Source organism: Marmota flaviventris, chromosome 7, assembly GCF_047511675.1.
Source record: "Marmota flaviventris isolate mMarFla1 chromosome 7, mMarFla1.hap1, whole genome shotgun sequence".
Classification (NCBI taxonomy): domain Eukaryota; kingdom Metazoa; phylum Chordata; class Mammalia; order Rodentia; family Sciuridae; genus Marmota; species Marmota flaviventris.
In genome coordinates this window covers 88,183,700-88,327,878 of record NC_092504.1, presented here as the reverse complement: position 1 = coordinate 88,327,878, position 144,179 = coordinate 88,183,700, and the positions used below count along the sequence as shown (strand labels likewise).

The following is a 144,179-nucleotide window of genomic DNA, read 5'->3' as shown; positions in this document are numbered from 1 at the left end:
CCTCCACTTCTATAAGAACAACTTTCTTAGTTTCCACATATAAGTGAAAATGTGTGGTGTTTGTCTTTCTGTGCCTGACATTTCATTTAAAAATGTCCCCCAAAGGACTTTAAAATCAGCATGGTACAGTGGCACAGCCACATCAATGTTTATAGCAGCGCAATTCACAATAGCTAAACTATGGAGCCAACCTAGGTGCCCTTCAACAGATGAATGCATAAAGAAAATGTGGTACATATTCACAATGGAATATTATTCAGCCTTAAAGAAGAATGAAATTATGACACTTGCAGGTAAATAGATGGAGTTGGAGAATATCATGCTAAGTGAAATAAGCCAGTCCCCAAAAAACCAAAATCAAAATGTTTTCTCTGATACACAGATGCTGATCCATAATGAGTGGGGGTGCTAGGGAAGAATGGAGGAACTTTGGATTGGACAGAGGGGAGTGAGGGGAGGGGAATGGGGGTGGAGGTGGGAAGGATGGTGGAATGAGATGGACATTATTACCCTATGTACATGTATGATTGCACGAACAGTGTGACTCTGCATCATGTATAGCCAGAGGAATGAGAAATTGTGCTCCATTTGTGTACAATGAGTTGAAATGCATTCTGCTGTCATTTATAACTAATTAGAACAAATAAAAAAAAATTTTTAAATGTCCCCCAGATTCATCCATGTTGTTGTAAATAAATGACAGGATTTCAATTTTTTAAGAATGAATAATGTTTCATTATATATATATATATATATATATATATATATATATATATATTCCATCATATATGTACATAATTTTATATATTTTTATTTATAATATATATTTTTACATATAAAATAATAATATATAATATTTCAACACTATTCACAATTGCCAATACATGAAATGCATATATAATACACATTATGTAATTTATATAAGTACAAATTATAATGCACTAACTAGAAAACCCATAATAATGATAGAAGGGAAGTCAGTAGAGCATTGCAAGTGAATCAAGGTGAGAGGAAAGGGAATGAGATTGATCAAATTATGTACATGTAAATATGGCCTGATGAATTCCACTGTTATGTATCATTATAATGTACCACTGGAAAAAAAAAGAGTTAAAAATAGTGTCAGTGTTGTTTTAATTTGAAGCTTTTGAATGAGGTTGAGTATCTTTCTCTAGACGTAAGAGCCGATTGTAGTTCCTTTTTGGTGAACTGCTCATATCCCTTCTCACTTTTGGATGTATTTTTAGCCTTTTTCTTATTAATTTAGTGTAATATGTAATATTAAGAAATTAGCCTTTTGCCTATGACTTACAAGTATTCTTTCAGTTTTCATTTGTCTTTCAACTTTCAACTAATGCTTTATTGAGATAATTGACATCAATAAACTGCCTATATTTAAAGTGAATAACTTTAAAGTTTAAGAACTTTACTGAAGTACAATTTACATCCAATAAACTGTACATATTTAACTGAACAGCTTAAGTTTTTACCTGTGTGTCCACCTGTGAAACTAGTACCACAATCAAGACAATGAACACATTCATTATCCCCAAATTTTCTTGTGCTCCTTTGTGGTCCCCCCCTCTTCCTATTCCACAGACAACAGCATAACTGCTTTTTGTCATTATTCATTGGCTTGAATTTCCATAGTTCTATCTGAATAGAAACATACAGGCTTTTGTCCAGCTTCTTTTACTCCTCATAATTATTAAAATTCTCACCCATGTTGTTGTGTGTATTAATAGTTCTTTTTTTATTACTGAACTGTATGTCACAACGGTCCTAAATGATTTTTCAATGGGCTCAGAAAAGAGAGACACATACTCTCTCTCTCTCTCTCTCTCTCTCTCTCTCTCTCTCTCACACACACACACACACACACACACACACACACAGAGAGAGAGAGAGAGAGAGAGAGAGAGAGAATGACAAAGTAGAAGGATAAAATGTAAAGGATTGGTGAAAGTAGGTAAAGGATACATGAGAGTTCCTTGTACTGTTTTTAAAAAAAAGAAACTTCTTTGAGATTGAATTTACTTACCTTGAATTCACTCAATTCAAGTGTAAAACTGTCAGGGATGTAGCTCAGCAGCATAGCCCTTGCCTAGCATGCACAAGACCCTGGGTTTGATCCTCAGGATCAAAAAAATAAAATAAAATAAAAATTAAAGTGTACAACTCAATGTTTTTTAGTATGTCCACAGATTCCAGGAATTAGGACATGGATATATTTAGAGAGACATGTCCTCATGTCCATTTTTAATTAAGTTAAGTGGCTTTTTATTACTTATGTATAAACATAATTGTACATATTGATGGGGTGCGGTGTGACTTTTGAATACATATATAATTAGCATTTCCATTTTTTATCACTTATTTATGTTTGAGATCTTCATGTTCCGCTCCTCAAGCTCTTCATAAAATAAACAAGTTGTGAACAAACACCACCTTATTGTGCTACAGAACACTAGAACTTAATGCTCTTAGCTAACCATACTTTTGGTACCTGTTACCAAGCCTCTCCATTCTCCCTCCTCCCTACTTTTCCTAGCCAGGTATAAATACTATTCTACTTTCAGATCAACTTCCACATATGAGAGAGGACATATGGTATTTGTTTTTCTGTTTCTGGCTTTTTCGCTTAACATATTGTCCTCAGTTCCTCTCATGTTGCTGAAAACAACAGGATTCTATCCTCTTTATGGCTGAACAGTATTCCATTGTGTGTGTGTGTGTGTGTGTGTCGCACTTTCTTTATCCATTTATCCATTGATGGATGCCTAGATTGATTCCATATCTTGGCTGTTGTAAATAGTGCTGGAATGAACATGGAAATGCAGGTAATTCTGATATACTGATTTTACTTCTTTTGGATATATACTCAGGAGTGGGATAACTATAGCATATGGTAAATCTATTTTTAGTTTTTGAGGAATCACCATACTGTTCTCCATAATGACTATACTGACTGACATTTCCATCAGTAGTGCATAAGAGTTCTCTTGTCTCCATATCCTCACCAATATTTGTTGTTTTCACTTTTTTTCTTTCTTTTTTTTAACAGTAGAAAACCCATTTATTCAAGGAAGAAGTAAGGAATGGGTCTCCAACACCCCCAAGAAACGGATAACCTGTAAGAAATAGCACATGGGTCCAGAGACCATTTCTGGGGGACACCATTACTATTTCCATTTCCATTTTTTAGTTGAGTCAAACAGTGGTCATATTTGTAATTCAGTTTTGCTGTTCTTTTTAAAAATATTTATTTATTTAGTTTTCAGTGAGGATCGAACCCGGGCTGCACTCATGCCAGGCAAGTGCACTACGGCTTGAGCCACATCCCTAGCCCTGTTTTGCTGTTCTTGATGACAAAATATAAACAAGAAAATTCATTTTGACACATTGTACACAAATGGAGCACAACTTCTCATTCTTCTAGCTCTACATGGTACTGAGTCACACCAGTAGAGTAATCATACATGTATATAGGGTAATAATGTCTGCCTCATTCTACCGTCCTTCCCGTGCCCACTGTCCACCCCTCCCCTCACTCCTCTCTGCACAATCCAAAATTCCTTTATTCTTCCCTACCTCCCCCTCACTATAGTCATTCTGACTAGGGTAAAATGATATCTCATTATGGTTTTGATTTTCATTTCCCCAATGACTAATGATACTAAGGTTTTTGTGATATAATTGTCAGCCATTTGTATTTCTTTTTTTGAGTAATGTCAATTCAGATCTTTGCCCATTTTTAAATTAGATTATTTGAGGGATTTTTCGGTGTTGCTAATGTTTTTGAATTCCTTATACATTCTAAATATTAATCCTTTGTCAGATAGTTTGCAAATATTTTCTCCTCTTTAGTTTGACTTTTAATTCTACTGTTTGTTTCCTTTGCTGTGTAGACATTGCTTTGTTTGCTTTAATCCCATTTATCAGTTTTTGTTTGTGCTGCCTGTGCTATTAGGGCCATATGCAAAAAATCATTGCCTATACTGGTATTTTGAAGGGCTTCCCCTCTGCTTTCTTCTAAGGAGTTCATAGTTTCGGGTCTTATATTTAGGTCTTTGATCTAATTTGAGTTGACTGTTTAAAATTTTTTTTTTATTTGTAGATGGACATAAACCTTTATTTATTTATTTACTTTTTATGTGGTGCTGAGGATGGAATCCAGTGCTTCACATGTGCTAGGTGAGCGCTCTATCACTGAGCCACAACCCTGGCCCTTAAGTTAACTTTTGTACAAGGTGAGAGGTAAGGGTCAACTTTCATTCTTCTGCATATTGATTTTGAGTTTTCTCAGCACTGTTTATTGAAGAGACTGTCTTTTCTCCAATGCATGTTTTTGGTAAGTTCGTCAAGAATCAGTTGACTATATATGTGTGAATTTATTTCTTAGATCTCTATTCTCTTTCTTTGTTCTATGTGTCAATTTTTATTCCAGTACCAAGATTTCTTGATTATAATAAGCCTGTAATATACCTTGTTATTGAGCGTTGCATTGCTCCAGCTTTATTCTTTTTGTTCAAGATTGCTTCAGCTGTGTGGGATATATATATTTTTGTTTCCATATAATTTTTAAGATAATTTTTCTAGTTCTGTGAAGAATGCCGTTGATATTTCAGTGGGGCTTGCATTAAATCAGTTAATTACTTTGGGCTTTATGGGCATTTTCACAGTATAAATTCTCCCAATTCATGAACATGGGATGTCTTTTTTAAGATTGTTTTTTAATTGTTGTATTGTAATTATCCATAATAGTAGGATACATTGTGGCATATTCTTACATGCACATAATTTGATCATCTTTGCATTTTTGTATATATGTCTTCTTTAATTTCTTTAACCAGTGTTATGTCAGTTTTTTCAGTTTCTTAATAGTGTACTTTGAAGTACTAAAATTTTAAATTTTGATAAAATCCAATTTATCTTTTTCATTTGTTGTTTGGGCACTACCTAATCCAAAACTATGTGAATGTATTTCTGTGTTTTATCCTAAAAGTTTTATAATTTTCCTCTTACATTTTGAGTCTTTTCTCCATTTTAGCTATTTTGTTTGTTTGTTTGTTTGTAGCATAAAATAGTGGTACAATTTTATTCTTTTCCATATGGGTATCTGGTTGTCCCAGCACCATTTGTTGGAAAAACTATTCTTACTAGGGAGTGGGAGAGAAGGAGGGAAAGTGGAGGTACTGGGGAAAGAAATTGATAAAGTTATATTGTTCTATTTTGTGCATGTATAAATATGCAACAATAACGCCACTATTATGTATAATGATACTACATAATTATATGTATAATTATAATGTACCAATAAAATTGAAAAAAGAAAGAAAAAAATACTATTCTTTTCCCAATGAATGGTCTTGGTACTTTGCTAAAAATCAAATGACCACAAATGTAAGCATTCATTTCTGAACTCTAATTCTATTTTATTGCTGCACACATTTAACCTTATGCCAATACCATACTGTCTTGATTACTGCAGCTTTGCAGTAAGTTTTGAATCCAGGAAGTATTGAGTCCTCCACCTTTGTTCTTTTTCAATATTATTTTGGCTGTTCAGGGACTTTTGAATTTCCATATGAATCTCCTTTTGTGGGTGCAGAGCTGCACAGTGATAAGCTGTTGTCTACACCTACATCCCTGCTGTGCAAGAATTGGTTGCAATCTATGCAGGTCTTGGGATAGAAGATGGTCACAGCCTTGGTGCACTGCAAGTGGGCCAACAACTTCAACAAAGTGAATGGGTCACTCCTGGAGATGAGTGAACCAAACAAACAGCACTACAAGTTGCTAGAATCTGTTCTACCTCTGAGCAAAGAGTGTTTGGTTAGCATAGACATAGTGGCTGTGTGAAGGATGGTGATCATGTGACCCAGATTTAAGAAATTTGCTGGTCCATCTCTAAAGCCCTGGTGCCTCTTACCAGAAATACCTGGATGAGGCTTCTAAGAAGACCAAAGACATCCTCATCAAGTAGGACCAGACTCTGCTGACAGCTCACTCTCCTCACTGCAAATCCAAGAAGTTCAGAGACTTTGGTACCACAAAGGCTACCAGAAATCCTACCAAAAGGCCCACCAGGAGGAGCAAGGCTCACCTTCATATTAAACTGTGGCTATGGGATTTAAGGTTTAGAAGGACAGGGAAGGAGGCATTCTTTCAGTTTAAGATGATATAAACACAAAAGAGTACAATAAATATTTTGTTTAATACCAAAACCTGCTAGTGTGAGGAAAACCATAAAGACAACAGCAGCAACAAAATTTTGGAAGTTGGAAAGCAAATGGATGTGTGATAATTGATTTAGCACCTCCAAGAAATGCAAATCCCTAGCTGGCAGGAAGGAAAGTTCAGATCCAGCGTAATGTGCCCCACAGTTCTCAAAATGATCAGAAATTGGCAACACCAGAAAAATCTGCAACTGAGCGTGAAAATGTTCCTAAATAAGGAAGTGTGGGTAAAAACTGTTTTGAGAAGCAGATCAATTTCCCAAATCCCTTACCCTAACCTAGATAAAACAGAAGGGATGCCATGAGACCAGAGGGATGTCTGGTGATCACACATCTAGGGCCAAATGCAGACTCCACCAGCCCCACCTCACCCCTATCCCGTCCCCTCCCATCCCCCAACACAACTCTCAACAGAGCTGACAGGCAGAGGTTTACCATCCAAAAACCAAATTGAAAAGCTTCTTTCTTCAGAATCTGACCTGCCCAAGAGCAAGACTTAAAGATACTAACCTCAGAGTTTCCCCCATAAACAGCCCACCCAGATTCTGCTTCAGCAAAGCTCAGCATGCCAATCAATTTTGCAGTCTCACACTTTCTTGGTCAGGAACCAAACCAGCCAACAAACAAACAAAAAGGAGGAGGGGGCTACTTTGAAGGAGAGAAAAACCTCAAAATTAAATGATCAAAAAGAAAAAAGAGAATATATTCCATCTATGAAATAAAAGCAAGATATTGTTTAAAAAGAAACATCCAAAGAATGCAGAAAAAAGCTCTAAGACATGGAAAGAGCTCTAAGACATGGGTTGGAAGATAATATTTGAGAAAATATTTAAGAAAAGTTGAACAAAAAGTCAGTGATCAAAATCAGATAGGACCAAATTCTATTGCTATATTGTGTGCATGTGTGAATATGTAACAACAAATCCCAACGTCATGTACAACTATAATGCACCAATAAAAAAACATCGGGGGAAAAAAAGACAGGAAAGACTGAGGATGTAGCTCAGCGATGAAGCGATGGAGCATTCAGCTGGCACCCAAGAGACCCTGGATGCAATTCTCAGCACCACAAAGGAAAAAGGGAGACAAACAAAACAGAAGAGCAACATTCCAAAAAGTCCAGCATCGGGGTAATGAGACAAAGAAATCATCAAACCATTTATGAATATTTCTTAGAACCAAAGAAAGTCAGATAAAATAAGGCCTTCAGAAATAGGCACAGGGCATGTCACTGAAAAATGTCAGAAATTATTTTAGAAAAAAAACAATAGGTTCCTAAAATCTTTCTAGGAGAATAAAACAAATCACATAAAAACACAAAGGATCAGAAATATGATCCATCATCACTTTTAGTGATAAATATTGAATATGTATTATGAAAATCTACGATTTTAGATCTTGATGGAAAATAATCGAAAGTTGGATGGAGAATTGGAGTGAGCTAAGGATTCAATGAGATCAGCTATAAGTTAACAACTGTCAAAGCAGACTGATGGGTACATGGGGATTCATTATATTCTCTCCTAACATATTTAAATTTTTCTGTAATATACAATTTTAGACAAAAACAAATGTTAGGAATGGTTTGGATTTCTCAGCAATGTTGTAAACAAGAAGTCAATAGAAAAAATGCCTTCAAATTTCTGAAAGAAAATTATTTCCAGAATAATTTTCAGAATAATTCCAGAACTAGAATTCTATACCAACACAAACTACAATGCAAGGGAAGTGCCCTCGTTGATTGGCTGTAGATAAATAAGTGGCTGTCCATCCACTACTCTAGCAGTAAGACAGAGTATTTGGATACAGATATAGATAGGTTCTTGATTTAAAAAAAAAATAGGATGTAGTTCTCTTCGTATTGCTTCTGACTGCTTTCCTTTAAAGAGCTTATAGTTCAGTGGAGGATACGGACACATAAACACTAAAACAATGTACTGATTTTCTAATAGAGCCATGCATGGTGGCCTGTGGGACCCTTGCCCTTTGGTTTGGGAAAGAAATGTGCAGGGGTTTTGCTGTGAAGGAGGAGGGGAAAGACACAAAGGAATAAACATCACGGTATATACACAATACTAGCCCAGGACCAACCACAGACAGTACACAGTAGTGTTTACTGGCCTAAATTAAATTGCTCAGTGTTCCTGTGGGCCTAGAATATCTGGAGTAACCAATGGTTAGAGATGAAACCAAAAAGGAATTCATGCACATCAGTTGCCCAAGTGGCAGGTTCATTGCCATGAAACAGCAGAGTCAAAAAACAAGGTGCTGAAAACTATTCTAGAGGAGAAATTAAGGATCAAGTGAATTTAGGAAATAAGATGACAAGTTTCTTAGCATCTTCAATGATCCTCCTAACCAAAGGACTTCTGCACTCAGTAGTAGGAATAATCTGATTGACTCACAATTCACACACACACAAAAAAAATTAACTAAGATTGAATATAGTCTTGGCTAATATTTCATATGTTTCAATTTTTCTCTTCATTTGTTCATTTGCTGGTTCTTGCCAATAGATAGAAAGATAGATAGATAGCACTTATTTGTCTAGACAGTGTTTATATTAAAGTTTTTGTGTTTGTAGTCCAGTGGGAGAGACGGATGCTAAAGAAACAGATGAACATTAAGCACATAAAATGAAATTTTATGTGGAATGAGGTCCCAACCATAGGAACAATCAGAAGGTCCAAATATTTCAATACCATTAAGTCAACTTCAATCTTAAAAATACTTCCTATGTATGGTAGCAATTTTAATTCATATTATACTCACAGACAGAAAAAGAAAAAAACTGACTTGGACTTCATTTGCTCGTTTTTAAAGAAAACACTAATCATTACTTAGATATTCATGTGAAACTCTAAATTTTTATTTGTGATGTGTCCAGGCCTATTGGCTAGACTGCCAACATTAGCAAACTGACAGAACATGTTTCAGGAAAAGCATAAGAGCATATACATTCATTTTTAACTTAAAAAAAAAAAAGGAGTTGTTGACTCAAATGGAGCTTCTGTTTGGTGAATTAATGGGTCACCAAAACCAAATGATTGTAAGTCATAATTTAACTGAAAACCAAAAGGGTAAAAAATAGCAAAGACTAAACATATAATATCCTTCTTTCTTCCTCTTTGCTTCGGGAAGGTGTGTCTTTCCTGAACTATGAATCACTGCCACAGACCTTGCAAATTTGTTCCATAAGAGGGAAGGAGCAGCGCAGCAGTAATGCTCTCATTGTGGGCTTGAAAAGTGCAGTCTACAGTCATTCCCCACAGGTTGGACAAAACAGAAACTAAAGTTAAAAGAAAAAAATTCCACATCATTTCACTTTGCCTTTATTCAACTACTGCAGTATCTGCAAACAGCAGGCATGAGCCTGTTGTCTCCTGGCCTTCTGTGTCTCGAATTTTGTCATAAATAATAATGTCATAGACTCTCAACATCTCAGTCCTAAAAGGTAAATTAAAGCATGCTTCATAAAATTTACAGTTTACACTTAATGTGTTACCAACTACTGATACTCTCTAGGTCTAGAAATAAAATGAACAGGGTGTGAATTTTGAGCCAGAATCAAAATTAAGATTGTCTCTTTAAGACTTCAATTGATTGCTACAGAATTTTACCAAATTCTCAGATTAATAACTGTTAACCAAGTTTTCAACATTCCTAATACATAACATTGTCTATAGTCTATTTATGCACTTTATTTTTAATTTTTTTATCTTTATGTATTCCTTTTGGTTGTTCTTCTAAAAAATAAATATTGGCATTGACTTATTAACTTTTCTCCCAAGATATTTTTCTTTCCATATATAAAACAAAAGTTGTAAATGAAAGATTATTCAAAATTACATATAAATAAGTTAAGTACCATTTTTTCTATGTCTTCCACAGTAATGATTGTTTAAAATAATCATTATAATGAATTTATGGGTAGAATTATTACATTTTCTCCCTTTACCTTCTTTTGGCTAATTCAGGGTACAGCAGCGACACCTAGTGGATATATTAGTACTTCTCAATGAAAAAACTCACTACTTTCACAGTGTGATGTTGGCTGGTTTTGAGGAATGAAGTTTGCATGGCCATTGCTTAAGATTTATTAGTTAATATTGCTTTGGTAAGAAAACATGTGAATTTATAGAGTTTAAATAATATAAATAATAATAATCAGACTCAAAGTTATTGAATAATGATCAAAGTATTTTTTTATTTTTTTATTTGTTCTTTTTAGTCATACATAACAATAGAGTGTATTTTGAAATATTACGCTTACATGGAGTATAAATTCCCGTTCTTGTGTTTGCATATGATGGGGAACCACACTGGACGTTTATTCATATATGAACATCATTCCACTTTCTTTTCTATTCCCCTTCCCCTTTGTCTAATCCAATGAACTTCTATTTTCACTCCCCACCCCCTTATTGTGTGTTAACATCTGCATATCAGAAAGAACATTTCACCTTTGGTTTTGGTGATTGATTTATTTTACTTAGCATGATAGTCTCCGGTTCCATCCATTTATCAACAAATGCCATCATTTCATTTTTCTTTATAACTGAATAATATTCTACTGTATAATGTATACCACATTTTCTTTATCTGTTGAAGGGCACTTAGTTTGGTTCCACAGTTTAGCTATTGTGAATGGAGCTGCTACAAACACTGATGTGGCTGCGTTACTATACTATTCTGATTTTAAGTCCTTTGGGTATAAACTGAGGAGTGGGATAACTGGGTCAAGTGATGGTTCTATTCCAAGTTTTCTGAGGAATCTCCATCCTGCTTTCCATAGTGGCTGCACCAATTTGCAGTCCCATCTGCAATGTATGAGTGTACCTTTTTCCCCACATCCTCACCAACATTTATTGTTACTTGTATTCTTGATAATTGCCATTCTGACTGGAGTGAGAATGTACTTTTTTAAAAAAAATTTTTAGTTGTAGTTGGACACAATACCTTTATTTTATTTATTTATATTTATGTAGTGCTGAGAATTGAACCCAGTGCCTCACATGTGCTAGGCAAGCTCTCTACCCCTGAGCCACAACTCCAGCCCAAAATCTTAGTGTACTTTTAATATGCATTTCTTTAATTGCTAGACATGCCAAACATTTTTTCATAAGTTTTTGACCTATTGTATTTCTTCTTCTGTGAAGTGCCTGTTCAGTTCCTTTGCCCATTTATTGATTGGATTATTTATTTTTTCCGTGTTAAGCTTTTTGAATTCCTTCTATATCCTAAAAATTAATGCTCTGAGGCGCATGTGGTAAAGATTTTCTCCCATTCTGTAGGCTCTCTCTTCATGTACTTGATTGTTTTCTTGGCTGGAAGGAAGCTTTTTGGTTTGATACCATCCCATTTATTGATTCTTGATTTTACCTCTCGTGCTTTAGGGTCTTATTGAGGAAGTCAGTTCCTAAGTCAACATGTTGGAGAGTTGGGCCTACTTTTTCTTCTGGCAGGCACAGGGTCTCTGATCTAATGCCTAAGTCCTTGATCCACTTTGACTTGAGCCTTGTGCAGGGTGAGAGATAGGGTCTAATTTCATTTTGCTACATATGGATTTTCAGTTTTCCACGCACCATTTGTTGAAGAGGCTATCTTTTTCCCAATATATGTCTACAGGACCTTTATCTAGAATAAAGTAACTGTATTTATGAGGATTTGTCTCTGCATCTTCTATTCTGGACCATTGGTCTACATGTCTGTTTTGGTGTCAATATCATACCATTTTTGTTATTATCACTCTGTAATATAATTTGATGTCTGGTATTGTGATGCCTGCTGCTTCACTTTTCTCACTGAGGATTGCTTTGACTATTCTGGGCCTCTTAATTTTCCAAATGAATTTCATGACTGCTTTTTCTATTTCTATGAATATTATCATCAGAAACTTTATAGGAAATCCATTAAATCTGAAGAGAGCTTTTGGTAGTTTGGCCATTTTGACAATGTTAATTCTGCCCATCCAAGAGCATGGAAGATTTTTCCATCTTCTAAGGTCTTCTTCAATTTCTCTCTTTAGTGTTTTGTAGTTTTCATTGCAGAGGTCTTTCACCTCTTTTGTTAGATTGATTCCCAAGTATTTTTTTTCAAGGATATTGTGAATGGTATAGTTTTCTTAATTCCTCTTTCAATTGATTCATCACTGATGTATAGGAATGCAATTGATTTATGGGTGTTAATTTTATATCCTGCTACTTTGCTAATTCATTTATGAGTTCTAGAAGGTTCCTGGTGAAGTTTTTTTGGGTCTTCTACATATAGAATCATGTCGTCAGCAAATAGGGATAGTTTGAGTTCTTCTTTTCCTCTTCATATTCCTTTAATTTCTTTCTTTCTTTTAATTGCTCTGGGTAAAACTTCAAGGACTATGTTGAATAGAAGTGGTGAAAGAGGGAATCCCTGTCTTATTCCAGTTTTCAAAGGGAATGCTTTCAATTTTTCTCCATTTAGAATGATGTTGGGCTTGGGTTTAGCATAGATAGCTTTTACAATGTTGAGTTATGTTCCTACTATCCTTAGTTTTTCTAATGTTTTGAACATGAATAAATGTTTCATTTTCTCAAATGCATTTTCTGCATCTATTGAGATAATCATGTGATTCTTGTTTTTAAGTCTATTGATGAAATAAATGATATTCATGGATTTTCTTATGCTGAACCAACCTTGCATCCCTGGGATGAACCCCACTTTATCATGTTGCACATGATGAAAGTATTTTAAGGGTGATGAAACACATTTAGTTTGTGCTTTAAATTTAGTTATGTCATATTATTTCCTTAAGCATAGCCAGCACCTGAACTGACAACAATAATAATTCTCAGAGTAAGCCACTCATTCTTAAACACATATTACCTATGGTAAGATTCTTATTACCTATTGTAAAATTACCTAGATGTAATTTTTGCTGTTGTGGTAAAATCAAGGCTTAAAAGAAAATAATGTATGCTATCTCAGGATTGATATGTAAATGTAGTTAGCAAGGGGAGAGAATATGCAAATACCAACATTCTCATTTTCTTTTGCAACAGTAATGTTGAATTTGTCTGATATTCAATTAAAGCCAGTGTGGGAGCAAGGATTTTACACTTTCCTGGAGAAACCATTTGCTGCCATCTAAATGCAACTTAATATTTTTCTAACATTCTCACTACTTTTTAATCCTAGCACATGTCTCCCTGCTAGACTGGATTAAAGACAAACTAACAACCTAGAGAAGTCACTGTGTGAAGGGACAACTCACCCCAGCCTCCATTCAAGTTGTTCCTGGAACCAGATTTGCTGGGAAAATCAGGATTTAGAATATTAGAGTGTTTGAGAGCAAAATGGAGTCATTTGCAAAGGGTAAAACAAGAGCAGAGACATACCTGTAGGGTCCAATATGGAATCAGCTGTTAAATCAGACAACAGCTCAAGAAATTTCCTCACAGGAAATACTGATCTGGATGCTCTCTAGCATCAATTGGCAAGCTACAACCCATGAGCCAGGGATGAATTGACATTTTAAAAGGTTTATTTTAAAAGGCAACAGAGATGCATCACCTGCAAAGCTTAAAATACTGACTAGCTGAGCTGGTCTTATAGAAAAAGTTTGCTGACCCCTTCTAGAGAAAAAGATTTAACCCTCAAGATAGTTGGAATCTAGTAAGGAAATTATAGCAATAGTAAGACTTAAACACAATAACATAATTTTTTACCTTTACTGTGGATCTAGAACTAAATGTATTATACTCATTACTACTCATTACCTTGTTTGATCTTCAAAAATATTCCTATGAGATAATTACAATGATCAACAATTTACCAGTGAAGGACCCAAAACTTAAGCAAGTTAATAATAAAGATGGTAGAAATGACCAAATCTAATATTAAAATCTGGGTGTCTAGCCCAGAGCACTAAACCAAGCAGTTCAGGTAAACACAGGGGAATGGATTATAGCTGTGGATTATAGCTGGCTCAGACATGGTGCTGATTGCTGAACCAAGGAAAGAGGATCTAAACACACAAGACAGATTGAACCCTTATGACTAAACAGTCAACGCAATCAGCCCTGTGCTCTAGGGAGGTCAATCCCATAGGATTACATTGGATGGACAAGAAAAGGAAGAACCAAAGGCAGAAAGGAAAATGAGGAAGCTATTAACAATAACTGAGGTCTGAGATTGTGAACATCTGAACTATTGTTGAGGCAGTGAGTGGTGGGAAAGAAATATAGAGCTAAAGTCCCCACCTATCAAAGCCACTAAGCAAGCGAAGAGGGAAGAGCTAAATGGCCTGGCAGCAACAATGCTCCTCTGCTTCCTCAAGTCCCCATAAAGCCTAAATATTGCATTTTAAATGATAATTGTCACTCTCATTTTTAGGCCGCGAGTGCATATATATTAGTTTTACTAAAGTTCCCAGTGTTGGTTCTGTTGCTGGAGTCATTACTTGATGCTTATTTTAATAGAATTTTGTTTCAATAAAATACCAGTGTTGTGTGGCTGAACGGGTAGGTGGAGAGAATAACGCCCACATCATGCAATTTATCAGGTCTACAGGGATTGCCTTCTAAATGGGTTGTGACACCTGTACCCAAATCAACAGCTCACACTTTCTAACCTGCAGGGTTTGGTATGGTGAATCTGTCAGTTCATCACTTTGAAAAATTGAGTGCCTATTCCGCAACGGAAATAAGAGAAATAAAGTTTCACTCTCTGCCCTGGAGAAGCTAAGTTTAATCAGCAAATGGAATGTATGTACCAAATGAATAGGGAACATTTTAATACAGCAACATGTTGATGGGATCAGATTGTATTCCTTCGGGGCACTTGAGGAATGGACTTATTTGAATAGCTGAATAATATGTACAGGTGATTTTGCCCACCTCCTCATTTCCCCGTCCTCCCCCTTACATATCCAAACTCTACTTCAACCTCTGGATAGAAAAATTCTTTTAAAATGTTACCTTCCAGTTAAAAATGTAGCTCGTTGGTAACGCACTTGTATACCATTTGTGCAAGGCCCAGGGTTCAATCCCCAGCACCACCAAGGAAAAAAAAAAAAAAAAAGCTACTCACTACCATTGCTTCCTAATTAGCATCTGGGCCTTCCCAGGGCAGGTGAGTGGCAAGGCCATGCCAAGGGCCGATGCCAAAGCTAAATGTAGAATGGTTTTCTCATCCTGAGATTCTGCATGCTTCAAGCCAAGGCAGAGAGATGAAAATGTGGACAAGAGAAAAAAAAGCAAATTCAAAAGCCAAAAGAGGCTATATTAAGCTAGAAGAGTAGGGTGAGGACCCAAACCACAGAGAGGCATCAACATCAGCAGCCAAGAGGGGAAGAAGATGGAATGTAGAGGGAGTAGGCTGGTGAGCCAGGCACTTGGGACAGGAGGGCCTTGTCTAGTAAATGTGCGGTACAGTCTGGCCCAGCCTGCCCAAGGGAAAGATTCCACTTAAATAAGATCCAGAATGGACAGCCACAGTACTGACCATAAATATGTTCTGTATTGGACAATGGTGCCAACAAGTCTAAGTATATGCATGCTGACAAATAGTAAAAGAGTTAACGTAATCAAATAAGATTAATCAGGTATGTTCTCATAGGGCTGAGCTTTGACTCGGATTTCCAAGCTCATTCCAGTCCTTCATGCTATTGTTAATTCACCTGGCTAATTCTCAACAATATGCTCTGGGCTCCTTTCTGCCCCAGTGTGGCTTTGAATTCCACATCCCCTTGCCCTCAACGCATGAATCATCCCTGAGCCCACAAGGAAGGATTCCAGTAAAGGAAGCCAGCAGGATTGTTAGAGGAGCTATTCTGGGGGCCTTCTCATTATTCGCTGGACACCACGTATTTCACTTTGTGGATTTATAATGCAGCAGCTGTATTTCAATTTCTCCTGTAAGGCTAGCTGCAGAGAAAAATCATCAATTAAAACAGACAAAAAGAGACCACAAATTACTTTACCAGTTACCCCCAAGTTGACAGTCTATAGATTACAATGATTACGACCAAATCTAAAAGTGTTTTGCTGGTCAGTTGTATTGCTCTGTAGCTCTTAAGTGTCTATGCGAAGACCTAAAGCAGGTGACGTTTTCGGCCCAGCTCCAGAGTTTAAAACTTATATAATATACTGTAAGCTTACCTGCAGTTTTATGAGAATTTCTGTTAAGCTTTGGGGGAATTGGTCTGGATGCTGTCATTCTTCATTTTCAAAGAACACATTTTGGTAATGCTGGTGTTCCCCATATATACTTCCCATTGTCGACAGCATCCACCCTGAGTTATTTATAAACTGTTGTCAAACTGGCCAAACTTTTCTGCCTCGTAGCACACTGAACTTGATTGAACTTTCACCATGGATGGAGAAAGCGTTCAGAGGCCCTTTGTGAGTTTGTGTGGCGGGGAGGAAATTATGGAGAGAAAGAAGGGACTAGAGAGTGGAGACAAAGGACCAAGTGGCTTTGCATGGAGCCATTCCACTAGGTGACACCTCAGCAGTGTGAGCCTGTAGGAAAGGAGGTGGCAGTGCCCCACACAGCAGGGCTGGCCATGAGGCCCAGTGATAGGCCCTAAATATGAAGCAGGAGGGTGTCTTGCCTCCCCAGAATACTGTCCAGACAGGGATTGGGGAATATGCTCAATGACATAGTGCTTGCCTGGCACGTGCAAGGCCAAAAAAAAAATGCAATCAAGATACTTCTTTGCCAATGAATGAATTTGGGGTTACTGGAGAGGACCAGTGAATTCTTACACATGCCTCCAGGTAAAAGGTAAGAAAAAATGGTTTCCTCTCTGCTGTATCTGGGAGATCTGGTCCCAGTTTCAATTTTACCCATAGTTAGCCGTGTGGCCCAGGGTCCTCTTACTTAGCAACTATGAGTTCCAGTTATTATGCTGTTGTGAATGAGAGGGGGTCTGAATAAAGAATGTTGCCAATTCTAACATGCTGTGGACCTATGAGCTGTCAGTGTATCTGGAAGGCTTGATAAAAGTGGAAGTCTGGTGCAGCAGCTCTGCTAAAGCTGCTTTTGTCTAGTCATGTCTATATCGGGCCAAGTCCCATAGTTTGTGGGATTAACATGAGACACAGAATAACTGTGTGTCATCAGAAACAAGGAGTTTGGAAAAGACATTTCCCCCCAACTAAATTAAATATCACTGCTCAAAAATAATAAAATGCTATAGAAAGAAAATATCAACGCCACCACAAATCAACATCTGAGAAATAGCCCTAGAAAACATCTGGAAAATAGCAATAAGTTCACAAACCGCTAGATAAAATGTTTGATTTCCCAGTCACTGATGTTACTGACTGCAAAAGCAGTTTAAAAGTCTTATGAGGAATTCTATCTTGGCACTGGACTGACACAAGAAGCCCAGCTGTTTGCACTTGCTATATAACAAGTGCCAATGCACATACTATAATCCATACAGTCTGCCGAGCGCTGGAAGAGCAAACCACACAATGTGACGGAAAGTTCCTGATTGGGCTGGAGTGAACAGGCTACAGGGACTAAGTAACAGGCTAATGCCTCCTTTTCCTACAGCAGCCCTCTTCCAGGGCAACTTCCTTGTGAAATGGTTCTTCATGCTATATTCATTCATTTGTGTTTACTAGACTATCTCGTGGTCTGGAAAGAACTTCTATTTCTAAGCAAGAGTCCCCATAAACCATACCAGATGTTGGAAGCACCATAAGACTGGCCCAAAGAGAGAAAAGGGGGATTTTTAGCAAGAACTATATCAGGAATAGACAGAAAGAGGGTCCAGAGATGTGTGGAGATGAAGAAAGTAGTAAGATCATGTGAATCCTTCCAAATTCCTACTTCAAAGGGCCAGAGAATTATACTCATCCTACAATTGTGATTTTGAAAGAGACTAAGGTAAATTTGCAAGACAAAGGAAAAAGAAAGGAGTGTTCAGACATCTGGACAATGGGTTTATTTATTTATTTTGGGTACTGGGAATTTTTTTTAACCCTGGGGTGCTTAAATACTGAGCCTCATCCCCAGCCCATTTTTGTTTGTTTATTTTGAGACAGGCTCTAAGTTGCTTAGGGCCTTGCTAAATTACTGAAGTTTCCTTTGAACTCTCAATCCTTCTGCCTCAGCCTCCAGAGCCACTGGGATTATAGGCATGTGCCATTGCAAGCAACTAATATGTTTATTTTCAATGCTACTTAGGCACTCATTGAAATCAGCAATTCTTTATAATTTAGAAGTCTGATCAGCTGGGCTATCATTTCATTCAAGGATTGATTAATTGTTGAGCTCCTAGTATATAATAGGAAAGGTTCTAGGTGTGGAGGAGTAGGACAAAATAATAGTGAATAAAAAAGACATGGTCTGTTACGAAAGAAACATCATTCAGGAAATCTCATGAATAAATCATCAATCCCCACCCACAATAAATGTGGACCAAAAAAAAAATGTATGCACAAAAGGGGTTTCTTCTCTCTCCTTTATCTATACTCTGGAAAAGGAAGGTAATTGAATAAGTACAAAAACAGATCTAAAATTGAAATTGTGAGTAGTGCTACGAGGAGAGAGAGTCAATTCTACAAGAAAGATAATTAGAAAATTTGAACTTGTTAGAGTTTCCTCAAGGAAAGAATATTTAAATTTTAACCTGAAGGATGAGTGAGATTTAATTTGAATAGGCTATATGAAAGTAGGGAAGTGTTCTCCAGGAAAGAATATAAAGAAATAGGGTAATTGTTGAAAAGGGAAGGAAGGAAAAAAATAGGGTATTTTGGATTAGCTATTAGGTGTCCTCCCAAAGCTCATGTGTGAGACAATGCAAGAAAGTTTAGAGGTGAAATGTTTGGGTTAGGAGAACTTTAACCTAGTCAGGGCATTAATCCCCTGATGGGATTACTTCGGTTATCTGTAGGTTGATAGTGTGTGGCTGGGGGAGGTGGGTCCTTGGGGCATGCCTTTGGGGTATACATTTTGTCCCTGGTCTGCAGTGTCTCTGCTTCCTGGTAGTCACTTCTGAGCTGCTTTCCTCCTCCACACCCTTCCACCATTATGGTGCCTTACCTCAGGCCCTGAGAAGTGGAGTCTTCCATTTGTGGTCTAGGACCTCCGAAAACATGAGCATCAAATAAACTTTTCCTCCTCTAAAATTGTTCTTGTCAGGTCTTTTGGTCACAGCAGGGAAAAAACTGACTAAAATGTAGGGTGATCAGACAAGACCCAGCAAATTCAGGACAAGCAGAGAAGAAATGGGGTAATCAAAGAGCAGCAAAGCCAGTGTTCAGGAATGGAAAGCCTGACATGGAGCATGCTGCAAAATGAAATTGCAACAAAAAGATACAGTAAAACTCTAAAGGGCTTTTTCTTAAAAATTAGGGATAACATGATCAGGGTTGGTATTGAAAAGACTACTCTGGTTACAAAGTGTAAAACAGGTTACAGGAAAAGAAGTGGAAACAGAGATGACTCAGTAGATTCTATCTGTAACCCAGGTAATGGAGGATAGTAGTTTGCCCAAGGATGATGCAGTTGGTGGAAGAGACGGAGTTTCTGAGAGGCTCAAGGAGAGTGCAGATGAGCATGTTAGGCTGTGACTGGGGTGTTGGTTCTCAGTCTCAAGAAACCACACTTTTCATCCAAACAAGAGTTTGCTTTGAATGTCCAAAAAAGTCAACAGGATTCTAAAAACCATAAATAACTAAGGAACCTTACATTTTTCCTTATTCATGTTACACCCCCCTCTCACGTGAACCAACCTGTTACAGTTTAGATGTGGTGTTCCCAAAAACTCACGTGTGAGACAATACAAGAAGGTTCAGGGGAAAAATTATTGGGTTGTAAGTGTCTTAACCCAATCAGTGAATTAATCCTCCCCCCAAAAGAGGATTAAATGAGTGGAAACTGAGGGCTGCTAGTGTGGCTGGAGGAGGTGGGAATTGGGGTTTGGCTTTGGGGTATATATTTGTATCTAGCAAGTGGAGACCTCTCTCTCTGCTTCCTGATCACTGTGTGAGCCACTTCCCTATGCTACAGTCTTCTGCCATGATGTCCTACCTCACCTTGAGCCCCAAAGAATGGAACCATCCTCTTATGGACTGAGAACTATGAAACTCCTAGCCCCTAAATAAACCTTTCTTCCTCTACAGTTGTTCTGGTCCAGCCTTTCAGTCACAGCAGCAAAAAAGCTGACTAAAACAAACCACTTACACTAAAAATGTCATTGGAGAGGAAAATACAGGGGAATTCATAGTTGCGTTTCCCTTCAATCCTTCCTTTTTCTTCAGTAAGCTGAAAGGAGACAGTTAGTAGAATGTGAGTGTGTCAAGAAATGAAAAAAGGGACTGGGGTTGTAGCTCAGTAGCAGAGCGCTTGCCTACCATCATATGCAAGGCACTGTGTTCAATCCCCAGTACCACATGCACACAAAAAGTTAATCTTGTACATTTTTAATCTTCCACTGAAAACAAAATGCATATGCATACACAAGCTAAGAAGCACAAATTGTGTATTTTGGAGATTCCACATGTTTGCATTTAAATTGGCATTGTACATTTGAAAGATGAATGGTGGGGTTGGGGCTATGGCTCAGCAGTAGAGCACATGTGAGGCCCTGAGTTCGATCCTCAGCACTACATAAAATAAAGGTATTTTAAAAGATAATATATTATTAAAAAGATTAATGGTAAAATCTGTGCTAATAGTTAAATTCAAAAATGTTTAAATTTAAAACAACATTTAATAAAAAGTAAAAGACACATAAGAAGTTGAGAAGACTATGAAAGAAAAGAAAAAAAAAAACTATTTTAGTTCTTTTATTGGCACTTTTACCCTGCTCTTTTGAACAAGACAGCCTGAATTTTCATTTTGCACTGGGCCTGAAAAATTATTTAGCAGGATCTGCAAAATGTGTACTTTACTGAGTTGTAAGTGGCTATTAAGGTATTTACTTGCTTAATTCCTACTCTATTTCACCACTCTGAATATATGGTAAATGGGAAGGAAATGGCAAATCAAATCAAATCCAGTCTTGGGTAAGAAGAGGCTTCATTGCAGGAGGAGAAGAACTATTGCAATAGGGAGAATGCTCGGGCTATATAATGCCAGTATCTCCTTTGTTTTCATAAGAAGAGGAGATCTGCATACAGACAGGCACACACAGGGAAGACCATGGTAGAACAGAGTAAGAAACAGAATCTTCAAGAAGGAGAGAGGCCTCAGAAGAAAGGAAACCTGCTGACACCTTGATCTGAGACTTCTAGCTTCCAGAACTGTGGGAAAATAAATCTTTGTTATTTAAGCCACTCAGTGGTATTTTGTTATGGCAACCCTATCAAATTAACACAATCTTCTTATTTTTTATTTTTTGTATGTATTTATTTATGGAACCAGGGATTGAACCCAGCAGTGCTTAACCACTAAGCCACATCCTTAGCCCTTTTTATTTTTTATTTTGAGACAGGTTCTCCCTAAGCTGCTTATGACCTCACTAAATTGCTGAGGCTGGCTTTGAACTCAAAATCCTCCTGCCTCAGCCTCCCAAATCACTGGGATTACAGTCATGTGTCCCTGAGCCCTGCATCTTCTTATTTTTTAGATACTTTATATATTATGCACACAAGTCCCTTGTTAGCTAAATCTATTGCAAATATTTTCTACTAGACTGCATTGTCTCTTTACTTTTTAAATAGTTTTGAAACCAGAGTTTTGAGATTTTGAAACTAGATTCCTTGCTTCTGCTGAAAGATGGGATTTGTGCAGGCTGAAGTTCTCACCAATTTCCTTCTGGGTTCTTGTTTCACAAATTTAGATTTTGTTGTTGTTGTTTTGTTTTGGTACTGGGGATTTAACCCAAGGGCACTTAATCACTGAACCACACCCCCTGCCCATTTTTATATTTTATTTAGAGACAGGGTCTCACAGAGTTGCTTAGGGACTCGCTAAATTGCTGAGGCTGGCTTTGAACTTGCGCTCTTCCTGCCTCAGCCTCCAGAGCCACTGGGATTACAGGCATGTGCCACTGCACTCCACTTATCTCGCAAACTTGAAGAATAAAATCCAGATGATAACAAAAGGGAAGAGTGAACAGAGTAGGATTTATATAAGTGAGAAGAGAGGATTCCAGTGCTATGGGAAGGAACTGATAGTGTTACAGGGCTGGGGCCTTCCAGAAAACAGATGCAGAGTGAAGACCCCCTAGATACAAACCCTCATTCTAGGGATCAAGCCAGAAAGATTTCAGATGTATTGGTTGGAGTAACAAGAATGAGTTTATTGAAGGGATAGGAAAAGAAGAGTAGGTCTTCTCAGAGAAGAGAGGGACAGAGTGCCTCTCTTACATTCTAGTTTTATAGGAGATCCCAGAGAAGTTTCCAGAGAGTCCCACCCAGGTCCACCTTTTGATTGTTGACTGACAGTAGGATGACATCAGACTTTCAAGTTCCCACTGTAATGACAACTCTAGGTCACCTTGGTCCATGCTGCCCGGTTCTAATTGGATCCTTAATCATACATTCTTACAGGTTTTATGGTTAGGAAGAATTATCCTTATCTACCAGAATCTGGTCTGTGAAAAGGGTTTCAAAATTATCTCCCTTCAAAGTTATCTGCATTTCCTTGCAGATAACAAGTAGTTTGCTGAGGAATGTGACATATCCTGTCCTAAGCCAGACAGGGCTGCATGCAAATTCCTTCTTGGAAAGAAAGCAGGTGGGGGTAAGCACAGTGGCCCCACTTTAAAGAATTACTCCCTCAACTTCGTGTTCTGTTTCCACCACTCACATCTGTTTGCCACCTGTCAGTATCATTAAAAGAACAAAAATCTTTAATTTTTATGAAGTCAAATTATTTTTTTTAATATTATGATTGGTGTCTTTCCCAAATCCTCCCTCTGATTTGTTATATCAGCCAGGGGCCAATAATGAAGATAAAAACTATACCAGTTTTGCCAGGTACAGTGGCCCATGCCTGTAATCCCAACTACTCAGGAGATTGAAGCAGGAGGATGACAAATTGAGGCCAGCCTGGACAATTTAGCAAGACCCTGTCCCAAAATAAAATATAAAAATGGCTGGTGGTATATTCAGTGGTAGAGCATCCCTGCTTTCAATCCCCAGTACCTCAGAAATAAAAATTTAAAAAGGAAAAAAATCCCAGTTATCTAAAGAGAAGTTTAATATAAGCAAATGATATAGTTAAAAAGCGACATAGTACCAAAAAGGAGGACTTGGATGAATATAGAAAGAGTACAGAATATCCAATATAGAATAGTATAGAATCCATGGCAGTTTCTCCCTTTCAAGCCAATAGAGAGTGCAAGAGGAAGGAAATTTAGAAATTCAGAAGGAGCATCTCTCACAGAGACTGAGATTCAGACCTCCAAGGACAGGTATGATTGCCACAGGTACATTCAACCTGCTGGGGACAAGGAAAAGTATTACAGCATGGGAGTCACAGCAACCTATTGCCAGGTAACAGAGAAACTTGATGAAAGGCACAGACCTCAGGAGGTCCACCGGACTCACTGGCCACATTCAGGTCTCAAGTCACGCATTGGTTAGTTGAAACCATTCCAAGTATGGAGGTTCCTCAAAAACTAATAATAGATTTGCTGTATGATGCAGCTACCCCACTTCTGGGTATACATACAAAGGAAATGAAATTGTCATATCAGAAATACCTGCACACCCATGTTTATTGTGAGATATGAACTCAACTTAGGTGCTCATCTATGGATGAATGGAGGTAAAGAAAATGTGGCATAATTTGAAATGGAATTTTATTTCATCAATAAGAAAGAAATCTGTCATTTGCAGCAAAATGAGTAGAACTGGAGACTATTGGGTTAAGTGATATAAGCCAGACTCAGAAAGACAATATCACATATTCTTTCTCATCTGTGGGGAAAAAAGTCAATCTGAATATAGGGTAGTGATTACTAGAGATTAGGGTGGGGGAGAATAAAGGGAAACTGGATTTAATCAGTGCATACTGTATGCTGGTATGGAAATATCATATTGAACTCTATTAATATGTATAACTAATACATCTTTTTAATATTAAAAAATCAAAGACTTTATTTGATAAGAGTTACACAACATTCTTCAACATTTAGCTCTAAGCTTACTTAACATGAGAAACAATTTTTGTCATTCAAACCTACAAAATAAAATAGGCTTTGAAGATTTGAAATACAGACAAAAGGTAGCATGAAGCAAAGCTAATTAATGCATTAAAATTAATAATAATTAATTAATTAATCAAAATTTTTAAAAATTGTCTAAAAACCTGTCTTTTTTATTTCAGTTGTTATTTCAGTTGGAGGTGTTAGCATTTTGTTCTTTTCTTTGAATTATCCCCCATCTTCCCTGGATCATTTGTTATCTAAGCTGACTGTCTGTCCTTTGTCCCGGTCTCATAAGGAGCTGAGCCTCTGGAGTGGGCTGGATCAGGCCTTGGTGGCTGACAGCAGTGCTCTTTGTCACCCCTTTGTGCCAGTCCTCCACTTGCAGTGATACTTCTTCCAGTCTTTCACTCTTTTTCCAGTTTTTTTCCCTGATAATAACGGAATCACGGGGAGACGAGAGAGATGCTACTCATGTTCAAACTGTCAAGTTGAACATGGTCCCCCACAGACCCAGAATTTACATTTAAGAGAGTTCGAAACAAATTGAATTATTTTATCCTTGATTCTAAATTGAGAGTGAAGGGGCTCTGATTTACCTTTTTCAAAGAAAAGTTCATGTCAAGTGCCTTATAGTCCCATCAGCTGGAGGGTCATGTAGCAAAAGCATTGTGGCTGAGAGTGACACCTGTGACTAGGAGGGTTAGGGAGCTGTGGGCGGTAGGGAGGAAAGGGAACTACTTTACTAGCAGGAGATAGAGGTAATCAATAAGCTATCCACCAAACAACATCACCCTATTCGAGAGTTCAGTGGAAGAAACCAGGTCTTCAGGGAACCTGTATAACTGAAGGGTTGGTTCTAAATTTGAGCATTAAGCAATCCAATAGAGGTAGGGTAGGATCCGGTTCAATGTGAGTTGTGGACATGAAGGTCTTAGAACTCATCCTAGTTATATCAGATACTACCACTTATAGGGCTGAGGATCATATATAGCTTCTTAGAGTAGTTTATCAGTTGGGGCTGTTAGCACAAAAGGACAGGATCATCTCAGCAGAACTTTTATTCAGGAATAGAATCCCTCTGATGGACCCACTTTCCTGGTAGAAAATGAACCCCATGGACCTTTCTTGGTAGAAAATGAACCGCCGAACAAAGGAGGGGACTGGGCCTATATAGGTTAACTGAGAGATGACTTCATTAATAAGCATGTCAGCTAGGACACTCAGGAATTTAGGGTCATTTTACTGTAAAATGAGAGGGAGTCTGGGGTCAGTGGTCAGTCCCTGGGATTTATCTTACTGAACTGGATAGAGAGCCTGTGGTCAGTGGTTGGAATCTGGAAAGGACTTGTTTATGGAAGGATCAATGTTTTGGCCTCTTCCCAGAGACTGCCTTTGTAGGCTTGATGGACACCTCCTCCCCAGGGTTTGTTTTATCACAAGGAAAGAATGAATTGGCACAGGGTCAATGTTCTCAATGTATGGCTCTCTTTCTCACTCCCTTTTCCCAGGCCTCAGTATTTTGGGGTTTGTCATTTTCCATATCTAATAGGTGCCAGTATTAAAAAACTATCTAGTGATACTTGTTAAAGCACAGTAAGGAAGTAAGGAAGGCTTTATTTAGGATCAATGAAATAAGCATAGGGATTCCTGCAGTGGGGGTCATGACAGGGGGCAGGGAGATTGGGTTCCATTCCCAATAGAGCATGGGCAACTGAGAATTTGTAACCAAGGCACAGGGTGGGCTCAGTGGATGGAAAATTACTAAAAGGGAACATCAGGAGTAAAGGGGATTCTGCCTAATCTGACTAAGAAGATCTGGCTAAAGACAGGCCAGGGTGATCAGAGACATCACCTAGGAATTGGTGGAGCATGAGGAAGCTGATTAGATACCAAGGACAATCAGATATCAAAGGTGGAGAATTCTTGATAAAATGACCTGGGAGAAGTTTCAGAAGCCTGACAAGAGTTTGGACAGGAAAAAATACGAGTCTCTGTCTAACAGTTGAAGACATTGGTGGCTGGGAAAATATGGAGGCTTAAGATTTCCAGTGTTTTGAGTGCCAGAGAATTGATGAAATAATACTCAAATTGACTGCTTTGAAAGGCAGCATTTATATAGAAGGTTAAAAGTATGAAAAATAATTTCATTATATAGTACTACATCTCATACCATTTGTCATATTAATTATAGGAGAGGGTGATATTAAGCTTGCAGTATATTGAATGTCTCATTTGTTCTACTATTGGAGAAATGACTAAGGAAATTAACTCCCAAATTGCTGAATATTATGTGAGTTACTCTGCTGCCTTACTGTCAAATGTTAACTGTCTAGAATCCTAGGGATAGTTAAAATCTTGTATGAAGGGTACTGAAATGCCACTGAACTAAATCCCCAACACCTCTATCTTGAGACATGGTTTCACTAAGTTGCCCAGGCTGGCCTCAAACTTGCAATCCTCCTGCCTCAGCCTCCTAAGTGAGTAACTGGGATTGTAGGTATATGTCACCATGCACGTCTGGGATATTTAAATTTTTAACTTATACTTCATTGACCTAAACTGGACATCTGGCCCATCCTAACCACCAAGTATAATCCAGGCATGTGTATATGGTAGAATGCTGGGACAATTTGGTGACCAGCACTACCAGCTGCTTTTCCTCCACCACATGTTTTTCTCTACCACATCACCACCATAACACTTTAGGGCTTCAATGCATATAAAGTTATATGTATTCTTAAGTAATAGGAAACTGGACAATGCTATCAGAAATAAATTATTATTATTATTATTATTATCATCATTATTATTATTATTTTGGTACCAGGAATTGAATCCAGGGGTGCTTAACCACTGAGCCATATTCCCAGTCCTTTTTTATTTTTTTGTTTTGAGACAGGATCTCACTCAGTTGCTCAGGGCCTCTCTTAGTAGGAGTACATTCTTTATATTGAAAATTTATGTGCAGGACAAGTGAGGTTATTCAAAAAATATATATAACTGGATGTAGATGCAGACTTTCCTCTCCTCTCAACCACCACACAAAGAGCTTTACTTAAGTCAGTTCATAGTGCATAGATGCTACGAAATGTTAGTTGAATGATTCCAGCAGAATTAAAGAACATTTTGGTTTCTTTGGTTCTGTAATATTCATCATGCAAAAATTGTTCCCCATTCTAATCACCTAGAAATAAACTATTTTATCCATTTAGTTTTTACATCCCATGCATTCATTTCAGATCAATTGCACGAATGGAAAACATCACACTCCTCTGTGCCTCCAAATCGTCTTAAATCAGAGCATATCTATATATTGACCACCAGATGGCGATGGAAGCCCAGCCACAGACCACCAATGAGAGAAAAGGAGGGTAAGACTTTCTCTTATGTGTTTGTTGTTTTGGCACTGGGGATTGAACTTAGGGGTGCTTAACCACTGAACCACATATCCAGCTCTTTTATTTTTTTATTTTGAAACAAAATAAAAATCTCTTAGGGCCTCGCTAAATTGCTGAGACTGGCTTTGAACTTGCTTGCAATTCTCCTGCCTCAGCCTCTGAGCCGCTGGGATTACAGGCATGGGCTGAGGAGCCTGGCTGGTCTTTTTTTTTTTAACTATTATTTCTGTCTGTGGATGTCACTCAATGGTTTTGTTTGTCTAGCATGACCACAGCCCTGGGTTTGATCCCCTATCACCAACAAGCTGGGATGGCGACCAGTGCTGGGTTCACAAATTCTGGCTACATCAGTAATTTACAAAATGGCGAAGAAAGTACACAAGCACACAGAAATACCTTTTCAAAATCCAGGACAGCTCTCGACCTTAGGGGTCCATTGAAAAGAAAGAGCTTGCACCTGGATTCTTTATTTTTATGGGTAGGGGGGGCACACAAAGGGAGGTTCGATAAAGTGTTCTTTCCAAATAAGGCAAGGGGTCAAGTTTCAGGGGGTTGAATCTAGCTTTGTGATGTCTTGTGGTCAGTAGATTGATTGACATCTTGGCAAGTCACACCCATCTCGGGTGCTGTGTGGGAACACACTCAGAGCGAGAGTAAAGTGTACATGTGTGTTGCATGGCCCAAAGAGCGTCCAAAAACAGGCACAGTCTTCCCATACGCTCAAATGCGCATATCTCTCTCACACACACACACACACACACACACACATGGATGGCCTGTGACAATCCCCAGCACGACAAAAGAAAAAAAGTAAAATTAATTGTTAAGTGGAAAAGGTCTGTTGCATTTCAGGACTTCAGATAGTGGTCTTTTTATAATCCCATTTCTTAATTTTTTAAATTTTTAAAAACTTTAATTTATAAGTCCTTAAAAGTTCTTTTTAATTTTAAGAAATGTTAATAACAAAGTATTTTTATTAACCTGTGAGATTTATATTTCCTGGTTCTTCCTTTAATGAAACAAAATTGTAATGACTACCATGGCCTTGGTAAAATTTTACTAAGGAATTCTTTTGTTGTTTTGTTTTGTAAGTTCTCGGTAATCTGTTCACTGAATCTAGGGAAGAAATAGAAACTGCTATTCCTCCCTGTGGTTGAAATATTTCATGCTTTTCATGCCCAACTGAGGCATACTGGAGAAAATTCTATAATGGACCTTGTCAGCTACTGGTAACTGGAACTTTGTAGCTAGACTTTTGGGAAACCTTCCTTTCCTCCTGTGTGACTTCTATTTCTCATTCCACTCACTAATGGGTGATCTTAGGGAATGTCAACTTTCTCATCCTTAGAATTATTTCTCAAATGTCTACTTCTTAATGGAAATAACATATTAATGTACATAGAACAATGCCTGGCACCTGCTAAGTGCTCTAAAAAATGGGAACAGTTACCTCAAATTTTTACCCTATTCTCAAAGTATGCTGAGAGCCATTGCCAAGTAGGAATGATGCATGGCAATTTCTTTGTCAGCCTACCCAATGTTGCTTAGAGGGAGGACTCTCCATTGTGGAAATGGGCTTGCCTTAGACCCAGGTCATTTGCAGTGACATTGCATGAATGTTTGAGAAAGGTGACCCTGCTCAAGGACCAGGGTGGATCCGGGTTTAGGGAGGATCCTGCTGGATTAGGGTGGGTCCAGGTTTAAGGTGGACCCTGCTGGGAATAGGGCGTATCCTGCTGCCTCAGGCACCCGCCCGCTCCTTGAGTTCCAGTTGAGTTCTCGCGGGATTCAGAGAGTATTTTGGGATGCAGAGCCTGGTGGAGGTGTGGATTTTCCCAGAACGTGCGTGTAGAGTGCCGGTGACAGTTCGAGAATAAAGAGTTGCTGTTGGAATCTACAAGTTTGTGTGGTGGCTCGGTTATTTTGTGCCCAGCCAGACTGCGGCAAAAGTAGACATGTGACATTAATTATAGTGATTGTGTAGTTATTATTTGTACCTAATCATCATGTAACAAAATTATGATGGTGCCTATTTTGTATAAAGATTTGTGCATATTTCCTATCAAAGTGTCTATATTTTGTGTCTGCAAAGAACTCATGTATTTGCAGACACCTCAATTTTTTGTTGCTTGAGTTAAATTGGCTGATTTTACAACAACAATATAAAATACATAAACACACAGAAAAGAAATGTTACCTTAGCCCAAAGTGAGTGTTTCAAAGCACATATTTTCCAAACTTCAGTTCACAGGGAAAACTTATAGATACCAGAACCACTTCCTTGTCCTGTGTTACAGAGAAAGTATACGGGTTATATGGTGTGGTTTCAGCTATACAACTTACAGCTCCACTGGAGTTCTGTAGAAAACAAAGACAGCATTTTTAACCTTGGGAAATAGACATACTTCACTCATGTCAGAAATCTCCTACATCCAAAAAGAAAAGTGGCCAAGCCTAGAGTGGGCTTTTGGATTAAGTTTGTGCAATCTACAACTAAAGTTCCATGTAATATATTTCTGTGGGGAGTCTCATTCAAAAGCAGTGAGTCTAATTTTGATAAATAGTATAAATCTTAACTATGAGTTGCCTTAAAGAAGTACATAAAGCTTTCTACAATACTTTCCTCCATCTTTCGTCTCTCTGAAGTTGCCTACTCATGACAACTGATACAATCCTCCACCTCCTCCTCCTTCAATTCCCCATCCCTCCTTGTTGTTCCCTCACAGCTCTGTGTCTCCCTGTCCTCTGCGTTCTACCTTCATGGTGGAAAAGTGAGCAGCTTCTCTTATTCCCCTGCCTACCAACCACAGCTGGAGGCCTCACACTTCCATCTCTCTACTTGACATTCTTTAGAATGCATATTTCTTTCCTCCTGCATGTTTTTCTCATGAGAAATTTTCTCATGGAGAATTCCTTGAGAATAAAATCCTCTACTTTGTTATGTTTAAAAGGAGAGAATCCCATGGGAGAAATTGCTATTTTAAAATAACCCTCTTCCCATTTGATCAGTGCTGATCAAATGATTGCACTGTACCTCATAAAAATGCATAATTATCATGTGTCAATTTTTTAAAAAGCTGTTTTGTAATGTTAATAATAACAAATGATATCTTATTTAGAAACACATACATAGACAATAAAGTTTTCGGCTTACTTAGTACATTGTGAAGGTTTGCTCATTTATTTTTCTGCCCTTTGGGAATGTGTTATAGTTTTTATAACAAAGTAATGAGAATATAATTTTACAACCATTTGTGCTGGAATGCATTGTTAATAAATGAAATAACATGCTGAATTCTCCTCTGAGAGAAATATTTTTCTTGAGATATTCAATAACACTGACATTTGACAAATCAGCAGCACACTGCTTCAAATAAATAATGACGCTTGACTTTAAAAAAAAAAAACCTCTCTCCAATCCCAGTTTCATGTTGATTAAGCCCTCTAACCATATGAGCTCCCTAGAATGTGATGACTATTAGTTTTAGTGCATTACATAGCAATTGCATATGGGACTGTACTTGATTTCTACTTTTCATTAGTGAAGAAGAAAGTTGTAACAGGAAAAACCTTTTTGAACAAGATTGTGAACCAACAAATTAAAGATATTATTCATTTTTTGAATAAAATATAGAGAAATAGAAGGATATTTAAATTATACTCAAGTTAGATATGCCTTTAAAAACGTTAGGGACATTAATAAAAAAAACTGTAATTACTAAACATATCAAACTAAACAAAATCCAAATGTCAAATAAAATCACAGGTTATAGAATCTAGAATTGGAGGAAGCATGTAATGGAACTTTCCTCCCAACGTGGGAATAGCTTTTCCAGGAATCCCAGCATAAGTACATCCATTCGTACTAGAACACATCTAACATACCAAAACTCAACCCGTTTGCCCATATTCTGCAGTATGAAGCAGAATAAGGGCAAACGGGTTGAGTTTTTGTATGTTAGACAACTTTCTAATATTTTAAGATGTGCATCATTTTTTCATGATCTTGTCTTCTCTAACCCAACTCCCCTAATTCTTTAACATTTCTCATATCCCAAACTGTTTTTAATTTTATTTTAGTTGACAAATAATAATTGAATATAATAATGGGGTACAATGTGACATTTTGATATAGGTTACATTATGCAATGATTAAATCAAACTGATTAACAAATCTATCAACTCACATGTGTTTATTTGGTGAAAACATTTAAAATCTACTCTTAAAGCAATTGCAAAACATACAATGTATTATTATTCATTATAGTCTCAACCCTGTGCATTAGATCAGTAAAGCTTATTCTACCTGTCTAGTCACAAATTTGTACCTTTGATCAATATTTCCCTTTGCCCATTCACACCCCTCCCCCATCTTCTAGTAACCCTCATTCTACTCTTTACCTCTCTGAGACTGACTTTTAGATTCTACATGTAAGTGAGATCATGTGGATTTTGTCTTTCAGTACCTGGTTTATTTGATTCAATATAATATCCTCCAGGCTCATCCATGTTGTCACAAATGACAGATATTTCCCTCTTTATCGAAGGTTGAATAGTATGCCATTGTGTATATACATTTTTATCTATTTATTAATGACAAATGCCTACATAAGTTTCATATCTTAGCTAATGTGACTAATGCTACAACTAACTTGGAAGTGCAGCTGTCTCTTTAGTATGTTGATTTCAATTCTTTTGGATATGAAATCAGAAGTAGGATTGCTGGATCATATGGTAGTTCTATTTTATTATTTATTTATTTATGTGGTACTGGTATTGAACTCAGGGGCACAGCACTCTACCACTGAAAACAGCACCCTTCCTTTTTTTTTTTTTTGAGAGAGGGTCTCACTACATTGCCCAGTGTGGCCTTGAATTTGTGATCCTACTACCTCAGCCTCCCAAATAGCTGGGATTATAGGCACAAGCCACTGTGTACCCAGCTTTACCTGTGTTTTGGGGATCAGACCCAAGATATCTCTCCAGACCAATGTCCCTCTGTTCTCCTCTGTAATATAGTTTTACAGTTTTGTGTCTCAAAAAATGTGAAGTCTTCAACCCACCTCGAGTTGATTTTTTTAAATACAGTGTATCACATATTAAAAGTTTTAAACATTCTTTGCCATAATACTGGTGCTTTAGCTTATCAATATTATTTTTAATGTGTAGTGTCCTCACTAATTGAATTAGCATGTTCAATAATATTTTTTAAAATCTGGTGTTTTTTGAAGAAAGAGTAGAGTCTCATATTTTTCCATGTAATTGAAGTTTATCCTTTCAAATAGTAATAAGCCCTTTTTTACTAGAAAATACCACTTTGCAATACAAAAATACAAAATACCATTTCTAATGATCTTTTGTAATGTCTACAGTTTTATAAATAAAAATAAATCTGCTGTCATCCCAGCTACTCAGGAGGCTAAGATAGGAGGATCACAAGTTCAAGACTAGTTTGAGGAAATTAGTGAGATCCTGTCTCAGAAAAATAAGATGAGCTGGTGATGTAACTCAGTGGCAGAGCTCTTGCCTAACATGCTCAAAACTCTGGGTTCAATCCCCAGTATCAAAAACCAAACCAAACCAACCAAACAAAAACCCCTGCTTTCTACAGCAACAGTAGATCAACTTTGCCTGCTTCCAGCAGATGGCACTGGAGATCATGCCCAATAATTTTGGTCTAGTGCAGCATTTCCCAGCCCTTTCATGTCATAGCATAGCTAGAAAATACAAGGCAAAAAGACAAATATGCTTGCAGCTAAAGAAGACTAGTCTGAGGATAACCTCAGCACTTCCCCAGCTATCCGAAGCTCTGAAGGAGAACATGTTGGTACACCATTTAATGAACGGCAGTCCATAGTATGTGTTGGTAATGTAATGCTTTGATCGAGATTACTTTCTTATTAATTTGGGGGCTAACATAGGGTCATGTTTTCAAAATGTATTTTACAAATATTAATTTGCAACATCTATATTGGCACAATAAGAATTTTGAAGGGGGTAGTAAGAATAGTGATTTGATGAAGCTGATAAAAGAACATTTAAAAATGAAAATTCATACTGATAAATATTAGAGTGAGACAACCCATTTAAAAGTAGAAACAGGGCAGACGCCACTTGCAGCAGACCCAGCTGTCATGCCGGGAGGTCTTTTCTCTGGGCAGGGCTGCCACTACCTCTGCTGCTACTCTGAGGTCGCTGCCACTGATGCTTGGAGGTCTCTTCTTCAATCTGCTGCCACCTGCACTGCTACTGCCAACACTGCTGCCACCCAGAAGTCACGGAATTCTTCTTCCCGGGTGCTGCTGCCCATGCACTGCTGCCACTGCAAACTCTACTGCCACCGATACAGCCATCGCCAACACGGCTGCTGTACCACAGAGATTGCCTGGATGATGCTGCCCCCACAGGCACAGTTGCAGCTGCTGCTGACCCACCACCTGCTGCCACCACCCACCATCACTACCACTGCTACCACCACCTAGAGGTCTGCTGCAGGGGAGACTCCAGGTTTGGTTGCATGGAGCCACACCCATCTTGGGATGCTGGCCGGGGCCTGGAGCCAGGGTGCCAGCAGGTTTACTGCCACAAGACCCTGTCTGGGAACTCCGGAGGGGAACTGCAGATCCAGTGTTGGGGTGCCTGTGGATTTGGAGGCACTGGGGGTCTTCCTTCCTGGCCTGTGTCTTGCTGCTGCATCTCAGGGTCACTCCTTTGCATGAGCATATCCTGGTGGTCTCTCTGCAAGTAGGAACAGCACTGAGATCTTGGGACTGCAGCATGGCAAAGCCTGAGGTATCTGAATCCCAGATCGGTGGGTTAGTGACTGGGTCTGCAAAGGCTAATCTGGGCCTGGTGACCCCATGAGATATCAGAGTCAGGGCTGAAAAACTTTTGAATGCTAAAGGAGACAGTTTGACTTTCCATCAAGATTTATTTTATTTTTCTATTTACTAATCTCTCTACCATATTTAGAACAGGGTGTTTTTTTTTATACATCAGTGTATGGAGGACAATGATATATGAATGGTGTTTTACATTTTTGTTGTATTCTTATGTCTTTAATTTTTTTCTCTTTGTTCATATTTTTCCTCTCACTTGTCTGTTTTCTTGGATTTTCATTCCAACTTTTCTCCAACCAACAGCCAGTCTCTGTCAGCTCCTCTTCCATGCTTCCTGTGAATTTTTGCTGCCAGCTCCGCTCTTCCTCCCTCAAGAACATCGCATACTACACTATTTCTGTTCTCTCATCCACCATTTGAAATTGTAAACTGTTTTAGCAAATTTTCTGTTTTTACTATAGATAGTTATTGAACTCATCATTTTGGTTTAATGCAAGAAAGCAATAGACACCTTAGTGGGAGCTATTAGGTTTAAGGCTATATATTATTTATACCGGGTGCTGTTGATATTGGTCTCACCATTAAAGGTAAGGCACCGGAAACCTTCAGGGACACTATAGGCCTACAGGATAGAATTTATGCTGCCTTAGATCCATACTGTTAGATGGGAAAACACACAAATAACATGAAAAAAGAAGGGACTAAAGCGCCCCAAACAAACCAAGTGGCTCCAACAACAGAAGCCACTGATAAGACAGTAGAAGAAATGTCCAAGAAGGAGTTCAGAAAGTATACAGTTAAAATTTATCTGTGAAGTAAGGACAGTGTAAGGAGTAAAATCAAAGAAAAAAATATAGGAAGTGAAAGAGTTAGAGATTGTGGGGGAAAAAAACAAGCAGAAATCCTAGAAATGAAGGAATCAATAAACCAAATTATAAATTCAATGGAAAGCATCGCCAACAGACTAGACCACTTGGAAGACAAAACCTCAGGCAATGAAGACAAAATATATAATCTTGAAAGTAAAGTTGACCATGCAGAGAAGATGGTAAGAAATCATGAACAGAACATCCAAGAATTATGAGATAACATGAAAAGACCAATTTAAGAGTTATCAGAATAGATAAAGGAGCAGAGAAACAAACCAAAGGAATGCACAATCTTTTCAATGCTATAATAGCAGAAAATTTCCCAAATCCAAAGAATGAAATGGAAAATTAAATACAAGAGGCTTATGGGACCCCAAATGTACAAAATTACAGCAGACCCACACCAAGACACATTATAATAAGAATGACTAACACAGAGAATAAAGATAAAATCTTAAACTCTGTGAGAGGAAAAAAATCAAATTATATATAGGGGGAAACCAACTCAGATCTCACCTGATTTCTCAACCCAGACCCTCAAAGCTAGGAGGTCCTGGAATAATATATTTTAAGCACTGAAAAAAAAATGGATGCCAATCAAGAATTTTATATCCAGCAAAATTAAGTTTCAGATTTGAAGATGAAATTAAAACCTTCCATGATAAACAAAAATTAGAAGAATTCACAAGTAGAAAGCCTACACTATAGAACATTCTCAACAAAATATTCCACGAGGATGAAGTGAAAAAAAAAATAGTGAAAACCAGCAAAGGGAGGATCTACACAAAGGAATATTCAACCAAAGGAGAAATTAAGTCAAATTAGTCTGTCTTCAAGAGACTCATCTAATGCGCAAAGACATCCATAGGCTGAAGATGAAAGGATGGGAAAAACACATCACTCATATGGATTGCATAAACAAGCAGGGGTTTCCATCCTCATCTCAGATAAAGTAGCCTTCAAGCCAAAGTTAACCAGAAGAAACAAAGAAAGACATTTCATATTTCTTTTTTTAATATTTATTTTTTAGTTTTCGGTGGACACAACATCTTTATGTGGTGCTGAGGATCGAACCCAGCGCCCCGCGCATGCCAGGCCAGCGCGCTACCACTTGAGCCACATCCCAGCCCTATTTCATACTTCTTAAGGGAAGTGTATATCAGCAGGACAAAACAATTATAAATATGTATGCCCCACAAAATGGAGCATCTAAATATATCAAACAAACCCTTCTCAATTTCAAGAATCAAATAGACCACAACACAATAATACTGAGTGACGTTAACACACCTCTCTCACTACTGGACAGATGTTCCAAATAAAAACTAAATAATGAAACATAACTAAATAATACAATCAATAATTTAGACTTAACAGACATATATAGACTATTTCATCCATCAATGAGCAAATATACTTTTTTCTTGGAAGCACATGGCTCCTTCTCTAAAATAGACCATATGTTATGCCACAAAACAACTCTTAGTAAAAAAAAAAAAAGCCCAGAAATACCACTCTGCATCCTATCAGATCACAATGGAATGAAATTAGAAATCAATGATAAAATAAAAAATAGAAGCTACTCTAACAAATGGAGACTAAATAATATGCTATTGAATGATGAATGGATAGTAGAAGAAATCAAGGATGAAATAAAAAAAAATTCTTAGAGATAAATGAATATACGATACAACATATCAAAATCTCTGACACACTATGAAGGCAGTACTAAGAAGAAAGTTTATTGCATTGAGTGCATTCATTAAAAGAATAAAAAGACAACAAATAAATGACCTAACACTACATCTCAAAGCCCTAGAAAAATAGGAACAGTCAACACCAAAAGCAGTAGAAGAGAGGAAACAATTAAAATCAGAGCTGAAATCAATAAAATCAAAACAACAACAAAAAATTTTTTTGAAAAAATTGACAAAACAAGAAGTTAGTTCTTTGAAAAAATAAATAAAACATATAAACCTCTGGCCATGCTAATGAAGAGAAAAAGAGAGAAGAGACAAATTACTAAAATACAAGATGAAGAAGGAAATATCACAATGGACATTTCTGAAATACAGAAAATAATTATAAACTATTTTGAAAATTTATGCTCCAATAAAATAGAAAATACCAAAGACATCAAAAAATTTCTAGAGACATATGACCTACCCAAACTGAATGAGGAGGTCATACACGATTTAAACAGATCGATTTCAAGTAATGAAATAGAAAACACCCATCAAAAGCCTACCAACCAGGGGCTGGGTTGTGGCTCAGTGGTAGAATGTTCACCTAGCACATGTGGAGGTGCTGGGTTTGATCCTCAGGACCACATTAAAAAAAAAACTACCAACCAAGAAAAGCCCAGAACCAGATGGATTCTCAGCCAAGTTCTACAAGACTTTCAAAGAAGCATTAACACCAATAATCCTCAAAGTATTCCATGAAATGGAAAAGGAAGAAACCCTTCTAAACTCATTCTATGAGGTTAATATCACTCTGATATCAAAACCAGACAAAGATACATCAAGGAAAGAAGATTTCAGACCAATATTTCTGATGAACATAGATGCAAAAATTCTCAATAAAATTCTGGCAAATTGGGGCTGGAGTTATGACTCAGTGGTAGAGCGCTTGCCTAGCATGTGTGAGGCACAGGGTTTGATCCTCAGCACCCCATGTAAATAAAATAAAGATATTGTGTTCACTTGTAACTAAAAAATAAATATATTTTTTTAAAATTTTAAAATAAAAATATATTTTTAAAAAATTTTGGCAAATCGCATACAAAAACACATTAAAAATATAGTGCACCATGATCAAGTGAGGTTCATCCCAGGGATGCACTGTTGGTTTAGCATATGGAAATCAATAAAGCAATTCATCATATTAATAGACTTAAACACTAGAATTATATGACCATCTCAGTAGATACAGAAAAGGTATTTGACAAAATCCAGCACCTTCATGTTCAAAACACTAGAAAAACTAGGGATAGTGGGAACATATATCAACATTTGTAAAAGCTATTTATGCTAAACACGAGGCCAGTATCATTCTAAATGGAGAAAAACTGAAACCACTTCCTCTAAAAACTGGAACAAGATAAGGATGTCCTCTTTAACCACTTCTATTCAACAGCATCCTTGAAACCTAGCCAGAGCAATTAGACAGAAGAAAGAAGTTAAAGGGATACAAATATGTAAAGAAGACAACTATCACAATTTGCTGATGATATGATTCTGTATCTAGAAGATCCAAAGAATTCTACCAGAAAACTTCTAGAACTAATAAATGAATTCAGCAAAGTAGCAGGATATAAAATCAACACCCATAAATCAAATGCATTCCTATACAGCAGTGATGAATCCACTGAAAGAGAAATTAGGAAAACTACTCCATTCACAATAGCCTCAAAAAAATAACCTTGGGAATCAATCTAACAAAAGAGGTGAAAGACCTCTACAATGAAAACAGAACACTAAAGAAAGAAATTGAAGAAAACCTCAGAAGATGGAAAGATCTCCCATGCTCCTAGATAGGCAGAATTAATATTGTCAAAATGGCCATACTACCAAAAGCGTTGTACAGATTTAATGCAATTCCTATTAAAATCCCAATGACATTCTTCATAGAAATAGAAAAAGCAATCATGAAATTTATTTGGAAAAATAAGAAATCCAGAATAGCCAAAGCAATCCTTAGCAAGAAAAGTGAAGCAGGAGGCATCACAATACCAGACCTTAAACTATACTACAGAGTTATACTAACAAAAAACGGCATGGTACTGGCACCAAAATAAACTTTTAGACCAATGGTACAGAATGGAGGAAAACAGAGATAAATCCACATAAATGCAGTTATCTCATACTAGCCATGGGTACCAAAACATTCACTGAAGAAAAGTTAGCCTATTCAACAAATGGTGCTGGCAAAACTGGAAATCCATATGTAGCAAAATAAAATTAAACCTCTATCTCTCACCCTGAACAAAAATAAACTCAAAGTGGATCAAAGACAGGCACTAGAACAGAGATCCTGCATCTAATAGAAGAAAAAGTAGGCCCAAGTCTTCACCATGTAGGTCTAGGATCTGACTTCCTTAACAAGACCCCTAAAGTGCAAGAAGTAAAATCAAGGATCAATAAATGGGATGGATTAAAATTAAAAAGCTTCTTATCAACAAAGGAAACAATAATGTGAGGAGAGAGACTACAGATTGGAAGAAAATCTTTACCACATGCACCTCTGATAAAGCATTAATCTCTAGTATATATAAAGAACTCAAAAAACTTTAACACCAAAAAAATCAAATAACCCAATCAATAAATGGGCTAAGGAACTGAACAGACACTTCACAGAAGAAGAAATATAATCGGTCAACAAATATATGAAAAAGTGTTCAACAGCTCTAGCAATTAGAGAAATGCAAATTAAAACTACACAAAGATTTCATCTCACTCCAATCAAATGGCAATCATCAGGAATACAGGCAACAATAAATGTTGGCAAGGATGTGGGGAAAACCATACACTCATACATTGATGGTGGGACAGCAAATTGGTACAACTACTATGGAAAGCAGTATGAAGACTCCTCAGAACACTTGGAATGGAACCACCATTTGACCCAGCTATCCCACTCCTCAGTTTATACCCAAAGGACTTAAAATCAGGATACTACAGTAATGCAGCCATGTCAATGTTTATAGCAGCTCAATGCACAATAGCTAAATTATGGAACCAACTTAGGTGTCCTTCAATAGATGAATGGATAAAGAAAATGTGAGATATGATGGAATATTACTCAGCTTTAAAGAACAATGATCTTATAGCATTTGCCAGTAAATGGATGGAGTTGGAGAATATCATGCTAAGTGAAATAAGCCAATCCCCAAAAACCAAAGGCCGAATGTTTTCCATAATATGTGGATGCTAATTTACAATGAGGTGGGAAGGGCACTAGAGAAGAATAGAGTTACCTCAGATTAGGTAGAAGGAAGTGAAAGGAGGGGAGAGGAAGGGATGTGGGAATAGGAAGGACAGTAGAATGAAACAGACATTATTACTTTATGTATATACTTGACTGCATGACCAATATGATTCTACAACATGTACTGCTAAGAGCCAAGTATATGATGCATGGCATTTTTGGTCGAAAGGTGACGCCAGCTAGCCATTGAGATGATATGATTATGTTAAGATTTGCATTCATATGGATATTGGATTCCTGCTGTTCACCTAGGCTGGCTACGGGACTCCTGGAGAGTTCCCATTGGTTGGGGAAGTACAGTAGGAGGGAGTTCCGGGGGAGGAGCGCTCTCTGTGGGTCCGGGAGGAGGCCGCGTGGGTGGAAAAAATCTTCCCGGGCGGTACCGGACATTGGCGGCACCGGACATTGGCGGCAGTTTCAAAAAATAAACTTTGTTCCTGCTTGAGTGGCTTGTGATTTTGTGCCCAGCCAGACTGCGGCAATGTACACTCAGAAAAATGAGAAATTATATCCCATCTATGTATGATATATCAAAGTGCATAAATGCATTATACTGTCATGTATAACTAATTAAAACAAATTAAAAAATTAAATTTAAAAAGTAAAAAGAAAAGTAGCAATGAATTTGAAAAGAATGGAGTGAATCATGCTGTCTGTGAAAATGCCATTTGCTATGGATAAATTTGCGTCCCCCCCAAATTCATATGTTGAAACTGCAACCCCCCACCTAATTATATTGAGGAAAGAACCTTTGAGAAAGAGATTAAAGGTTAAATGAAATCATAAGGGTAAAGCCAGATATTAGTCAGGATGGCATTACCTGACAAAGAAATACCTGACAAGAACAATTTAGAGGAGGAAAATTTACTTAGGCTCATGATTTTAGTGGCTTAATCCATAGTCTCCCAAGGTGAGGCAAAATATCATTGTGGAAGGGTCTGGTGGAAGAAAGCTGCTCACTTCATGTGACAAGGGAGCAGAGAAAGAGTTAGGGTGGGAAGCATGGGGCCACAGGGAATTCTTCTAGGACATACCCCCAGTGACCCACCTCCTCTAGACATACTCTGCCTACCTACAATTACCTCCCAGTTAGTCCTTTCACATTAGGATGGACTGATTGGGTTATAGCTCTCACAATCCTATTATTTCACCTTCAAACATTCCTACATTAACACAATTGTTTGGGGGGAACACCAGCCATGATCCAATAGAACTGATGCCCTTATGGGAAGTAACATCAGAGAACTTGCTTGCTCTCTTCTCTCCACCTCCCACCATCTGAAGACAGAGCAAGAAGATGATTATCTGCAAGTCAGGAGAAGCCCTCACCAGAATCCAATCATGCTGGCAACCCTGATTTCACTTCTCCAGCCTCCATAACTGTAGGAAAATACATTTCTATTGGTTAAGCCACTCAGTCCGTGGTATTTTGTTATGGCGGCCCAAGCAGACTAATTCATCATTTTCTACAACATACAATAATCAGCAAGACGAAAGGTAATTGACAAAATGAAAATACTATTGAATATGTGATGAAAGGGTCAGTGTTAACCTTGGGCATTCATTAATCCATTACAAAACAGTTTAAGTATCTAAAGGTCTAAGAAAGTACTATTGCTGTAGAAAGGATGACAGGCATATTTTAATCTGTACAACATTCATATGAGTGCTATTAGGTGTGAATACACGATAGTTAAAGAAACTCCCTTTTCATCAAGGAAGGATATTTCCTCCCTTAATTGACTTTCAAATGTAAATGAAAAGGGGCTAGGGATGTGGCTCAAGTGGTAGCGCGCTCGCCTGGCATGCATGTGGCCTGGGTTCAATCCTCAGCACCACATACAAACAAAGATGTTGCGTCCGCCAAAAAAAAAAAAAAAAGCTAATATATATATATATATGTTAAAAAATTCTCTCCCACTCTTTCTTTAAAAAAAAATGTAAATGAAAAGATATCCTTTGGGACCTTGCTACTCAAAGTGTGGTCCATGGACCAGCACCATCAGCATCATCTTGGAGCCTGCCAAGAAGGCAGAATCTCAGACCATCCAAACTATCCTATCATTATCCAAAGCATTTTAACATTATCCTCAGGTGATTCATACACACATTAAAGTTGGAGATGCACCACTTTACAACTTGTATCACCAAAAGCAGAAGAGTACGCTTAGTTCTAAAGCATGAAAGGACTGGCTTGCCTTTCTGTTTGGTGTAAACGTACTTATGGCCTATGAGTTTCAATTCTTCTGCTTACTCTGGACTTGTGAATATTGGAACTTATGAAAGATAGAGCTTTTTGAACTTAATTCATTCATATATAAATGTTTCTAAAATTCTAAAAAGGATCTGTCAATCCCCTCTCCTACCCACTGTAGTACTGGGGATTGAACCCTGAGATGCTCTGCCATGGAGCCATAACACTAGCCTTTTTTATTTTTATTTTTTTGAGACAGTCTGACTAAGTTGCTGTTAGGTTTAGATAGGAGGTATCCCCCAAAAGCTCACAACTGAGACAATTCAAGAATATTCAGAGGTGAACTGATTAGATTATGAGAGCTTTAACCTAATCAGTGAACATACCCACTGATATGGATTAACTGAATAGTAACTGTAGACAGGTAGGTAGGTGTAGCTGGAGGAGGTGGGTTCTGGGAGTTTATATTTTGTCCCTGGTGAGCAGAGTGCTCTTTGCTTCCTCATTGCCATGTCCTGAGCTGCTTTCCACCCCCACGTCCTTCTGCCAAGATGTTCTGTCTCACCTCAAGCCCAGAGCTATGAAGTCAGATGATGACCATGGATTGAATCTCCGAAACCATGAGCCAAAATAAACTTTTCCTCCTTTAAATTATTCTTATCAGATATTGCCACAACACATGACTAAACCAGTAAGGGTCACTCCAGGAGAACTGGGCTAGCATGAATTAATCTCACACACACACACACACACACACACACACACACACACACACAGAGATATATCTTTTTCTTTGGGTTCTGTGACAATCCTCTGACCCAGCTCCCACAAAAGAAGCAAGACAGGCAAGAAAGAGAGGGAGCACGCCTCAAATCCGGGTTTTATTGGGGTACACTGTTTAAAAGAACATTCCATCCATATAAGGCAGAGGGGTAATCTTACAAGGGGCAGCCCACTCCCACTGGGTAATGCCCACTCCTAAAATTGCGCTCCTTTGCTAAGCTGAAATGGGGATCCACCTGTCTCCCAGAGAAGCCAGTCTCCACATTTCCATCACTCAAAGCTAAGGGGCGCTCAGCTTCTATGTGGCAGTTCCAGACAAGATATATTGGTCACAGCTACACAAAAGCTGACTAAAACAGTTGCTGATGCTGGCCTCAGACTTGCAATCCTCCTGTCTCAGCCTCATTCATCAGCTTGGATTGCAGATATGCAGGAAGAACTTTTAATTCTTCCATTTTTCTAATTTTGTTTTCTTTCTTATACTTAGTCTGGAAACTAATAGAATTGTTGCTCTTACCATGCCTATAACAATAGCATTTCCTTCCTGTCTTGTCACTCATTGTTCCTAATATGGGATGGATAATTTTCTATAAAAATTAGAGCATATCAAAAATAATAGCCAATCCTGCCTGAAATACCATGATTGTTTATGAAAAGTATCTTTAATAAAGCTGGATACAGTTTGGCTTGGAAAAAAAAAAAAAAAAAACAATAGCTAAGACAGGCGCACTGGCACAAACATGTAATCCAGGGACTCAGGAGATCAGCCTGAGCAGCTTAGCAAGACCTTGTCTCAAAATAAAAAATAAAAAGGGCTGGGTTGCCTAGCATGCATGAGCTCTAGGTTCAATTCCCAGCACTGTTACTGGAATACTAGGCCAGAGGCCTGACTCTGTAGGATCCAACAAACTAGGTTGGGCCCAAACCAGGTTGGGCCACCCAAACACCAAACAGAAAAGGTAATGGTGAAAAGCAGGAAAGGAACTTTAATTACTATGGTCATACTGGGAAGGGAAAGATAGATCAAGCATCTCAGTCCTATCTTCTGGGTGCTGACATGACCTTTTAGGTTTCAGTAGAAGAAAAACTTGGGCAGGGAATGAGAAGTATGTATAATTAAGCAGTTTCGATCAAATTATGGTATGGTTAATCGTTATCTCATTTCTGGTTCCATGGTGGCTCTAGAGATGTCCTTATTACTTGAGTGGTCAAGCTCCATTTGCTGCTCAGGGTTTTTATCTGTCAGACCTGTCATACTGGAAAATTATTGGGTTCCCGGAAGATGACTGCACCTACTTAGCAGGGGAGTCTCATTGTGGGGTGATGTACTTGCAAGGCTCTGCTGTTCCTGGAAAGTGTCTAGAGACTTCTAGGTGTCATTCCTGGGGTCTAAAACAGGCTACTGTAAATGTCCCTACAAAATCTTGCCTCAGCCTTGATGGGATAAGCTAGATTAGGTATATTTAAGGCTAAAAAAAAAAACAAAAACAAAAAAAAAAAACCTGTCTTACCAGTTTGTAGATGAAAACTCCTTAAATGATTAAAATGTCTATGTGCAGAGCTGAGCAGGTCACAAAGTTTAAGGGTGACAGAAAAGGAAGGCAGAGATGCCATGCTTTATCCTGCTTTTAGTTACCCATTGGGTATCTGCAGACCTAAAGGACATTGCTTTCAATAAAGGCAGCCTCTTTAATTTCCTGTTACAGTACCACAAAAAGCAAAACAAAAGAACAGCCAAATGAGAGAGTCTGAGGGAATTTCCTGTAAGTTCAAAGTTTGACTATGTGTTAATTATTTGACTAGTAATTTCTTTCTTTTTCTTCTTTTAGAATCTTACATAGGTCTTAGTTGAGACGTAAATGATAGTGAAATGACAACTACCTATGATTAAATAACATAAAGGTTAGTGAAATTAATTTTCCCATGACAATATAAATGGTAAAATTCAAATTAGAGTGCCATAATGAAAAGAAGAAACAAAGATTCACCAATGAGCCAAAGGGAAAATAATATAGTAAGTTTGTAGGAAAAAAAATTAAGAAATCCAAATCCAATTGAGTAGGAATATACTTAAAAGATTCTGCATACCTCTGGGGACAGAATATACCTTATTCATCTGTGTATGTCTGTGTAGTCAGCTACACAAAAGCTGACTAAAACAGTTGCGGAGGCTGGCCTCGAACTTGCAGTGAATTTGTAAATAGTTCAAATAAAGGAGAAATAAAAAAAGTTTCTTCATATTTGGAGGGGATAACTAATAGAAAATGTCACTATAAATGCCAAGTGTAATTAAAACTAGAGCATAAAACCTGGTGGAGGAATATGGAAAACCAGGCTACATAAAAAAGAACTGGACAATTGTTTCTTGAAATAGGTAGGTTTTCAGTTGTCCAAGGCTGTCATACTTCAGCTACAGACAGTGAGTCCTAAGTTGGGATGATAATTAGAGATATCTGTTTCTTTCCTTTTTTTTTTTTTTGAGACAGGGTTTTGCTAAGTTGTTGAGGCTGGCTTCTAACGTGATCCTCCTATTGCTGGAATTATAGGCATGCACCACTGTGCATGGCCCTATGTTACAATTTGACACACATTAAAAATTTCCCTTCTGTTTATGTGGCAGGTATTAATTTCAATTTTGCCCCATTGAACAGACTTGGCGTCAGCATTTCCATTCGCCCTGCACATCAAACCATGTAAGGTGACAAAAGAACTACCATATTTGGCACTCATGGCATTGTAATCACAAATGTACAAAATACCACTTATAAGGGTTTGTAAAAGATTGGAGAGATGTCTTAAAAAAGGATCATCATCTCACAAAGTCAAAATGAATGAGTCAATTTCAGCTTAACTTTGCTCTTTAGAAGCGATGATTCTCAACACTTTCTAGTACTTCAGAATCACTTGGAGAGCTTGTTGTTGGGCCCTATCGCCAGAGTGTCTGATTCAGTAGGTCTGGGGTTGGGCCTGAGAATTTGCATCTCAAACAGTTTGAGATCCATCAAACCAAAAAATATTGAAACAAATCCTAAATATGTAAAACTGAAAATCCTTTGAGATACAAAATAGGATATCATAATTAGCATAACTCTATGGGGAGAAATATGAACCCAGTCTAGTTTGCAGTGAGTAGAACAAAAACATTGAAGCTAAATAGAACTAGGTTTGATCTCTGGTTCTGTTAATTACAGGTTCATGATTTTTACTCACCAGCCAAATGCAGGTAAGAAAAATATCCCATAGGATAATTGTGAGAACTAAATACACACACACACACACACACACACATATATATGTACACACACACACACACACAAGCCCAATGCCTGCTATATGGCAAGTATTCATTCAATTCTTCATCCTTTTCTTTGTCCCTAGCAGTCATGGAACTTTTTTTTTTTTTTTTGGTACTAGGTATTAAACCCTGGGGTGCTTAACCACAGAACCAGCCCTTTTTTATATTTTATTTAGAGACAGGGCCTCCTTGAGTTGCTTAAGTCCTCACTAAGTTGCTGAGGCTGGCTTTGAAATCACAATCTTTCTGTCTCAACCTCCCAAACCACTGGGATTACAGGCCACAGCGCTTGGCCTAGCAGTTATGGAACTTTAACAAGATAGTGAAGTAATACTTTCATAGAGGTGATAGGAAATGTTAAGGGAGGAAATATCTTTTCCTTCTATCTTTCTAGGTTCATACTGGGGTCCTTGTAACAAAAGGCAGACTAACAAAAGAAAGGGATATACATTTATTTAATGCAAATTCATAAAAAAATGAAGACCTGAAGAAAGAATGAAACATGAGTGTTTTACATTAGGTTTGAGGAAGAGTAAAGAGTTGTGGAAAAACGTGCGAAAACAAAAACGGGCAACTAGCAAGTCCTGTTCACCTAGACTTCTCTCAGCATTCCTGTCTTCAGAGCTGAAGATGCATTTTTTTTTCCTAGATGAAGAGAGGTCAACTCTGACATGAGGGTCTTTTGGACCACTTCAGGGAAAAGTCAGAGAGTCCTTCCTACACCTGCCATTTCTCAAATTCCTTTGGCTTAAAATATTCAATACACCAAAGTGTTATTGGTGTACATGCTATCTGTTATAGTATGTCCTGAACACTGGCATAAACATGCTAGAAAAATACTATTGTGAATTACAGGACAACTGGAAGCAGCTTAGGTGCTAAAAACTGTGCGGGAGATCTATGAAAATACAGTCCCAATCCTCCTCTTCATGAGAGCGCTTTCAGCGCTTAACTCCACATACCTATGGCTTCTCAAACCTGGGAAGATACATTCCAGGGGCACAAAGTCCATAGCCTAGTTATTCTCTTACTCTCATAATGGCAGCCTTTAATCCAAATTCAAAGGACCCTGGGTAGTGTTGAAGCTTTCAATTGTGTAATCTCCTTGATGAAGCAGAGTGCGATCTTTTTTTTTGCTCAAATGAGGCTTAGATTTCTGTGGAAAGCTGGAAAGGCTTTGGAATATAGGTATATGGAGAATAATGTAGTAGAAAAACCTAGAACTAAAAAGTATAAATACAGCCACTAAAATCCTATTTGTGGTTTTTCTGGTCCATTGAAGTATGCAACATCATTAACTAGTCATAACAAAAGGAAAGCTTTGAATTACCCAGGGACTAAAACACACTTTATGTTTTGCATAATCTTGAGGTAAATTAGACTTCTCATCAGTCCAGATACATCGTCTCACTAGATTCCATTCTGAATGGAATCTTTCTTAGCAATTTCATTTTCAGGACAGAATGATAGTGGCCTCCTGAGGATTCCAAGATGCCAAAATGACTTTGGTAAGGTAGTCCCGGCTTGCCAGTTTGCATGCTGGATAGACCAGAGCAATTCAAAGATTTCACTAATATAGACAAAGCAAGCTTCTGAGTGCCGCAGCTTCCCTGAATTATCAACAGGATCAGCCAATCCTTGGCAAACATAAATACATAAATAAGTAAATAAGTAAATAAATGGAAGTTTTGTCTTTCAGCTGTCCTTTACTCTTTTTGCCTTCCTCTTCCCTAGATACTTTACAGTTACCGTGGAAAGTTTTGAATAATAAAATTCTTACGGAGAGTCTTGTTTATCATAAAGAAATGCTTCCTTTTTCTTTGCCAAGGAATTATACATTGCCAACAGACATAGATCTTGAATGCTGTATTTTTATTTGGAATGAAGGAGGGAAAAAATCAAAAATAAAAAAACAAGAGGCTGGAGTTGTGGCTCCGTGGTAGAGTGGTTGTCTAGCATGCGTGAGGCACTGGGTTCGATCCCCAGCACCACATAAATATAAAATAAAGATATTGTGTCCACCTAAAACTAAAATATAAATATTTAAAATAATAATAATAAAAAACAAAAATAAAATAATAATAATAATAAAAACAAAACCGAAGCCAAGATTCCTCTTTGGAGGGCAGGGTGTGTCCGTTGGGTTTGGCGTTGCTCAAAGCTCAGGACATCAATCTGCAGCTTCGAATACCACTGCTGGGCTCTGCCCGACCCAGGCCCGCCGCCGCGGCCGCTCCAGCCTCAGCTCCAGGTGGAACCGAGCCCCAGTCCCCAGTCCCCAGCCCCCAGCCCCCAGCCCCCAGGCTCTAGCCTCGCCCCGGCCGGCCCCGCAACCCCAGACTCGCCCGGCTCCCGCCTGCAGGGGTCGCTGTGGCGGCGCGAGGCCCGCGCGTGCGGGGATTGGCCTTAGGTGGGAGTCCCGCCGCGCGGCGCAGGGCGAGGCTGGGCCCTGCCGGCCAGGATCCCGGCGCCCCGCGGCTGTCAAGCGGCGGCGCTGGGCTCCGCGGTGGAGCTTGGGCAATCCAGTCGCGGTCCCGGGTGACTCCCTTGGTGACGCCGGGCGCGTTCCTTCCTCTTCCTCTAGCCTCTCCGGCCCCGCCTTCCCTTCCCTCCGCCCACCTCCCCTAAGCGGAGCCGCCGCCGCCAGCAGCGCCGTCATGTCGGCCCCCGCCGGGTCTCCTCACCCGGCCGCCAGCGCCCGGATCCCGCCCAAGTTCGCCGGAGCCGCCGCCTCGGGAGCCGCCGCGCCCTCAGGCCCCGGCCCGGCGCCGCACCACCAGAACGGTGAGCCGGGTGGCCCAGGCGGAGCGCGGGGCCTAGCGCCGGCGGGGCGGCCTGCGCGGCCGCTTTGGGGCCGCCTGCGCCGGGAGGGGTCGGGGCCAGGCGCTGGGCTGGGGGTACCGCGCGGGGACCTGGCCGCCGCGGGAGTGGTGGGGGTCGGGGGTAGAGGTGGGGACGCGGGGGGAGGGGCGCCCTGGCGTGGGGTTGGGGGTCGGCCTGGGAAAGCCGGGGCCGGGTGTTTATGTAATGTGACCCCAGGCCCTAAAGCGCCGCGGGGGAGTCGGCGCCCTGGGAAAGGGGCAGTCCACGTACCGAGTGAACCCGGGCTACCCAGCCTGGGCGCGGGCGAGTTGGCCTGAGCGACCCCTTGGCTGGGAGAGACGGCGAGCAGCCCAGGCCGCAGAGTGCGTGGTCTGTGGAAGGCTGATGCAGTCATCAAGCCGGGTGGATTGTACCCTTCCTGTCTCAGGAAAATCGCTTTGATTTCCGAGTCCCAAGGAGCGGGCTGCCTTGAAGAGAACTTAAGTTTGCACCCAAGTTTGTAGACAAAAGGGTGTAAATATCCAAGTTTGTAGACAAAAGGGTGTAACAGTAACCCTGACCCAGTTTGGCCTCAAGATCTGTCATTGATGTTGCTTCTGCTGCTTAAGCTTTTGGAGTTTACTTGTGGTGTTTGAAAGAGAGCAGGTGTCAAACGGATCTAAACGAATATTTTTCGGTCTGTCTTTTGATTTTTTTTTTTAATTCTAGCTCCACTTTCAGAGAAAAAAAAACGTGCCAGAGTTGGTTGGTCCTGCTTTGAGGCAAGGCCTTCATAGGGGAGCAGCCGGTACAGCATGAAAGCCGCTTTCATACTAAGATCATAGGCTTTGAATATGCAGGAATTTCAGCTGAAAAATCATAATTTCTAGGAAATCTGTTCCCTAATCTTGAGATTTGGAGTGTTCGCGGTTAGGAGTGGGGGAGGGGGAACTTTATAGATTTGATAGTATGTCAGATGAGAACCTTGAAAGTAATTGACTGCATTGGACAAATATGTGTGCTCTGTGTTGGTAAGAGAACAAAGCTACATCAGTAGTCATCAAGTGATGACTTTATTTAATTTGCTAAAGAAAATTTACTAGACCTTATTTTCAGTTTAGCGAACATCAAAGTTTTAAAACTGATGCTTTACAAACATCAGATTTATCCATCCTGAGAACCGGAGGTTGAATTTTTCATAATCAAAAGTGATGGTTTAGTGTTAATGTCTTTCAGATCATTCATAATTGTCAAGATTACATGTTTTACTTTCAGTAGTTATTGTTTACTGTAAAGGGATTTGTGAACAATGTCGTAGTACATTTGTTCTGAATGTATATAAAAATATTATGTATAAGCAGTTCTTGTTCTTGCAACCTTAATATAAATTTTGTTTTTTTTCTAAAGACGACTTTGCTTGTGAAGAAACTAGAACAGGATATTTAGGAATAGTCCCAAGTCTTTTAGAACATTGTAAATGCAAGTTTAATAGTGATTCAAGGATTGTGTCCTTCCTTGATTTTGAATATACGTTATCATTTTGAATGAACAATTTTTAAAAGTGGCAAATATTTATTGTAGCCTTATAAATTTTATGAACACTCAGATGCCAAAGTATTTACTCAGCCAAATAGGATGTTAAATTTTTAAGAACAAATCAATGTTTTGATGCCAAATATAGCTTGATGCTTGCTTTCTACATTTTATGATCTTTGCTTTCCTTTGAAGTTGCAACAATCATTTCAGTATTTGTTGTGTGCTTATTATTTAGGTACTCAAGGTTAGGGCACAAGATAAGACAGAATCCCTCTTCTTTCCTAACTTGACCTGTATTTTGGTGACATTCAAATGGTGTAGTACATTTGTTCTGAATGCACATTTGTTCTGACTGGCCTTGAGAGATTTGACAGGAGGGAATGGCAGTCTCTAGGTAGAGGTTAGAGCTTGAACAAAAGTCTGGAAGTGGACACTTAGAAAGTGTAGGCCATATTTAGAAAATGAAAGCCACAGAGGGGAGAAAGGGAGAGGGTTGGTAAGGAAAGCAAAGTATAGAAGCTGAAAGGAGTGGTTCAAAGAGGCCAGGTCACAGAGAGGCCTTAGGTAAGAAATTTGGAATACAGGACTATTGTCAGACTTTTTTTGTTTTGTTTGTTTGTTTGTTTTTATAATGGGGATTGAGCCCAGGGGCAATTAACCTCTGAGCCACATTCCCAGTACTTTTTATTGAGACATGTTCTATTTAATAATCCTCCTGCCTCAACCACTTAAATCACTGGGATTACAGGTGGGTGCCACCATGCCTGGCTTTTTGGTTTTTGTTGAAGGGGTTAGTTTAAGTAGAGAAGCAACAAGATCAAGTCTGTTTTTTGTTTTGTTTGCTAATTTTAGGAAGAGAAAATGGGTAAAATTTATGCAGTCATTTGGGTTTCTTTCTTTCTTTATTTTTTTATTGGGGATGGGGAGGCAGTACTGGAGATTGAACCCAAGCATGCTCAATGACTGAGCCACATCCCCAGCCTTCGCTTTTGTTTTTTTAAATTTTGAGACAGTGTTCTTACTAAGTTGCTTAGAGGTCTCCCTAAATTGCTGAGGCTGGACTTGAACTTGCAGTCCTTTTGACTCAGTCTCCCCAGTCACTGGGATTATAGATGTGTGCCAATGTGCCCATCAGTCACTTCGGTTTCTGGTTTATTGTTCAATCCTATATCAACTTCTTTGCCTTTTAATATATCTCTGTGGAATTCCAGACATGGTGATAAAGAAATAGGTCAGAAGTCTGAGTTGAAAACATCATGTAAGACAGAATGAGATAATTTATTTCAAATACTTGGTATAATATGAAATATATTTTCTCTTTGTCTCTGCTTCTTGTCATGAGCTAAAGCCCTTGAATTTTCTGAGCAATAGGAGTATCTTTTGTTTCTCACAGTGAATACATTGGTCATACCTAATAAAGTGATTTAGGGTGAAGCCCCAGATAGCTTCCAGGTGGGACTGGTTACTAGAAAAACTAAGTGATTAGAGTGTTGGAATTTTTTTTCTTCTTTTTTTTAGTTGTTGATAGACCCTTGTTTTATTTATTTGTATGCGGTGCTGAGAATTGAACTCAGTGCCTCACACATGCCAGGCAAGTGCTCTATACCCTTGAGCCCCAGCCCCAAGGGTTGGAATTTTTGGTCCCTACCCACCAACCCTGGGAGAGTAGGGGCTGGGATGCTGGCTGGAGATGAAGTTGTATAGAAACTTAATAAGATTTGATGAGCTCTGTTGCTGAAGGAATGGAGGTGCTGGCAGGGTGGCAGTGCATTCCCTCCGCAATATTTTGCTCTGTTTCTCTTCCATGTGGCTGTTTTTCTGTATTCATACTTTTGGGTTTTGTTGTAAATTTTTTTTTTATTGCTGTTTTTTGCCATGCTGTTGCCGAAAGCTCGCTCCCTGCCCCCGATGCCAATCCAATAACGAGGGAACATTTTTGAGAAATAGAAAAAAGAAGGCTTATCGCTTTGCTAGCGAAGGAGAAGCAGGGGATTCCTGTCCCAAAGGCTATGATTCTGTCCATCAGCAGGAACAGGGGCTTTAAAATAGGTGACTCAAAGGCTACCTTCCACATGTTCTCTGCTGGAGTTGTGATTCACTTGTTAATTTGGGAGATGGTCATTTCTGAGACCTGCTGGTACCTCCCCAAAGTATGGATTACCTCCTTCCTATTATGGTGAGTGTGTACTCTGGGACTGATAACTCTGCCTACAGTGGGGGAGAAAGATAATCCTGTTTCCCTGGAGATTAGGAGGGGGGAAAATTAAGAAGGAGCAGGGAGAGGGGAAGAGAAAGAAACCTGTCCATTTTAAAAGTAAATTGTAGTGGCAGAGCAGCAAGGGTTATATTCAAAGCATAAAGTAGACCACTGTTATAAGGCTGGGGCTTGAACCCAGGGTTTCACAAGTGCAAGCACTTTACTATTAAGCTTCTTCCCCAGCCCTTCATCTCTGTCCTTTATAATATTCTTTATAGCAGACGGATAAGTATATTTCCTTGAGTTCAGTGACCAGTCTTGTGGGACTGAGCTCTTCAGATGTGGCATCTGAACTCTTAAATTCAGGTAGATAGTGTCAGAATTGTGTTGGATTTAAGGACATCCGGTTAATGTCCAATAGAGAATTGCTGGTGGGAGAATATTCCCACAAACATCTGAACATACAAGGTGGTCTGTGCAGAGTGATTTTTTTTTTAAAAAAACAAGAAATGTTAATAAACATTAAAAAAAAAAAAACAAAACACCAGATTTGTTTTTCCAAAGGAAATGTTGGGTGCAGCACTGAGAGAAATTAGAAAAAAACCAAACTGGGTGTGGTTAAAGAAGAGGTGGAAGTCCTGTTGTTTTTTGAACAATTGGAAAAAACAGTCCACTTTCCTCACTTTACAGATGATATCAAGATCCAGAAAAGTTAAGATAGGTATATTTTTCACCAAATCCTATGTAAGCTTTGAGAGGAGCAGTTTTGTCTGTCTCTTGTTCTTTGCTTTATGTTCAGGGTCAGAAATAGTACTGAAAAACAGCAAGTTGTAGTTAGTCCTTAAACATTGGTAAATTGAAGTCCAGTTCTCTTAATTTCAAGTCAAGATCCCTTTCTATTAGTAGATTCTAAGGAGTTTGTTTTTAAAAACTTTGACATTGTTTGGGAAGGGTAAGGAACAGAGAGGCAGAAAACTGAATCTTTATTACCACTTTTACTTTTTCTCTAAGTGGAACTACTAATATGCTTTTCCCCAACTTGTTTGAAGACATGGTTTGACTTCATTGAGTCTGTGAAATCTTTTCTGTTGAGCCTCCTTCCTTAGATTTTTATATTTCTACTCTTCAGTTTTTCATAGAGCAGCATACAGACTTTTAGAATTATTTGTATTTTCTACATGAAGTATTAGTTGAGTATTTTTCATCTTTTATTCTGCCTTGTGAAATTTCTTCCAAAGATGAATCCTCAAACATAGGAAGATTAAGTGAGGAAAAACTTGGTAATGATGTAATTCCAAAATTGTTCTCAATTGACTTGAATTGAAAGGGTCTTTTAACTAATTTTAGGGGGATAAGATATACCCAGATTGAACCAACACACCACTGCTTCTTAACTTCACCTTTAGGAAGCAAATTTGCTCTTGTTCAAATGAAAATGTGCCTTTTTCTTCTATATGCTCTTTCCATGATACTACTGGCAGTCTTATCATTCTAGTTGTTGATAATGCAAGAGAAGTAAGACTGTGGGAGTCAATAGAATTTGTTATGAAGGGCATAATAAGTGCTAATAAACCATTCACTCAACAACAACTATCTGGTCTGTCAGTTATAGGAACCCCTTCAACTTTGAAAGCACATGCAAAATTTAAATTGATACAGATCTGCATACTGTATCAGAACTAAGTTCCTTTTGATCAGAGCAGCTTCTGTGTCTCAGGTTTCCAGTCAGCATTTACGGTTCACCAGAAACATGGGGTCCCTTCATGAAGATACTGCCATGGTATTTTTTTTTCAACATTAATGAACATTATTTTCTTCCAGGGTTTTATACAATGTGTGTGTGTGTGTGTGTGTGTGTGTGTGCGCGCGCGCATAAGAGAGAGAGAGAGAGAGAGAGAGAGAGAGAGAGAGAGAATTGTTTTTAAAATAGGCTTTCACTTTATTTCCATATTGCCTATGCTGGTCTCCCTGTGTTGCCTAGGCTGGCCTCAAACTCACTTGAGATACTCCTGCCTCAGCCTCTAAAGTAACTGGGACAACAGGTGTGGACATTGTTATGGAGCTATCTGAGTACATAATTTCTCCCCATCTAAAATGATTAAGAGAAATCTCAAAGATATTTAAAAAGTATTCACTCCATTATAAACAAGTGTTTTAAAATCTGTGTTTATTTTTTATTATTATATTGTTGCTTTAGTTATTTGCAGCATCTTTTCATCCTCTGCCTCTCAGGTTTCTGAAATTATAGCTGTAATAATTTTTTTAGACCACAGTCATTGCCACTAATAGTACTTTAGTTAACTTCCTCTTTCTAATTCATCTGTAAACTCTGAAGTGTTTGATGCTCAGATTTGAAGCCAGTTTTCAGTGGACTTTCCTAGAGGGAGGTATCTTCATAGCACTGTAGTATGTTAGAGGAGATCCTATTATAGTCAGCCCTAGAGAGAGATGATTTATAATAAGCTAAGCATTCTCAGAATTATTCAGAAGGTGTGGACTAGTGAAAAGCTGGAGGCTTTGATTCGGCCTAAGTTTTGGGGGAGAAAACTACTTAATATCTCTGAGCTTCAGAGTATAATGATCCATTCCTTGTAAAATTGTTGACAGGATTACATTAAATGAGAAACTCTTTTAAGGTACCTAGTACTAATAGGTATTTAGCAGTGAAAGTACCCCTTATTCCATTTCCCTCAGAACACTATAAATTCTTGGAATGGCAGAGATGATGTGGATTTTTCTTTATATACCTAAGTAGCAACATACAGTAGGTACAGTTGAATTAGTGAACTTGACTTCATATTTCATTATTGTTTTTGAAGGCTGGCCGTTAACAGGAATGGTATCCTCTTACTGTATTTAAGGATCAGTCCCTCTTTGGGGCCTTTCTTTATTTTCTAGCCCTTCCTCCCACAAAACCACCCTTGGAAGGTTTCTGCTAATAGGCCATTTACCTTTGTCAGGCAACTTGCAGGAAGGTTGTTTTAGTCGATCTGAAGTTTTCTAAGATTGTGAGTCAAAAACTCTTAGTAATAGAAACGGGGAAAAACATGATGAAATAGTAATAAAATAATGCCCTGGCTAGCCAGTGGCAATCTTAATTTGTAGTAGGGAAAACTTAAGGGAAGAGGTCCTTGTCTAAAATAATGAACAGACTTTGAATGGTCATGGTAAGAATGCATAGGAATCAAAGGCAAGGAATTTAAAGAATGTACTTTGAGAGGTAGAAAGGTTCATGAGAAAGTAACAAAAGAATAGTTTTTTGAAGGTATCTTCGGGCTGTTGGTGGAGGTTATTGGAAATTATCCCAAGAGATTTGGACTTCATTTGAACCAAAAAAAAAAAAAAAAAGCTGCTGAAAATTGTGTGGTAGGGAGTGTTAGCAAGTAGTTTGGTTGTATTGGTCATGAATTACTGGGAAGTGAAAGTGGAATAAAGGGCAGTCTGTTAGAGGGTTTTGAAAATTTTTAAACAGTAGCATATTGTCTTTGCCCTAAAGAAACTCATTTATTTAAAGAGATTCTGTACTTTTAAAATTCTGTATTATGGCTAGATATTCCATAAAATGCTTGTTTTAATAATTTTCAAGTCACATTTGCTTAAAGCAGGAATAGAATCAAATTCCTTTGGTGGGAATCTAGCCCCTGAAAAGAGTTTATGTCACTGAGGCAGATATATTCTTGGGGTAGATTTTGTGATTATTTGATTTTGCAGAGGAGGACACTGATGCTTATAGAAAACCAGAGGCTGTGTCTTGCTGGTACATGACATTATCACTCAGGCTGACTGACTATACAATTCCATGGAAAAGGTACCTAGACTGTTTGCTAAAAACCTTTTATTTCTCAATTCAGATTGGTCCCAGGGAGTAGATAATGAGTTAGGATAATCCCTTTCCTTCTTTTATTTGACATATTTTATTTGAAACTATGAATGCAAAATTCAAAATTCAGATTTTATATATAAACTGAATTTTTTTTTTTTTGTACAGTGTTAGGCTATTTGGTGAATGCAATCCAATTATTTAATTGATTCTAAGACACTTTTTCTACATTTTTACTTTTGAAATTGGGGTGCACCTTAGGCTAGTAAAATTTTTTAAAATTGCTTTCTGTGAAGTAGAAGTCCTATTGACACCGATGTGGTAGGCTGAATAATAGGCCCCCAAATATGTCAGTGTCCTAATCCCTGAAACACTTTACAGCTGTGTGAATTAAGGAACTTGAGATGGGGAGTGTCCTGTCTCTGGATGGGTCTGATATAATCACAGGAACGGGGTGATTTGAAGATGGAGGAAGGGGCTAAATGCCAAAGAATAAAGGTGACTACTAGAACCGAAGAAGATGAGGGAATGAATTCTCTGGAAGAAACTGGCTTTACCCCATCACATCTGAACTTAAATCAGTTTGGATGTCTGCACTTCAGAACTCTTAGGAGAATAAACTTTTTTTTTTTCTTTTCAATTGTAGATGGACACAATACCTTTATTTTATTTGTTTTTATTTTTATGTGGTGCTGGGGACCGAACCCAGAGCCTCAGACATGCTAAGCAATCACTCTACCACTGAGCCACAACCCTGGCCCATACACTTTTGTTGTTTTAAGCCACTAAATTTGTTGGAATTTGTTACAGAAGCAGTAGGAGACTACTACACCCTAGTTACGACTTTTCTTTTTCCAGTGGCCGAGTCAAAACACCTTAGTTTTAATGAAATACAGTAAATTTCTATTTGCTGTAAATATTGTTCTTATTCTTGTACTATTACAGAGTAAAAAGTATAAAATGCCAAAGTAAAAATATTCAGATCTGTGTATTTGCTTTCGTATTGCCACATAAATTGTTTTACATAATGGATGCTTGTAAAGTTTCATGTTCTTTCTCTGTAAGAATTGTTGATACATTGAGGTAAGTATCAGATGCAGAAATATTTGGTGATTTTTTTTTATTAGACTTGATAATTTTCAAAATATAGTAATTGTTTTCCTGAGCCAGCAACCAGGTCTTGAAGCAGTATTAAGCCAGAATACACTTGTAGGGTTAGAGAATATTTTTCTAAAGGAAGAGCTGAGCTGAAATCTGAACAATGAGTTAAGAGTTGGGCAGATGAAGGAGGAAAAGAGAATTTTGGAAGGGTCTTTGCAGAGTAAGAACCCATAAGAATACTCAGAGGTGAGAAGCCAATGCGGTGGTGCACGCCTGTAATCCCAGCAATTTGGGAGGTGAGGCAGGAGGATTGTGAGTTCAAAGCCAGTCTTACCAACTTAGTGAGACCCCAAACAACTTAGACCCTTTATCTAAATAAAATAATTTAAAAAGGGTAATTTAAAAAGGCTGAGGATGTGGTTTAGTGGTTAAGCACCCCTGATCCCTGGTACCAAAAGAAAATAAAGAAAGAAAAGATTCAGAGATGAGAAGGCTTGGCTTGAAAATACTAGTGTAATAAGAATGTATAAGGGAGGGGAGCATGGACATTATTATCCAAAGTACATGTATGAAGACATGAATTCGTGTGAATGTACTTTATATACAACCAGATGTGAAAAATTGTGCTCTATATGTGTAATAAGAATTATAATGCATTCCGCTAAAAGAAAAAGAATGTATATAGAGCTATTATTCTCAGCCTTTCCATATTTGCAACTACTTTAGTGCTAACATTTTTATTGGCATTACTGAAATAATTAAGCTTTGAATGTGTGTGTGTGTGTGTGTGTGTGTGTGTGTGTGTATTTAAAAAACCAAGTTTCAGGAAAGTATCACATATTCACTTAAGCCTTTAACAAAGTAAAACTGTATTCTGCCCAGATCAACCTCTTGCATTTTCTCACCAGCTTACCAGCTGTTTGCCTGCATGTCAGCAAGCATCCTTAGTTGTAGCAAAACTAAGTGAAGGAGTGGTGAGCTATGAAGCAGGAGAGTTAAGCAGATCAAACAGATCAGCAAGGGCTGATGATGAATATGAGTGAATGTGAATGAATACAAAATTGTATTCATTTTCTATTTGCTGCTGTAACAAATTGCCACAAATTGATGGTTTAAAGCATGAATTTATAGTTTGTGGGTTAGAAGTCCAACTGGGCTAAAATCAAGGTATCTGCAAGGCTGGATTCACTTTTGCAGATCTAGTGAAGAATCCATGTCTTTGCCTTTTCCAACTTCTAGAAGCTGCTTACATTCCTTGGCCCACACAACCCATTTTCTCCATGTTTAAAGCCCGGAATGTTGCATCTCCCTGGGAATTCCCTCTGACTCTCTTCTGCCTCCCTTTTCTACTTTTAAGGAGTCTTGTGATTATATGAGCCCACCTGGATAATCTCAGTATTTTAAAGTCAGCTGATTAAGAATCTAATAACATCTACAGCCTTACTTCCCCTTAGCCAAGTAACCTCATGTATTCACAAGTTTCAGAGAGTAGGACATGGACTTAGGTCTTACAGGCCATATTAAAGAATTTGAATTTTTCTCCATAGTCAGAGGCACCATTAGAAAGCTTTAAACAAGGAAGCAGTAATTGGATTTGCTTTTTAGGAAAATCACTCTATGTTTAGGGTAGTCATTTGTTTTAAGAGATTAAGTTTGTGAAATACAACTAAACTAGATTTATTTTTTTATTTTATTTTTTTAATTTCACCAAGTTTTCCACGAATGTCTTTTTTCTGTTCTGGGATTCAGTTCGGGATAACATGTTGAATTTAGTGGTCATGTCTCCTATATTCCTTTAGTCTGTGACAGTTTCTTGGTATTTTATTTTTTGGTACTGGGGATTGAACTCGGGGGTACTCAACCACTAAGCCACATCTCCTGCCCTATTTTGCATTTTATTTAGAGAGAGGATCTCACTGAGTTGCTTAGTGCCTCCTTCTTGCTGAGGCTGGCTTTGAACTTTCGATCCTCCTGCTTAATCCTCCCGAGGCGCTGGGATACAGGTATGTGCCACTGTGCCTAAGCCTCCCAAGAGGCTGGGATGACAGGTGTGTGCCCACTGTGCCTGACTTTTATTTTTTATGACCTTGATAGTTTGAAGAATATTGCCTAGGTGTTTTGTTTTTAATCCTTTATTTTGGATTTGCTAATGTTTGTAATTACATTAGGGGTGATTTATGAATTTTTAGGAAGAATGTCATGGAGGTGACATCATATCAGCTTTGCACATCAGCTTTACTTTTTTTCTTTTAAGCTGGTCATCTTAACCTTGGATACTTATTTAAGTGGGTATTATAACTCAAGCTGTTATCACAAAATACTATGGATTGGGTGCCTTAAAAACAAGATACATTTATTTTCTATAGTTCTGGAGATTAGAAGTCTAAGGTCAAGGTGCCTGCATGGTTACATTCTGGCAAGGGCCTACCTTTCCATCTTGTTGCTTTGTGCTCACATGGCCTTTCTTTGATGTATGTACATGGAAAGATTTCTCTTATAAGTTCACTAATTCCATTATGGTTGTGATACCTTCATAACCTAATCAAAACCCACTCACCTCCCTAATACCATCAAATTGAGTATTAGGGATTCAACATAATTGGGGAGGGGAGAACAAACATTCAGTCCATAGGGGTTTGCCTGATTCCTCTACTATAAAATTATCATTTTCTTTTCCAAGTGTATTCATTAGGACTGACTTGACTTAACTATAGCCTACATTCAAAAGAAAGGAAATTTAACTTCCATTTTTTTGGAATGAGGTGTATTAAATGATTTTTTTTTTTTTTGCATGTTAAAATCATCACAGTAATTAGTAAATGTTTTGGGGAAGATACTTTGAAATTATTCTATTGTCCTATTTTTCCTTAAAATTTATATTAAATGTGTGTGTGTGTGTGTATAAAAATTTTTTTTGTGTGCCAGGGATTGAACAGGAGCACTTAATCACTGAGTCACATCCCCAGGCCTTTTTGTGTTTTATTTAGAAACAGAGTCTGACTGAGTTGCTTAGGGCCTCACTAAATTGCTGAGGGTGACTTTGAACTTGGGATCCTCCTGCCACAAGCTCCTGAGCCACTGGGATTACAGGTGTGTGCCACTGAGCCTGGCAAAATTTTAATAATTTAACCATTACTCAGTGACTTCCTGATGCAGTTATTGCTGTGGAATTCTAATGGCAGTTTTCTTTCCGTTCTTCTGTGTTCATTATTTGAATTTTTATGTAAGGAAGATTTACCCTGCTAATCCTTTATTTTTTATTTTTTTAGTGGTGCTGGGGATTGAACCCAGAGCCTTGTGCATGCAAGGCAAGCACTCTACCAACTGAGCTGTATCCTCAACCCCCTGCTAATCTCATTTTAACATTTATTCAATCATATGTATTATTGTAAACTTATCCTTTGGATTATAATACTGTTATTATTTATTTTTGTTTTTCACATTATTCCAACTTTAGCCATTGGGAGCTTTTTCAGGTTGGCTCCTATGTCCATTTCCCCCATCCTTTTATTTTTTGAGCAGTCATGTCATTCTGCAAATGAAGAGAATTTTATTTGTTCTTTTTAATTGATATATTTCTTTATTGAAGTAACTAGTAGGTCCTATAAATTTTTGAACAGGAGGGGTAGAATAGGACATCTTGTTTTCTTCCTTAGGAAGAAGTTTTCCTTTACCATTAAGTATGATGTTTACCATGGGATTCTAGTAGCTATTCCTTATTATATTGAGAAGATTTTCTTCTAGGGCCTGGGATGTAGCTTAGTGGTAGAGCACTTGCTTAGCATGCCTAAGGCCCTGTGTTTGATACTAAGCACAGCAAAAAGAAAGAAAAGCTGATTTTCCTAAGAATTCCTTTTTTTTTTTTTTTTTGCTGGTACTAGGGATAAGACCCAGGGCCTTGGTAGGCAAATGCTATACCACTGAGGTATAGTATTAGCTACATTCCACTCCAATTTCTAGTTTATTGAGAGGTTTTTTTTTTTTTTTTAAATGAATGGATATTGAGTTGTATCTAATATATATATATATATATATATATATATATATATATATATATATATATATATATATATTTGTATCTGTGGTATTATATGGCTTTTACTCTTAAATCTCTTAATATGGTAAATTACTTTGGATGTATTTCAAATGTTGAAGAAGCCTTTCATTCCTGGTATGAACCAGATTGATTATGATGCATTTTACTTTTTTTATTCTACTATATTTTATTTGTTGATATTTTGTTCATGAAAAAAGCTTGCAGCTCAGTTTAACCAGTACTTTTCCACACGATAACCTTCATATTTCAGTATGCAGTTGTTTTAGTCAGCTACTTCACTGCTGTGACTAAAGGACACAACCACAACAACTGTAGAGGAGGAAAGGCTCATTTAGGGGCTCAAGGTTTCAGAGGCCTCAATCCATAGACAGTCAACTTTATTCCTCAGGTCTCCAGGTGAGGCAGAAAAACATGGTGGAAGAATGTAGCAGAGTTATCAGCTCACATCATGATCAGAAAGCAGACAGGTTTTCACTTGCCAGATATAAACATATACCCCAAAGTCATGCCTCCAATTCCCACCTCCTCCAGCCACACCCTACCACTTCAGTTACAATAGTAATTAATCCCTATCAGGGGATTAATTCACTGATTGGGTTAAGATTCTTGCAACCCAATTATTTCTCCTCCGAACCTTCTTTCTTGCATTGTCTCATACTTGAGCTTTTGGGAGACACCTCACTTCGAAACCATAACAGCAGTAAGAGTGCTGTGTTCGTATTCCTGCTTTCATCATAGGGAATATTAAGAAAACATATTTTCCATTGTTGGTATTTAATAAAATTAATATTTTTACTGTGTTATTTAGAACATTCTTAAGGGAAATCAGCCATTTTCTCCCTGTCAGTGCATAGTGTTAAAGAATATGCTAGTAACTAGTACTGCTTGGTCCCACTACTTCAATTTATGCCACAAGTCTAGCATGTTACCCATCATGTATTTTTTTTTTAATATTTATTTTTTAGTTGTAGTTGGACACAATATCTTTAAATTATTTATTTATTTTTATGTGGTGCTGGGGGTCAAATCCAGGGCCCCACCCTTGCTAGGTGAAGGCTCTACTGCTGAGCCACAACTTCAACCCCCCCATCATGTTTTTTTATATAATTTGTACAAAGGTTAACACATCGTGGAAGGCAAATGACATCTTAGCACTATTAGAAAAATAGTCTTTACCTGTGGATTCTTTTTGAAGTGATTTTTCCTTTCTCGATGTTATATTCTTGCTTCTTTTGTCAAAAATCATATGGCAGGCCAGGTATGGTGGCACACAGTCTGTTCCCAGCAACCTAGGAAGCTTAAGACAAGAGGATTGCAAGTTTGTAGCCTCACCAATTTAACAAGAGCCTGCCTCAAAATAAGAAATATAAAGAACCGGGGATGTTGCCCAGTAGTAGAGTGCCCCATAGTCTCCCCCCATTAAAAAAAAATCAGTTGGCAGTAAATAAGTGGATTCTTTATTGTGTTCCATTGTTCTAAGTGTCTGTTTTATTGTTAATGCCTTACTGTTTTGGTTACTATAGCTTTGTAGTATGTTTTGAAGTCAGGTATTGTAATGCCTCCAGCTTTGTTCTTTTTGCTCAGGATTGCTTTGCTATTTTGTGGTTCCACACAAATTTTGGGAATATTTTTACTAGTTCTGCAAAAAAGGTCATTGGTTTTTTGATAGGAATTAGACTTAATCCATATATCATTTTTGGTTGGACATTAATTTTTGCAATCCCTAAATGGGATCCTTCCATTTGTGTGTGTGTGTGTGTGTGTGCACGCACGCGTTTGTGTGTGTTCTTTTCAGATTCTTTAATTGTGTTTTGTAATTTTCATTGTAGAGATTATTTACTTCCTTAAATTAGTTCTTCAGTATTTTGATTTTTTGAAGTTATTGTGAATGGGATTGCTTTCTTCTTGATTTTTCTTAGTAATTTTATTATTCGCATATACAAAAGCTTCTAATGTTTGAGATGCCCTTTTTTCTTGCTTTATTGCTCTAAGATTTCCAATACAGTGCTGAATAAGAATGGTGAAAGTAGACATTCTTGTCTTGTTTGGAAACACTTTAGGCTTGAATATGTTTTTCTTTATTTGAACATATTTATAACTGTTTTGAAGCTTTTGTTTTACTGAATTCAACTTCTGGGATCTCTTCGATTCTGGGGTCTGCCTGCTTTTTTACTGGGCATTTTGTTGTGTCCTTTGTCTACACAGTTAAGCTGTCCACAGGGCACTTGACCCAACAATTGTAACTGATAAGTAGTTACTTTTAGAAAAGTAAAATAAGTTGACACAAAGATTTGCCTACAAATCTATTTTTTGTCACATAGTTTAACTTTAAAATTTTAAAACAACCCAAATCATCAGTAATAAATAATAGATTAATAATAATAAATGGATTATAATAATAAATCCATGTAACGGAATCCTATTCACATTAAAAATGATGATGGAAAGATATTCATGAACATTATAATGAAGGATTCATGTTAAATTATACCCACTTCTTCTTTACTGAATTGGGCATATATGTGCTAAAAGAAAATATTGAATGGTTATGTGTGAGAATGTTAAGAGCAGTTATCTCATGTAGTAAGATTGTGGATGAATTTTATTTGCTTACTTTCTGTATCTTTTTTTATTTTTTTAAAAATTTCAAAGACATTTTTTAGTTGTTGATGGACCTTTATTTTATTTGTTTGTATATGGTTCTGAGAATCAAACCCAGTGCCTCACACATGCTAGGCAAGCGTTCTTCTGAGCTACAACCCCAACCCTCTTTTTTTAATTTTTAAAAACAATATATTTTTAATGTATTTATTTTTATGTGGTGCTGAAGATGGAACCAAGTGCCTCACCTCTGCCTGCAAGCACTGTGCCACTGAGCCACCACCCCAGCTCCTGTGTATCTTTTTTAATGATGAAAAAAATGTATATTTAGAATTAGTCAGCTGGACTCAGTTTAGAGGATCCCAACATCAAATTTTGGCAACATCAAAGCATAATATTCAGGAGCCAGTTAAACACATGCCTTCTTTTCCCATCAGGATTGACTAGGGTATTGACTTTTGCTGGCCAACATCAGTGCCATAGAGCTTCTGCACAGCCTGTTTGATCTGGAGCTTGTTGGCCTTGACATCCACAAGGAACACTAGTGTGTTTTTGTCTTCCATCTTCTACATGGCAGACTCAATAGTCAAGGGGAGCTTAATGATGGCAGAGTGAACAAGCTTGTTTCTCCTGGGGGCACTCTTACAAGGGCATTTGGGCTGACTCCTGAGCCACAGTGTCTGGGGCCACCAGAATGTGGGTGATGTGTGGACTTTTTTATTTTTATTTTTAATTAATTAATTATTATTATTATTTTGGTTGTAGATGCCTTTGAACCCTGCCTTCTTGGCTTTCAAAGCTTTTGCTTTGCCTGGGATAGAACGTTCCTTCTCTTTTGATGCCATCTTGGTGAAAAGTATGACTGTTAATAGCAATTTTTTCAGTAAGATTACAGACAGTTTTTGTCACTTTCTTTTAAAATAATGACCATCACATTTGCAATAAGTAAAATATATCTAAAGTTATTTTTCAAAAACTCAACTACATATATTGCTAATTTATTTTCTCTTCCATATCCATTGTCTCTGTCCATTTTTGCTATATTGAAATAACTCTTTGTGTATGTGTTTGTGTGGTGCTGGGGATCGAACTCAGGGCCTTATGCATGCCAGGCAAACACCCTACACTGAGCTACACCCCTAACCTCACCAGTAGTCTTTTAATATGTACCACAAAATCATTTTCAATAGAAAGAAAGATCAGTTTCAGTAATTATTACAAAAGACAGTATTGCCTTTAAAAAAGTTTAACATAATATGTATGTAAATGTGTACAGTGCACTATGTTGTTACACTCTTAGAAAAACTTGTTGTTATACTCTTAGTTCCTTCCTTCCTAGAAAACAATATTTGGAGGCCTTAGGTAAGCTATGAAAAACAGTTGAAACAGGTACTCTAGAAAAGAATGGAGAGAAAAAAACCAAAGACTGAATTTTTTTTTAATGTATATAAGGAGAGGCAAAAACAACAGAATCATAGACAGGTGTTGTAAAACTGCACTTTTCAATATGGTAGCCTCTAGCCACATTTGAAATTTGGGTAATCTGAATTGAGAAATGCTTTAAGTGTAAAATATACACAATGGGGTTTGAGGAAAAATAAAAAATGAGATATCTTACTAAGTTTTAAATACTGAATGCATGTTAATGTGATATATTTATCTTTTGATTAATTTTAATTACAGTTGCTCCTCCACAAACAGTGGGTTTACATTCCAATAAACATGTCTTGAGTTGAAAATACCATTAGTAGAAAATACATTTAATACATCTTACCTGCAAATATCATAGCTTAGCCTAGTTTACCTTAAGTATGTTGAGAACAGTTATATTAGCCTGTAGTTAGATAAAATGATCTAACACAAAACTATAAAACATAAAAAGTGTCATAACATAAGTAGTAATAAAGTGTTGAATATTTCATTGTAATTTATTGAATATCAGTATCCAAAGAATGTTGGCCTCATAGTATAATGTGGAGGATTATGTAGCTGACCAGAGCTGTGGTTCCCTGCTGCTGTTCTGCATGGTGAGAGTATCCTACAGTTTGTTACCAGCCCAAGATCAAAATTTGAAGTTCAGTTTCTACTGAATGTATGTGCTTTTGCTCCATGGTCAAGTCAAAAAATCCTAAATAGGGGCCATCAGTTTTCAGATACTTTTTCATACCTTTGGAACATTTAAATTGTGATATTGAGTAAGAAATGGTAAACCTCTACATATGATTAAATATTCCTGCCCCCAAATCCCCCAGAGTAAATTTTTTTCTTGAATGGACTGGGAAGTAAAAAGGCTTCCTCTGGTGGGTAATTCACTGATGTTAAATTTTAGCAGATATAACATTTCCACTATTTTTAGAAGAATGACATTTGAATAGTTTGGACATGATGATCATTTCTCTATTTTCAGTTCATTTAGCATGGATGAGGCAAATCAATAATTAAGTGGTAGATATTTAAGTAGATTTTTTTTTTTAAATTTTTTATTGTTGGCTGTTCAAAACATTACATAGTTCTTGATATATCATATTTCACAATTTGATTCAAGTGGGTTATGAGCTCCCATTTTTACCCCATATACAGATTGCAGAATCACATCAGTTACACATCCATTGATTTACATATTGCCATACTAGTGTCTGTTGTATTCTGCTGCCTTTCCTATCCTCTACTATCCCCCCTCCCCTCCCCTCCCCTCCCCTCTTCTCTCTCTGCCCCCTCTACTGACATTCGTTTGTCCCCCTTGTATTATTTTTCCCCTTCCCCTCACTTCCTCTTGTATGTACTTTTGTATAACTCTGAGGGTCTCCTTCCATTTCCATGCATTTTCCCTTCTCTCTCCCTTTCCCTCCCACCTCTCATCCCTGTTTAATGTTAATCTTCTTCTCATGCTCTTCGACCCTACTCTGTTCTTAGTTACTCTCCTTATATCAAAGAAGACATTTGGCATTTGTTTTTTAGGGATTGGCTAGCTTCACTTAGCATAATCTGCTCTAATGCCATCCATTTCCCTGTAAATTCTATGATTTTGTCATTTTTTAATGCAGAGTAATACTCCATTGTGTATAAATGCCACATTTTTTTTATCCATTCATCCATTGAAGGGCATCTAGGTTGGTTCCACAGTCTAGCTATTGTGAATTGTGCTGCTATGAACATCGATGTAGCAGTGTCCCTGTAGCATGCTCTTTTTAGGTCTTTAGGGAATAGACCGAGAAGGGGAATAGCTGGGTCAAATGGTGGCTCCATTCCCAGCTTTCCAAGAAATCTCCATACTGCTTTCCAAATTGGCTGCACCAATTTGCAGTCCCACCAGCAATGTACAAGTGTACCCTTTTCCCCACATCCTCGCCAGCACTTGTTGTTGTTTGACTTCATAATGGCTGCCAATCTAACTGGAGTGAGATGGTATCTTAGGGTGGTTTTGATTTGCATTTCTCTGACTGCTAGAGATGGTGAGCATTTTTTCATGTACTTGTTGATTGATTGTATGTCCTCCTCTGAGAAGTGTCTGTTCAGGTCCTTGGCCCATTTGTTGATTGGGTTGTTTGTTCTCTTATTGTCTAATTTTTTGAGTTCTTTGTATACTCTGGATATTAGGGCTCTATCTGAAGTGTGAGGAGTAAAGATTTGTTCCCAGGATGTAGGCTCTCTATTTACCTCTCTTATTGTAACTTTTGCTGAGAAAAAACTTTTTAGTTTGAGTAAGTCCCATTTGTTGATTCTAGTTATTAACTTTTGTGCTATGGGTGTCCTATTGAGGAATTTGGAGCCCGACCCCACAGTATGTAGATCGTAGCCAACTTTTTCTTCTATCAGACGGCGTGTCTCCGATTTGATATCAAGCTCCTTGATCCATTTTGAATTAACTTTTGTGCATGGCGAGAGAAAGGGATTCAGTTTCATTTTGTTGCATATGGATTTCCAGTTTTCCCAGCACCATTTGTTGAAGATGCTATCCTTCCTCCATTGCATGCTTTTAGCCCCTTTATCAAATATAAGGTAGTTGTAGTTTTGTGGATTGGTTTCTGTGTCCTCTATTCTGTACCATTGGTCCACCCGCCTGTTTTGGTACCAGTACCATGCTGTTTTTCTTACTATTGCTCTGTAGTATAGTTTGAAGTCTGGTATCGCTATACCGCCTGATTCACACTTCCTGCTTAGCATTGTTTTTGCTATTCTGGGTCTTTTATTTTTCCATATGAATTTCATGATTGCTTTCTCTATTTCTACAAGAAATGCCGTTGGGATTTTGATTGGCATTGCATTAAACCTATAGAGAACTTTTGGTAATATCGCCATTTTGATGATGTTAGTTCTGCCTATCCATGAACAGGGTATATTTTTCCATCTTCTAAGATCTTCTTCTATTTCTCTCTTTAGGGTTCTGTAGTTTTCATTGTATAAGTCTTTCACCTCTTTTGTTAGGTTGATTCCCAAGTATTTTATTTTTTTTGAAGATATTGTGAATGGAGTGGTTGTCCTCATTTCCATTTCAGAGGATTTGTCGCTGATATACAGGAATGCCTTTGATTTATGCGTGTTGATTTTATATCCTGCCACTTTGCTGAATTCATTTATTAGCTCTAATAGTTTCTTTGTAGACCCTTTTGGGTCTGCTAGGTATAGAATCATGTCATCTGCAAATAGTGATAATTTAAGTTCTTCTTTTCCTATTTTGATGCCTTTAATTTCTTTCGTCTGTCTAATTGCTCTGGCCAGTGTTTCGAGAACTATGTTGAACAGAAGTGGTGAGAGAGGGCATCCCTGTCTTGTTCCAGATTTTAGAGGGAATGCCTTCAATTTTTCTCCATTCAGAATGATGCTAGCCTGAGGCTTAGCATAGATTGCTTTTACAATATTGAGGTATGTTCCTGTTATCCCTAGTTTTTCTAGAGTTTTGAACATAAAGGGATGCTGTACTTTGTCGAATGCTTTTTCCGCATCTATCGAGATGATCATATGGTTCTTATTTTTAAGTCTATTGATGTGGTGAATAACATTTATTGATTTCCGTATATTGAACCAGCCTTGCATCCCAGGGATGAATCCTACTTGATCATGGTGCACAATTTTTTTGATATGTTTTTGTATCTGAGTGGCCAGAATTTTATTGAGGATTTTTGCATCTAGGTTCATTAGAGATATTGGTCTGTAGTTTTCTTTCTTTGAAGTGTCTTTGTCTGGTTTAGGTATCAGGGTGATGTTGGCCTCGTAGAATGAATTTGGAAGTTCTCCCTCTTTTTCTATTTCCCGAAGTAGCTTGAAAAGTATTGGTATTAGTTCCTCTTTAAAGGTTTTGTAAAACTCTGCTGTATACCCATCCGGTCCTGGGCTTTTCTTAGTTGGTAGTCTTTTGATGGTTTCTTCTATTTCCTCAATTGATATTGGTCTGTTTAGGTTGTCTATATCCTCCTGACTCAATCTGGGCAGATCATATGACTTAAGAAATTTATCTATGCCTTCACTATCTTCTAATTTATTGGAGTATAAGGATTCAAAATAATTTTTGATTATCTTCTGTATTTCTGAAGTGTCTGTTGTGATATTGCCTCTTTCATCCCGTATGTTAGTGATTTGAGTTCTCTCTCTTCTTCTCTTCGCTAGCATGGCTAAGGGTCTGTCGATTTTGTTTATTTTTTCAAAGAACCAACTTTTTGTTTTGTCAATTTTTTCAATTGTTTCTTTTGTTTCGATTTCATTAATTTCAGCTCTGATTTTAATTATTTCTTGCCTTCTACTTCTTTTGCTGTTGTTTTGCTCTTCTTTTTCTAGGATTTTGAGATGAAGTATGAGATCATTTATTTGTTGGTTTTTTTCTTTTTTTAAGGAATGAACTCCAAGCAATGAATTTTCCTCTTAGAACTGCTTTCAATGTGTCCCATAGATTCCGATATGTTGTGTCTGTGTTTTCATTAATCTCTAAGAATTTTTTAATTTCCTCCTTGATGTCTTCTATAACCCATTGATCATTCAGTAACCTATTGTTCATTCTCCAAGTGATGTATTCTTTTTCCTTCCTTCTTTTATCGTTGATTTTCAGTTCCATTCCATTATGATCAGATAGGATGCATGGTATTATCTCTACTCCTTTATATTGTCTAAGAGTTTCCCTGTGACATAATATATGATCTATTTTTGAGAAGGATCCATGTGCTGCTGAGAAAAAAGTGTAACTGCTTGATGTTGGGTGGTATATTCTATATATGTCAATTAAGTCTAGGTTATTAATTGTGTTATTGAGTTCTATCGTTTCCTTATTCAACTTTTGTTTGGAAGATCTGTCCAGTGGTGATAGAGGTGTGTTGAAGTCTCCCATGATTATTGTATGGTGGTCTATTAGACTCTTGAACTTGAGAAGAGTTTGATGAACATAGCTGCACCATTGTTTGGGGCATATATATTTATGATTGTTATGTCTTGTTGGTGTATGGTTCCCTTGAGCAGTATGTAGTGTCCCTCTCTATCTCTTTTGATTAACTTTGGCTTGAAATCTATTTTATTTGATATGAGTATGGATACTCCTGCTTGTTTCCGAAGTCCATATGAGTGATATGATTTTTCCCAACCTTTCACCTTCAGCCTATGTATGTCTTTTCCTATCAAATGCGTCTCCTGTAGGCAGCATATTGTTGGGTCTTGTTTTGTGATCCATTCTACTAGCCTGTGTCTCTTGATTGGTGAGTTTAAGCCATTAACATTTAGGGTTATTATTGAGATATGGGTTGTTCTTCCAGCCATATTTGTTTATTTCTGTTACTAAACATGGTTTGTTTTCCACTTTGATTATTTTCCCCCCTTTAGTGTCCTACCTCCCACTGTTGGTTTTCATTGTTATTTTCCATTTCCTCTTCCTGTAATGTTTTGCCAAGGATGTTTTGAAGAGATGGTTTTCTAGCTGCAAATTCTTTTAACTTTTGTTTATCGTGGAAGGTTTTAATTTCATCTTCCATCCTGAAGCTTAATTTCGCTGGATACACAATTCTTGGTTGGAACCCATTTTCTTTCAGTGTTTGAAATATGTTATTCCAGGATCTTCTAGCTTTCAGAGTCTGTGTTGAAAGATCAGCTGTTATCCTGATTGGCTTACCCCTAAATGTGATCTGCTTCCTTTCTCTTGTAGCTTTTAAAATTCTCTCCTTATTCTGTATGTTGGGCATCTTCATTATAATGTGTCTAGGTGTGGGTCTCTTATGATTTTGCACATTCGGCGTCCTGTAGGCTTCTAGGATTTGGGGTTCTGTCTCATTCTTCAAGTCTGGGAAGTTTTCTCGTATTATTTCATTGAATAGATTGCTCATTCCTTTGGTTTGAAACTCTGTCCCTTCCTGTATCCCAATGACTCTTAAATTTGGTCTCTTGATGTTATCCCATATTTCTTGGATGTTCTGCTCATGGTTTCTTAACAGTCTTGCTGAGCTGTCTATGTTCTTTTCAAGTTGAAATACTTTATCTTCATTGTCTGATGTTCTGTCTTCTAAGTGTTCTACTCTGCTGGTAGTATTCTCAATTGAGTTTTTAAGTTGGCTTATTGTTTCCTGCATTTCTAGGATTTCTGTTTGTTTTTTATAACCTCTATTTCCCTGTATAGTTGATCTTTTGCTTCTTGGATTTGTTTATGTAATTCATTGTTGAAGTGATCTTTCATTGTCTGATTTTGCTGTCTGATGTCTTCCTTGAGACTCCAGATCATCTGAAGCATGTATATCCTGAATTCTTTATCTGACATTCCATCTGCTGCAGCTATTACCTCTTCTAACGTTGAGTTGACCTGCAATGCTTGTGGTCCTTTCTTTCCTTGTCTCTTCATACTGTTCGCGTTCCTTTCTACTTGGTGAAACTGTTGTGCTATTGAATTTTCCCCCTATATATTTATATTGGTCTTGTATAGTTGCAAAGTCTCCCTCGCAGGCGCGGGCGGCGGCTCTGCCCCTCCTCCAATTGGGGCAATGTGCCTACCACGCCGGCAGGCCGCTGGGCCTGCTCTGCCGGTCGGTAGCAGGTCCGCCGACCTTGCAGGCGCGGGCGGCGGCTCTGTCCCTCTGCGGGCCGCTAGGCTTGTTCTGTCGGTGGTCGCAGTTCTGCCTATTTTGCAGGCGCAGGCAGCGGCACTGCCCCTCTGCAGGCCTCTGGGGCTGTACTGCCAGTGGGTCGCAGGTCCGCCTACCTTGCAGGCGCGGGAGGGGGGGGCGGCTCTACCCTTCCTCAGGCCACTGGGCCTGTTCTGTCTCTCGGTTGCAGGTCTGACCTGTTCTGATGGTGGTCACAGTTCCGTCTACCTTGCAGGCGCGGGGGGGAGGGGGCGGCTCTGCCTCTCAGCAGGCCGCTGCTCCTCTTCTGCCAGTGGGTCGCAGGCCCGCCTACCTTGCAGGAGTGATTGGAAGCTCTGCCCCTCCGCGGGCCCCTGGGCCTTTTTTGTCGGTGGTCACAGTTCCGCCTACCTGGCAGGCGCGGGAGTGGGGGGCGGCTCTGCCCCTCAGCAGGCCGCTGGGCCTGTTCTGTGGGTGGTCACAGTTCCCTGTACCTTGCCGGCGCAGGGGGAGGGGGCGGCTCTGCCTCTCAGCAGGCCGGTACTCCTCTTCTGCCGGTGGGTCGCAGGCCCGCCTACCTTGCAGGAGTGATTGGAAGCTCTGTCCCGCCGCGGGCCTCTGGGCCTTTTCTGTCAGTGGTCACAGTTCCACCTACCTGGCAGGCGTGGGGGGTGGGGGGCGGCTCTGCCCCTCAGCAGGCCGCTGGGCCTGCTCTGTGTGTGGTCACAGTTCCCTTTACCTTGCCGGTGCAGGGGCAGGGGGCGGCTCTGCCCCTCAGCAGGCCGCTAGGCCTGCTCTGTGCGTGGTCACAGTTCCCTCTACTTTGCCGGCGCAGGGGGAGGGGCTTAAGTAGATTTTGACTTGGATCTTCTCTTCATTACATTCTCTTCAGAACATTCTACCAGACTGATTTCTGAGACTATAGTGCTAATAGCGTAGTTTACTGAGGTTAAAGTGAAATGAAGAAAATCTATCTTATATATGTAAGTAGGGGGAGGAGGAGAACATTGCTCATTAGTTATTCCCAATAACTATTCCTTTTAAATAAATAAGTTATTTCAGGTAAACTGTGATTAAATAAAATAACCTGTAAGAAAAGTAAATTTTAAACCTAGTAAAATGTTATCTGAATTTTGGGTCTTAGTATTCTTTTTGAAATTATACAGTTGTGGATATTAGTTATCCTTTAATGCCTGATTATAAATTATCTTTGTGTTGGCTGTAGAATATGTATTACATGGCCCCAAATGAAGATTCTGCCACATTATTTAGTAGAAATTGAATACAACCAGGAAATGTAAGCTTTATTCTCATTTCTTTTATTTTACTTTTTAATTTTTTTAAATATTTATTTTTTAGTTTTAGGTGGGCACACTATCTTTATTTTATTTTTATGTGGTGCTGAGAATCGAACCTAGTGCTTCATGCATGCTAGGCAAGCGAGCTACCACTTGAGCCACATCCCCAGCCCCCTTCTCATCTCTTTTATACATATGTTTTTATACATTATTATGACAAGGAGCACAGCAGTACTTCCTTTGTTTACTTGTGTCAGGGAATTTTAAACAGTTTATGAATTTTGTTCTTGTTACTGTTTCTTATGGCACAGATACCTATTTCCTTCCCCAGGAGATTGAAATTAGATCCTAAGATAATTAAGGCATGCCCCAAACACAAAGAAAAGTGGTTGGACCAAGACTAGAATTCCATTGTTGGGATAATTGTCCATTTGCTTGGCTAAAGAAAGCAAGCTGGATTTAATTGTAGTGAGGGGCAGCAGGTTGTTAGTTAAGAACAGGGATTTGAGCTGGTTTTCTTGATTCACATCTGTTACTTCCTAATCATGAAACTTTGTTAAACAGATTACTTCTGAGCCTCACTTAACTTAAAAAGTGGATATGGTAACACTATTTACTTCAGAGAATGGCAGGAGTTTATGTAAAGCATTTAGAATAGTGAGTGGCTTATAATATAATCTGTTTAATGAAGGAGGTTTACAAGCATTACAGGAAAACATGCATGTATAGTTTTATAATCTTGGAATGTGGAAGGCCTATTAAGTATAATTCAAAGACATATCAAACATAAAGAATGATTTTATTACATAATAATCATGAAAGTATATCAAAAGATACTGTGAACAAAGTTACAAGATAAACAGTACTCTGAGAGAAAATACTTACAACATATAAAGTAGGGCTAATTTTCATTAAGGAAAGTATGCCCTGTAGAAAAAGGGCATATACAGAGAAAGACTCAGCATCACTCATAGTTAATTAATGCAAGCTAAAATGTCATATTGGCAAAGATTTAAATATATTTACATTGGGAAGGTGAGGCATTCTTAAGCATCATTGATGGAAGGTATAAATTGGTAGACATTTTAAGAGAGATTTTTAAACATGGCCTTTTTTTTTTTTTTTTTTAATTGTTGATGGACCTTTTTTGTTTATATGCAGTGCTGAGAATTGAACCCAATGCCTCACACATGCCAGGCAAGTGAGCTACTGCTGAGCCAGAGCCACAAGCCCATCCCAATGTGGCCAATTTTTAAAGCATAAAAACTTCGAATTTCCAGTTTCAGTGTCATATTTATTCAATGAAATATTACATAGGCTTTAAAAAATAATGCAGATTTACATATACTAACAGAAGGATAGTCAAAATATATTAAGTGAAAAAAGCAAGTTGTGAACTATTATGATTTTATGCAGTTTTAAAAAAATAAATGTCATATATGCTTACATATGCATACATACATGGGTATGCAAAGAATACAAAAAAAAAAAAAATTACCAGATTGTATCTTGGAGGTACAATATCAGCTACCAAAGAGAGGAAGGGATTTTTACTTTATAGTCTTCATTATTTATATATATATTTTTTAAAGCAACAGATGTAATTGTTACTTTTTTTCCTTTTGGGGTCCTGGGATTGAACCCAGGGCTTGTGTATATTAAGCTTGTGTTCTATTGAGCTATACCCCTAGCTTGTTATTTTATAAATAAGAAAAACAAGACTGATACAAAGAGGTTTGAACTCCTTTCATACTGGGTATTAGTTATCTATGGTTGCATTATAAAATCCCCTGAAACTTAGCAATTTAAAACAACAAATGTTTACATCACAGTCTCTGAGGGACATTAAATTGGGGGTGGTCTAACTTGGTTTTCTGGATTAGGGTCTCTCTTGAGATTGTAGTCAAGTTGTTAGTTGGGCTTTCATTATTTCAAGACTTTCTGAGTTTGAATAATGTACTTGCAAACTCACTCGAGGTTGTTGGCAGGCCTCAGTTTCTCTTTGGCTGTTGGTCACACAATTCTGTTCCGCACTACATCGCTTCTCCATAGGACTGTTCACAGCTTGACAGCTTGCTTCTTTAAGACTAATCTAAGAGAAGGAACATCAGAAGTCAAGACTGGGCTAATCTGGGAAATGATATCTCCATCTGTGCCTCATTGACCACACAGTCCATTCCTTATACATTATGAGGGAGGACCGTGCAAGATCTGAATAGTAGGAGCAATATGATCATTAGGGTTCTTCCCAAAGGCTAGCTACCACAGTGGGTTTGTGACAGTATATATCTTTTGTGATAAATTGGGATTATGGAGAAGAAAATTAATTGGGTCAACATTTAGATGGAACTGTTTTAAGAATTTAGGTATTTCTTTACACATTCCCATAAATATTTACTTTTCATTTTCTTTTTCAGGTCCAGCACATAGTCAAATGCAGGTTCCATCTGGGTATGGATTACATCATCCAAACTATATTGCCCCCTCAGGACATTTCCCTCAAGGACCTGGAAAAATGACCTCATTGCCATTGGAGAGCCAGCGTGATGATTACTACTCTGGTCTCTATACAGTACCAACACAAAATGTGGTGACTCCTTGCACATCAAACCAATCAGGAGCACAGCAGATGTATGGCAGGGGTCCTCCTGCCCCTCACGTTGTGGGATCCACTCCAGGATCTTTCCAAGGTGCTGCATCATCAGCATCCCATTTGTATACGAGTGCCTCCCAGCCATATTCCTCTTTTGTGAATCACTACAATAGTCCAGCCATGTACTCTGTCAACTCTTCTGTTGCTTCTCAGGGATTTCCCTCTACTTGTGGTCATTACGCTATGTCAACTATTTCTAATGCTGTGTATCCTAGTATTTCATATCCTTCTCTGCCTGCTGGTGATCCATATGGGCAAATGTTTACCTCACAAAATGCTCCGACTGTCAGGCCAGTTAAAGATAATTCATTTCCTGGCCAAAATACAGTTATTAGCTACCCATCGCCACTTCCACCTCCACCGTCACAGCAGCAGCAGCAGCAGCAGCAACAGCAACAGCAACAGCAGCAGCAAAGTCTTTCAGGATATAATACCCTATCATGGTCAGCTCCGGGCCTTCCATCAACCCCAGACAGTCTCATCCGAAACCACACGGGGTCCCTGGCTCCAACCAACAACAACCCAACAAATACTGGTAGGTTGAATGAACAGTTCACCAAAACAATGTTGAAAATCAGTGCTTTTTCTATCAGGTTATTTATGGGAAGGATAAAGATATACTGCTTGGTAGAAATTTTGGCAGTAAACTCACCATTACAATGCATTTGCTTTATTTTTCTGTGGTATTTTACTGCATCTCCCTGAACCTTTCTGCCTTACCATTTACAATTAGTCACCCAGCTGTCTTCCTTGTATAGCCTGGTTCCTTCCTCAGGCAGTATTTGCTGATGTGTTATTTGCCTCTGTAATAGTTGTCTTTAATGTGAACCGGGTATGGGGTAAACTGGAAGGGTATATTTTGAGGATGTCTTGCTGGCCACTACTTTCTCTTTTCTATGTTCGAGTGGGGCAAGCATGTTCCCATCTATAGTCCCACTGACATAGAAAAGATGATGCCTGTGACATTACACTGGCTTCCCTAAGTTAACCTCTGTGAGGGACTTTCAAGGAAGATACGTGTTAACACATAAAAGTGGTTTGCTCATTCTCAAATGGGTAAATTTGGATGAAGAATGAGGGAGAAATGAGATGCATGAAGAGGACCCTGTTAGTTCGCCTCTCTGACCTTCCTAAATCAAGATATAGTTAAATGTATTGGTTTTAAAATCACATATCCTAGATGTATGGTTTTTAAATTGGTGTTTTCATAGGTTGTTCTCACTTTAATTCAACGCATGAACTTATAATTTAACAAAGTGTTCTTGAATCATATGAAAATGCATGCAAAGAACAATAGTTCATAAAACTGTGGTAGTTTTCTGATTTTTTTAGGTTGTTTATCAGTGTTCAGATAGCCATATGGCAAAGGTGTTATGGAAAGGTATTCTTCCCTGGACAATTAGATTATTATTATTTTTTTAAGTATTTATTTATTTATTTTTAGTTGTAGTTAGACACAATACCCGTATTTCGTTTGTTTTTATGTGGTGCTGAGGACTGAACCCAGTGCCTCACACATGCAAGGCAGGCACTCTACCACTAAGCTACAGCCCCAGCCCCAACAATTAGATTATTTAAATTTAGGACTTTAATATCATATCTGAACTGTACATTTGAGTTAAGCAGATATCAAAAATATGGTGATGGATACATTATTGCCCCCCCAGACAGTTGATATCGTAATATTGAAGACATGGAATAAAAGAGATATTAAATGTTATTTCATTTGCTTCGCCCCGCCCAGTGATACTAGGTACTGATCCCAGGGCCTTTTACCTGTTTAGCAAGTACCCTACCACTGACCTAACCCTGAGCTCCTTTATTTTTATTTTTTATTTTATTTGGTACTGGGAATTAAACCCAGGAGCATTTAGCCACTGAGTCACATCCTAGCCCTTTTAGTATTTTATCTAGAGACAGGGTCTCACTAAGTTGCTCAGGCTGTCTTTGAACTCACGATCCTCCTGCCTCAGTCTCTTGAGCCTCTTGGATTTTAGGTGTGTACCACTGTGCCCAGCCTCAGCTCTTTTTTTTTTTTTTTTTTTTTTTTTTAATATTTTGGAGGGGAAAGTGAACTCTCTATTATTTATTTATTTATTTTTTATGTGGTGTTGAGGATTGAACTCAATGCCTCACATGTTCAAGGCAAGTGCTCTACCACTGAGCTACAGCCCCAGCCCCTCCTTTTTAATTTTTAATTTGTTTTAATTAATTATACATAACAGTAGAATTAATTTTGATACATTGCACACAAATGGAGCACAATTTCTCATACCTGTGGCTGCACATGGTGCAGAGTCACACTAGTAGTGTAGTCATACACATATATAGGCTCAGATCCTTTTTTTGGGTACTGGGGATTGAACTCAGGGACACTCTACCACTGAGGCCTATTTTGTATTTTATTTAGAGGTAAGGTCTCAGTTGCTTAAAGCCTTGCTGAGGCTGGCTTTGAACTCACGATCCTCCTGCCTCAGCCTCCTGAGCTGCTGGGATTATAGGCGTGTGCCACTGTGTCTGGCTCAGCTCTTTTTTAATATTTATTTTGAAATAGGGGCTCACTAATTTGCCCAGGCTAGCCTTGAATTTGTGATCCTTTTGCTTCAGCCTCCCCAGTAGCTGGGATTACAGGGATGTGATGCCACTTGTCTTTTTTTTTTTAGTTGTAGTTGGACACAATATCTTTATTTTATCTATTTATTTTTATGTGGTACTGAGGATCAAATCTTGCGCCTTGCACCTGCTAAGTGGTACCACTGACCCTCTACCCCAGTCCCCCCACTTGTCTTTTGAAGAAAGCCTATTAATGCATTGTAATTCAGCACTATAATTTCAGATTATTTTATTAAAAAGTCTACTTCAAATATGTATGTTTGGGTGCTGTGTTTAGTTGTTAACTTGGGCCAAATTTTTAACTAGTGTTTAAAAGGTGTCATTTCATTAGGCCATTTTAAAATAGTCAACTGTCCCTATATGGGACTCTCTAGTACAATCAAATAATCTAGTACAGAATTTCTTTTTAAAGTTTGAGGTGGAATTGCTTGATACTTGAGTGTGTGACTTTAGGATATAAAGATTACCCCCCTATTTTTTGTGATACTACAGATTGAAACCAGAGGCACTCTACCTCAGCTACAATCTCAGTTCCTTTTTTTATTTTTATTTCTTTTTTTGAAATAGGGTCCTGCTAAGTTGCTAACACTAGCCACAAACTTATTATTCTACTGTCTCAGCCTCCTGAGTTTCTGCGATTACGGGCATGTGTCAGCATGCCAGTTCCTAATGTTACCCATTTTTGACAAGCTAAATAAATACCAGAACTTTGTAAACTAATTTAATATCATTCTCTTTAGTTTATTTTTAGTATCTCTTTGTTTTGAAAAGCACATAATTTAAAAAATTAACAAGATAAATTTTGTTGCCAAGATGTAGAATTTTACCAGAAAAATTATGTTGATTAAAATAAATTATTTTGAAATTTTTTCTTAATAAAATTGCATATGGATAGCATAATTATAAAATTTATAGTGTCTGACTGATGTCAATGTACTATGCACAGAAAACATTCATAAAGTTTTTGTTTAAAAATAATAAACATTTATATAATCTTTGTATAAAAGTCCACTATATACATGACACTAAGATACAGTCATCGATGTTAATATTATATTCATTATCTCTAATTGATGATATACCTGAGGAAAAGCAAAATAAATACTGTGTAGGAGATAATTATCTGGACAAAGAAAGAAATTAGAAATAAATAAGTTAGGAAAAAAATTAGGCTCATTGGGGAAATGTTCATGAAAAATAGAAATAGTAGAGCATAAGATGTTATTTTTAGCTTTGGAAATTGGTGAGATTGTAGAGAGTGAGATCGGAGTAACATAATTTTGCTCCTTCAGAGTCCTATTCTTTCAGTTTTTCTAAGCTACTATTAAACCTTCTTATGTCTTCTCAACTTGGTTCCTAGCACTTCTAAATTTTTCTACACATAGTCCTCCAAGCTTAGACGATGAGTGAGATCCATCTTCATGTTCACTTCCTGCAGAATTTGGATTTATCATTCTCCCTTCTTCTGTGTGTCAGTTTCTCAGTTTCTCTTGTGCTGTGAGATTGAATAGGTAAATAGGTGGGAGGAATCAATGGAGGAAAAATTTATTCTTGGTCCAGTCTGCAGCCATCAGAGGTTTATAAACAAGATGATACCACTGTCAGATTTGTGTTTCAAACTTTCTTCTATGAGTAGGGTGGTATGATGCGTAGAGGAGAAAGAATCTAGAGCTGGAAGACAAGCTAGAAGGAATTACTACAGTTATTCAGATGGAGCATGACAATTTGGTCTGGGAATGGTTTAGACTAAGGACAGATCACAGAGATGACCTCAAAGATTTGTTGATATAGTTTATGAAGAAAATGGAAGAATAAAAGGTGACTTAAAATTTCTCTTAAAGAATTTGAATGAGTGGTAGTACTATTAACTGAGAATTTATTTAATCTCTCCTAGTTCCTAAAGAATTTTAATCATAAGTACTTAAAATAGGGTTTATTTTTTGGTGTTAAGGAGTATTCTTTTGAGATGTTGGCCAGATATCTAATCCTCATATATTACGTATGAGGGTTAGAATTCTAAGTAAATTTATAAAGAACTAAGGAGCTACTAAGTAAAGAACCACCTTAGTTATGAGAAAAAGACAAGATTTATTCTTAAATCACGATTTCTTTCTCAGAATACCCCATAAACGAAACAGTACTTCAGCAATTCACTTTGCATAGTGCCAGTTTTATATATTGTTATTCTGTCAAATTCCCTTTATGAAAGGAGCAACTTCTTGTTGGTATGTTTTTCTCCTTAATGTTGGTAGGTCTTATCTCCATCCAGCAAATGTTTGAAAGCCAACTATGTGCCAGGGTTTTTCTAGTGTTGGGAGGTAAAATAGTAAAAAGACTTGATTTACTTCCCATTTGGGGAAGTAAACATTATTTTGATGCACAAGTCAATATAAAATGGCCATTAAGTGATATGAAGCAGGGGTTTATCGTACTAAGAGCTAACTTTAGGTGCATTTTGCCTGTTAGTCATGAAACTTAAGGAAGTTTTCTGAGGAATCGATGTTTTGGCTGTAATCCTAGGGTTCAGTTCACCATGTAATAAAATAAATTGCAGGTGAATAATACTTAAATGTAAAAAGGTAAAGCTTTATAATTCTTCAGAGAAAATATAGGAGATTATTGCTACAGCCTTGGAATAGGGAAAGATTTCTTAGATAATATGATAGCCATAAAGGGTAAACATGATAAAGTCAACAACAAAAAAATGAAAAGACAAGCTGTGAAATGGGAGAAAAAACAACTTATACTTTTTTTCCGGAATATACAAATGACATACAAATTAATATAGAAAAGACAACAAACAATAGAAATATACATGAACAGGCATTTTCATAGAAGATGAAATGAAACATACTCAACTTTAATAATTGGAGGAAAGCAAATTAAAATGAGCATGGGCTGTCTTATACTTGGTATCAGATTGGTAAGAATTTGAAAGTCTGACCATACTAAGGGATGGGAAGTAATAGCAAACTCTTAGACACTGTTGATAGGAGGGTATATTGGTCAGTATTTTAGGAACACTTGACATAGTGAAATGGAAAATAACCCCACCCTAAAACACAGCTGTCCCTCTTCTGTATACTCAGGAGGAATCCTCTTCAAACTTTGTGCATGTGAATTACCTGAGGTCTTATTAAAATGCAGGTGTTGATTTACTTGATTCACTGGGTCTAGTACCATCTGACTGAAAATTCTAAAAATTCTACATGTCTAACAAGCTTCTGTGTGAAGTGTTGCTAATCCACAGATCACATTTTGATAGGAAAGCCCGAGAGCACACTTCTTACTTTAGATGTATAGCACGTATGGCAAATAACATGCTTAGTGCATGGGGTTAAAGAGACTGATCTGCTTTCTAGGATGAAAGCCTCATTTCCCACAAGCTGCCCACAGAGCTTAAAGATTCAGTGTTTCTTCTGCACACCTCCACCTATTCAAGCCACAGCGTATACACACAGAAACTGTGGTAGAGAAACTTGCACATCTGCACTAGGGACTTGGTTCACTGCTGTGCTGTATGAAAACAAAAAGTTGGAAACAACCTAAAAGCCTTTTATAGTGGAATGGATAAATATGTTTTTTGCAGTGGACTTCTGAACACGAGTGAAAATGATGAAATAGAGTTATATTTATTAATTCAAATGAATCCCAGAGATATAACATCGGAAGTCTTAGAGGAATACATGCAGTATGCTATTGTTATAAAGTTAAAAAGCAAGCAGAAATAATGTTTAGGGATAGCTGTATGTGTGGCAAATTATTTACAAAGTAAAGCAAAGAACAGTAACCAGTTCGGGGCGGTGGGGTCAGGGCATTCCTTGTATGAGGAGCATACTGAGAACTTCAATAGAATTGGGAATGTTTTATCTTCAGAGTTGGATGTTAAGTTAGGAATATTTCTTTTATATGCTTTGATAGACATGTGGAAATATATATGTGTGTGTGTATATATATTTACACGTGCAGGTACATACATCTAATTATACGTGATTACATCTTAGTTTGATCTTGCATGCTCTTAAATATTTTAATCTGCCTGTTACACTTAAAGTTTTAATGATACCAGTTATCCATCTCTGGTTTAAAACAATAGTGATGTAATTTTTCAGTGTTCTGCAGGTTGGCTGGGCAGTTCCTCTGCTGGTTTTTCCTAAGTTCCCTCTTGTGTCTTCACTTAGCTGGAGGATTCACTAGGCTAGATCCTAGATGGCTTCCTTTACAAGTCTAGCATTGGTACCTACTCTTTACTGGGGCACTCACATTTTTTTTTCCATGTGACTAGATCATCTTCCTTATGTGATGGTCTGTGCAGCATTTTAGCAGCAGAAAAGCTGGAAGGCCTCTTGAAATAAGGTTGGGACCGCACAGTTTTACTCCTATAACATTCTGTGGAGTAAAGCCAGTCACGAGGTTAGCTCCAACAGACTCCGCCTTGATGAAAGGAATTGCACTATATTGTGACAATGTTTTCAGTTTCCCATAATGACAGTCTTCCTAACTAAAATTGGTGAAGCAATCTGCATATTTAGACTACCTTCTAACCTCCTTTTCTCTTTCTCCTACATATTTTTTATGAAATATAAACATTTTGTTCTGTCACCACATTCCTATATTGTTTCAGTCTCAGACCTAAATTTGTTTACATATATACATCATCTTTATATGTACATACATATGTGCATTTATATTTATGCATACAGATACACATATATGTGTGCTTTTATTCAATATATAGTTACTACTTACCACTACTCTTTTACCATGGGTTTTTCAGTTATCTCTTGGTTGGGCTGTCTTAAAGATTACCCTAAAGGTCAGTGTTTTTCATCTAGGGACAATAATTTTGCCCCCTTAGTAGACATTTGGTAATCTGAATTATTGCAAAAGCTACTATGAATTAAGTGTACTTCATTCCAGAAGCCCAATCTAGTGCTATGGTGAAGCCCTTACTTTGGTGCATGTGAAATAAGGCATCTGGTTAGAAAGACAACTGAGAAGTGGCAGTTTACAATGCAAAATGAAATCTGAGCTAATGCTAGAAGGATTTATGGATTTCAGAGAACATATTACTGCTGTAAACTTTATTCATTTTCTTACCTGAGACACCATTGTAGAGTACACTAATTTTTAGTGTACTAATGGTTCATTAGTTAAAGAAAAGGTGTTTGGGGTTCATTTTCTTTAAGAATGTAAGGAAACTTGGGCAATGTTTTAGGAAAATTGCCATTAAAAATTATTAAAACATTTGGTGAATTTTGAAAAGCTGTTGTTTGGACCACCTTCTTTTCTAAATAATACAAGGTATTTTCTTCAAAACTTCAAAAACTCACTAACTGTATTTTGTTAGTAAATTTGCTTTAATATATTTCAAGTTGTTGCTGTGGATAAAATAGTATGTTGTCTTCAGTTGCAGATTCTCTATCCTGTGCTGTTATGCAAAATGTCCAGCCTCGAAAGTCCAGCCCAGTAGTATCCACTGTATTGTCAGGAGCCTCATCAACAAGAATGCCTTCTGCTGCAAAGCACCCAACAGAACCTGTGGCCCCAGTTACTCAGCCATCAGAGCTATTACAGCAGAAAGGTATTTGAGAAATTTGTTATTCAAATGGCTGATTTTAAAAAGTCAAACTATAACCATAATTTATAGAATACATATTTAAAGAAAAATAATTTATAATCTCAACCCAGGCCCAACTTTTGCATATCAACTTCCAGTTTCTCTTTATGATGACGTATTTTACATAATTAGAATCATACCATTTTGTGTTTTGCTTTTACATTTATTAAATTATTCAGTTCTTCATATATATTTTTTAGCCATATTCATGACTAATAACCCATTATGTTGATATATTAGGATTTACATCGTTCTATCATGTGATATTTTTCCTTTTTTTTCCCTTAAGGTTGGTATAAGTGACAGGCAATAAAATGTGTTGATTCTGTTTCTACACATACTCTTTTCTTTTGGAAGGTTTTTTTGGTCACTTTCTATCTAGCTAAAATTCCAGAGTATTGATGTTTCAGGTTAATATGCTCTATTTTTCATTTGATCAAAGGTGAAATGCTCTATTTTTCCTTTGACCAGATATTTTCAGGAATCTCTAGTTTGTATTTCCAGAGCAACCATTATAGTATTTTAAGGACTATTTTATGTAATGACAGCTTCCAGCCTTGATTATGAAGAACCCTTCTATTATATTCTGAAACTCAAAAAAAGAAAAAGCATCATAAATTTGTAGGTTGATCTTGCTGCTTGTATCTGTGAAGTGTTTATGTGGTCAAAAGAGGTCTTTCCATCAATCAGATTATACATTATACGTTTTCTTATTTGGTTTTAAAGGAAAACCAACTGCAATACAAAAAAATGTTTATTGATTCCCAAAGTCAGTGCTTGTACTGGAAATAGAATCTAGTTTTTATAAGCATTTATCTTCAAAGTAAAGGGCTGGTAGGAATATTTTGCTTATAATGAGTAGACAAACCTTGAGGGTAGATAAAAACCCTAAGTAAATGAGTGGTGTTTTTTTCCATATCTTTCTTGAATATTGATGGCTGTCTCCTACTTCTTAAATATTTCTCCTTTTGACTCTTTACATTGTTCCTTTCAATTTCTTTCCATCTACTGTATTTTCTTTTTGACCATCTCACTTTAAATGCCATCTGATCATCTTACTATAATTATCATTTTGTAAAACAGTCTACCACTTAACTGTCAAAATTATATTTCTTTTTTTAGTAGAAAATAGATTTGGAGAAGGAGCTACCATTTATTGAGCACTTACGTTCCAGATTCTTTGTAATTATCATCTCATTAATCCCTATATTAATCCTTTGACATAGATATACCTGATTAACAGATGAAAAAGCAAAATTCACAGAGTTTAAGTACCATGCCCATGTCTATAGTTTAATAACTAGTAGAGCAAAAGATTTCTAGGCAAGTCTTCTACCCCTGAGTTATACTCACAACTAAGATTTTTAACTCAAACCTCTCTATCTTGTGTTCTTTAAATGTGGCTGGAATATTGTTGTTGTTGGCTATTGACAAACTCTTGATTTACTTAAAATACTTGCTTGAGTAAGAGAGAAAATAATACTGGAGACATGTGAACTGTAGCTTTTATTCTTCCTTTTTCTTAAGTAGGAGCTTGGCCTCTTAATGTGCTCTTTTTCTTTGGATATCTGCATATATAAGCTACAATGAATGATTGTTCAAGTTGCAGTCTTCATGAATGGAGCCCCTAGGAATTGTGCAGTGTACCATCAGCATAGGGTATGGCCTAATCTGACTACTAAAATATTAATATAATTTGCCCTCCATAGTCTCAGTTCTGTATCTGCAGATTTAATCAACCACAGATAGAAACTATTCAGAAAAGATATGTATCTATACTAAATATACTATACTTTTTTTCCTTGTCATTCTTTCTTTTTTTTTTTCTTTTCCTTTTTAGATATACATGACAGACAGAGTGTATTTGACACATACATACATGGAGTATAACTTCCCATTCTTGTGGTTGTACATGATGTGGAGTTACACTGGTCGTGTATTTGTATATGAACTTACAAAAGTTATGTCTTTTTTGTTCCTATCGCTCCCCCTTCCCTTTCTTGTTATTATTTGTAAGTATTATTTCTGAGTATTCTTAGGTATTAACATAATCTAAAGAGAATTTAAAGTATATAGGAAGTTGTGCATAGATTATATGTAAATAAGATACCATTTCCTATAAGGAACTTTAGCATGCATGGTTTTTTATATCACTGACTGGGGGTGCTCCTAAAAACAAATTCCTGCAGACACAAAGGGACAACTGTACTTAAAACAGTCATTTTATCTTTTAGTTTAGTTGAGTTGTTCTCCCAAAACAACATTTTTTTTTACCATTATTTAGAGGGGAGACTTCACATGTTTACTTGAGTATCACTTAAAAAAAATCTTGCAAAACTACTTAACTACTTGAACAATTTTCAGATAGTCATCTATTTTTTTTTTTATCAAAAATGTAAGTAGTTTCAGTTAAGCAATTTTGTTGACTTTTAAAACGTATCTACTGAAATGATATCCACCATCATCTTTATAAAAGTACCCTAATGAACTCTTCTTTAACATTTATATTTTTTCCTTTTTTAAAAAAATTCTTATCCCTTTCCCTGAATATAATCATATATTATTGAGCCAGAAACTCTTTTATCATTCTGTTACATTCTGCCACAATATATAAATTGAAATTTAAAAATCTGCTTCATTTTCTATGAACATAAGTCTCTAAATATTATGATTTTTTCTTTTGGATTAAGCTGTCATTATAATTTTTATCATATAGTTGATTCTAACAGTCTAAACATCATGAGTTTTGATATTATTAATTATTTATATTTTTATTGGAAATACATCCTTCAGTGAGATGAATGGCCCTCCCCAGTCTCCACCAGAGCTTTGTATCTGGGTTAATATGATTTGTTGTTAGAATAGATAGGGTTCAGATTAACTTCATTCCTAGTTTACATGTTTATACATATAATTAATTAATGAGAAACTTTGTTCATATAAATAAGAATGGTATTGGAAGACTTTTTCATATTTTTAATCTCTTTAGTATTCTAAGTTACATGTCAGAAATTGTCATTTGTTAGATTTTATTTTCCAAGTTGTAGATAGTAGTTAATGTTATTGTTATTTTCATGTAACAATTTAAAGTTTATAAATGCCTTTAATATTTTTTATTTTGTTTGCTCATCACATGAAACAGGCAAATTACATTTTGTCTTCCACTTTTTCTTTGGTTACACTTTGGACTGAACCCAGGGTGCTCTATGACTAAGCTAGCCCTTCTTATTTTTTATTTTGAGACAGGGTCTCACTATGCTGCACAGACTGGCTGTGAATTTGGAATCCTCCTGCCTCGGCTTCCAGAGCAGCCAGGATTACAGGTCTTTTATAAATGAGGAAACTAAAGTTTAGAGAGATTAGGTGTCTTTCCCAAAGACATCTAGACTTTCTGCGAGGTTGCCAACACTCAACATAGACCTTGTGCCTCTAAACCCAGTGTTCCTTTTGCCTCTATCAGCAGTTACTCAGAATATTGAGAATTTTTTTACACACTTTGCTGATCTAATATCCTACCATGTTCTTTCATTACATTTTATCAAAATAATCAAGCTGTGATGTAGGTCATTTATTTTTTGGATGCTGTATCTGTATAACCTAGTTGGCAAAAGCATTTCTCAAAACGTGTCAAAACATACTGCTAGTTTTACCTTCTGGTAAATTTTTTTTTGTTGTTAAAAGGATATAGAAAGTATTAAATATCTTATAAATATATTAAAGTGAGAATTATACTTTAATTTGTACTATATTATATTTACAATATTATTTAATGTAGTTCATTATTAGTATTACTAATAGTATGTTATTTATACTATATTACAAATATTTTATGATAAGATAGGTTGTGAAGTACTTTCTTGTATATTTCTCATTGACTCTGAAAGAAATCCTATGGGATCTGTCTTTTCTTTGCAGTGCTAGGGATTGAGTCCAGGACCTCTCAAATGCTTGGCAGGTGCTGTACTACAGTACCTTTGGCCCTCATAGGATCTTTATCTATAGAGTTTTACCCATGTATTTTGAAAAAAAATGATAGTCCTGGAAAATATTCTATTTTATTTTATTTTTATACTAGAGATTGGACCCAGGGCTTCGTGCATGCTAGGCAAGTACTCTCACTGAGTGACATTTCAAGCACTTTTTGTTGTGGTGGTAGTTGTTCTTTTTTGAGACATGGTTTCACTAAGTTGCTCAAACTTCCATGAGTTTGCATTTCTCCTGTCTCAGCCTCACAAATAGCTCTCTCTGCTTATTTTAAAAGAATTATCATTACTAAGTGCCCTGTGAACTCCTCAGGTTGGAAGACTCCTCCACCCTTTACTAATGACTTGCCCTAGGGATGAGTATTAAGAATAGTAGAAAATAATTGTTTAATTAAATATACACAAAACCATGTTAAGGTTTAGCAATGATAATAGCTAATACTTGCATAGTATTTAGTGTATGCCAGGTACCATGTCTAATCATTTGAAATATGTTAACTCATTTAATCCTTACAACAACCATTTGGGGTACTTATTATTCCATTTTACAGATGATGTAAGTGAAGGACAGAGAGGGTGATGACTTTCTTAGAACATATCAAAGGACATACATCTAATAGGTAGTAGAACGTGGAATTGAATCCAGAGTTTCCATATTTATCTGCATTGTCATGTTGCTTCTCGCGTATTCTTTTTTTAAATGTATACTTATTTTTTAGTTGAAGATGGTAGAAACAATATCTTTATTTCATTTTTATGTGGTGCTAAGGATGTAACCCAGTGCCTCATGCATGCTAGGCAAGCACTATACCACCGAGCCACAACCCCAGCCACTCATATTGCTTCTCTTTTCATTATTTCTTACTGTCTTATGCTTTGTTCTCACCAGGCTGTTTCAAAAGCAATGGATTCTTTGACAGTAGTGGTCTGGGTCTGCATAAAGGCAGAATTATTAACTAAATAGATTTATCATTTCTTTATCACAGCACTTTTCATATTTCTGAATTAAGAATATCCTAGTGAGAATCAGTCCTGTTTCTAACATATTTCACCCATAACTGAAATGTGTCTTTCAAAGTTTTTAAAAAAAGCCATTAGGTTTTTGGGATTCCTTGGTCAACTATTGAAGGAAGGAGGAGGCTTTCCTTTTAGTGCTTGATAGGTTTTATATCTCAGGGCAACATGTCATAGTGAGATTTAGGTAAGTTTTCTGTGTGAAGTGAGAGAAAGGTTATTGTCCACACAGATATTTTTTAAGTGGATACATTTAGGAAAGAGAAGGCTTACAGATACTGATATCTGAAAATTGATTCCTATAAAGCCATTCTTTTGTGGGAACCCTTGAAAAGCCTTCTAGTATATGTACCTAGCTTGAAGACCAGCTTAGGAAAAATAACAGTTGCTCCAGACTCTTAAATAAACCAGCCTCCACAGGGATTTGTTCTCTTAAGACCAGTTTTGATTTATTCCCAATGTGGCTGTATCTAGGGAACAGTGAAGATATCTTTTTTTTATTAAGCAGTCCTAAAGGATGTGGTCTTCTGGAGAATTTTGCCTCAGGGTGCTTTAATAGCAGGTAGTTTAATCTGGATGTCCTTTTTAGTATCACACCCTCATACCCCATACTCGGATTGAACCCAGGGCCTTGTGCATTCTGCAAGCTCTCTACCACTGAGCTACAGTCCAACCCCCAATAATTGAGGGTGTGATGTTTATAATTTTTCTTCTTCTTCTTTTTTTTTTTTTTTGAGAAGGGGGTGTTTTTTTAAATTCTGGAGGGTGTTAATAACAGAGCTCTTTGTTGTGTTAGATTCTATGAAATGTTTCTTGACTCTTATTTTACTAGATTCATACCTTAGAATCTCTGATTAAGACAGAATGAATCAGGGTACAGCATTCACTTTCCCTTTGATCCTAGGGACATTCAGTATCCCTTTGATACTAGGTATTCCATGCATGTTTCTACAGGGGGTTCTAGACTGAGCTTGGAAGAAGACCTCATATATTTGACCTGAATCTTATGCATAAGGAGCATCTGAGTATGAGGAAAGTGTCATAATCATTTATGTATTATAGAGTAGATGACATGGCTGTCCACCGTTTTGTGGCTACAACTCCCCATTTGCTGCACATAACCTAGAGGAGGGCACTTAAATATGAATTGATTATTATTCTGGATCTCTTGCCATTCCTCTGTGGGTTAACTAATGCGTTATATTCTTGTCCTGTGAATATTCCCAAACTGTTAGCAAAGTTTACTTGAACCAGCAAAGTAAAGGTAAGCTGAATTGTGAGCTTGTTAAGAGTCATGGGCTGAACTCTTGATGCTTTAATATCCAGCACCTCTCAAAACAGATGTTACCTTTTTTCATGAAAGGAAAAGTTGGGTATGTTGTGTGACAGTCTGTTAATCTAATACCACGGTACAGTCTAAAATGATTCTATACTGAGAAATATTACTCTTATTCTAGGTTTGTTTCAGTGTGTTAAGTAGTAGCTGTGTAAAATTTTTAAAAATCATTAGGCATTGGATATTTTTCTGATATTAGTTGAAATTAATCTTTTTTTTCTTATTCAGTAAATCTGGAGGAAAATATTTATTTCATCATACCTATGTAAACCTGCCCTGTACTTTGGCACATTTAATTAGAGTCAGTAGTCAGTCATAAAAAGAGTATATTCTCTTCTGAGTTTTCTGTTGGTTGTTGGTCTTTCTTAGCTTAGTATGGTGAACAGAATTTCTTCTTATTATATAAATTACACACATGTTTATCTTTTAAAGTGCAGTGTGGCCAGGTGCAGTGGCTAATGTCTGTAATCCCAGCTGCTTGGGAGGCTGAGGCAGGAGGATTGCAAGTTTAAAGCCAGCTTCAGCAAAAAACGAGGCTCTAAGTAATTCAATGAGACCCTGTCTCTAAATAAAATACAAAACAGGGCTGGAGATGTGGCTCAGTGGTTGTGTGCCCCTGAGTTTAATTAATGGTATCCAAAAATAATAAAGTGCATTATTATTATTATTATTTTAGTGTGGGTGGACACAATATCTTCATTTTTATTTGTTTACTTTTATGTGGTGCTGAGGATTGAACCCAGGGCCTCACGCATGGAGGCAAGCGCTCTACCACTGAGCTACCACCCCCGCCCTACAGTGCATTATTAACTGCCCCAGTCTGGCTGGGCACCAAATAACTGAGCCACCACACACCTTGTAGATTCAAACAGCAACTCTTTATTCTCGAACTGTCACCGGCACTCTACATGCACGTTCTGGGGAAAATCCACACCTCCACCAGGCTCTGCATCCCAAAATACTCTCTGAATCCCGCGAGAACTCAACAGGGAACTAAAGGAGTGGGCGGGCGCCTGAGGCAGCAGGATACACCCTATTCCCAGCAGGGTCCACCTTAAACCTGGACCCACCCTAATCCAGCAGGATCCTCCCTAAACCCAGATCCACCCTGGTCCTTGAGCAGGGTCACTTTCTCATTCATGCAATGTCACTGCAAATGACCTGGGTCCAAGGCAAGCCCATTTCCACAATGGAGAGTCCTCCCTCTAAGCAACATTGGGTAGGCTGACAAAGAAATTGCCATGCATCATTCCTACTTGGCAATGGCTCTCAGCAATTAACAGTATTTTGAGAAAGGTCTTTATTTTTTTTTAAAGGCCTTTTCTAGAAGGATTTTTCTAGAAAACTTATTGATCTAGTTTATCATAAACTTTTTAGTGTATTTAACCTAAAGTCTAATATTAGTCACATTTTCATTTTAACTAGGCTTTTGTTAGAGGAACACGCAACTCTGAATTTGGAAGGTATCAAGTTTGCTTCTTATACTGTGTGAACTTACTTTACATTGAGTTTTATTTCCTCAGATGAATTTGTGATAACTGCTATTTTATCTGTATTAAAAAATATTTCAGCAAAGCTAGCAGATTTTCCATGACTCTTAATCATATTGGGAGGATCAAAGCTTCACTGATATACAGTTTAACCTTTGCTTTCTTCTAAACTCAAGTTTTACTTGTTAATAGCTTTTTTTCTTAAAATAGAGAAGAATTATGTTGTCCATGCTAATCACAAAGGTCACCTGAAGAAACAGTGGAGAGAGTATTTGGGGACAACCTTGTGATTTTGGTGATTATGGCTTTGTTGTACTCCCAGTGTTATGAAGTATTCTTGGAAATCCCCACTAGGTTCCTGGGGTTTTTTTTGTTTTGTTTTTTAAAAGTAGAGCTGTAAGATTTTTATTACAAGCATGTTTGTTCTTTTTTTATGAAGTGTTTTCATTTTTAATTAAGATGAATTTTATTTTCCCCTTAAAAATTTTATGGATCTTAATGTTTTATCTCTTGATTTTACCAAATTAATTAATAAAAATACCCAGTCAACTTTTTTGTTGGGGGGGGATGGTGGGGAGGTACTGGGAATTGAACCGAGGGGTGCTTTATCACTGACCCATATCCCCAGCCCTTTTTATTTTGAGTTTTGAGACAGGGTCTTGCTAAGTTGCTTAAGACCTTGCTAAATTGCTGAGACTGCCCAATCAACTTTTTAAAAGGGAAATACTATATAGCTACCAGTACCAGTTACGAGCTTTTTCGTTAGACTCTGCCTCCTGTTGGTGTAGCTCACACCTACTTCAGACCCACATCTAGGCAATAAAATAACACTGATATGACTGACCACCTTATCTCAGGAAACCCAGTTTTCTGCAATTGTCACACTTGTAAGGCCACAATTAATAAGATTTTTGGCTTTTTTGAGCATCTGCTGTGAACAGAGAACTGTGCTGAATACAGTTCTTTAACTGTCATTCTTTTCCGTTAATGGGAACTGTGTTACCGTCAAGTTGGCATTGGCAGAAGGAAGGTACCAAATATCTGAATGTGTTTTGGATGCTGCACAAATTTAGTTCAGTAGAAATGATCACTGCCCACCAAGAATGCATAGTTCCAAAGAAAGTATACCACAAGGGCCCAATGGTCAAAGAAGGTAAATGTGTATAAAGCTTAGGAAAATTTCCAGAGACGATCATTGCAATTTCCTAAGTATTTTCAGTATAATATGTGGTACTTTTTTCATACTTAAATCAGTTAGTTCATGTTAAAGCTGCTTTTACTAAACTGCTTTGCAGAGATTGCCTAACAGTTTTAATTTTGATAATAAATTTGCTAATGTTAATATGCATGCTGTGATGTTCTTTGGAATGTCAGAGTTCTTTCTCACTTTTAATGCAATGTCAAAATTTTATTTCTCGTCTTTCCTGTTGGTTTGACTCTTGTGTTTGTGCTTTCCACTTTACAGGCATGCAGTATGGTGAATATGTTAATAATCAAGCTAGCTCCGCACCAACTCCCTTGTCATCAACTTCCGATGATGAGGAAGAGGAGGAGGAGGATGAGGAAGCAGGTCTGCTTTAGCTTTACACCAGTCTTTGATCTTTTCCTACTCTAGTTTTTTTCTTTTATTTCTATATTCTTAGCCTTTTAAAAAGTGTCTAAAGATTTAACAAGATGAACTGAACTTGGCTTGGGTTATAGAAGGTGGGGTCACTTGAAATAAAGTGTTTATTTAGTTTTTCCTCCTTTGGACATCTTTATCATTTTGTAAGTAATAGGGTTAGAATTCATCATTCATGATTGTGGAGTATTTTCCTCTTTCAGAAATGCATTTCCTCCCTTGTCATGTGCAAAGGAATGAGTCCTGACTCAAGCTCTTGGCTGATGATTGCTATAGCTTCCTTAGAGGAATACGTTTTCTGCTTTGCATGATACTTTGTTCTAATGAAAATGAGCCATATGGATTTTATAATAGTGATAGAGAAAAAGTGTTTTATGATGTCCTCTAGGTCCTTTTTTTATCAAGTATTTAGAAGGTCCACAATTTGTAGTTGTTTTCCTGATCATGAAGTAGTAATTCATATCACAAAGTAGTAGTTCATATCATAAAGTAGTTATGCATATAGTTATGTGTTCCAATCTGTTTAATATCTTTTTCTGCTTGATAGAGAGAACATTGCTGAAAATTAAGCAGTTAATCCCTCTATTAATTTTAACAGTTGTAGACTGACCCAATAAGTGTGATGATCTTTCAAATTACTATATGTAACCATGATTCTCCTATTTTTTTTAATGATGGGAGGCTTTGCTCTATAAACAGTTTGTTTAAGCAGAAATTTCTATTTTCTGTGTATTTTTAAAATATTCATATCTTATTACATGATTTGAGATGGATAAAAATAGAAAGTAGGGGAGTAATTTTTCTTATTTTAAATATATAATTACTCATTTATCTTTCAGAAATTTTTATTTTTTTAAATGTGATTTCGAACTTAATTAAAAGTTGCAAAAAAGATTAAAAGAAACTTTATATACACGTTATGCTGGTAAACCATTTTTGCACCTCTTGGTTTATAATTCTGGATTTTTTTTCTACATCATTTGAAAGTGAGTTGTTGAAAACATTATGAACTTCTCTTTTAGTTAGCGTTTTTGTTGCTGTGACTATAAGACCTAACCAGAACAATTTTAGGAGGAAAAGTTTATTTGGGGGCTCAGAGTATTAGAGGTCTCAATCCACGAACAGCAGGCTCCATTCCTCAGGGCTAGAGGTGAGGCAGAACATCATGGGGGAAGAGTGTGGCAGAGGGAAGCAGCTTACATGATGATCAGGAAGCAGAGAGAGAGAGAGAGAGACTCCATTCTCCAGAAACAAAATATATACCCCCAAGCCACGCACCAGTTCCTACCTCTTCCAGCCATACCCTACCAGTTCAGTTATCTCTCAGTTAATCCCTATCAGGGATTTCATTTATCCTCTGAACCTTTTTGCATTGTCTCACACGTGAGCTTTTGGGGGACACCTCACATCTAAACCATAACAACCCCTAAGTACAAAAGTGTGTCTTTCCTATTTATAAGGACATGTGTTACATAAGCACAATATAGTTGTCAGGAAATTGCACTGTTAATATAATAATATCTGTCCATAGTCATATCTCAACAGTGTCTCCGTTTGATCATTTATAGCTATTTTAATGGTCCAAGATCCAGTTCATGATCATGCATTGAATTTAGTTGTCATGTCTGTTTAGACTTCCACAATCCGGAACAGTTCCTTAGATTTTTATTCTTGACCTTGACATATTTAAAGAATATAGGCGAATTATTTTGTGAAATATTCCTCAATTTAGATTTGCCTTTCCTCATGATTAGATTTAGATATTGCATTTTTTATGGGATTTTTAAAGTATGTTGTGTTTTCTGTGCATCTTGTCTGAGGCATCAGATGTTAATTTGCTCCCATATTGATGACTTGATCTTCAGTTATGTAGTTTAGGTAATAATCTGCTAGGTTTCTCTACTATAAAGTTAACTACTTTTCCCTCATGAAATTAATAAATAATTTGTGGAGAGATTCTTTGAGGCAGTATAAATATTCTATTCTTTATTAAATTCTCACCCATTTGTTTTGGAATTCAGCTGATGATCTTTAAACTCTGATAGCCCTTATATTGATGAGTTGGATTTGTATTATAAAGAAAAGTCATTGTATCCATTTGGCTAGGAATGGCTCCTTCAAAGTAGCCCTGATATTATTTTCAAATATTCCTATGAATCTTTGAGCAGTTACTTTAAATGCTTTAAAACCACAGTAGGAATTCCAAACTCATCTTGTGCTTCTCCTGCTGTGATCCTGGAATGAGCCTTTTCTCCAAGTAGTCCTGGTTTCATTCGTGGAGACAGGATTTTAGAAATCAAGATCTGATTGCAACATGTACAAAGCTTGACTGAAATCTCTGCAAAGATAATTGATCAATCAAGAGGTTCTTGTCTTTTTTCACTCCCTGCCATATTTGTAGTGCTGTTTGGGATAAGGAGAGTAAAGAGAAAATGAATATCATTTTGTGAGTCTCATGCTAGTATTATTATGTATTATCTGCTGCATATGCTTACTCCTTAGTTCGCCCTGTTGAGTGGCTATTATTTTGAAACCTGTTGGTGCTAATAAGGAGCAGCTTAGATATTGTTTATTTTTTTCTCTCAATTTCATGAAATTTGGCTTATGCTTTTTCCATATTTTATGTAAATTATGAGGAACAAAACCCTCAAATTATCTGATTAATTTGAAGTTGGGCAAAACTAGTAAATATATCGGTCTTTTTGTTGACCCACATTGGTTGTTTTTCAGAGGGAGAACAACTGAAGCCTTCTCTAAAAGGTTTAAATCATTCTTTATACTTTTCCTCAACTTCAAGGATTCTGAACTTTTCTTTTGATCTGTTCTATTCCTTGCTTCCTCAAATTTAAGCTTTTTTTTTTTTTACATTTTTTTTCTCCTTCCCCTTTTCTTTCAAGCTATGACATAGAGCCATTAAAAGAATGAGGAAAAAGTTCCTTGTAAGTATTACATTTGTACTTGTCCCCCATTTGGCCTTAGAATTCTTGTTGTCACCATGGTGAAATTAAGTACATCTTGAAATGTGTTGTAAGTCAGGATTGCAAAAAAAAAAAAAAAAAATGCCCCTGTTTATGGGAGGATATGAGTAAATAGTGGGATAATTATAAAAGTAATCATCCATCTGAAACCAGCTTCCACACTGAAAGCAATAGAGGTTGAGAGGTTTCCTAATCTAAAAATCTGAAATCTTCAATACTTCAAAACACAGACCATTTTCACCACCAACATGATGCCACACATAGAAAATTCTACCTTTACCTCATGACGGTGACACTCAAACCCAGGCCCACTAAAAATATTATTTAAATTATCTTTAGACTGCATAGAAGGTAGACATGAAACATACATGAATTATGTGTTTAGACTTGGGACCCATCCCTAAGATATCTCATCATGTATATGCAAATATGCCACACTCAAAAAAAATAGAAATCTGAAACACTTTGGGTCCCAAGCATTTGGGGTAAGGATTGATTAACCTCTATTTTTGAATGGTATCATAATTCTAAAAAGCAAAGGCCAAAATAGTTTCTGGCTTCTTGAAATGTGTCATAATTCAGGATTGAAAAAAACACTCTTGCATATGAGAGGAAATGATTTTCCACAGGTTTCTGAGAAAAGTTTCACAAAGGATTTGTGATTTGAAGGGATGAATAGGAATAAGCCATGTGGGGAAAGGATATGTGATGTGCATAAATAAGGAAAAATTGGCATATTCAGGGCTATGAGGAAGGAGTTTGTTATGGTTTTATCATAAGGTAAAAGGGAGAATGGTACAGGTGTATGTGAGAGATTCAAGTGAAAGACAAGCGTAAGCCAAATCTTGAAGTTCCTGAAGTACAGTGTGGAGTCATTTAGTTAACTCTATTCTTTAGGGCGTGGGAATTAGTGAAAGTATTTTGAAGCATGTTCAGAATGTTAACATAGAAGTTTCATAACGTGCTCTCTTTGTGTTTTTAAATTTACAGTTCTGGTTGGTTTTGGCAGTGATGGCATGGCCTAATGAGAATGCATTAATCTAAACAATAAGATCTTATAATTTTTGACTCTGTGTAGTCTAACTTAGTGATTTTTCTGGGTTTATATCTGTACAGTTTCTTTGACATTTTGACAAGTTCTAGGATAGAGCTTTGTACTTAGTCTTTTCTTCAGAAAGTGAATTTTAAAGTAAACTAGCAAATTTAAAATTATTCAGCAAATAAATAGAATTACTATTTTCATAAAATTGATATCTTTTAAAAGTTTATTTTATAGCTATGGCATAATTAAAATGGGCAGTATTTTTAATGTTTACATTTTATTTGACATGAAAGAAGCTAAGTAGCATAATTAAGTAGTATTATGATCTTGAAATAATTTGATATATATAAGCAATCTTTAATCTTTGGACATTTTTTCCAAGAATAATTACTTCTTTTTTTTTTTAAATCACTTCTTGATATTTACATCTTGAAAAGTTTTTCTTGAGCAGAATGAGCGACATAAAGTTTTATTGAGATATAATTCATATGGCATAAAATTCAACTGCTTAAATTTTAAAGTTAAGCAGTTTTTAGTATTTCACAAAGTTTGTTAACCATCACTTCCATGTAATTCCTGAACATTTTTATCACCCCCAAATAGAAACTCTGTAACTGTTAGCAGTCATTTCACATTCTACCCATCCTAGCACACAGCTCCAAGGAGCCTCTAATCTACTTTCTTTTTTTCTAGATTTGCCTGTTTTGAACATTTGATATAAATATTTCTTACATGCTTTGTTTTTTGTTTGTTTTGTTTTTGTTTTTGTTTTTTGTTACTGGGCTTCCTTAGCATAATGTTTTAATTTTATGGAATGTATCTGTAATTCATTCCTTTTTATTGCTGAAAAATATTCCATTAGGTGTATGTATTATCTTTTATTAATCCATTCACGAATGATTAGATATTTAGGTCGTTTCTACTTTTTGACTATCATGAATAATGCCACTATTGAACATTTGTCAACAAAATTTTATGTAGGTTTATATTCCACTTCTCTTTGAGTGAAATTTCTGAGTCATGTGGTAACTCCATATTTAACCTCTTGAGAAATTGCCAAACTGTCTCCCAAAGTGGCTGTACTATTTTTCAGTTGCACAACAGTTTAGTCTCTTCGCATCCTTGCCAAAACTTGCTGTTTACCAGTCTGTTTGGTTATAACTATCCTGGTGGATATGAGGTATTATCTCAGTGTTTTAATTTTCATTTCCCTAATGACTAGGGATGTTGAACATCTTTTCAGGTGCTTATTGTCTTTTTGTTTATCTTCTTTTCAGAAATATCTTTGGATATTTGTCTTTTGTTGAGACATGAGTGTATATATGTGTGTGTGTATGTATACATTTTTTTTTTTTTCCCTAGATACCAGACCTGTGTCAGATAAATAATTGCAAATATTTCCTTCCATTCTGTGGGTTGTCTTTTCTTTTCTTTTCTTGTACCAAGGCTTGAACCCAGGGGTGCTTAACCACTGAGCCACATTCATACCCTTCTAAATATTTTATTTAGAGACATGGTCTCTCTGAGTTGCTTAGGGCCTCACTAAGTTGCTGAGGCTGGTTTTGAACTGGTGATCTTCCTGTCTTGGCCTCCTGAGCTGCTGTATTACAGGCATGCGTTGCCATGCCTGGAGGTTGTCTCTTGGTAGCTTTTAGAGCTCCACTATTTTAAAAATTTTTGTTGAGATTCAGTTTATCAATTTTTCTCTTTTGTTGCTTTTTCCTTTGAAGTCATATTTAAGAATTCAGTGCTTAAGCCAAAAATTATGAATATTTCTATATTATAAGAGTTTTATAGATTTATGGTTTTAGCACTTACATTTAGTCTGCAATTCATGTTGAATTAATCCTAGTATAAGGTATAAAGAAGGAGTCTAGCTTCATTTTTCTGCAGTATTTGTTGAAAAGAAAATTTTTCTTTTTTGAAATGTTTGGTAAATTGTTTAGTCTTCGGTAAAATTTACATAACATAAAATTAATTATTTTAAAGTATATAATTCAGGGGAGCTGGGGTTGTGGCTCAGCGGTAGAGCACTTGCCTAGCATGTGTGAGGCACTGGGTTCAATCCTTGGCACCACATAAAAATAAATAAACAAAATAAAGGCATTGTGTCCATCTACAACTAAAAAAAAAAAAAATTTTTAAGTATATAATTCGGTGGCATCTAGTGTATCTACAGTGTTGTGCATTCACCACATCTATCTAGTTCTAACTTTGTGAGTGTACTAGACCAGATTGAATGAAACATTTTCATTATCCAAAAGAAAACACTAAATAGTAATTCCCAGTTTCCCCTTCCCCTCAGGCCCTAACAGCCACCAATCAACTCTCTTGACTCTATATTTATCTATTCAGGATATTCATATAAAAGGAATCAGACAATATGTAGCCTTTTGTGTTTGGCTTCATTCACCAGCATGTTTTCAAGGTTCATTACATTGCATGAATGTATTAGTATTAGTATTCCATTCCTTTTGTGAATGAATAATATCCCATTATGGAGATAACACCATGTTTTGTTTATTCATTCATCTGTTGATGACTACTTGGATTTTAATGTCTTGTTTTTTGTTTTTTTTTTTTAATGCTATTACTACAAGACTGCCCCCCACCCAAGTACTGGGTGTTGTTGGGAAATTTACCACTGAACTATATCCATGTCCCCTTTTGTTTTGAGACAGGGTCTCACAAGGTTGACCAGACTGGCCTTGAACTTGCTATCCTCCTGCCTTAGCCTCCAGAGTAGATGGGATTACAGGCATTGTGAGCTTTTTGACCTTATATGTTAGCATTTTTCTTTAGTTATAAATTCATAAATAGAATGAACAAAAAGGAAGAGCCATTCTTTCCATCCTTTATTAAGAAGAATAGCATACATATGCAACAGTTTTCTGTTTATGACAGAAAAACTTGGTAAATATGAGAGCCCTCCACTCATTACTTATTTTATAGCTCTCATACTTTATAAGTGGCTTCATATATACTCTTTCACTTAAACCTTACAGGAACATTAAGAACACCAGGTAGGGCATTTTGAAAATCGTTCTCATTTTACAAACAACAGTGCTGATGATTGTAACTTACTCAAAGTTATACTGCAAATAAATGGCAGAATCTGATGGACCTGAACCTCTTTTCCTTTGTTCTTTTCTGAGAATAAAATGTTCCTACACTAATAACTTCAGCTATTATGCTGAAGTTAGATATATTATTTGATACATCTAATTCTCATGGCTATCCAAAGTTATTCAGTGAAAGATAATTATGCATATATATCACAGTTCAAAAATCAATCTAAAGCATAGTTTAAACCCCACTTGTAATATTTGTGCTTCAAGCCGAGGATAACCTCTATATCACAGAATTTTGTCACTTTGAAATAGACTTTGGTTTGTCTCAAATAACAAGATTTCTAATAAAAGAGAGCGGCCATATGAATTTTCTGTATTAGATATTCTGGTGTGTTGACTTAGAATAATTGTAAGTTCCCAATAAAATATTCGCTGAGTGAGTGAATGAAAGAAATATACATTCTACTGTCCATGTGCCTGATCTCCAGATTTCATCATAAATTGCCATTCAACTTTCCTCCTCACCTTACAGGTTTTGAATAAATATAAACTATAAAAAATCTTGTTGTATAATTCTTATATTTATTAAAATTCCTTTCATTTATGTTATTAAATATGTCAGCTATTATTTACTCCCCATTCTGCAGATGAATAAATTGAGGCACAGAACAGCTTAGTAATACATAAGGAAGCAACACAAGCCAAACAGCTGTGCTGAGTTTTAAAAGTCATTAAAATTTAGCTATCTTAAAATATTGCAATACTAATAATATGCATTTAATAGCTTGAGATTTAGTGGACATAATCTTTAAGGTGTGGATATATTAATACTTCTGTCAACCTAAAATGTATTTTTGTGTATTTGACAACTTTTTAAAATATTTTTTAGTTGTAGATGGACACAATACCTTTATTTATTTTTTATGTGGTGCTGAGGATCAAACCCAGTGCCTCACACATGCAAGATACGCATTCTACCACTGAGCCACAACCCCAGCCCCCGTTTGACAACTTTTAATAGTTTAATGTCTGTTCTCTAAGTTACCTGTATTTACCTCAATTTTATATCTACTCAACAGCTTCATATTCTCCCTTCTTCACACATTTTTCTTATTAACAAACTTTATATGTTTTTAAACATCAATCATTTTACTTTTTTACTAGAGTCAGGAATTTTCCTAGTTTAACACAAATCTCTTTTTCAAAATTGCCAGTGACTGCTGTGAAAGTTTCATTTTCAACTTAGCAGGTGTTTTGATTTTTCCTTTCAGGTGTTGACAGCTCTTCTACCACAAGCAGTGCTTCTCCAATGCCCAACAGTTATGATGCCCTGGAAGGAGGCAGCTACCCGGGTAACTTGTTTTATGCTTGCTTGATGTTCATTTTTAGTCATCAACTATCAATTGCTCTCAGATATGATCATGTATTATACATATTTAGTAGATTCTATTTTTACCAGAGAAAAGGGACATTTTCCTGGCATTCATATGACAACTATGAAGATTATTTCTAGAAGACCTGAAGAAATTTATTACTGTTATTTTTTGTTAGTTTCCTTTTTCCAAAGATATTTAATAGTGTATAATTTTCAACCATATCTGGAAATAACTATTCATTACATAAGAATACATAAATAGTGGAAAGTATTAAAGGAACTAGTGAATTAACTTATAATTAATAGTCATTTTATTATTATATTTATACTATGGTTTTCCTTAGTCTCCTATCTCCTTTCTGACGACCTAACAAGCACCAGACCTTTTTCTTTCTCTCTCCCCCTCTCTCTCTTTGTTCCTAATGATTTCAAACTTCATGACTAATATATCAAGTAAGTCTGATATACATCTTTGTTTCTTATCACTTTGATTAATCTAGGACAGAGCATAACTGAAGTTGGAATGTTCTGTAATTCACACAGTACCCACTATTGTTATGGTAGGAATCAGTAGAAAACTTTAATCTCAGCTTAGTATAAAGTCCCTCATACTTCTTGAAGAATACCTGAATAAACTATTCAGTCCTTGTGGCTAGGGAATCAGTAGTTGTGTGTTTGTAAGAAGTTATAAACCACTCCAAGAGCAACCACTATTAACAAAAGTCATAGGGGAATTACTTCATTCACTAAAAGATGAATACTACAACTCTTTATTATTTTGTGAGCTCTCAATTAACCTGAAGGGAAAAGTCCGTGTGGTATAGTTAAAACATCATGACCTTAGAGTCAGATATTGGTTTGTTTGTATTAATTCAATCAACAAATTCTAATCTTATAATGAATTGTGCTTTGACAGTATGTTAGTGATCTTGGACAAGTTTTCTAGCTATTTATACTGCACTAAAATGTGATAAATCTGTGAACACTAATAGTATCAAATGACTTGAAGGTTACTATATATCCAGTACTAGGATAGATCTTAGGAGTACAGAAATGTATGACGTATTATCCTTTCCTAAAGAAGGAGAGAATATTTAAACTTCGGTCTTCAAGACTCAATGTTTATTTCATATACTGATGATTGTTTTCATATTAAGGGATCCTTCTACCTCTGTTCCATCATAAGCAGGTGATCTAAGGAATCTACACTGCATTGAAGTTATGACCCTTGAATAGTCAGGAAAAGATGATAGTAGAATGTTAAAGAATGCATCCTCAAAGTTAGAATCAACAAAGTGAATAGAAAGATGTGTTTCGTCAAGAAACTTTTTAAAAACAAATTAGGTTAGATGCTTTTCAGAATATGTTTTAGCAGAGTCTGATTGCTAATGAAGAGTACCATTTTTATTTGATAAAAATAAAATGATTACACATTACTGAGTTGACTTTAAAATAAGACTTCCAGTCAGTATACCAAAATGTTAATAATGGTTATATAGTAATTTTTTAAGAGTTTTTGTTGTTGTTATTTTTCCTGTGTATGATATTTAAATTATAAATAGTTTTATTCAAATTTGAGTTTTTGTTTTAAATTTTAACGAGGAAAAGAACACTCAGTAAACTTTTTTTTTAATTTGGCATCTTATTCTAGGAGCTGGACACTATTCTAGACACTCTCATTCTTTACTCATGGTTCACCTATGCAAACAACACAAACTTCTAGGAGATTGTGGAAATATGTCAGTCTTTCCATGAACATTATATAGAAATGGCAGGGTCAGATAAAAGACAACTTAGAAAAGAGTAGTAGATGCTCTTTGTTTTTTTTTTTTGTTTTTTTTTTTTTTGCTTCTTAATCCTAATACTGCTAAGAGAATTAAAACAAAAAGATAGGAGATATATATATATATATATATATATATATATATATATATATATATATATATATATCTTATGTTTTATGTATGTATATATAAAACATATACATGTTTGTATTATCTGGTAGAAGTACCAACTGAATGGCGAGGATGTGGGGAGAAAGGCACACTCATACATTGCTGGTGGGACTGCAAATTGGTGCAACCAATATGGAAAGCAGTATGGAGATTCCATGGAAAACTTGGAGTGGAACCACCATTTGACCCAGCTATCCCACTTCTTGGTTTATACCCAAAAGACTTAAAAACAGCATACTATAATAACGTAGCCACATCAATGTTTATAGCAGCACGATTCACAATAGTAAAATTGTGGAACCAACCTAGATGCCCTTCAGTAGATGAATGGGTAAAGAAACCATGATATGTATACACAGTGGAATATTATTCAGCATTAAAAGATAATAAAATTATGGCATTTGCAGGTAAATGGATGGAGTTAGAATATCATGCTAAGTGAAGTAAGCCAATCCCCCAAAACCCAATGCTGAATGTTTTCTCTAATAAGAGGATGCTAATCCATAATGGGGCTAGGGGAGTGGAGCATGGGAGGAATGGAGGAACTTTAGATAGGGCAAAGGGGAGAGAGGGGAAGGGAGAGGGCAGAGAGTAAGAAAGATGGAATGAGATGGACACCATTACCCAAAGTACATGTATTAAGATACCAGAGACATGACAAATTGTGCTCTATATGTGTATTATGAATTGAAATGCATTCTGCTGTCATATATAACAAATTAGAATAAATAAATAAATTTTTAAAAAAGAAATACCAACTGAAAAACTTGGTGAAATTATTCAAAATATGGGATGGAACCATATGTAAAATGAGATTAGCAAAATATTGATAATGATTGAAGCTGGGTAATAGGCCTGTAGACTTAACTTTGCTAATTAAATTTTTAAAAGTATACTTTAAGTTGCCTGCTCTATTAATAGGAAAATCATTTGTTTTTGGAATTTAATCTTAGAATTAAGGTTGAAGGATAAAAGGAAAGAAGAAAAGTAGGAGAGGCATTACAAAATTTAATTGATTTGGTATACAATTATCTGCCTTTGATTTAGTTTGATTTTCTTTGGTTCAGATTCTAATCTCTCTGTGTTTAAAATTTCTCATTGTAAAACATTCTGAAAAGAAAGGGGAAATGCCAAAGGTATGGCTCACCCAGGAATCAGGTCTTTATAGAGTCCTGATTTTCCCCTTTTTTGCCTTGGCTAGATGTGCATTCTTCCTCGGCCAGCAGCCCTGCTCCTGATCCAGCCCCTGAGCCTGATCCTGCTCCATCTCCAGCGCCAGCACCAGCTCCTGCTGCTCCTCAGCCTTCAAAAATGGCTAAGCCTTTTGGCTATGGTTACCCAATTCTTCAGCCTGGTTATCAGAATGCTGCAGCACCACTTAATTCTGGAGTACATCCCAGTAGCCAAGGGTATTCTGGATTTCAGCAGTATCCTCAAGTATGTATATAATCCTCATGTACAGACATTGCATTTCTAAAATTTGTAAAACTTGTCACTTCTAATAAACCCCTGATGATCAAATTTTTAAAAAGGTTAAATCTAGATAAGGACATTCACTCTGATTTTTATTTTCTTGATTGTATCTTTAGTTTTCAGTCTGCAATACACCAGGTGTTAATTTTATAGGCAGGGAATTAAAGTGAATGTTAAGTTTTTTTTTTTTTTTTAATTCTATATTATTATGCTGGCATTCTCCATAGGAAATGACACAGGAGAATGTGGTTTAGAACTTACTCTAGTCTCTACCCTTCAGTTGAAGAACTCTTTATGGCATAGAACTGACCTGGTGAGAACCTTGGTGTAGGCACAAGCTCGTCAGTTCATGTGCTCATTGACTGCCGCCAGGACTGACTTTTCTGGAGCCACCTCTGGAAGATCATATTATCTTAATCATATAAGAACAGTAGATATTTCACATTTATTGAGAGGAAATGACATATAGGGAAATGATTGAAATGGTGTAAGCATTTCTACTTATAATAAACCATTGTTAGTAGATTAACCTTATAGAAATTTCATCTTATGGTGAACTAAGAATTAAACTTTGACATAGGAAAATCATTTGTTTTTGGAATTCAATCTTAGAATTAAGGTTGAAGGGTAAAAGGAAAGAAGAAAACTAGGAGAGGCATTGAAAACTTTTATTGATTTGGTATACAGTTATCTGCCTTTGGTTTTGTTAGGTTTTCTTTGGTTCATATGAAACACTGCATATTTCAGTCTCATCTGACTTGTACTGTACGTGAATTCCCATTTGGGATCATAATTTATTATTTATTTCTACACTTTAATGAGGAGAAAACCAAATTTAAAGAAAGGATTGGTTCTTAGAAATGTTGGGCAAGCAGATAAAACTTATTTTGAAATAGTAAGTGGTGTTCCATAATAGCCTTGGGCAAGACTCAGCAAACTATGACCACTGGGCCACATCTGACCTGCCCCCTATTTTTGTAATAACACTTTATTGGCATACAGCCATGCCCAGTCTTTTGTATAACTATCTATGATTGCTTTGGCGCCATAGTGAATAGAGCAGAGTAGTTGCACCCAAGATTGTGCCTTTCAAAGGTTTACAGTATTTACTGTCCAAGTACTATTAATCCATTTAAGATTTTATTTTGGTATATAATGTAAAGAATCAATCATTCCTTCCTACCCCATCCAAATGGTTATTCCTTAGTTCACTGTCATTTATTTGAAAATCTTCTCTTACTGATTGAATATCCCATCTTTATTTATCTCTTAAATGCTAAACTTGAATCCACTTTTGAGCTTTCCCTTATATACTGTTACTGACCCATGTGGTCTTTTTCCCTTTATCCTTTACAGCTCTATTGAAAACTTTTTTTTTATTATCCAGTTGTTTTTTTCCTTGACTTCAACAGCTTCAGTTACTTTCAACATTTTGCTAGACTTCTTTTCATCTATCTCCCCATTTCCTTTTCTTCCTAAGGACTTTGAAGCTCTTGGGGGAAGGTGGTCATTTTTGCATAACCACAATAACACTATCACAGCCAACAAAATTAATAACTTCTAAATGCCATTTAAAATTCAGTGCGTATTTAAATTTCCCTAGCTATTTTAAAAATACCTTTTCACACTTTGTTTATACAAATCAATATTTGTTTATTTTATTATTTGAACTTGTTTATGTGTCATGCTTTTCATTGTAATTTAAAACATTTCTATTCATGCCTTTGATCTAATGGGAAAACTGGGTCAGTTATCCTATAGAATGTCCCGTATTTTGAACTTGACTCATTGCTTCCTTGTATCATTTAACTTTTCCTCTGATCCATATTTCTGATATTTTTTAGAAGTTAAATCTAATAGTTTCATAATATTTAGGTTTATTACTTCATGTATTTATTCATTTACGTGAGAATATGATATATTTAATGATTTATGCCTCATAATGATATCTGGTTGTACCACTTGTAGTGCTAGGATTAATTAGAGCATCATTTGATGACCTCTTTATCACTGTATTACGCAGTTTATTACATTACGCTTTTACCTATTGGCTTTGTTTTCTGTTGATATGTAGGTATTATCTATTCTAGGTGACCATTACCTGAATTATTTCAGGATGGGTGGTAAATAGTGACTTTCCTAAAATTATCATACAGTATGTATTAGCTGGAATTCTGAAGTGTATTCACATAATGGAGCACTTGGTACCTGTATAAAGAAATGTGGGAGATCTCTAAATGTAGCCACAGAATTATTGCCAGGACTTTTTCTTGGATTAAAAAAATAGGGCCATAGTTGGAACAGTATATATTAATTTTATATTAATAAATATAAATAATGGCAGGATTAAATAAAAAATAATAATAAATAGTTAACTATAGGTAGAGAGGTTAAAAATGAAATAAAATATCTCTGGATACACTTGATTATGATGTTTTGGCATTAAAATTATATAAATATCTTTACTGAAACTTATTAAGTCAAGAAAGATTAAAAGCAATTCTTAAAGATTAAAAACAACATTATCAAATCAGATACATTTGAGACACAGGAACAGAAAAATTAAGCAAAGCAAAACCCATTGAACACCATTGTATATTTCTATGGCAGCATCTCAGTTTTTTAAAAGTGTTAATTGATAAAACTTGAAAACAAGTAAGCATTTATCCTGCCTGTCCATTTCAGCTGTATTCAGGGAAACCACATTCTTGATGTTGAATGGCATGTTTGCTGAAATATTGTTGTGAGACTTAACTTTGCTAATTAGATTTTTAAAAGTATACTTTAAGTTGCCTGCTCTATTAAGTCATTCTGCTGTTCTCAAGACAAATTTAAATTTTTTTACCTTCTTGATTTTTTCTTTTTGTTGAACTCCTATGTCTGGTATATGAAATTTGATTCACATTTGTTCTATTGTTCTTTTGTTTTGTTTTGATTTTGATCTTTCAGCAGTATCCTGGTGTCAACCAGCTGTCCTCTGGTCTAGGAGGGTTGAGTCTTCAGAGTTCTCCACAACCAGAAAGCCTGAGACCTATAAACCTCACTCAGGAGAGGAATGTTTTACCCATGACTCCTGTTTGGCCTCCTGTGCCTAACTTGAACTTAGAACTCAAAAAGCTAAACTGTAGCCCAGAGTAGGTATTCATTTCTTTTATAATCTTTCTTTATGTAATATACCTTAATGAAAACATTGTATGACTTTTAAAAATAGCTGAGCTGATGGCACATGCCTGTAATCTTACCTACTTGAGATTTTTTTTAAATTTTTTTAAAAATATGTATTTTTTTTTTTAGGTGTAGGTGGACACAACACAATGCCTTTATTTTTATGTGGTGCTGAGGATTGAACCCGGGTCCCGCCCACCCTAGGCTAACGCTCTACCGCTGAGCCACAATCCCAGCCCGCTACTTGAGATTTTGAGGCAGGAGGATCACAAGTTCCAGGCCAGCCTGAGTAAATTAGTAAGATCTTGTCTCAAAGTAAAATTTAAATAAAAGTAGGGGTAGGGATGTAGCTCAGTGGCAGAGGATCCTTGGGTTCAATCCCCAGTACTGAAAAAAAGGTAAAAGTAATATGGCATTAACTTCCTGACTGGAAGTTCATGTGGACTTTTTTATTTCACTTTGTATAGAAATAGATGTAAAATTTAGTTTAAATTATCTGAGTTATCTCTTCCTCTTCCCATCTCTGTCTTAAACCTATCCCTTTCCCCCATCATCTTATGTGAGGCAAATTATCTGTTTTTGAATGAAGGGTTTCAGTAATCCAAATGTAACTAGAGTTTTTCTTTTCTTAAATCTCTTTTTCACCACTGTTTGTCAGTACTAACTTCTGATATTTTTTAGTAAGTTGGAATCTTTAAAATTTTATTCCCTTCTTCAGGCTTAGCTTGAAAAGGAAACAGACCTCACTTGTGAAATCCCAAGAATAGATTAGATAAGGTTTATCTCTGATTTTTCTTTTCCTACTCGATATAGAATATGAAGACCATTAACCCCCAGGCTTATTGATCCAGCCTGAATTTAAACTTGAACTTCCTTCATCGAATGTTTCCTTAACTCCTAGAGAAGTTTAGCTGGCAGACTATACATGGCAGCCTCCAAGTCTTGGTGATTTGTCTGTGTGGATAGTCCAACTAGCTCCTATTTTGGGGCCTCCCAGACCACCTCCTAGATCAGATGTTCTTGCTTCTGAGAATAGGTTATTCCTCTGGCCCAGATCATTTGGGGGGTGGGGGCAGATCATTTTTAGAAGACATCCTCCTGCTCTGGATTTCTTCGCCTCACAAAGTAAGCTCTGATTCACAGAACATCATTGTCTTCTTCCTTGTATTTGGGTTAGGAAAATGAGTTCTCTCTTTTAGAACCATTATTTTCCTTTTCTTAAGGCAGTAGTTTCCAAGCATTGCAGGGGGGGAAAAAGAACTCCTTTTTCACCAAAGTCTTGTATAGAATTCAAATATTGAAAACAAAGTGAAATTTCTTCGAGGGTTTCCTCGCCTCTCATTCATACCTCATGCTATCACCAACACCCATTAGTGACTAAAGCAGTGCTACAATCTATTCTATAAAAGCATAGGGCATCTTGGATTAGAGACTGACAACAGCTGCCCATCCTTTTGAGTGTAAGCTGCTATCATGGTGATTATGGCCTTGTATTATGAAAGGTTAGGCTTTTCTTAAGTAGATAAATAAAGTATGTATAAGAGATCCCATAGGTAGGGGAGTGGTGTATATGTTTCCTGCTTGGTTATGTGTGTGTGTGTGTGTGTGTGTTTTTAATATTTCTTATCAAAATAAGAACAAGTAATTGGTAGCACAGGCTTTAAAGTTGGACAAACTTAAGTTCTTACTGAGGTTCCACTAGTAAGTAGGTAGCTACAATACAGTACAACAACTTTTTTAACCTCTCAAAGTCTCAGTATTGTCAACTATAAAACAGGAATACAGGTTAAGTATATCTTATCCAAATACTTGTGGACCCAAGTATTTGCACAGACTTTACTGCTCGAGCGTCCCTAATCCAAAAATTAAATTCTTCAGTATCTGCAACTTTTTAAGCATCATCTTTATTCAAAGTTTCAAATTTTGGAGCATTTTAGAATTCATGTTTTTGGATTAAAAATCTTCAAACCTGTAATAACCTACATATTAAGATAAATCATCAATTCAATAAATATTTACTGAATACCAAGTTAATTAAGCACAAGTCACTGTTTCCATGTATTTGGGATAGAGTTGTAAATAAGCAAAGTTCCTGATCCTCATGGAATTAGAAAACTTACATTAGTGAAACACAGGGTTATGTGAGTGCTAGAGGGTACTTGTCTTAGCTGAGAAGTCTGTAATTAGGTTTTCACAAAGAGATAACATTTGAGTACAGGTCTGCATGGAGACAGCAAGCCACAGGACTTCTGGGAAGATTGTTCCAAGGTGTCCAACCAGCAAAGGAAGTCCTGAAGTGGGAATAAGCTTGGCATTTTTGGAGAACAGGGCTAAGCCTGGAGTAGATAGATCTCTCTACACAATGTTATCTGCTCTTCTTAAATACCTTTTCTGGTTTCCACTGCTACTTACTTCTTTGGCTGTTCCTTTATTGATTCTTTCTCTGTTAACTTTAACTTATAACTCACTAACTTATAAGCAATCATTCTGTGAAGGAAACAGCAGAAGGTAGAGGAAGTCCACAGCCAACCAAGGCAAGTCAGGCTAATTGATAGCACTGAAGCTTAAGCCTGTCTCAGAGCAGAGAAAGAAGTCTTTGCTTCTGATATGGGGAATGAAGAGGCAAAGGAGTATTCAGAAACAGTGATAACTTTGATGAGTCCTGTAGTAAGAGTGACAGTCTAGTCAGGTGAAAGGGGGACAGTGAAGCAGGAACAGCATTGTTAGAGACAAAAGAAGTCTGGCTTTTCATTCATGTTTCCTGGAGCTTTTTGTTCATGTCCTACTGGCTAATATAATAGGCTCTCGTTTTTTTTGTTTTTTTTTCCTGAATGTGTTTTGCTTTGCCATCATGAAAATGTTGACTCCTTAATTTAATTTAGGTCTTTTGACATCTATTACATATATGCCTGTTTAAAGTAATCGGGACCTCCCTGCTTCATTTTAGTTTTTTACTATACTGGGAATTGAACTCAGTGCCTCACATATGCTAGGCAAGTGCTATATCACCAAGTTATATCTCCAGAACACTGCTTTTAGTTATAATAACATGCTCAAATGATTTTCAGTTATGCCCTTAAATGTTTTTAATTATCCCATCTACTTCATCGTATTTTTTTCCTAACAGCTTATGTCCTCCATGTTGTTTGTTTTTTGCAGTTCATTTCGGTGTACTTTGACAAATATTCCACAGACTCAGGCTTTACTGAATAAAGCTAAGCTTCCCTTAGGATTGTTGTTACATCCCTTCAGAGACCTAACGGTAAAGTGACATATTTTAAAATATTTTGAGTAATGACAAGTGCTTATGTACAAGGTATTCAAATTTCATATTTTCTTAAGAGTTTTCATCATTGTTTATTTGGAGTTCGAAATAATCATTTCTGCCAATTTAAGTCAACAAACATTTTCTGAGCAACTGCTTTGTATCATACCCTAAGCTAAGCCCTGATCACATCATTGACCTTACCCACATGAAGAAACAAATCGTTATATGTAGTACTATAAATACATGTAATTAATCAAATCTATGTGATGTTTTTATTGTGAATACAGTATAAGAAGTGATTCCCTCTTTGTATAGTAAAGTTTTCTATAACTAATGGAAAGTCCCAAGTGTGTTTTGAAAGATTAGTCATTTTGGAAGTAAAAGGCAGATTAAATCTTATGAGTTCTTTATTAAAGTGATTTCCAGTTAGAGAAGAGAACTATATAATTGTTCCAAATTAAGCAAATAATGGGAAAATCTGAACACTTCAGGTTGTGGTGAGTTAAAATTTATGTGTTGTTTAAGCTTCTGCAGTCCATTTGGTTTAATGCATAGCTGGCTAGATTTTTACGTGTGCTTCAGGTATTTCATGCATATGTGTTGTATTTAAACTACATTTTTAAAACCTCAGAAAAAATATTAGCCAGAGACATTTTATTTTTACTTCACAAATTGCATTTCTCCCTCACACTTTTTTACTACTATGATTTTCTACCCCTCCTATTGCTACAGATTTCTTTTTCTCTCGGTTAATTATCTGCCTATCTAATACTAGATGCTGGAGATACAAAGGTCACTCATCTTCCTTGTGGACCTTACTTTTCTTCTAGGATGTACAGAATGGATCAAAGTGAATAAAAAGTGAAATAATTCTATGTGATAAATACCTTGAATTTATTCATTCAGTAAATACTATTTAATCACCTATGATTACAACCTTTATCTCTAAGCCAAGACAGTCAATTTGCTATATCCATAGATAAGAGTAGTTCTCTAAATACAGATTCCACATATGATATCTTCTGGAAGTGCGTACACTAAAATATTAACGTAATATTCTCTAGTATATAGAATTATGGGTCATTTTTTTATTTTCTCACTTTCAGTTAATTGTATTTCCTGATTTTTTTTCACACCTGATCTGTAGCTACTTATGTAATAAAAATAGCATATATGGGCTGAACGTGCTGGTACACAACTGTATAATCCCGACTACTTGGGAGACTGAGGCAGGAGGATCACGAGGTCAAGGCCAGCCATAGCAGCATAGTGAGAGACCCAGTCTCAAAATAAAAAATAAGGGCTGGGGATATAGCTCAGTGGTAGAGTACCCCTTGGTTCAATCCCAGGTCTGTCTTTCTCTCCCCCCTTCACCCCTCTCCTCTCTCTTTCATATGCATGTACACATATGCACACAACAGTATAAGTGAAAAAATCTTAAATACAAAGATAATGATTTTGTGTAGATTTTTTAAAATTCTGAGTGAAAAATACAAAAGAAATAATAAGTTAATTCAGAGATATAGAATAAGCTATGATCTCTTAATTTATTCCCATTTTCTTAATTTCTACATTAAATATAAAGTTCCTTTCCCAAACTAAGCATAGTATTTTTTAATTTAATGTACATTGTGTTTGGATTCTTGTGGCCTCAGTTCTCATTAGGACTGCTGTCACTGTCCACCAAGCACTGCTTGCTAGCTAGTAGTACCAGGAACAGCCAGACAAAGGCCTTCTTACGTGGTATATGTTTCTTTCTCACTGTTATTTCCTGAGTCTAGCTGATGAACTGTAGCTTGTATTATTTTCTTGGCCAAAGTTTTCTTGTCAGCTAGTTATTTTATCAGATTTGGTGTGACTTTGTTTTCATATTAAGATTTGTGATGAGAGGAGAGAAAACTTGACAGTTGCTTATGTTGCTCAGCTCATCACTGAATGTAATAATACTCTTCAATATAAAACCATACAAAGACACAGTTCGGTTTCTATTCTATGTGTGAGCAGAGCAGTGGGTGTTCTGTTTCTCCCTAGGGTGCTTTTGTTGCTACAACATTTTTATTTTCTTTTCTAGCAATTACCAGTAATAACATCAAATACCATTGTGAGGTGCCGATCTTGTCGAACATACATCAACCCCTTTGTGTCCTTCATTGATCAACGTAGATGGAAATGCAACTTGTGCTATAGAGTTAATGATGGTGAGATTCTTAAAATGTTTCTTAATATTATTCTCAACATTTTAGTCAATTCTCTCATTGCTTTAAAAACAACTTTGATGCTATTTTTTTTAAATAGAGAGAGAGAATTTTTTAATATTTATTTTCAGTTTTCAGTGGATACAACATCTTTATTTTATTTTTATGTGGTGCTGAGGATCGAACCCAGCGCCCCGCGCGTGCCAGGCAAGTGCATTACCGCTTGAGCCACATCCCCAGACTATCATGCTATTTTTAATGGCAAAAATGTGAGCTGGGGCACCTTTACCAGTGTGTGTGGACACTTACATGCATCACGTCTGTTGCCCCCTGTGCTCATATGTTAGGTCTCCCTATGATAATTGCTTTCAAATTGGCATTTCTGATGTTTTCTATGTCATAGAATATAATAAATAAGAAACAAGTCTAAGAAACCAGTTATCTGTGTACTGGTTTCTTCACATGATTTCAGAAAATATGGTTTTGGTTGTTGTTTTTATTAAAGCCAGCTTACAGAATTTATTGTTATCATTAAATGTTCACAGAATTGTTGGCAAATATCCTCAGACAGTGATGATAAAGATGTTTAAATCTAGGCATGTTACTAAATTCATACTGGATTCCTATTTCTTGTTTAGTTCCTGAAGAATTTATGTATAACCCCCTCACTCGATCTTATGGAGAACCTCATAAACGACCAGAAGTTCAGAATTCAACTGTGGAATTCATTGCTTCTTCAGATTACATGGTAACTGTTCCGGGCTAAAATTAGTCATGGGACACAATTATATTGGTCATTTGATTTCTGTTAGGTAAATTTAAAAAATATATATATTTTTAGTTGTAGATGGACATAATACCTTTATTTTACTTATTTATTTTTATGTGGTACTGAGGATCGGAATCCAGGGCCTCACACATGCTAGACAATTGCTCTACCACTGAGCTTCAATCCCAGCCCATGTTTTGTGAATTTTTGTCCAAGTTTTTAATGCATAGTGTTTTTTTTAAATAATGGTGAAAGTTTTTACTTAAAAATTAGCAAGTTCTTCCTAAATGTTATTTGATCTCCTAGAAGAATATATTATACCATTGAAAAACTCTACCTGTTTTTTAATTATGTTGACTCTATATCTTATTCTTCATTTTCACTTATAAAAATTATTTTTTAACCTAAGTCCTTGCTCTTCTTCTTTGTAATATATTCTTGTTTTTAATATATCTATAATAACTATCTTCTAATCTTAATTGCCTGCAGAAATTCAAATTCATTGTCTGCTAATGGAGGAAGGTGAACAGGAACACTTGATAAGCAGTAAATTCCTGGTGCTTGGCCCATCTTTATTTTTGTCATTTTTATAGTCTTTTATTTTAATTTAGCCTGTGCTGACTTAGGTACAGTTCTTGTGTCTATTTCCATGTAAACTTGCTTATGATTACTTTCAGCTTTTTGCCTTTATAATTTAGTATGTTCTGAACTCTATTTTAGGTTTTTAATCTAACTGAAGTGGTGAAGCAAGAAATAAATCTTTAATTTTTGTCATATAATTCATATGACCTTTGGTTGACTTGTTTTTTTTTTAAAGACTTTATGAGTTGGTAGTGTAGTTGGTGGTAGAGCATTTGCCTAGCATGCATGAGGCCTTGGGGTCAAATCCTCAGCACCTCAAAAAAAAAGACGTTATTTATCATTTTATAACTTTCCACACCAGTTATTTTTAAGCGTACTCTAAAAAGAGAAAATAGTATAATGAACTATTGTTTACCCGTGACTGAGCTACATTTGTCAACTTTTTGCCAAATATATTTCATTTTTATCCAGCCTACCCCTTCACTTTCCCTAGAGTTTATCATGTTAAATGATAATATCAGATATCATGTCACCCATAAATACATCAGTATATATCTCAAAGACAAGAGAAAGCCTTTATAAATATGTATACACAAGGATTTCCTTTATATTTAGCACTTAACCTATGGAATTTGGCCACTACCAGGTGACCTAGTAGTTAGTACTAACAGCAGGTCTTCAGGTTATATTTTAGCCAACATTCCTTATCTGGAATACATTTAAACCATCTATTTAACCATTACAACTCTCTAATCACGCTTAATCTACAAGGAACTTTGCAAGAAGGAATGTCATTTTCATTAGCACATAAGAGCTTATAAATAGCAATCCTATTTGGGTGTTTTTTGGTATAATATACTCAATAGATATTCAGCAGTAATAGTGATTAAAAAAAAGAATAGGTTGTACCCACTAAATAAACTACATTATTTTTTTTCTTTCAGCTTCGTCCTCCTCAACCTGCAGTTTACTTGTTTGTTTTAGATGTATCTCATAATGCAGTGGAAGCTGGGTATTTGACAATTTTATGCCAGTCACTATTAGAAAACTTAGACAAGTAAGAATATTTTTTTGCTCATAATATCTTGTCTGTAAATAATATGTAAGTGTGAAGTATTTATTACTAATTTAAAGTGTTGTTTTTGTTAACCTTGTATTTTCCTAAAAACAAAGTACTTCCTGTTTACCATAGAATAAGGGTCCTTCTACTTCAGTTCTGATGATTTAATGACTTGGTAACCTCAATCATAAAAATTTTAATACTTAGTAAAGAATTTAGATCTTGTCTAGTTTTCCCTCTGACTTAGCTGACCTGAACACTGGTCAAATTCCATAGAATTCCAACACAGAAAGCCTAACTTGGCCAGAATATCAAGAATCTATATGAGACTATTATCAAACATGGCTGAACTGAAAGAACATTATGTTAAGTGATATAAGGCAGGCACTGAAAGATAAATACCACATGTTTTCACTCATATTTGGAATATTTAAAAATTGATTTCATATGAGTAGGATGGTGGTTACCAGAGGCTAGGATGTCAGTGGGGTGTGGAGTTGGGATATTTTGGTCTAAAGACACAAAATTTCACTTAGAAGGAGAACATTCAAGAGATTTATCATACAGTATGCTGTCCATATTTGTAACAATATATTATATTCTTGAAAAACACTTAAGAGAAAATCTGAGACATTCTCACCACAAAAATGATATCTTTATGAGGGAATACCTATGTTAATTAACTAGGTTTAGTCAATCCACAATTTAAAATTTAAAAATAAATTTAAAAGATTTTTCAAAGAATCTAGATGAGGAGGGGGGCTGGAGTTGTGGCTCAGTAGTAGAGTGCTTGCCTGGCATGTGAGGCCCTGGGTTCGATCCTCAGCACCACATGAAAATAGGTAAATAAAAACAAAGGTATTATATCCAACTGTAACTAAACAAACAAAAAAATTTAAAAGATAATAATCTAGATGAGAGAAATATACCTATAATTTATGCCTGAGCATGTAATTTTACTTTTTTTTTTTTTTTTTTTTTTTTTTTGTACTTTTAGATGGACAGAATGCCTTTATTTTATTTGTATGTGGTGCTGAGGATTGAACCCAGGGCCTCACACATGCTAGGAAAGTACTGTGCCACTGAGCTATAGCCCCAGCCCCACATAAGCTATTTTTTATTGCACTAATGTGAGAATGAGTTGAAGAAAAGGGAGGAGGGAACTGATTTTGTGCTAAATATGTTAGGAAACCAGGACAATCCTTTTCGTTTTAGCACATTAGTAAACAACCATGTTGTGGAAATAGGAACAGAGTACAGGCTAAGTAGTTTATATGTGGCTCATAATTCCTTCCTGTGTGTCTACCAATGTTAATTGTGAAGGACTTCCTCAACTAGCTTTAAAAATTATACATTTCTCTGGGAACAAAGTTGTTTGTACATTTCTTTTTCATTCCAATATCCATAAGAGATAATGATTTAAGATTGTTAATGAGAGTGGTACACTACTACAGTGTTTTTTTGTTGTTGTTGTTTGGTTGGTTTTTTTTTTTTTTTATTTTTAGTATTTTTAGTTGTAGATGGACACAATACCTTTACTTAGTTATTTTATCTATTTATGTGATGCTGAGCCTCTAGTCCAGTGCCTCACACATGCGAGGCAAGTGCTCCACCACTGAGTTACAACTCCAGCCCACTACAGTATATCTTTATACATACTTTGTCAGGAGTACAATGGGTAATTCCAAAAAGTTCTCCCCCATCTTTATTTGAACTTGGGAGTCTTTCAAATGCTACAAGTAGACACTATATATTTTTATTATATTTTTATCATTGGTTTAAATGTTTACCTTATTTAATCACAAGGGCTTATGTTAGAAATAGCTTTAACACCAAGTAGCAAAAGACCACACTGAATAAAAATGTTTGATCTTTTTTAACAAGAAGTTTGTTTGTTTGTTTGTTCTTTTTAGATATATGTGATAGTAGAATGTGTTTTGGCATACATACATGGAGTATAACTTGCCATTCTTTTTTTGAGGTGGGAGGTACCCGGGATTGAACTCAGGGGCACTTGACCACTGAGCCACATCCGCAGCCCTATTTTATATTTTATTTAGAGACAGGGTCTCACTGAGTTGTTTAGTGCCTCCCTTTTGTTGAGGCTGGCTTTGAACTCTTGATCCTCCTGCCTCAGCCTCCGAGCCACTGGGATTACAGGTGTGTGCCACCGAACCACGCTCAGCTAACTTCCCATTCTTGTGGTTGTACATAATGTAGAGTTACACTGGTCATGTATTCATACATGAATATAAGAAAGTTATGTCCTATTCATTCTACTGTCTTTCCTATTCTCAACCCTGTAACCTTCCTTTCATTCCCTTTTGTCTAATCCAATGAACTTCTCTTCTTTGCTCCCCTCCCCCATTGTGTGTTAGATTCACATATCAGGGAGAACATTCGGCCTTTGGTTTTTTTGCAACTGGCTTATTTTACCTAGCATGATGGTCTCTAGTTTCATTCATTTACTGTATGTACACCACTTTTTTTTAATCCATTCATTTGTTGAAGGGTATATTAGCTATTGTGAAATGAGCTGCTATAAACATTGATGGGACTGCTTCACTGTAGTATGCTGATATTAAGTCCTTTGGGTATATGCTGAGGAGTGGGATAACTGGGTCCAAATGGTGATTCCATTCTAGTAAACACCAAATTTTAATTCCTCTCAAGGATATAATGCTTCTGGAGGTACCACAATACCAGAATTGTTCATGGAGTAATGGAACAAGCTGTCTTCCATCTCCTTGTTCTAGTAATCCACTTAACTATATTGTTCTCAGAAAAGAAAGAGCCACTGACAAAAATGAGTGACTTTATAAATTAAAAGATTACAAAACCAGAAGGATAATATTGACGATAGAAAGTGTTTTAAAAATATTTGCATTTGATTACAATGGAAAATAGAAGACTTAAGAAAATTAGAAAAGAATAGTAAAGGTAATAGGACAGCAACAGTATAGTAACATAGTTTTAGAAAGGGTTCTGCAAACATCTTTGAGAAAGAAGAGTTTGATGCTGCAGCAGCTCCTGCTAAACTTCATATATTTTGATTTGGGGGGTGGATCAGCAATCTCCGAGTAACTGATAATAAATGACCCTAAATATAAGTGACCAGAGAAATCTCAAAGAAGTGGAAATTGGTGTTTGGCAACATCATAAATCTTGACTAGTACTGGTAAGCCAAATATGTGCCTTCTGTTCACTGGAATTCTTTTAGCCTACCTTGCAGACTGAGTAGCGTGATTGATCATCTTTAGTAGTAAGAATTCTTCTTGCTTTGAAGCACATTCTAGTTTGGCATCTTATAATATTCAGAAGTATTTTAAAGCATTGCTAAAAGAATAAATTACATAACTCTAGTTAACATAGTTGGTGGTACTTATTGAAATATGCATCTATAAAATGAGGCATCCATCATGGTATTAATAAGGGAAGCTTGACAGATGATGAAATGGTAATTTACTTTTTTATTCCATGGCATTGCCTTTTGAAACATTTCTAATAGAAAAATTTTTAATAATTGATGATAGATAAATGTTTGAATGTTCTTAACTGTGTTTTTTGTTTAAAATTTAGCACATTGAAATCTAATTTGCATTGCACTCAACCTTTTCTTGAAAAGTGTTCTTTTGTCGTTCCACCCTTAAAAGGCTTAAAAAGGATCCAGTGTTGTAATATGTGAACTGAAAAATTATGTTTTCACTTAAAAGAGTATGTTTCAAAGAAAAGTTAGCAAGAAATCTTTACATTTTAAAAATAAATTCATTTTTAGTTTTGGTTTACCCTTTATTTGAATACTAATGTAGTTCAGTTTTCTGAATTATAAATTCTAATCATATAAGTGGTTTCATCTGAAAACAAAATATTTCCTTCTTCCTCTTCTATTTTATGTACGGGTTTAGATTGAGATAATTTTTCTATTGCCTATAAAATTATCCTTAGACATGGCTTACTATTTATTTTTTTAAAAAATAAAATGTTACTGAGCATTTGTCAATTTATCAATAATTTTATCTTTAGGCTTCCTGGAGATTCACGGACAAGAATAGGATTCATGACCTTTGACAGCACTATTCATTTCTATAATTTACAGGAAGGATTATCACAGCCTCAAATGTTGATTGTATCTGATATTGATGGTAAGCAGTCAGCAAAATTAAAGTGTTTCTAACTACAGGCTTTGAAATGGAGGCTTCTTTAACAGTACATCTTGTCATATGCTATGGAGATAATTTGGTCCATTTTGATACTTGCTTTAAAATGTTTTCTTGAAGCTGGGTACAGTGGTGCATATCTATAATCCCAGCCACTCAGGAGGCTGAGGCAGGAGAATCACAAGTTTGAGGCCAGCCTCAGCATTTCAGTCAGACTTCAAGCAACTTAGCAAGATCTTGTCTCAAATCAAAAAATTTTAAAAAGGCTGGGATGTGTCTTAGTGGTTAAGTGCCCCTGGGTTCAATCCCTGGTACAAAAAAAAAGTTTTCTTGGAAATACTTTAAAGTTTCTTACATATTACTAAATATGTTTTTACATGTGTATATGTATGTATAGTATGTACAGAGTATATGTATTTAATAATGCATTGTTTTATGTTTTCCCTGTAGATGTTTTTCTACCTACTCCAGATAGTTTACTTGTGAATCTCTATGAAAGTAAAGAGGTGAGATTGATTTATTTTCTTAAAACATCAAACTATTTTTGTCATCTCCACTGTTTACTAGATATTAATATTTGTTTACTTGATATATTAATATTAGACAATAAGCATTGGTATGTGACACGTCTATTGACTCTTCTATAGTCCCCGGAGATGTAGTGACACATACCATACTCTGGAATGTTTTAAAGAAGAACATTGCCTTGCCTTCTCAGTAATTCAACGTTTAATCTTTGTTTTCCCAGCTTATAAAAGACTTATTGAATGCATTACCAAATATGTTCACCAATACAAGAGAAACACACAGTGCCCTTGGTCCTGCGCTTCAGGCTGCCTTTAAATTAATGTCTCCAACAGGTGGCCGTGTGTCTGTATTTCAGACACAGTTACCTTCCTTGGGTGCAGGGCTTCTGCAGTCCAGAGAAGATCCTAATCAAAGGTCAAGTACAAAGGTATTTTATGTTTAGTTTCTCTGTTATATCCCCTTGTGTTTTCTACCTATTACAGACTATAATTATTTGTTCTTTATTCTATTTTTCATTTGTAATGGTAATAAGCTAGCAAGAGAGTGGAACTCAAATTATTTTGTGTTGCAGTGCATTCTTCTTATTTGTTTGCAAGCCAAAAATATTTAGAAATCATTTAGTCTAATCTTTTCATTTTACAAATGAGGAAACAGATTAAAGTGTCCTGCCAGAGGTTAAATAACTAATGGTAAAGATGTGGCATGATTTCCTGACTCCTGTGTTCTTTTCTGTTATACAAGGGAAAACTTACTAGATCTGAGTTGCTATAATTTAGCATGCTTATCCTAAAACATTTGTAATTATAAAGATAATACCTATTATTATATAAAACCTGGAAAATAGAGGAATATATTATTAACTAATAATCTCACTAACAAGATTAGCATTGTTAGTACAAACAAATAAGCATAATTGGGCATCATATAAAAATACATATTATATTTTTTAGCTGGCCTTTCTCATGAATATTATTTGAGGTTCCTAAAACTCTTAAAAATATATACATCTTGGTAAATGGGAAAGTACTTAATTTAACTATTCAATGGCTGGGTGCCAAGTAATCAGACCTTCCTTTTACACTTTTTTGTTGTAGAATAGCACATAATACTGATTTAACAGTATTTACTCATCAGATTTCTTGAATTTTTAATCTAGCATTCACCACTCAATAACTGTATAAACCTGATAAAGTTATTTGGCTTTTGCCCTAGTTTTCTCATCTGTTAAAGGTAAATCATTAAAACCCTTTGAGAATTGTGTTATGTATAATATATATTTAATTTATGTAAAATCTCTGGCACAGAAAGTCCCTTTTTTTTTTCTCCCCACATTTTTAATGGTGTATTATAGTTGAACATAATGTTGAGCTTTGTTGTTATATATTCTGCATGCACACAGTATAACAATATAATTTGGTCAGTATCACTCCCTAGTACTTCCTCCTTCCTTCTACATCTCCCACCCTTGGACCCCATCTTCTACTGCTCTCCCTAGATTTTCATGAGATTCCCCACCTTGACCTTCCACCTTTCTTTTCCTTTTTATGACTGAATAAAACTCCATACATATCACATTTTCTTTATCCATTTATCCACTGATGGATACTTCCGTTAGTTCCATAGTTTGCTTGTTGAGAGTTGCGGTGCTATAAACATGAGTATTCATGTATCACTATAGTATGATGATTTTAATTCTTCAGGGATTAAATACTGAGAAGTGGTATATATAACTGGGTCATATGGTGGTTCCTTGCCTAGTTTTTTAAGAACCTCCATACTGATTTCCATAGTGGTTGTACTAATTTACAATCCCACCACCAGTGTAAATGTTTTTTTCCCACCACATCACCTGCAGAATTTATTACTGTTTTTGTTCGTGACGACTGCCATTCTGACTGGTGTGAGATGAAATCTCATTGTAGTTTTGATTTGCATTTCCCTAATTGCTAATAATGTTGAACATTTTTTTATATATATATTTGTTAGCTATTTGTATCTACAGAACTTTTTATAAATATTAGCTGTTGTTATAGGAAGTCTGTGCCACCTGTCTAGACCTTGTTTTTAAAAACTCATTAGTTTGGTAGTGAGGCAGCAGATGTCCTCTTCCTTAATTATAATAGATGCATACAAACATGTGCATAGTTAAAACCCTCTGACTCTTACCTTATGATCTGTTGGCTCAGGTGGTACAACATCTTGGCCCTGCAACTGATTTTTATAAGAAACTTGCTTTGGATTGCTCAGGACAGCAAACTGCGGTGGATTTGTTCCTTTTAAGTTCACAGTATTCTGATCTTGCTTCTCTAGGTAAGAATATGTTGTAATGGTTATCTATTTACCTAAACACTTTAGTATATTATTAAATCCAAACTCTTAGTAAGCTTTCTCAATATTTTTTGGGAAAGCATGTGATTTAGATAAATATGAAGATTATCAGTAAACTTTAAAGCCCCATACAAATATAAAATGCCATTAGTATTTTGTTTATATGATTCCCTTACCATTCTGCTTAACTTTATTGTATATTTTATAAATACTTTTGTTTTCTCAGATTTAAATGTTATTCTTACTTTGACAACTTAAGCTTTCTTGTTATTTATATTCATAATATAGCATCTGTACTACTGTACAAGTAGAATATTATTGCTTCTAAAGAAAATACTTTCTGTATTTCTCTCTAAAGCTTGTATGTCCAAGTATTCTGCAGGGTGCATCTATTATTATCCATCTTTCCACCATACTCACAATCCTTCACAGGCAGAAAAGTTACAAAAAGACCTAAAACGATATCTCACAAGAAAAATTGGATTTGAAGCCGTTATGAGAATAAGGTGTACTAAAGGTATGCATATCAAATTTTGCCTTACATTACATATATCAAAATGAGTGAGCATTCATATATTGACTACCAGTGATGATGATTATTCATTGTAGAACTTGGTGTTTGATCCACTTGGTTATACACTGTTTTAAGTCAGCATATATTTGTGAGTAGCCATTGTGCAGTTTTTTAAGATAATTTGTCTAAGTGGGTAAAAATAATGTTTTGGTTTATTTAGGAAGAACCTAAGAGAAAGTCCATATTGCAAATGATTTGAGGAGAATTAAGGGAATAGGGAAGATCTTAAATGAAATCTTTAAGGATCCTTGCCTTTATTAACACATAATTTATGTTTCATTGGTATTTTATGTGATTGTTTACTGACAGGACTATGATCCCTTATTTTAAATCTAAAAGGAGTTGTACAGTAATCCTGAATTATTTAGTTTTATATATTAGGTTTATGTCTCCAGGTCACCCATGAAACATAGTAATAAGATTAAGTATCAATACAAGTTAAACATATAGTCTCACTTTTATATAACCTGCATTGGATTTTTTAATTAGTATTTTAGAGCCTCTGTCAGCACTCCAACCTTACTCCCTAGTTAACCTTTGCTTCAAAATCAGAGGCATCTTTAACTTTAAAACAAAACTAGCTTGAGGTGAAGATACTGGTATTACTTCGTCTTTTTATATCAGGTTTTTCTTTCTTAGGTCTTTCAATGCATACTTTTCATGGAAACTTCTTTGTGCGTTCCACTGATTTGTTATCCCTTGCCAATATCAATCCTGATGCTGGGTTTGCAGTGCAATTGTCAATTGAAGAAAGTTTGACAGATACTTCCTTAGTGTGCTTCCAAACAGCCCTGTTATATACATCAAGCAAAGGTAATGTTATCTGAAATGTTTTCATGTTCTCTTCAGTAGATTGGGGGATAGGGGGGAGATGAATTCAAACTGTGAAGTAGTGGAATTTGCATTAATCCAGTATATGTTCTATTATTTTCTCTCCTTTTTTTTAACTCTCCTTTTGAATCTTCAGATAATACCTTTTTTTTTTAATTTGTGGAAAACTTGTAGGATCCTATATGTTTCTCATAAGCACCTCATGCTAAATCCAGTTATGCCATCCTTTGTATTGTTTTGCCCCATAAAATGAACTATGTAGTAATTAAGGCCTTTATTTGTTATTTGACAATCTGCATTTTCTGATATTTTATTTTATTTGTATAATTTGTTGATTTATCTATTTATTTTTGGTATCAGGAATTGAACCTAAGGGTGCTTAATCACTGAATGACATCCCCAACCCTTTTTTTTTCCCCTCTCATTTTTTATTTTGAGACAGAGTCTTGCTAGATTGCTGAGGCTGGTCTTGAACTTAAGTTCCTTCTACTTCAACCTTCCAAATTACTGGGATTACAGGCATGTGCCACCACACCCAGCTTGTATTGGGAATAATTTAGCATGAGTGACATTAAAATAAAATCAGGCCTAATGTTCAGCTCTGTGCAACATGTAGTATAATGTTCATGATCTACAGACTTGGAGAGTCTTTTAATTTTCTTTAAAACACATTTTTACATTTCAGAATCCTATTGGTAATTTAATATAGCCAAACCAGTATTTGAATAAGATTTTGACCTGTTTGCCTTATTTCTTTCTTAACTTAATGTATTATACAATGACAGTTATTCTTCATTTTCTCTAGGTGAACGCAGAATTAGAGTGCATACACTTTGTTTGCCAGTGGTAAGTTCGCTAGCAGATGTATATGCAGGAGTAGATGTACAAGCTGCCATCTGCCTCCTAGCAAACATGGGTGAGTAGAAAGGGGAGGAGCAGGCAAAATATAGTTTTGTATTCTAAAAACTGGAGCTGAGGGTTTTTTTTTTTTTAAGCTTTGTACTCTCTCATTTAAAAAGTATGTATTTTGCATTTTCATTTACTTGCAAGAAGAGTAAGACTGTTTTTTAAAAACCTAAATGCCATTCAACTAATGAATGTGTGAATAAACTGATACATCTTTACAATGGAGTATAGCTCAGTATGAAAGGTAATGAACTATCATTACTTAGACTAATAAATAACATGATGATTCTCAGAGACATTATGTTGAGGGAAAGAAGCTAGTCTCAAAAGACCACATCCATATAATTCTATTTACATGACATTCAAAAAGGGAAAATTATCTAGTGGAGAATAGATCAGTAGTTACCAGGACTGGGGACAGGGAGAAGGTTTTACTGCAAAGGTGCCTATAGGGAGATATTTTTAGGGTGATAGAACTCTTGTATATTTTATTGTTGTAGTGATTATATGGCTATGCATTTGACACATAACCACCATAGAACTATAGTCAAAAATAAATTTTACTGTTAGTGAATTTTAAAAATTCATTAGAGAATTAATTTACTACTGAGTGTTTGAACAAATTTTCCTTATTTATAAATTTAGACATAAAAAGAGCCTTGCTATTTTCCATATAGTCCTGGAGAAAACAGTGGTTACTCACTTGAGAAAAATTATAATAGAATTAATTTTTTTTAATATTTATTTTTTTTTAGTTTTCGGCAGACACAACATCTTTGTTTGTATGTGATGCTGAGGATCGAACCCGGGCTGCACGCATGCCAGGCGAGCGTGCTACCCAGCCCCAGAATTAATTATAATAGCACTAAAAGAGTCCCTTCTTTATGTAGTTCTGGGGATTAAACTCAGGCCTTGTGCATGATGGCAAGTACTCTACCACTGAACTATATATGCTCAGCCTGGGGTCACAATTTTTTTTTTGGAATATTTATTTTTTAGTTGTAGTCAGACACAATACCTTTATCTTATTTATTTTTTAATGTGGTACTAAGGATCAAACCCAGGGCCTCGCACATGCTAGGCGAGTATTCTACTGCTGAGCCACAACCCCATCCCTATCCCTGGGATCACAATTTTTAAAGAGTCATTTTACATGTAGATTTTTAATTATTTATACTATAATTGATTACTTTTCATTGTATTTTATTTTTTTAAGTATTTGGGCACATTTTTAGATTATTTTAATTTAATAGTAATTATTTTAATAAAATATGTTCTTAGAAGAAAAAGTTTCACATTGATATTTGTCTCTTTAATGTCTATATGAAAACCCAAATTCAGTTGGCCCTCTTTTTTTTTTTTAATTGGTTGATCTGAAATGTTTTGCAAAGATCATTAGAGATCACTAGAGATGACTTACAGTATGAAATTTGTATTGGTTGTATAGGGGAAAAAATGCTGTTTTTAACATGTGTTTTCCATTTCAGTAATGGAAACATCTTAAAAGGAACATATGTTCTCTAATATCAATAATGTTTAAGTGTTTTTAGATTTAAAAGATTAAAACACAGTCTAAAAGTATCTAGACTTATTCTGATTATCAGATTTACTCAGATTTTAATTCAGAAAAAATGTGTAACGAGGAGATGCTTAAAATGAGAAAACAGATGAAATGCATTTTGTTTGTTTCTTAAATAATGCATAAATACTTTATCTTTTGTAGTGTTTCTTGGAAACTAATGGAATCTAATGATTAAACACCTTTTCTTTTGGGTTGCTTTATAGCTGTGGATCGATCAGTTTCATCAAGTCTGTCAGATGCAAGAGATGCCTTAGTGAATGCTGTAGTGGATTCACTGTCTGCCTATGGCTCTACTGTCTCAAATTTGCAGCACTCTGCATTGATAGCACCTGGCTCCCTCAAGTTGTTTCCGCTCTACGTCTTAGCCCTTCTCAAACAGGTAGCTCTGTATATGTTGTTGTATTTAATGAAGTTTTTAAAAATTCTCAGATACATATGTAAATAGATGAAGTCTAGGTGGTTATAATCTTTTAATACTTAGAGGGTGATGTACTTGAGCATTGGAAGTGTTTCGAAAAAAATAGTGGAAAAATCAATGGAAAATGAAGGCAGACAAATACATTATGACTCTTGTGAAACCATATACTCTTTCTTTAATATGTGTGAATAGTTTGAAGAATGAAGTGGTCATAGCCAACTCTTAGGAAAGGATCTAATATTTATTGAACATCTTTCCATTGACTCAGTCACTGTAATAGGTGCTGTGTACACATCATTTTTTTAACCTTCACACGATGACAGTATAGGAAAGAGAAGCTAAATAATTCATTTACATACCTATTAAGTGTCAGAGCTGTCTGATTTGAAAACATACTTCTTCCATTGTCCATAGTATATTTTTCTTTAGTATCTGTCCACTACCTTTATGTTTTCCTTAAAAACCTGTCTTTTTTCTTGTAGAAAGCATTTAGAACGGGTACAAGCACACGCCTGGATGATCGTGTGTATGCCATGTGTCAGATAAAGTCTCAGCCTCTTGTTCATCTAATGAAAATGATTCATCCCAACCTATATAGGATAGACAGATTGACAGATGAGGTATGCATCTTAGTGCATTTGAAATTGGTAAATTTGAGTATATTTGAGAGTCTATTTTATTGCTAAGATGATAATATATTATTGCAATTTCTTCCATTTCCTTTTTTTCCTATGGTAATAATACATTAAGGGATGGGGTTGTGGCTCAGTGGTAGAGCTCTTGTCTCACATGCATGAAGCATTGGGTTTGGTCTTCACCACAACATAAATAAATAAAATAAAGGTACTATGCCCATCTACAACTTAAAAAAAAGTCTTTAAAAAAAATAATAATGCACTAAATAAGGGACACTAGCTATGGACCTGAATAGGACTCTCAGATGTGAATATGGAGTTTTCAAAAGTATAGGAAATAACTTATTATTACAAAGCAAAGTTACATAATGGATATTTCTATTTATATATTGTAGACATCGGCAGTTTCTGATATGATCAGATTGTAGTATTGATTATGTAGTAAACTAAATCTAGTATCCAACAATAATTTTAATGTGGAAATGTGTAGACTCTTTCTTCTTCCTTGTGTTGAAACTATAGTCTTTGGAATTAGTATTCATCCTAAAATGATACTATGTTACTAAACAAATGTAAAGAAGTAGTTTGCTGTGCAGTCCTGTCAACAACCGTACTATTAATACATCTTGACCCCAAAAGGAGTATAAACAGGACAGATCATTTTATTTATTTTACGTTTTTACTTTTTAAATTTGAATACATTGGGGTGTGTTAATTCTATAGCCAAAGTGGTATTGGTATGATCAATATTTTTGCATCCTAAAAAATTCTCAAGTGGGCCCTGGCACGGTGGTGCACATCTGTAATCCCGGCGGCTTGTGAGGCGAAGGCAGGAAGATCATGAGTTCAAAGCCAGCCTCAGCAATTTAGAGAAATGCTAAGCAACTAAAGGAGACCCTGCCTCTAATAAAAAAAAAAAAAAAATACAAAATAGGGCTAGGGATGTGGCTCAATGGTTGAGTGCCCCTGAGTTCAATCCCTGATACCCAAAGACAAAAAAAAAAAATTCTCAAGTGTCATATTTTAGTATTTCCTATAGTTTGTGGTCATTAGTTCCCACACTGTGTTGATAGTATTATTAACTCATTCACATTCTTCCTTTTCTTTTCAGGGTGCCATACATGTTAATGACAGGGTGGTACCTCAGCCACCTCTTCAAAAATTGTCTGCAGAGAAGCTTACAAGAGAAGGTGCTTTCCTTATGGACTGTGGCTCTGTAAGCATCTTTTACTTACAAAACTTCTCACTGTTTCTACTGGTAAAGGGGGAAACTTTTACCAGGGTCTAGTTCTGTTATCACAGAGCAAGCAGTGAAAGGGAGATCGGGAGATATGATATAATAAATTGTTGACTGAGACAAGAAGTCAATTTACTTTAGACCTTTCGAGTTGGACATTATATTATTATCATAGATTAATAAGTTTTATTATTATGGAATTATGTGTACTTGGTAAAGAAGAGTAGAGAGATGAATTCTTGTTTTCAAGGACTTTACTATAAGAATCATAAAATTCAAAGGAACTCAAGAATTTATCTAGTTCAGCTTAACATCCATTATCAGAAATCCTGTTAATGATTAAAAGTCCAGCAGAGGAGCTGGGGTTGTGGCCCAGTGGTAGAGAACTCGTCTCGCACATGTGTGACCCCGAGTTCAGTCCTCATCACCACATAAAAATAAAAAGTGAAATAAAGGCATTGTATCCAACTATAATTAAAAAATAAATATTAATAAAAAAAAAAGAAGCAATTTCTGCCAGCCGTGCAAGCACTGTACTCAGTGCTGAATTCTGGGTTCGAGACGGGGGAAGGAAGCGGTCCATTTCGGTTCTCCACACCGGTCAGACCACAGAGGAGGCCAGCGGCCACCATCTTGGAGATCTGACGTCACCATCCCTGTTTTCGACTGACCGCAGCTCATTCAGCCATAGAACAGGTAATTTCAGGCTGCCATTCGCCTGTGGCTTGCAGACAGATTACTCAGGCTCAGTGCCTGAGTGCTTCTTGGAGCCTGCTCTTATCAGAGCATACACCGAGCACGGAGCAGCCGAGTTCCGGCTCCCGGTACTGCCCTGGCCCAGGGCTAAGGAGCCCATGGAAACTGCTTCTTGGAGCCTGCTCTTATCAGAGCATACACCGAGCACGGAGCGGCACTGCCCTGGCCCAGGGCTAAGGAGCCCGAGGAAGCTGCTTCTTGGAGCCTGCTCTTATCAGAGCATAAACCGAGCACGGAGTGGCGGAGCTGCCCTGGCCTAGGGCTAAGGAGCCCACGGAAACTGCTTCTTGGAGCCTGCTCTTATCAGAGCATACACTGAGCACGGAGCAGCCGAGTTCCGGCTCCCGGAACTGCTCTGGCCCAGGGCTAAGGAGCCCGCGGAAACTGCTTCTTGGAGCCTGCTCTTATCAGAGCATACACTGAGCACGGAGCGGACGAGTTCTGGCTCCCGGAACTGCTCTGGCCCAGGGCTAAGGAACCCACGGAAACTGCTTCTCGGTCCGGGTCCTGCTGAGGGCCGGTCAGGACTCACCCGTTGCTTTGGTTACCCGGCAAAGGGAACGAAATGCTGCCATTCGCATAGGATACCAACATGGCAGAGATCTGATGTCATCAGAAAGCGGTGGAGGAGAGAACTTCATCAATACCAGCGGTGACAGAAACAGTTGGTCTCCTGGTAGGGAGGGTGAGGCACAGACACCCGAGTCTCTCTCGATTTGTCGTCGAGCCAGAGGGGAGGAGCCGGCCCAGCGGCTCACCGGCGTGGTGATCACGTGACCCCAATTGGAGAGGGGGCGGAGCGGAGCCGCCACCCGCACCCGCAAGGTGGGCAGACCCGCGACCCAGTGGTACACGGGCGTGGTAGGAGGGGCAGGGCAGAGCCGCAGCCCGTGCCTGCAAGGTAAGCAGACCTGCGACAGACTGGCGGGTCAGCCCCAGCGGCCTGCCAGCGTGGTACACACGTCACCCCAATTGGAGTAGGGGCAGAGCAGAGCCGCCACCCATGCCCGAAAGGTGGGCAGACCTGCGACCGACCAGCGGGATAGGCCCAGTGGCCTGCCGGTGCGACAGACACGTCGCCCCATTTGGAGTAGGGGCAGAGCAGAGCCACCGCCCACGCCTGCAGGGTAGGCAGACCTGCAACCGACCGGCGGATCAGGCCCGGTGGCCTGCTGGCGTGGTACACTCGTCACCCCAATTGGAGTAGGGGCAGAACAGAGCCGCCGCCCACGCCCGGAACAGGCCCAGTGACCTGCCGGCATGGTAGTCACGACACCCGAATTGGAGTAAGGAGAGAGCAGAGCCGCCGCCCGCGCCTGCAAGGTAGGCAGACCACCGCCCGACCCTGCAAGGGAGACTTTTCAACTATACAAGAGCAATATAAATATATAGGAGAAAAAAACATTTCAAAAACACAACAGTTTCAGCAAACAGAAAGAAACGCAATCAGTATGAAAAGACAAGGAAAGAAAGGACCACAAGCAATGCAGGTCAACTCAACTTTAGAAGAGGTAACAGCTACAGCAGATGGAATGTCGGGTAAAGAATTCAGGATATACATGCTTCAGATGATCTGGAGTCTCAAGGAAGACATTAGACAGCAAAATCAGACAATGAAAGATCACTTTGACAATGAATTACACAAACAAATCCAGGAAGCAAAGGATCAAGTATACAGGGAGATAGAGGTTATAAAAAACAAACAAACAGAAATCCTAGAAATGCAGGAAGCAATAAACCAACTTAAAAACTCAATGGAGAATACTACCAGCAGAGTAGAACACTTAGAAGATAGAACATCAGACAATGAAGACAAAGTATTTCAACTTGAAAAGAACATAGACAGCTCAGCAAGACTGTTAAGAAACCATGAGCAGAACATCCAAAAAATATGGGATAACATTAAGAGACCAAACTTAAGAGTCATTGGGATACAGGAAGGGACAGAGTTTCAAACCAAAGGAATGAGCAATCTATTCAATGAAATAATACGAGAAAACTTCCCAGACTTGAAGAATGAGACAGAACCCCAAATCCTAGAAGCCTACAGGACGCCAAATGTGCAAAATCATAAGAGATCCACACCTAGACACATTATAATGAAGATGCCCAACATACAGAATAAGGAGAGACTTTTAAAAGCTACAAGAGAAAGGAAGCAGATTACATTTAGGGGTAAGCCAATCAGGATAACAGCTGATCTTTCAACCCAGACTCTGAAAGCTAGAAGATCCTGGAATAACATATTTCAAACACTGAGAGAAAATGGGTTCCAACCAAGAATTGTGTATCCAGCGAAATTAAGCTTCAGGATGGAAGATGAAATTAAAACCTTCCACGATAAACAAAAGTTAAAAGAATTTGCAGCTAGAAAACCATCTCTTCAAAACATCCTCGGCAAAACATTACAGGAGGAGGAAATGGAAAATAACAATGAAAACCAACAGTGGGAGGTAGGACAGTAAAGGGGGGGAAATAATCAAAGAGGAAAACAAACCATGTTTAGTAACAGAAATAAACAAATATGGCTGGAAGAACAACCCATATCTCAATAATAACCCTAAATGTTAATGGCTTAAACTCACCAATTAAGAGACACAGGCTAGTAGAATGGATCACAAAACAAGACCCAACAATATGCTGCCTACAGGAGACGCATTTGATAGGAAAAGACATACATAGACTGAAGGTGAAAGGTTGGGAAAAATCATATCACTCATATGGACTTCGGAAACAAGCAGGAGTGTCCATACTCATATCAAATAAAATAGATTTCAAGCCAAAGTTAATCAAAAGGGATAAAGAGGGACACTACATACTGCTTAAGGGAACCATACACCAACAAGACATAACAATCATAAATATATATGCCCCAAACAATGGTGCAGCTATGTTCATCAAACAAACTCTTCTCAAGTTCAAGAGTCTAATAGACCACCATACAATAATCATGGGAGACTTCAACACAGCTCTCTCACCACTGGACAGATCTTCCAAACAAAAGTTGAATAAGGAAACTATAGAACTCAATAACACAATTAATAACCTAGACTTAATTGACATATATAGAATATACCACCCAACATCAAGCAGTTACACTTTTTTCTCAGCAGCACATGGATCCTTCTCAAAAATAGATCATATATTATGTCACAGGGCAACTCTTAGACAATATAAAGGAGTAGAGATTATACCATGCATCTTATCTGATCATAATGGAATGAAACTGAAAATCAACGATAAAAGAAGGAAGGAAAAATCCTGCATCACTTGGAGAATGAACAATAGGTTACTGAATGATCAATGGGTTATAGAAGACATCTAAGAGGAAAATTCATTGCTTGGAGTTCATTCCTTAAAAAAAGAAAAAACCAACAAATAAATGATCTCATACTTCATCTCAAAATCCTAGAAAAAGAAGAGCAAAACAACAGCAAAAGAAGTAGAAGGCAAGAAATAATTAAAATCAGAGCTGAAATTAATGAAATCGAAACAATTGAAAAAATTGACAAAACAAAAAGTTGGTTCTTTGAAAAAATAAACAAAATCGACAGACCCTTAGCCATGCTAGCGAAGAGAAGAGAGAGAACTCAAATTACTAGCATACGGGATGAAAAAGGCAATATCACAACAGACACTTCAGAAATACAGAAGATAATCAAAAATTATTTTGAATCCTTATACTCCAATAAATTAGAAGATAGTGAAGGCATAGATAAATTTCTTAAGTCATATGATCTGCCCAGATTGAGTCAGGAGGATATAGACAACCTAAACAGACCAATATCAATTGAGGAAATAGAAGAAACCATCAAAAGACTACCAACTAAGAAAAGCCCAGGACCGGATGGGTATACAGCAGAGTTTTACAAAACCTTTAAAGAGGAACTAATACCAATGCTTTTCAAGCTACTTCAGGAAATAGAAAGAGGGAGAACTTCCAAATTCATTCTATGAGGCCAACATCACCCTGATACCTAAACCAGACAAAGACACTTCAAAGAAAGAAAACTACAGACCAATATCTCTAATGAACCTAGATGCAAAAATCCTCAATAAAATTCTGGCGAATCGGATACAAAAACATATCAAAAAAATTGTGCACCATGATCAAGTAGGATTCATCCCTGGGATGCAAGGCTGGTTCAATATACGGAAATCAATAAATATTATTCACCACATCAATAGACTTAAAAATAAGAACCATATGATCATCTCGATAGATGCGGAAAAAGCATTCGACAAAGTACAGCATCCCTTTATGTTCAAAACTCTAGAAAAACTAGGGATAACAGGAACATACCTCAATATTGTAAAAGCAATCTATGCTAAGCCTCAGGCTAGCATCATTCTGAATGGAGAAAAATTGAAGGCATTCCCTCTAAAATCTGGAACAAGACAGGGATGCCCTCTCTCTCCACTTCTGTTCAACATAGTTCTCGAAACACTGGCCAGAGCAATTAGACAGACGAAAGAAATGAAAGGCATAAAAATAGGAAAAGAAGAACTTAAATTATCACTATTTGCAGAAGACATGATTCTATACCTAGCAGACCCAAAAGGGTCTACAAAGAAACTACTAGAGCTAATAAATGAATTCAGCAAAGTGGCAGGATATAAAATCAACACGCATAAATCAAAGGCATTCCTGTATATCAGCGACAAATCCTCTGAAATGGAAATGAGGACAACCACTGCATTCACAATATCTTCAAAAAAAATAAAATACTTGGGAATCAACCTAACAAAAGAGGTGAAAGACTTATACAATGAAAACTACAGAACCCTAAAGAGAGAAATAGAAGAAGATCTTAGAAGATGGAAAAATATACCCTGTTCATGGATAGGCAGAACTAACATCATCAAAATGGCGATATTACCAAAAGTTCTCTATAGGTTTAATGCAATGCCAATCAAAATCCCAACGGCATTTCTTGTATAAATAGAGAAAGCAATCATGAAATTCATATGCAAAAACAATGCTAAGCAGGAAGTGTGAATCAGGCGGTATAGCGATACCAGACTTCAAACTATACTACAGATCAATAGTAACAAAAACAGCATGGTACTGGTACCAAAACAGGCGGGTGGACCAATGGTACCGAATAGAGGACACAGAAACCAATCCACAAAATTACAACTATCTTATATTTGATAAAGGGGCTAAAAGCATGCAATGGAGGAAGGATAGCATCTTCAACAAATGGTGCTGGGAAAACTGGAAATCCATAAGCAACAAAATGAAACTGAATCCCTTTCTCTCGGCATGCACAAAAGTTAACTCAAAATGGATCAAGGAGCTTGATATCAAATCAGAGACACGCCGTCTGATAGGAGAAAAAGTTGGCTACCATCTACATTCGGTGGGGTCGGGCTCCAAATTCCTCAATAGGACACCCATAGCACAAAAGTTAATAACTAGAATCAACAAATGGGACTTACTCAAACTAAAAAGTTTTTTCTCAGCAAAAGAAACAATAAGAGAGGTAAATAGGGAGCCTACACCCTGGGAACAAATCTTTACTCCTCACACTTCAGATAGAGTCCTAATATCCAGAGTATACAAAGAACTCGAAAAATTAGACAATAAGAAAACAAACAACCCAATCAACAAATGGGCCAAGGACCTGAACAGACACTTCTCAGAGGAGGACATACAGTCTATCAACAAGTACATGAAAAAATACTCACCATCTCTAGCTGTCAGAGAAATGCAAATCAAAACCACCCTAAGATACCATCTCATTCCAGTAAGATTGGCAGCCATTATGAAGTCAAACAACAACAAGTGCTGGCGAGGATGTGGGGAAAAGGGTACACTTGTACATTGCTGGTGGGACTGCAAATTGTTGCAGCCAATTTGGAAAGCAGTATGGAGATTTCTTGGAAAGCTGGGAATGGAGCCACCATTTGACCCAGCTATTCCCCTTCTCGGTCTATTCCCTAAAGACCTAAAAAGAGCATGCTACTGGGACACTGCTACATTGATGTTCATAGCAGCACAATTCACAATAGCAAGACTGTGGAACCAACCTAGATGCCCTTCAATAGACGAATGGATAAAAAAATTGTGGCATTTATACACAATGGAGTATTACTCTGCATTAAAAAATGACAAAATCATAGAATTTGCAGGGAAATGGATGGCATTAGAGCAGATTATGCTAAGTGAAGCTAGCCAATCCCTAAAAAACAAATGCCAATGTCTTCTTTGATATAAGGAGAGTAACTAAGAACAGAGTAGGGACGAAGAGCAGGAGAAGAAGATTAACATTAAACAGGGATGAGAGGTGAGAGGGAAAGGGAGAGAGAAGGGAAATTGCATGGAAATGGAAGGAGACCCTCAGGGTTATACAAAAGTACATACAAGAGGAAGTGAGGGGAAAGGGAAAAATAATACAAGGGGGAGAAATGAATGACAGTAGAGGGGGTAGAGAGAGAAGAGGGGAGGGGAGGGGGGATAGTAGAGGATAGGAAAGGCAGCAGAACACAGCAGACACTAGTATGGCAATATGTAAATCAATGGATGTGTAACTGATGTAATTCTGCAATCTGTATATGGGGTAAAAATGGGAGTTCATAACCCACTTGAATCAAAGTGTGAAATATGATATATCAAGAAATTTGTAATGTTTTGAACAACCAACAATAAAAAATTAAAAAAAAAAAAAAGAGTCCAGCAGAGGTAACCATACAGTAGTAATGCTAAAGGATGTAGAATGGTCAGTGAAGCTTCAAAATGGTATCTTACGAGCAAGAAAAGGATTTAGATACCCACCGAAGAGGGGGAAAATTCTGGGGTTGAAATACAGAGATAGTAATTGAAATAGTGGATGGAAATATTCATAATAAGTTATCCTGATTAAAATGTTACATTCCTCCCAGGGAAATTAATGAGGAAGAAGGTAAAATATATTTTCTGAGAAGTCTTAAAATTTAGGCAAAGGAGATAAGAACTAGGTTCCTATTCTTGGATATAGATTTTCAATGTGCCAATTATAGATTTCTATCTTTTATGTCTGTTTCTACTGTATTTGAGATTGTATATTTGACCTCTTATACAGCATAGTTTTGAGAGAATTAACTATGATGGATTTTAAACTATTAGGGAGTTTTAATATTTTGCTTTTTTTTTTTTTTTAAGGTTTTTTACATTTGGATTGGAAAAGGCTGTGACAATAACTTCATTGAGGATGTGCTTGGGTATCCTAATTTTGCATCAATACCACAGAAAATGGTCAGTGAGTGGGTAACTTTTTGTTTTTAACTTTTAAATTTTTTTTGTTATTTTGGAACATTTCCATCAACACCCCCCGTGTCCCCCCCCCCCCCCCCAAATTTTAACTTCTTATTCTCCATTCCCCTTCTCCCTAGGCAACTATGAATCTCTTTTCCATTTGTGGATTTGCCTGGTTTGAATATTTTAAAGAAGTAGAATTACATAATAGGTGGTTTTTTGTGTTTGGTTTCTTTTACTTCTTTTACTTTCTTTTACATATTCAAGATTCATCCATGTGCTGACGTGTATTAAATTGATACCTAATTCTTTTTTATGACTGAAAAATATCAATTGTTGGCCATTTTAATTGTTTCTATTTGGGGGCTTTTGTGAATAGCCCTACCATGAATGTTTGTGCTCATTTTTTTGTGTGTGGACATGTTTTCTGTGCTCTCAGTTATATATCTAAGAGTGAAATTGCTGGGTTATCTGATAACTTTCATGTTTAACTTTGTGAAGAACTGCCAGACTATTTCCCAACACATTTAAATTTTAAGTTATTTTGCTAGTAATAAACAAATATTTTTAAGTAGGTCTTTTCTGAATATATATGTTAACAAATACCAAGGAAATGTGATGCTGAAAGCAATTCTGTGTATTAATTTTAATTACCTTAGTCATGTTTATGTAATTAACTAAAAGGAAGGTCTACCTTAGTCATGGATGTTATATATATGTGTGTGTCATTTTTGCTCAGATTAACATAAATTCATGGTAATAGTTGTCACAATCCATTGTTTATTGATTTTATTTGTTTATTTTGACAAGTTAATCTCAGACTCATTTCTAAGATTCATCAAGTTAGGATAGTTAGGAAACATTTGAAAAGGAATAATAATGTCAGCAGAAAAGGAACCATGAAAAATAAAAATGCTACTAAATAAATGGGAAGGCTTATTCTCAAGCTGTAGTTATTTAAACACTGTCATACTGGCACAATAAGCACATTAGTGGAACATAGTGTAGTGGATCAGAAATGGATCTCATTCATGAGAATGTGGTAAGATTGCATTTAAAACTACTGTGGAAAAAATGGAATATTGCAAAAATAATCTTGAGACCACTGAATAATTACAAGGCCTTTGTAAGCCAGTGATCTGAAAGATTAATAAAACATTTCTATTTGGTAATTTAAAAGTAAAGCCAAAAGACAATAAAATTGTATGATTATCTATAACTCAAGACTAAAAAGGGCTAACTTCTCTAGTATGAAAAGTGCTTAAGAAATGATTCCCACTCCCACCAAAAAAAAGAAAAGAAAAATGGGTAAAAGATTTGAACAAACAATTCTCGGGGGGAAACATTATTGTAATGATCATATGAAACAACATTCAACCTCATTGTAATTAAGAAAAACAAAATAAAATAATAATAGCATTTCTTTTACCACCTCGACAAGATTTTTAAACCTTATTGGAGAGCCATTTGACAATATCTGTTTTTTGTTTTGTTCTGTTTTGTAGTTTTGGTACTGAGGATTGAACTCAGGGGCACTGAACCATGGAGCCACATCCCCAGCCCTATTTTGTATTTTATTTAGAGACAGGGTCTCACTGAGTTGCTTAGCACCTCGCCATTGCTGAGGCTGGCTTTGAACTCAATGATCCTCCTGTCTCAGCTTCCCCAGCTGCTGGAATTACAGGCATGCACTATCGCCTGTAAAATTATCTGTTAAAATTAAAATCACATACTGTATGACACAGTAAATTATTTTACTCCTAAAAATATATCCCATAGATGTATTTATAGAAATATATGTATGTACACACATTCTGTTTCATTAAATAAGTAATATCTATGTATTTATTAAAGAATATCTATGTATTTATGAAAGAATAATCTGGGCTGGGGCCATAGCTCAGAGGTAAAGCGCTTGCCTAACATGTGTGAGGCCCTGCGTTTGATCCTCAGCACCACATAAAAATAAACAAAGTTATTGTGTCCATCTACAACTAGAAATAATTACAAAAACAAAAAATCTCAAGAGACTAGAATGCATAATATGATGCATTTGTAGTAATAGTAGCTATAAACACTTAGAAAATATCTGAAAATTTTTACATCAAAGTGGAATTTTTTTTGCTTTTTTAATTTTGACATTACAAATTTAATTAACCTAACTTTTCTATTTAAATTTTATTAAATACTATTATTTAGCTTACTATTAAGTTGGCTTTGTAAAAGAAAAATCTGTGTGTGTGTGTGTGTGTGTGTGTGTGTGTGTGTGTGTGTGGAAAATCATTAAAGGAATTTGGAACTTAGTGGAAGTCCCCTTCCTTTGAATGTTTCCATTAGAAGAAACAGTGCAACATACTACTATTCACATACCAATTGTGTGTTTTTTGTTGTTGTTGTTCTAATTAGTTTTACATGACAGAGTGCATTTTGACACATTGTACACAAATGGAGCACAACTTCTCATTCTTCTGGCTGTACATGGTGCAGAGTCACATCTATAGTGTCATACCAATTATGCTTTATATATAGACTTATCTGTTTATTCAGGTTAAAATGTCATTTTTTTAACTTATCCAGAAAAATATAAACAGGTTTTTCAGCAATTTAAATTTCATCTATGTGGCTGCTATTATTGGACTGGAGATAAGACTATAGTTAGTTTAGGTAGTTTAGATTAGTGGTAGTGGAAATCATGATTTAATTCTAATACTGCTAAAGTCTATGAGAAAGGAAATAATTTCCTAATTATATTTCTTTTACCAGACACATCTTCCAGAGCTGGATACACTTTCATCAGAACGGACCAGATCCTTTATAACTTGGCTTAAAGATGGCAGACCGTTAAGTGCAGTCCTTCATGTGGTAAAGTAAGTACTTCTATAATTTAATAAGAAGCTGTCTTTTCCAGTGTGACTTTTGAAATTACTTGTCCTTAACGCAGCTTTAATGATATCAAAATATATTCTAGTGGTAGAGTGTTGTTACCTGATTAATAACATTTCCCAAAAGTCCTCATGTATCAGTGCTTCCTTAAATATATAATTATTCTTTTATATTATATATTTTTAGATAAATGCTTTTTTCTCTCTGTCAGAGATGAGAGTCCTGCCAAAACAGAATTTTTTCAACATTTGATTGAAGACCGGACAGAAGCTGCATTCTCTTACTATGAATTTTTGCTTCATGTACAGCAGCAAATATGTAAGTGAAGGAGAATAAAATTGAATAAGAAGAAAAAGATCCATAACTGAGGTAAAGCATAATCTGTCACAGAAGCACATAGGAAATTTGAAGTGAAAGCATTTGTTGTTTAAGAGACAATGCACAGCCCTCTGAGGTTTTGGCAAAACGTAAATGGGAAGAAGGAACTTGACTGATTTTCTTCAGCCTAAATTAATGGTAATGATGATGCTGTTTCAACAAGTATATTTTGAATTGGTTTCTACACATTTCCAGTAGTGCAGCAGTTCAGTGCTCTCTTCATTGCAAGCTGGCAAATTTACGTAGCTGTGTGGAATGTCATAATGTAAAATTAGATGAATTTTTTTTCTTATAATTAATATAACATTTCTGGACTTGAACTCTGACAAGAGATGCCAAAAGGCAGTGGTACCGTGTTATTTGTTTATATGAATTACTTTTTAACAAGGAATGATTCATACTCATTAAATGAATTCAACATTTTCCCTGTAAAGACAATAGAGTTTCAGTACACAAACTATAGAAAATATATATATATATATATATATAATGTACATAAATGTTACATTTGTAAAGAAAATGTAAAAATGTAACTACAGAATATGAATTGCTTAAACTGTGCTGCATTGTTGGATGACAGCTCTTTTTGTCACAGTTGGAGAATGAGGTTGACTAATGCATATTATGAATTGAGTCCACAGAAACACAAACTCTTTGTAATTCTGTTAAATCTTTTATGTGGATTTATTTATGATCAGCCTACTAATTAAACATATTTTGCTTGACAATTGGTTTGGTGTTTTTTTTTGTTTTTTGTTTGTTTTTGTTTTTGTTGTTTGTGGGGTTTTTTTTGCTTTTATTTTTGTTTTGATGTGTGTTGTTTCTGTTTTTGTTTTTGTTTTAACATCTAGGATATACTAAATTTAATTATTGGGGGAAATGCAGCAATACTGCTTTTCAATTAGGAATACATGTGAATCAATAAATTTTCATTACTTTGTGGACATTTCCAAGTACTAACTTTTCCTTTGTATTCTTAAAAACAAATGGTGCTACTTCCAAAATACATTCAATTACAAAGTATAAATCTCAAATTGTCTTTGTCATTTAAATTGAGCATTTTTTCATGCATATTTATAACAAAATTTTAATAACATGACTGTCCTTTTTATTTAATTGACTTGATTACTGTCTGGAACTTAGAGAGTGATTTTACTCGGATCAAGAAATCTCTTGAGCTAGGGATGTATCTTAGTGGTAGAATGCTTGCCTAATATGTATAAGGCCCTGGGTTTAATCTCCAGCACCTAGTAAAAAGAAGAAATTTCTGATCTACGTCAGCTTATTTATGAGAAAACTGTTAATGGTCCATTAGCTTAAAGAATAGAATTTTATTTTGTTCACTGCAAACATCCCTGTGATGAACTTTGAAAGGAAAAAAGGCACTCGTGTTTTGGTGAGTGATCTTCACTGGTTTTGTGTATCCCTTTGCTGTAGATAAAAATAAAAGTACTCTTACATTCCCTGATGGAAATGAGCAGTTAAATGACTCATCCTAAATGATATAATACTAAATAGTGACAGAGGCAACAATAAATGCCAAGTATTCTCCCCACCCAGTGATACGCCCCCCCACCCCCACCCCACCTCAGGACTGTACTTGTCCCCATACCATGCTGTCTCCAGCAAGAATCTTATTAAACTGCAGCAGAAACTGCAGTACCCCCGAGGACAAATAAATGCTTTTATATTACAACAAAAACTACAGTATTTCTACTTTAAGAAAAACAAATATTTTGCCTTTGGATATTCTGTCATTCATTGAATAATTTAAAAGCACTTAATACTTGTCAGATACCATTCCAGGCACAAAACAGAATCCTTACTTCCATGATGCTAATGCTCTGGTGCTGGAATGTGGAAGGCTGAGAGAGAAAAAATTCTATATAATTTGTCAAGTGCAATGAATATTGTGAAGAAAAATAAATCTGGGTAAGGGGATTGAGAATACAATTTTTCACAGTAACATAGAAGTCCCTTATGAAAAGAGAGCGGAGCAAAGACCTCAAGCCCTGTGAATATCTGGAAGACGAGGTTAAGAAGGAGGACTTTATGGCAGGTGAATGTGGAAGTTGTCTTCAGATTGCTCCCATTTTCTCTGTGAAAGACACTGCAAAGTTATTAGCAAAGAAATAGAAGTGTTAGTGATTTCATGAATTAGTCTGTAATAATAGTGAGATATTGGCTAGCGGTGTTCAGTAGGATTGTCAGACAATACTGCAGGCCCATCCTGGGATGAACTTAAAGCATTGCGTGTCTCTTCCCTTCAGCTACATTCAGTGCTTGGTGGAAAGTTGGATTTAATCAGGGTTGGTATAAGAAACAAG

General features: G+C 36.5%; 1 protein-coding gene across 4 annotated transcripts; it reads left to right on the top strand.

The window, feature by feature from the left end:
• The first annotated feature begins 49,158 nt into the window (after positions 1–49,158).
• On the top strand, positions 49,159–142,580 carry Sec24b (SEC24 homolog B, COPII coat complex component). Of its 4 annotated transcripts, none has more exons than XM_071614477.1 (24): positions 49,159–49,484; positions 76,557–77,327; positions 84,816–84,989; positions 94,314–94,418; positions 102,832–102,912; positions 106,092–106,327; positions 109,316–109,497; positions 112,688–112,790; positions 114,868–114,994; positions 115,630–115,739; positions 117,287–117,399; positions 121,426–121,544; positions 122,010–122,065; positions 122,308–122,514; positions 124,274–124,397; positions 124,774–124,932; positions 125,629–125,802; positions 126,626–126,736; positions 128,512–128,687; positions 129,209–129,346; positions 130,473–130,577; positions 138,499–138,591; positions 141,355–141,458; positions 141,686–142,580. In XM_071614477.1, exons 1-24 carry the CDS (start codon positions 49,358–49,360, stop codon positions 141,798–141,800), a joined length of 3,810 nt encoding a protein of 1,269 aa, XP_071470578.1. In that variant the 5' UTR covers positions 49,159–49,357; the 3' UTR covers positions 141,801–142,580. The 4 variants fall into 4 exon arrangements, with proteins under 4 accessions (XP_071470578.1, XP_027791279.2, XP_071470579.1 ...); XM_027935478.2 differs by having other exon boundaries at positions 109,313–109,497; XM_071614478.1 differs by lacking the exon at positions 94,314–94,418 and having other exon boundaries at positions 49,160–49,484.
• Positions 142,581–144,179: the final 1,599 nt, after the last annotated feature.

Bases quoted from the DNA above. Each gene is read 5' to 3' on its own strand.
- Sec24b (XM_027935478.2), top strand. From the start codon at position 49,358: ATGTCGGCCCCCGCCGGGTCTCCTCACCCGGCCGCCAGCGCCCGGATC. The intron at 77,328-84,815 runs GTAGGTTGAATG...TGTTGTCTTCAG, and splicing joins CAACAACCCAACAAATACTG to TTGCAGATTCTCTATCCTGT. The intron at 122,066-122,307 runs GTGAGATTGATT...TTGTTTTCCCAG, and splicing joins ATCTCTATGAAAGTAAAGAG to CTTATAAAAGACTTATTGAA.